The sequence below is a fragment of the Bos taurus genome, chromosome 14 (assembly GCF_002263795.3).
Source record: "Bos taurus isolate L1 Dominette 01449 registration number 42190680 breed Hereford chromosome 14, ARS-UCD2.0, whole genome shotgun sequence".
Lineage (NCBI taxonomy): Eukaryota > Metazoa > Chordata > Mammalia > Artiodactyla > Bovidae > Bos > Bos taurus.
Window position 1 is genome coordinate 74,154,663 of NC_037341.1, and position 144,179 is coordinate 74,298,841.

Below are 144,179 nucleotides of genomic sequence, written 5' to 3' on the forward strand. Positions count from 1 at the left end.
AATAACAGGTTCCTTCCTGGAAGCAAATATATGCAGACTTCCATCCTAGAGAGTCCTGTGATATATAATTGTACACTTTAAAAGGCAAATTTTATAGTATGTGGATGATATATCAATAAAAAAAATAAGCAAATAAGAAGTAAAAGAAAAATATGAAGTTATTTTTTAATAGACATGTTGTTATGGACTGAATTGTGTACCTTCAAAATTCATATGCTGAAGTCCTAACATCCAGAATGTGACTGTATTTGGAGCTAGGTAGTTAAGGTAAAATGAGATAATATTAATGGGCTCAAATCCAATATACCTGGCATCCTTATAAAGAGGTTGAGATGCAGATACAGAGAGGAGACCATCTGAAGATAATGAAAGAAGATTCTATCCACAAGATAAGAAGACCTCAGGAGAAACCAGTCCTATCCCAACTAGAGCTCAGACCTCTAGCCTCCAAAACTGTGAGAAAATAAATTCTTGTAGTTTAAGCATTCTATTCTGTGGTGCATTGTCGTGGCAGCCCTAGAAAACAAATATACATGTTATCCTCACTTTAATAGTTTTAGCTTGATTTCTTTTTGACCTGTTTGCATACAGCAACATATATTTTTATGCTAGCTAGCCAAATGTGTCAGAAATCATTTGCCTTATGTTTTTCAGGTGTTTTATTTTTTATATCTATTCAGGTAGTGCAAGTGGAGTGAGAGTCACTGTTTAACTTTTAATATCTTTATTGTACTGTTCTTAATATACTTGAAATGATTTCTTTAGTGATATCCTTTTCTTTGTAATTAAATGTACTGATTGGATTTTACTGTATGTTTGAATGATCTACCTAAAAGGTGCCTTCCTCCTTACTCATTTTCTGCTTTGTATTGAAATTTGAACAAGCACAGTAGCAATTTACCTTTTTCCTCCCATGTATACACACTCCATGCTTTGGAATGGTTGTTGGATTGCACTAAGCTTGAATGACTTTCAGCAACCTCAATTTGGGCTTGCTTATGAACAAGGGCCAAGGAACCGAGGCCTCCTGAAAGCGTCTAACCTTTATCTAAGATTTTCTAGAATGGCTCTTGTGGCTGTTTCCTTAGAGAAAGCTAGATGAAAGGGTTATACTTGGGTTCTCTTTTTTGAGAAGGAGATAACTAGGTCTGATCTTCATGACTTTACTTATTTCCTATGTAAGTTTTTTTCTTTAATCAAGAAATATGCTAACCAGCTGTTCTCAGAATTTTCTCAGATTTTTTCCTCAATGTGTGACTTTGAGACATATTGGCAAGAGAAGGTGTGAATATTCAAATGAATTTCCTAGAAAGGATATAAAATCTACTTAGATTTAAAAATTTTTCTTTAGTACAACTTTTTTCCTATTGCAAAGTGCAAATGCATTAGGTGGGAGCAAACCCTCATTGTAAAAGCTACTTTGGGGAGATTCACAAATACTCATTTTTTTTCCCCCTTTCTCTTCTATCTCATAGATACAAGCATCTCCTGGGCACTGGGAATGCTGTTGGGCAGAAATATATGTAAGCAATCCGGTTTATGAACAGCTTATAGCTTAGTAGGGAAGATGACATCAAATAAATAATGACATAAAAAATCACATACATTATGATATAAATGATTAATTATTGGTTTGATATGGTCCTAAAGAAGAGAAACAGAGTACTCTGAGGATGTGGACTATTGAAATTTATCTTTATCTTTGTGGCCAGTTGGCTAGTGAGGCTTCTCCAAGACTGATAAGGAAGGAAAAGTCTAAATCATTCAGTTCCAGGTTAAAGATTTTGGCTTTTATCTTGAGAAAAGTGAGAAAGCATAAAATAGATATAAAAATGAGGTCATAATCACACAAAACAGCCCTGCATAAAATGGATTTACAAGGCGATGGAAAGAGGCGAATGAACTGGGCTTCGTTCTAGTATTCTATGATGGAGAGAGTGATGGCTTCAATGTATGTGTTGACAGTGAGTAATGTAGCAAAGGGGACAGATTCTTGAGACATTCAAGTAGAGATAATAAGACTTGGGATGATACGTACGAATATGAGAGTTGGACCATAAAGAAGGCTGAACACCGAAGACTGATGATTTCAAATTGTGTTGCTGGAGAAGACCCTTGAGTGTCCCTTGGACTGCAAGGAGATCAAACCAGTCAATCCTAAAGGACATCAACCCTGAATATTCTTTGGAAGGACTGATGTTGAAGCTGAAGCTTCAATACTTTGGCCACCTGATGTGAAGATACGACTTTAGAAAAGAGTCCTTTTCCCTGATGCTGGGAAAGATTGAAGGCAACAGGAGAAGGGAGTGGCAGAGGATACGATGGTTCAGTAGTATCACTGACTCAATGGACATGAATTTGAGCAAACCCTGGGAGATGGTGAAGGTGAGAGAAGCCTGGCACATGGAAGTCCATAGGGTGACACATAGTCGGACATGACTTAGTGACTGAACAACAACAATGAAGGATGACATGGGTGGTGAAAAACAGAAATAAATCAGGGATGAGTCCACAATTTCTGGTTTTAATAACTGGATGGAGGGGAGCACCATTTACGGAAATACAGTGTATGTTAGTTGTACTTTATGATCATTAAATCAGTATGTATACATCTGGAAGGCTACAGGACTCATCAGTTCAGGGGTGCAACATTCAAATAGCTCCGGTTTAAAGTCTACTTGCTTACACAGAAATCCCACTTCTTTGTAGTAACTTCTAGAAATTCTGAAAGAACTGTATGTGTTTCTGTATGTATAACTATAGTCATTAAACTATCTAGGACTCTGATCGGAGAAGGCAATGGCACCCCACTCCAGTACTCTTGCCTGGAAAATCCCATGGATAGAGGAGCCTGGTGGGCTGCAGTCCATGGGGTCGCACAGAGTCGGACACGACTGAGCAACTTCACTTTCACTTTTCACTTTCATGCATTAGAGAAGGAAATGGCAACCCAGTCCAGTGTTCTTGCCTGGAGAATCCCAGGGACAGGGGAGCCTGATGGGCTGCTGTCTATGGGGTCACACAGAGTCGGACACGACTGAAGTGACTTAGCAGCAGCAGGACTCTGATCCTGTTGTCTTTTTGTGTTCTACAGTATGATTTGAGGGTTCTGCCTCCACTAGAAGAAGTCCCAGTTTTCTTGCTCCTGCTGCCCTCTGTTAGGTTAAGATAACCTACTGCTGCTGATACTGGAGGTCATCCTCATGACTGCCAGCAAATCCGAGACGTTAGCTTGCAGTATTAGCTACTCTGAACAGAACTCCAAAATCCTGGTACCAGTAGGGGATCTGCACTGTCTAAAATTGTTTCACAATTAAGAAGTGGAAACCTTTTTTTCTTCTTCTCTCATTTATGGTAGGATCAGCTGGAAGAATTACTCAGGCTCCAAAGCGCTCCAAAGCATTCCAAAGAATCTTCATTTCATTCAACCTTGGGAGTGCATCATCAGTAGGGTGCTGGGTTCAGAGGGTTCCCTGTTCCAGTTTTGGTAGCAGTCCTGTATCTGAAGTGGTTTTTTGTCTCCATCTCAAAGGACTCACATCTGTTGACTCCTTCCTTTTATGTTGCATTCTCTTTACAGGACTCTGTTGTACATTTTTGCACCATGGTTTATATTTGGGGCTCCCCAAGTCTATCAGAAATGTCTCTATATCATGTATTTTCTTCACCACAATGGCAAGTTCCAATCTCTCTTCTCTAGCATCCACACTCCTTCTCCTTGGACTCTATATAAATTAATATAGGTAATTAGATCCTCGAGAGAATGAATGACCTGATTCAATATGACTCTATAGTTGTGAGATAATAATGGGTTATATGAGAGTATTTTGCATTTTAGTTTCTCATGTCAAATGTTTGAAGACAACATAAGGCTTACAAAAGACAACTTCACTAAGACTATTTTTAAATTAAAAAAAAATTCATTTTATATTAGCACATAACTGACTAACAATGCTGTGTTAGTTAAGGGTGTATAGCAAAGTGATTCAGTTTTCCATATACTTGTGTCAATTCTTTTTCAAGTTCCTTTCCCATTTAGGTTATTACAGAATACTGAGAAACAGTCCCCGTGCTATACAGTAGGTCCTTGTTGGTTATCTATTTTAAAATAGCAATGTGAACATTTAAGATTTTAAAGTAAAAATTTTCAGTAAAGGGGTGCACATGTGGTGGGTAAGACGCCACTTCCTGGTATGGGAAAATCGGCTGAATGTATCCAGTAAACTCAGGGAAACTTCCAGGCTACATATGTACGCAATGCACTCCTACCTCTTCTTGCAGACTCTGCTAATAAGATTAATGTTTCAAGCTTATATATCAGCTCACCTCAAAAAACTGAGTTGTTTTTTTTTTTTTCTATGCTACATGAGTTTCTATGAGGTTGCCATGATTGATCTGGTTTTTTTTTTTTTTTTTTTTTACTATTTTGGTGACTTGAAATGGCAACCCACTCCAGTATTCTTGCCTGGAGAATCCCATGGACAGAGGAGCCTGACATGTTTACAGTCCATGGGATCTCAAGTGTTGGACACGACTTAGCAACTAAACCACCACCACAGTTTTCTTGGATACTTTGAACTGGTTTTGGGTATAAATTCTATTTTCATGTCTTAAAATATGGGAGGTGCCACAGAGCCTTTAGAAATAATAAATTATTAATTTTGTGAGATTATTACAAGATTGCCTTTCTTTTGGAGAAGGGAATGGCAACCCACTCCAGTATTGTTGCCCAGAGAATCCCATGGACAGAGGAGCATGGCGGGCTATAGTCCATGGGATCACAAAGGGTTAGACATGGCTGAGCAAGGAACACACACCTTTCTCTTAACATTTAAAGACACAGATACAGCAATCTATATCTACAATGGAAAGCGTCTCAGCATTAGGTAGCTCATTAACTTGAAATGTTTAGCGAACATGCAGAGGTGAGGCCAAAAAACCTGAGCACCAGGGACTGTGTGACCAAGGAAGAAGAAAGGATTCACTCTTGTAGTCGGGGGTGCAGCAGATTACCCTACCACAATTAGCCTGAGACTGCGGATCTTGGAAGTAAGTACAAGTTGAACTAAGGCCATATCTGAGTCTGAACTGAGCTCACTGTTTCCAGGTCCAGAGGCCTTCCTAGAAATATCGGAGGACCTTCATGGTAAGCAGACTGTCGGATGCTCCCTGCATGGCGAGGACAATGGAGGACTCAGGAAGACATTCTTCTTACTGCCCTCTCTCTCTCTCCCTGTGTATGTGCACACACACAGTGTCTTTTTTCTTTTTTATATCATCCTATTGTTATTCTTTATTATTCCTTTAATTTTTATTTTTCAGCTTACTTTTTGCTTTTTAAAAAACTTATTTTTAAATAAATTTATTTTATTCTATTTTTCTTATTTGTATATTGCTCTTTTAAAAAATATTATATTTTCCCCGCATATTTTTGATTTTTTAGTTTTGCTAGTCTAGTTTTTTGGATTTATTTTCACATATGGATGTTTTGTTTATTGGCTCATGTAATCTCTTCTGGTTCCTGTTTTTTATTTATTTTCACTTTTCTCTCTCTTCTTTTCTTTTTGTGAAAGTGAGTTTCTTTGGGTGTTCTTGTCTGTTGAGTGGTTTTATTTTGTTTTTCTACCATTTTTCTTGGAGGTTTGTCTATCCATTCTTTATTTTGTTTGTAAGTTTGGTTGACTTCATCTCTTTTTTTACCCTCTATCTCTTTCTTTCTCTATCTCTTCTATGCTGTGTGGTTTAGGGAGTCTTGGGGCTATAGTAAAGAATTAGAACTGAACCTCTGAGGTAGGAGACCTGATTCCAGGACATTGGACCACCAGAGAACTCCTGATCCCTTGAAACATTAATAGGTGAGAGCTCTCCCAAAGGTCTTCATCTCAACATAAAGACAAGACCCTACCAGAAAGTCACAAGCTCCAGCGGTGGACGCATCATGCCAAACAGTCAATAAAGCAAAAACACAATCCTGCCCATTAGCAGACAGGGTGCCCAAAGCCATACCAAGCCCAGGGACAGTGCAAAACACACCACTGGAATCAGCACTGCCTTTCAGAGAGAAAAGATCTGGCTATGCCCGCAAGAACACACAAGAATCCCAGCAACCAGATAACCTTCACAAGGCACTGGCCCTCCCACTGGGGGCAAACTCCACAAATAAGAATAACTATGACCTTACAACCCATAGAAAGGATATACCAATTATAGGAAATCAAACAAAATGAAAAGACAGAGAAACATGCAGCAGATAAAGGAAAACTATAAAAATCCCAAAGACCAAATATATGGAGCAGAAATAGGCAATCTACTTGAAAAAGAATTCAGAGTAATCATAGTAAAGATACAAATTGAAAGGTAAAAGTTGAATGATCATCACAATAGATGCAGAAAAAGCATTTGATAAAATTAAGCACACATTTATGATAAAAACTTCAAAAAATGGTCATAGAAGGAACCTATCTCAACATGGTAAAGACAATATATGATAAACCAAAACAAACATTCTCAATGGTGAAAAACTGAAAACATTCCCTTTAAGATCAGCAACAAGACAAGGGTGCCTACACTCACTTCTATTATTCAACATAGTTTTGGAAGTCCTAGCTACAGCAATCAAAGCAGAAAAAGAAACAACAGGAATATGGATTGGAAAAGAAGAATTAAAACTCTCACTGTTGCAGATGACATGACACTATACATAGAAAACCGTAAAGTTACTATCAGAAAATTACTAGAGCTAATCCATGAATTTAGCAGTCACAGGATACAAGATCAACACATAGAAATCACTTGCATTCCTACTTGCTAACAATAAAAAATCAGAAAGAGAAATTAAGGAATCAATTTCATTCATCATTGCAACAGAAAGAATAAAATTATCTAGGAATAAACCTACCTAAGGAGACAAGGGAACTGTATAAGAAAGTTATAAGACACTGCTGAAAGAAATCAAAGATGATATAGATGGAGAGATAGTCTATGTTCCTGGTTTGAAAGAATCAATATTGTGAAAAAGACTATACTACGAAATGCAGCCTACAGATTCAATGTGATCCCTATCAAATTACCAATGTAATTCTTCACAGGACTAGAACAAAAAGTTTCACAATTATTTGGAAACACAAAAGACCTAATTAGACATGAAAAGATGCTCAGCATCACTCATTAGAGAAATGCAAATCAAAGCTACAATATGATACTACCTCACACCAGTCAGAATGGCCACCATCAAAAATTCTACAAATAATAAATGCTGGAGATATTGTGGAGAAAATGGAAGCCTCTTGCATTGTTGGTGGGAATGTAAATTGATACAGCTACTATGGAAGAGAGTATGGAGATTCCGTAAAAAACTGGGAATAAAACCACCATATGACTCAGAAATCCTACTCCTAGGCATATACCCTGAGGAAACCAAAACTGTAAAAGATACATGTACCCCAATGTTCATTGCAGTACTATCTACAATAGCTAGAACATGGAAGCAACCTAAATGTCCATCCACAGATGAATGAGTAAAGAAACTGTGGTGCATATATACAATGGAATACCACTCAGCCATAGAAAGGAACACATTAAGAGGCAGTTCTAATGAGGTGGATGAACCTAGAGCCTATTATACGGAGTGAAGTAAGTCAGAAAGAGAAAGAGAATTATAATTATTGAATGCTGCTACTGCTGCTAAGTCGCTTCAGTTGTGTCCGACTCTGTGCGACCCCATAGACGGCAGCCCACCAGGCTCCCCCGTCCCTGGGATTCTCCAGGCAAGAACACTGGAGTGGGTTGCCATTTTCTTCTCCAATGCATGAAAGCAAAAAATGAAAGTGAAGTCGCTCAGTCGTGTCCGACTCTGTGCGACCCCATGGACTGCAGCCTACCAGGCTCCTCCGCCCATGGGATTTTCCAGGCAAGAGTACTGGAATGGGTTGCCATTGCCTTCTCCGAATTATTGTATACTAATGCAAATATATGGAATCTAGAAAGATGGTACTGATGAAATTATTTACAGGGAAGCAATGGAGACACAGATATAGGGAATAGGCTTATGGTCATGGCGGGGGTGGGGTGGAAGAAGAGGGTGAGATGTATGGAAAGAGTAACATAGAAATTTACATTACCATATGTAAAATGATAGCCAATGGGAATTTGCTGTATGACCCATGGAACTTAAACAGGGGCTCTGTAACAACCTAGAGGGGGGATGGGGAGGGAGATGGGAGCGAGTTTCAAGAGCAAGGGGACTCTTCCCTTTAAAAATGAACCAATTTATACATTATAAATAGTAAGCATGAGTATTTTTTTCCCCACACATTGTCAAGAATGGGCATTATCAACCTTCAATCTTTGTCAATATGTTATGTGAATAATTATTTCTAAGGTCTTATGTTTTAAGAATTATGAGGCTATTTAATTATCTATTGCTGGGTAACAAATCATCCCAAATCTTGGCAGCTTAGCACAACAAACCTTTATTATCTCACAGTTTCTGTGGAAACAGGGATATGGATGACAGGTGTAGCTTAGCTGGGAGCCTCAGGCTCAGGCTCTCAGGCAGGCTGCCATCAAATTATTGGCAGGGGCTACAGTCATCTCAAAGCTCAACTGAGGGCAAGTCCCCTTCCAATATTGCTTGCATGGTTGCTGGCAGGTCTTGTATCTTTTCCATATAGATCTCTCCACCCGCACCCTGAGTGTCCTCTTGACATGGCAGCAGGTGGTCCAAGGATGCTGAAGCCAAAGAAAGGAAGCTACAGCCCTTAATCACGGTAATGACATACATCACTTTTGCTTTTTCTATTTGTCAGGAACTGTTACCAGATCCAGCCCACACTTGAGAGGAGGATAATACACAAGGATAAGAATCAGTAGGAGCCACCTTGGGGACTGCATATCTACCAGGGATATAGAACAATTTTTTTCTGTGCATGTGACTTGGTGTGTGTCCTATAAAGATACTTTAAGATGTTTATATTTTCAGGCTTATCCATATGTGCTCTGAATTTATTACTATACTTAGGGCTTCCTAATTCTTAGAATACTTTCAAAAACTAAACACTTGAATGGTTTCTTGAATTATTTTTATATTTAAATATTTAACACATTTGACCAATTTGGATGTTACAAATAATAAGGTAAGAGTTTTGTTTTATTTTATCCAAATAGTGAGCTATTTATCTAAATAATATATAGTATATAATTCAGCTTTCCTTTCCCTAATTTGAAATGCATGATGATAGCATTTTACCCCATTCTGCTAAAAATAGATAGATTTCTCCTCAAATTCTTATGATTGCTTGTTATAATAAAATAAGTATAACCTGGGAGAATAAAGCTTATTTTGAAAACAATCCTCTAACTGTACATGTCACCAAACCATTATTCTAAAATTTAATGTATTCAATATTTATGTCATCCTGTGTCATACAACTTAAACTTTTAAGGACTTAATTATGCGATCCATGTAGGTATAAATTTAATATCTACTAAATGAAGCTGTATTTTGAAGTCATCAGCAATCAGTTGGTTTTGGCACTACTAAGATATACTCCATAGTGAAAATTAGAAATTAACATTTTCCTAGGACAAATAAAATTATTTGTATGTCTAGATTCTTACTCCTACTCACCCAAGACCTAGAACTGCTGAGAAGGTGATCTATCAGTGTTTCTGGGTAGTTATCAGTTGCCAATTACATATTTCATAATTGAGAAAGTGAGAAACTTCTTTCAGTTTCTCAAAATCCCCCTCTATATAATCTCCCTTTTAGCTGCAAATTTTCCATTCAGTTAAGTGGGTTCCCCTTTTTCCATAAGAACATGGTGGGCTAATGATGGGCTAAGTCTTGCATCTACAGTCACTCTGAAATGGGAGGATACTCAACATCTATTGTATTATTCCCAGCTTCTTATGAAGATCTAGGACTTCAGGAATTTTGCTTCTTATTCAGTGAAACTTGTTGTCTATATTATTTTTTACTGTTATTATAGCTACTTTGTTATATTTACCTACTTTCTGATTATCAGTACACATGTCATTTCATCTATTTGACTATTACCTCCTTGAAATTGGCGTAGATGGTAAAGCGTCTGCGTGCAATGCGGGAGACCTGGGATCAATCCCTGAGTTGGGAAGATCCCCTGGAGACAGAAATGGCAACCCACTCCAGTACTCTTGCCTGGAAAATTCCATGGACTGAGGAGCCTGGTAGGCTACAGTCCATAGGGTTGCAAAGAGTTGGACATGACTGAGCAACTTCACTTCTTCCTTGAAATTACACTACACTTCATAAGTTTCGTATGCTCTTCAGGGCTTAACACAGTGCATTGCATGTGTTAAGATAATGTCACAGATAACGAAAAAAATATTTTTTGAATGAAATAAATCATAATACACTGCTTGGTGCATTTTGTCCAGGACTAAGAAAATACATTTTCTATACTAAGTATGGGGTTTCTCTTGTGGCTCAGTGGTAAAGAATCTGCCTGTAGTGCAAGAGCCATAGGAGATGTAGGTTCAATCCCTGAGTTGGGAAGACCCCCTGGAGGAGGGTATGGTAACCCACTCCAGTATTCTTGCCAGGAGAATCCCATGGAGGGAGGAACCTGGTGGGCTACAGTGTATATGGTCACAATGAGCTGGACATGACTGAAGTGACTTAAGCCTTCATCCACACTAAGTATACATGCCCCTTCATGGGTCACAGCTTTATCATGGTGAAGGGGCTTGTGTAATCAATGAAGCTATGAGCCATGCCATGGAGGACCACTCAAGATGGACAGGTCATAGTGAAGAGTTCTGAAAAAAACGTGGTCCACTGAAGAAAGAAATGGTAACCCACTCCAGAATTCTTGCTGTGAGAACACTATGGATGGTATGAAAAGGCAAAAAGAAATGATGCCAGATCAGCCCCTCCTCAGATTGGAAGGTGTCTGATATGCTATTGGGGAAGAGCAGAGGGCAATTACTAATAGATCCAGTAAGTATGAAGTGGCTCGGCCAAAGCAGAAATGATGCTTTGCTGTGGATGTGTCTGATAGTGAAGGTAAACTCCGAAGCTGTAAAGGATGATATTGCATAGGAACCTGGAATGAGAGGCTCAGGAGTAAAGGCAAATTGGATGTGGTCAAGCAGGAGATGGCAAGATTGAACACTGACCTAATAGGAATCAGATCAGATCAGATCAGATCAGTCACTCAGTCGTGTCCGACTCTTTGCGACCCAATGAATCGCAGCACGCCAGGCCTCCCTGTCCGTCACCAACTCATGGAGTTCACTGAGACTCACGTCCATCGAGTCAGTGATACCATCCAGCCATCTCATCCTCTGTCGTCCCCTTCTCCTCTTGCCCTCAATCCCTTCCAGCATCAGAGTCTTTTCCAATGAGTCAACTCTTCGCATGAGGTGGCCAAAGTACTGGAGTTTCAGCTTTAGCATCATTCCTTCCAAAGAAATCCCAGGGCTGATCTTCAGAATGGACTGGTTGAATCTCCTTGCAGTCCAAGGGACTCTCAAGAGTCTTCTCCAACACCACAGTTCAAAAGCATCAATTTTTCGGCGCTCAGCCTTCTTCACAGTCCAACTCTCACATCCATACGTGACCACAGGAAAAACATAGCCTTGACTAGATGGACCTTTGTTGGCAAAGTAATGTCTCTGCTTTTGAATATGCTATCTAGGTTGGTCATAACTTTCCTCCCAAGGAGTAAGCGTCTTTTAATTTCATGGCTGCAGTCACCATCTGCAGTGATTTTGGAGCCCCCCAAAATAAAGTCTGACACTATTTCCACTGTTTCCCCATCTATTTGCCATGAAGTGGTGGGACCGGATGCCATGATCTTCGTTTTCTGAATGTTGAGCTTTAAGCCAACTTTTTCACTCTCCACTTTCACTTTCATCAAGAGGCTTTGTAGTTTCTCTTCACTTTCTGCGATAAGGTGGTGTCATCTGCATATCTGAGGTTATTGATATTGTGAACTAAAATGGATGGGAATACACTGTGTGTGCATGCTGTGCACTTAGTCGCTCAGTCATGCCGGACTCTTGTGACCCCACAGACTGAACCTGCAAGGCTCCTCTGTCCATGGGATTGATTATACAGGCAAGAATACCAGAGTAGGTTGCCATTTCTTTCTCCAGGGGATCTTCCCAATCCAGGGATCGAACCCAGGTCTCCTGCATTGCAGACTCTTTACCGGCTGAGCTATGAGGGAAGCCCATGGATGGGAATGGGAAAATTTAATTCAAATGACCATTATTTCAACTACTGTGGGAAAGAGTTCATTAGAAGAAATGTATCAGCCTTCATAGTCAACAGATTTCAAAATGCAGTACTTAAATGCAGTCTCAGAAATGATAGAATGATCTTGGTTCATTCCCAAGGCAAACCATTCAACATCACAGTAATCCAAGTCTATGCCCTAAGCACTGATGCCAAAGAAGCTAAAGTTGATGGTTCTATGAAGACCTATATCACTATCTGGAGCTAACAACAACAACATAAAGATGTCCCTTTTATCATAGAGGATTCGAATGCACAAGTAGGGAATCAAGAGGTGACCAGAATAATAGGCAACTTTGGCCTTGGAGTACAAAATGAAGCAGGGCAAAGGCCAACAGAATTTTGTCAAGAGAACATGCTGGTTATAGCAAACACCTTTTTCCAACAACGCAAAAGAGGACTCTACACATGGACATCACAAGATGGTCAACTCTGAAGTCAGATTGATTATGTTCTTTGCAGCCAAAGATGGAGAAACTCTATACAGTCAACAAAAACAAGACTGGGAGCTGACTGTGGCTCAGATCATGAGCTCGTTATTGCAAAATTCAGGCTGAAATGGAAAAAAGTAGGGAAAACCATTAGACAATTCAGGTATGACCTAAATCAAGTCCCTTATTATTATAGAGTAGAGGTGATAAATAGATCCAAGGGGTTAGATCTGGTAGACTGAGTGCCTAAAGAAATATAGACAGAAGTTCGTAATATTGTACAGGAGGTAGTGATCAAAATGATCCCAAAGGAAAAGAAATGCAAGAAGGCAAGGTGTTTGTCTGAGGAAGCTTTACAATAGCTGAGAAAAGAGAAGTGAATAGCAAGGGAGGAAGGGAAAGATATACCCATCTGAATGAAGGGTTTCAGAGAATAGCAAGGAAAGATAAGAAAGACTTCTTAAGTGAATAATACACATAAATAGAAGAAAACAATATAATAGGAAAGACTAGAGATCTCTTTAAGAAAATTGGAGATGTTAAGGGAATATTTCATGCAAAGATGGACATAATAAAGGCCAGAATTGATATTGACCTATAAAAGCAGAAGAGATTAAAAAGAGGTGGCAAGAATACAAAGAATGATACAAAAGAGGTCCTAATGATCCCGATAACCATGATGGTGTGGCCACTCACCTAGAGCCAGACATACTGGAGTGTGAAGTCCAGTGGGCCTAGGAAGAATAGCTACAAACAAAGCTAGTGGAGGTGGCTGAGTTCCAGGTGAGCTGTTTGCAATCCTAAAAGATGATTCTGTTGCACTCAATATGTTAGCAAATTTGGAAAACTCAGCAATGGGCTTAGGACTGGAAAATGTCACTTTCATTCCAATCTAAAAGAAGGGCAATGCCAAAGAATGTTCCAACTACCATACAATTGCACTCCTCTCACATACTAGCAAAGTAATGCTCAAAATCTTTCAAGGTAGGACTCTTGCCTGGAAAATCCCATGGACGGAGGAGCCTGGTAGGCTGCAGTCCATGGGGTCGCTAAGAGTTGGGCATGACTGAGCGACTTCACTTTCACTTTTCACTTTTGTGCATTGGAGAAGGAAATGGCAACCCACTCCAGTATTCTTGCCTGGAGAATCCCAGGGACAGAGGAGCCTAGTGGGCTGCTGTCTATGGGGTCTCACAGAGTTGGACACGACTGAAGCGACTTAGCAGGCTTCAGCAGTACATGAACCAAGAACTTCCAAATGTATAAGCTGGGTTTAGAAAATGTGGAGAAACCAGAGACCAAATTGGCAACATTTGTTGGATCATGGAGAATGCAAGGGAATTCCAGAAAAGCATCTATCTACTTCTACTTCATTGATTATGCTAAAACTTTTGATTATGTGGATCACACCAAACTATGGGAAGTTCTTAAAGAGATGAGTGAAGCAGACTACTTTACCTGTCTTCTGAGACACCTGTATGCAGCAACAGTTAGAACCAGAAATGGAGAAACAGACTGGTTCAAAGTTGGGAAAGGAGTATGACAAGGTTGTATAATGCACCCTGCTTATTTAACGTCTATGCAGGCTACATCACATGAAATGCTGGGCAGGATGAATCACACACTGAACAATATATGATGTTTGGCTGATGCCATACATTTTCACTTAATTCATCACTCATTTTAACAGGAAATATTTTCTTTTAGAATATAAAGGAGTTTAAACTTTTATTTGGAAAAAGATGTTAATTTTTTGTAGCTGAGAATTTCAATGGTTTTCAAGTGGTAGATTACTCTTGTCCAATATAATTATCCCTTGTCGTTAGAGATTACACTATAAGACACTGTCATACAAAAGTGTTTTGATTTTAAAGCAGTTAAGCAATTTTATTTCTTCACGTATTTCTTCTTCCATGAATTAAGGTTATGATATATACAAAGTTATTATTTGAGAGATGATTACCCTGTAGAGGTTCATTGGTGGTGACATTTGTCAAACCCTTGAAATGTAATAGAATTCTAGATAAACTCAGTGTCATCAAATTCCAGTTAAATTTAACATCAACCCCTAATATTGTGCCGTTCTCTCAAATTTAATGACCACATCCATAGTGCTGCATAATATATTTTCATGTGGATATTTGCAGCAATTTTTGCATACAGTGTTCACTGGCTATAAAAATTTAGAAAATAAATTTAAATAGAAGGATAAAATAAATCAACTATACCTTGAACATTTAGAGATAATATTTAATATTTACATCCAGATGTGTATGAATATGTTATATATATGCATATATATAATGCATATATATGCATATAATATGTTTCATATATATATATGAAAAATTATATATAATTTTTCACATAGTGTGTCATAAACATTATGTCAACCATGTACCATGAATAGTGTGTACTGAATACACTTCTTAGAAAACAAATTCGATGGTTCAATTATCATGGAGAGTAATATATTTATTTTACCAATCCCTGAGTTTTGACAATTAAGCTCTTTCCCAATATTTGCGTTTACAAAATGTCTCCAAGGAAGATTCAAGCGCCTATGTATGTACACAGCCACACACACACTCTTATTATATTACTGATGTACATTAATTGCTATATTTATTTATGCTAAACCCCACTTATCCTGACTCTACCATTCTAGTCTCCACGTTGCCATCAGAGTGATCATCACAGTGACATTTACATGCCATACCTCAGTTTAATGATCTTCGATGGTGCCCCATTGTTCTCTCATATATTTAAAGGGTCAAAGTATTCTCCTAGCTTTTGCAGTCTACCTCTTTCTAATTAGGATCTCTTGATTTTTACCTGTAGGCTTAGTTCTTTTCCAAATTCCCAGAGTAAATCATGGTGATTTTATGCTTAAAATCATGCATTCCACAAAAATTTATATTAAAATTCAGAAACTTCTTCCAAAGACAAAACGCGAGCGATGTAGATAACTCCATGATAAAGCAGAATTTTGGATTCACATAGCTGTAAATTCAACTGTTTATTTCTAATAGACATGATTTGACTGATATTAAATATTTTACAAAATAAGTGAATATTTTACAAAATAAGTGGTAGGAAACAGTTTTGATAAAGATGATAGTACCCAGAGGAAGCATTTAATATTATCTTTTAGGTATAAAAGCAGAATCTAAGGTTCAGAAGAATAAACTCACTTCTTATACTGCTTAGCTATGCAGTCTGTTACTATGGTAAGCAGTAAATATTGATTATAGGTTAAAGGCAATTAAAATAATGGGCCTGTATCTGCAGCCATGCCAGAGAGTTCTTGGCACTGACAGCACTTACCACATTTACCAATGACTGTCAAATTTAATGAGCAAATGCATTTTCCAGGAAAAAGTATTTAATGCCTATTTGCCAAGCACAGGCTGCATTCAATTTGTGGGTTAACACTTAAAAATATAGACAAGAGATAGAAAATGTCGCTATTAAAAGAAGAAAAGGGGGAGGTAATTTAAAAAGCCATTTAAAATGAAAACTTTCCAGTATAAGAAACAGGCTTATTTCTGCTGTTTCAGAGCATTTTACAGACCCCTCTTTTAAGTTATGGCAGCTTAGCCACTTTGGTAAAGACTGAAGCAGAAAGAAATCTTTGTTTATAGGTATCATACAGGATATGAAAGTGAAAGTGAAAGTTGCTCAGTCATGTCTGACTTTTTGTGACCCCATGGTCTATACAGTCCATGGAATTCGCCAGGCCAGAATATGGGAGTGGGTAGCCTTTCCTTTCTCCAGGGGAGCTTCCCAACCCATAGGTCAAACCCAGGTCTCCCACATCAAGGTGGATTCTTTACCATCTTAGCTACAAGGGAAGCCTAAGAATACTGGAGTGGGTAGCCTATCCCTTCTCCAGCAGATCTTCCCAACCCAGGAATCCAACCTGGGTGGACTGCTGTTATTTCTTCATAAATTTTTTTTTCTATAGAGTTTCTCTTACTGTATTTTTGTAGCTCACCAAGCAAGGGGGTCAAAATACAGCACCTCCCCCCACCTGCCCCGCCACATCCACCAAAGTCAGTAACAATTGGTAAGAAATGGTGCCCATAATTTGTGAAAGAAAGGATCTGGTTTCAGCTTCGATCCAGTTAGAATCAAATCCCTCTCATTGCCACCTGAGAAGTAAGAAAGTAATGAGAAAAGATGAAAAGAAAGTAATGATAAGTCATAAAAGTAATTATAGAAACTTTCAAACTACACAAAAAGAAGCAGCTCTTGCCAGTCTACTGATACCTGGATAAAGACAGCTAATAAACATTATTGTAGGAATTCATCAAACCATTCACATAATGAAGAATTTTTAAAAATATGTATTAGGAACAAATACAGATTAAGAGGAAATAAAGTTTATAAAATTACACAAAATTCGATCCCTATAATGGACAGAACACCAACAGTATTTAAATTATAACATATTTTTGAACACTAGCTGAAGAAAACATTACATATATTACACATTCTAGTCCTCAGAGGCTAAATTTCACTCCTCACATTCAAGTAAGCACAATATCCTGTTAATTTTACTCCCATAACATCACTAGTGAAAAGAGAGTGTTAGTCGATCAGTCGTGTCTGACTCTCTGCAACCGCATGTACTGTAGCCCGCCAGGTTCCTCTGTCCATGGAATTGTGCAGGCAAGAATATTGGAGTGGGCAGCCACTCCCTTCTCCAGGGGTATCGTCCTGACCCAGGAATCAAATAGGAAGTTCCCAGTTTGATCTGCATTGCAGGCAGATTCTTCATGATCTGAGCCACTAGGGAAGTGCTGACATCACTAGAATAATCTCTTTCCACTCTGTCCCTTCTGCCATGTTTCCAAGTCAGCCTTCTATCACCTTGAGTTCAAAATATTAAAATGGCTTCTTAGCAGAACTCCTTATCTCCAGTCTTGAGTGCTCTTAACACTCAACACATAGGTGGAAAATTCTGAGGCTTAAGGACAAGTTAGTGGAATAGAAGTCAAGACAAGAAGAAATAGTAAATAATATAAAACAAGGAGAATAAAGAAATCATACAATTAAAGAAGGAAGCATGAACTAGAAGAAAATGCCAACATACCCAGCTTTGGTGAAAACTGGTCTTTTGTTTTTGCAAGACTGCCTCATCTACTCAGTGGCCCTTATGCACCACTCTTGGGAAAACAGGCTTTTTCACATTAAACATTTTAATGAATGAAGTCCCTTGTTCTTCATACTTTTCCTATTCTGATATTCCAAAGGGAATAGAGTCTGCATCAAATATTTGTAACTATAAATATCTAACAAATTAGAAATGTTGCAGGATTAAAAAATATATTTACTAGACATCGTGCTTATACTAGCTAATGAAAGCAGCACCACGACCGAAGCAGTGCCAAACAACGAGCCACACACAAGTGTTAATGGAAAGGCCTTACAGCAAAATAATAAAAACGGCTTTTTATTTTATTTATTTTATTTTATTTATTTATTTTATATTATTTATTTTATTTATGTGGCTTACGGCTGCCAGTGGCATCACGCTAATTACAAGTCATATGTGCTCACTGTGCTCCACAATTTGGTACAAACCGTCACCCTAGTTTTGTTTCTGTCTTCCTCTACATCTTCGTTTTCAGTTACACCTACTTACTCTTTCCTGAGCAGAACCTGAGCTGTCCTTTGTTGCTGACTTGTTTACAGAGCTGTCTGCATGGAGCGCTGTCTTTACCTCTCTACACATCTCCAAATGGTACTTGTATTCAAGGTCTAGTTTAAATTTTACTTCTTTCTTAGATAATTTCCTGGCCAATCTGTATTGAAATGCTAGTCTTAGCTCTGAATTATATTAGGACTTATCTTTTCATTTGTATCCTGCATTACCTATGACCAAACAAAAATGAGATTGTCTTTCACATTACTTGTAAACTGAGTCTCAAGGAACACCAAGTGACGAATTTAAGAATATTTTAGCAATCGCGATGTTACTATATTGTTTACCTAGACAATCCTGTGAAGGAAGTTATTCATGAGTGCACATATTTTGTTATATACATGTTCATAATGAGCAAATTATTTAAAAAATATTCCCTTAAAGCAGTCAGCTGGTTGCCACGTTTGGAGCAGATGCTCTGTCATTCCTTCAGATCAGATCAGATCAGTGGCTCAGTCATGTCCGACTCTTTGTGACCCCATGAATCACAGCACACCAGGCCTCCCTGTCCGTCACCAACTCCCGGAGTTACTGAGACTCACGTCCATCGAGTCAGTGATGCCATCCAGCCATCTCATCCTCTGGCGTCCCCTTCTCCTCCTGACCCCAATCCCTCCCAGCATCAGAGTCTTTTCCAATGAGTCACCTCTTCACATGAGGTGGCCAAAGTACTGGAGTTTCAGCTTTAGCATCATTCCTTCCAAAGAAATCCCAGGGCTGATCTCCTTCCGAATGGACTGGTTGGATCTCCTTGCAGTCCAAGGGACTCTCAAGAGTCTTCTCCAACACCACAGCCTGGCTTGGGAAATTTTGAACATTACTTTACTAGCGTGTGAGATGAGTGCAATTGTGCGGTAGTTTGAGCATTCTTTGGCATTGCCTTTCTTTGGGATTGGAATGAAAATGGACCTTTTCCAGTCCTGTGGCCACTGCTGAGTTTTCCAAATTTGCTGGCATATTGAGTGCAGCACTTTCACAGCATCATCTTTCAGGATTTGGAATAGTTCAACTGGAATTCCATTACCTCCACTAGCTTTGTTCATAGTGATGCTTTCTAAGGCCCACTTGACTTCACATTCCAGGATGTCTGGCTCTAGGTCAGTGATCACACCATTGTGATTATCTGGATCATGAAGATCTTTTTTGTCATTCCTTAGTCAGTCTCTATTGAAATGATTTTTTCCTACTTTAAACTGCTTAAAATTCTCCAAGTCAGGCTTCAGCAATACGTGAACTGTGAACTTCCAGATGTTTAAGCTGGTTTTAGAAATGGCAGAGGAACCAGAGATCAAATTGCCAACATCCTCTGTATCATTGAAAAAGCAACGGAGTTCCAGAAAAACATCCATTTCTGCTTTATTGACTATGCTAAAGCCTTTGACTGTGTGTGTCACAACAAACTGTGGAAAATTCTGAAAGAGATGGGAATACCAGACCACCTGACCTGCCTCTTGAGAAACCTGTATGTGGGTCAAGAAGCAACAGTTAGAACTGGACATGGAACAACAGATTGGTTCCAAATAGGAAAAGGAGTACGTCAAGGCTGTATATTTTCACCCTGCTTATTGAACTTCTATGCAGAGTACATCATGAGAAACGCTGGGCTGGAAGAAGCACAATCTGGAATCAAGATTGCCGGGAGAAATATAAATAACCTCAGATATGCAGATAACACCACCCTTATGGCAGAGATTGAAGAAGAACTAAAAGCCTCTTGATGAAAATGAATGAGGAGAGTGAAAAAATTGGCTTAAAGCTCAATATTCAGAAAACTAAGATCATGCCATCCGGTCCCATCACTTCTTGGCAAATAATGGGGAAACAGTGGAAACAGTGCCTGACTTTATTTTTCTGGGCTCCAAAATCACTGCAGATGGTGATTGCAGTCATGCAATTAAAAGACACTTACTCTTTGGAAGGAAAGTTATGACCAACCTAGACAGCATATTCAAAAGCAGAGACATTACTTTGCCAACAAAGGTCTGTCTAGTCAAGGTTATGGTTTTTCCAGTGGTCATGTATGGATGTGAGAGTTGGACTGTGAAGAAAGCTGAACGCTGAAGAATTGATGCTTTTGAACTGTGGTGTTGGAGAAGACTCTTGAGAGTCCCTTGGACTGCAAGGAGATCCAACCAGTCCATTCGGAAGGAGATCAGTCCTGGGTATTCACTGGAAGGACTGATGTTGAAGCTGAAACTCCAGTACTTTGGCTACTTAATGAGAAGAGCTGACTCATTTGAAAAGACCTCAATGCTGGGAAAGATTGAGGGCAGGAGGAGAAGGGGACGACAGAGGATGAGATGGTTGGGTGGCATCACTGACTCGATGGACATGGGTTTGGGTGGACTCCGGGAGTTGGTGATGGACAGGGAGGCCTGGCGTGCTGCGATTCATGGGGTTGCAAAGACTCGGACATGACTGAGTGACTGAACTGAACTGAACTTATCAATCTTTTATTTACTGCTCTATATTAACTATAACTGTGCAAACATTATATTGTAAACTAATTCAAAGACATCTTCAAACAAATGGTTCAAAAATACCTTTAAGTAACAGTAGTATTATCAGAATAAGTATTACTTTTTGAAAAGATTCTATAAAAGGAATAACTTATGGGCATATGCATTCTGTGAACATTTAAGGAATTACCTGATTATTTTAAAGGAATTCACCTGAATCACTGCTATGCATACCTTACAGCAGAGTTGTATGTGATTTAGCGATTGAACAACCATAACCTACATTAACAGATTAAGTTGTATGGACCCCTGCTTAGGCCCTAGCCTGGCTAAGGCCTTGGTACTGAAGGTTCTTTTTCCATTTGAGTTCACTCAGCCAAAATGAAATGAAGGCTGAGATTGAAGCAGCACAAGCTTTATTCAGTGGCCAGAGAAGAGAGAAGGGGAAATAGTTTTTAAGTCAACTTCTCACTGTAATGGTGAGAGGAATTTGCTTTTAAGGAATAGGACAGTGGGGGTAAGAGCGAGACTAATGATGAGGAGGTACATGTATTACTTTTCTGGGAATAGAAGCGGGGCTTCCCTAAAAATGGGGTGACATCTATTTTCTATCCATTTTGGTCTCTGATATCCAGTCATGGTCACTTGTAGGTGTCTCACATCGTGTGTTAATGTAGTGAAATCAGTACAGAATGCTACTCAGGGCCTGTTGGAGGTTGTATTTGTGGACATTTTGGTTTCAGCTGGTTCTGTTCTGTTTCAGTCTTTCTCTTCCTATAACTTCCTTTGTGTCCAGACTCTGTGACTTAGAGATATATGTTGGTTCCTGTCTAATGGAGGAGTTGGTGAGTTTTGATCAAGAGTCTGGTGGCCATTCTGGTAACACGTAGAGCAAATGCTCTTCCTCTAAATATTAGACAATCGACTGGTAAATTTAATAAGAGTAAGTGCCAAACTGAAAATTAAAAGGCCACTATGACTCATTATGATAGAAGGGATTTGGGTGTTGGATAGTCCTTAGGATCCCAAACAATTCAGTGACTCCCAAACCTAAACATGGTGATTATTCTCCACTGTGTATGAAGTGTCCCAGTTGGTTTTACTGGAAGAAAGCTGAGACATTATAGAGCCTAGAAACTTGTCTTAGGAATGTCAAGAAATAGCCAAGGTTGATACCTAGAGAAATTTCCACTTTTTCTCACAGTCCAAAATTTAGAGAAGCCTGAGCTAGTTAAGAGCCATAAGAGTATAAGAAGGAGAAAAACACCAGATGACTCCATCATGAGGCTAACAGGTCTGAGGAGTGCCTAAACCTAGATAAAGTTTGTTTCTTATTTCTGAGAACAAAGGGCACAGGAATTTCACTCAGAAAACCTGATGGGAAATGGAAGCAATGGGCTCTGTCCAGGGAAAGATGAGTCAGTAGCAGCTAAGAAAAGGAGTGGAGAGATCACCACACATGGTTTATATTTGTTTGCTTTCTCTTGTTTCATTTTTAGCTGGTCTCTGAGTAGTAGTTTCCTTCTTCTCTCTTAATGCTAAAGGGATAACGCTTGGTGACTGGTATTCTTTTAAGTCTCACTCACCTGAGATCATTAACTATCTGTCATAAATACACTCATCATAAGTACACCCAAGTCTATTAATATATTATGGAATTATAAATAACTTTCTTTATATGAACATAGACATAAACCAGGATCCATATCTGTGATAATATCTTAGTAAACCAATGTGTAGTAAAGTAAAGTAAATGTTGCTCAGTCGTGTCCGTCTCTTTGCGACCCCATGAACTGTAGCCTACCAGGTTCCTCCATCCATGGGGTTTTCCATGCAAGAATACTGGAGTGGGTTGCCATTTCCTTCTCCAAGAGATCTTCCCAACCCAGGGATCAAATCCAGGTCTCCCACGTTGTAGGCAGACGCTTTACCGTCTGAGCCACCGGGGAAGTAAACCAATGTACGGTCATACCTTCAATCTGATTTATCTTGGATGTTGACAACTTTTTTTTTTCTTCAATCTGGTTTATCTTGGAAGTTGATGACTTCTCATTAAAACCATAAGCTCAGTAGAAACTAATGAAAAATTGAAATTATAATTACATGATTTTACCTCTCAACTACATCCCTCTATCCTTATTTGTTTTCAATGTTATTTTTAAAGTTGTAAAGTCTAAATGCTATTTAAAACTGTTGAACTTGAGAGCATATTTAGCACATAAATTCAAACCAAATATCCCTGTATATTTTTGCCCCTGCCAACCTTTCTAGACTCACCTCATACCACTCTCCCAATTTCTAAGTCTGCTATAGTTCTAATAGACTTTATTTTCCTAACACTTTGAGACATGGTCACTTTTAGTTTGAAATCTCTGAACATCCTATTACTTCTGCTTGGAACAGTCTTACTTTATTAAAAAAAAAAATTAACCCCTTAAGTGCCTATAATGTGCTCCTTTATATCACATTCTTCCAAACTATTCTCTGTCCTAGCAGCAAGATTTGAGAAAGTGGGAACTATGTCCAAAAAAGTTTGTTAATATTTGTTAATTGATAAATAGATTCTGATTTTCAGTCATTGTTTGAAAATTAGGTTCAATTTTTTTATGTGCTGATTTTTTTTAATTTTATTTTTTAATTTTACAATATTGTATTGGTTTTGCCATATATCAACATGAATCCACCACAGGTATACACGTGTTCCCCATCCTGAACCCTTCTCCCGTCTCCCTCCCCCCTGCCTCCCTCCCCGTGCCATCCCTCTGAGTCGTCCCAGTGCACCAGCCCCAAGCATCCAGTATCCTTCATCGAACCTGGACTGTGCTGATTTTTCAAAAGGGGATTTTCTTCTGCTTTTTTTAGTTGCTCCAGTGGTAGTAGCAACTCCGCACTGTTTTATAAGTCAGTTCCTTAATGGGGCAGTTTCCTAAGCCACACGTTGTTGCTGTTTTTGTTCAAAGTCCTGTCCTACTCTTTGCGACTTCATAAACTGCAGCATGCCAGTCTCCTCTGTCCTCCACCATGTCCCAGATTTTGCTCAAATTCATGTCTATTGTAGTGGTGATGCTATCTAAACATCTCATCCTCTACCACCCCCTTCTCTTCTTGTCCTCAATCTTTCCCAGCATCAGGGTCTTTTCCAGTGAGTCAGCTCTTCACGTCAGGTGGCCAAAGTATTGGAGTTTCAGCTTCAGCATCAGTCTTCCCAATGAATATTCATTACTGATTTCCCTTAGGATTGACTGGTTGGATCTCCTTGCGGTCCAAGGGAGGTTAGTTAGCTGATTTTAATTTGATTAAGCTTTGTCTTCCTCCTACCTGTACACTTCCATTAAAGAATCAGTCATATCCAGCTCTCCCTAGAGGCAGGTGTCAAGTGTGGATGGGAAACTTTCTCCCAGATAGAGCCAGAGGCCACAGCAAATGCTATTTCCCCACATTGCTAAAACAGACCTGAAGGAAGTTTTGGCTGTCTTCTGGACCACTGCACCTCTATCAGCGCTTTGATGACTTATTGTCCTCTGAACAATCTGTCCCCTTTTCCTTTCTTCTCCAGCACTGACCCATCTACCAGTAGGGACTAAACTTATAACTCTTTGCCTTGAGCTTCCTTTCATTTGTTCTCCTTTGTAGTTAGGTAAAAAGAAGGTAGTATAAAATATTTTAAAAATGCCTATTTTGGATTATACTCTGTAAGCCTAAGTCTCTCTGTAAATGTACATTGAAATAAATGAAAGAGAGTCTTTTTAAATACTAACTTTGGAAACAGGAAATTGGCATTTAACAAAACCAACACAGATGCCAAGCACAGAATACATTATTAAGCATCTGAAGAATTATAATTGTGCAATGTTTAAGAAGATATAAAACATTTTTCCTAAGGTTTTCATGTATTTGCTGAGGATACCATATCTCTTACTATAATTTCTTATAAGTTTTCTTTACTCTTTTTCTTGTAGTAGAATTTTAAAAACTTTTAGCTCTCTTGATTGAAGTGAGACATTTGTTCTCATTTCGTACTGGATCAGGCATAGTGTATAATGGTTATTCTGAGAGTCAAGACAGTTGTGTAATTAAAAGAACTTCAGTTAAAATTTTATACATTTTCATTTACATGGCATCACCAACTCGATGGACATGAGTTTGAGCAAGCTCCGGGACTTGGTGATGGACAAGGAAGCCTGGCGTGCTGCGGTCCATGGGGTTGCAGAGTCGGACACGACTGAGTGACTGAACTGACATTTACATTAGATTCTTAATGAACACCAAGCATTGTGCTATTGCTTAGAGAGAAAATAATAACTATGGTATACCCCTCTTTTAAAATGATTTAGAGTCCATGAGGGATACAGATGTAAAAAAATTACCAGTGACACTATGGACACATAGCTGGGGTATCTGATGGAGTAAGGGGGAAGCAGTTGTCAGGGAGCACTCTGGAAAGTAACCTGTGCACTGAACCTTCCTACCCAAGCAAAAGTAGCAAAAAATGAGGGACACGTGAAGGGTATTAAAGGCATAGAAACAACATGAGTTAGAAGCTATTTGTATATATTTAGTATCCCAAAAGGAGTTTGATATTGCTTCATCAAAAACATGAGCTCTTATTGCAAAATTCAGACTTAAACTGAAGAAAGTAGGGGAAACCACTAGACCATTCAGGTATGACCTTAATCAAATCCCTTATGATTATACAGTGAAAGTGACAAATTGATTCAAGGGATTATATTTGATGGAGTTCCTGAAGACCTATGGACAGAAGTTAGTAAAATGTACAGGAGGAGATGATTGAAACCACCCCCAAACAAAAGAAATGCAAAAGGAAAAATGGTTGTCTGAGGATGCCTTACAAATAGCAGAGAAATGAAAGGCAAAGGAGAAAAGGAAAGATATATCTATCTGACTGCAGAGTTCCAAAGAATAGCAAGGAGAAATAAGAAAAAAATAGAGGAAAACAATAGAATGGGAAAGACTAGAGAGCTCTTCAAGAGAAAGAGAGATACCAAGGAAAATTTCACGCAAAGATGGGCACAATAAAGCACAGAAACAGTATGGACCTAACAGAAGCAGACGATATTAAGAAGACGTGGCAAGAATACACAGAACCATACATAAAAGGTCTTAATGACCAGGATAAACATGATGGTGTGATCACTCACCTAAAACCAGACATCCTGGAGTGTGAAGTCAAGTGGGCCTTTAGGAAGCATTATTATTAACAAAGCTAGTGGAGGTGAGGGAATGCCAGCTGAACTATTTCAAAGCCTAAAAGACGATGCCGTTAAAGTGCTAAACTCAATATGCCACCATCGACTCAATGGACATGATTTGAACAAATTCAAGGAGATAGTAAGGACTGGGAAGCCTGGCGTGTTGCAGTCCATGGGGTCAAAGAGTTGGACAGGACTGATTGACTGAACACCACCATCAAAACCAAATGGGTAAAATCCCCTACAAAATTCTGAGAGATAAACCTGGGATCAGTTCATAGAAGACTTCACATTGGTTTTATTATTCATCTATTCCACTGAGAGAAATGAAGTAAAATTTTTATTCAGTCCAGTTTCAAAGACAGGTTTGTTTGTGGACAGGCTGACTGATATACTAAGGTTGAGGGAAGAAGTGACAGGTGCTAATAAAAACCTGTGACTTGTGTTTACCCACGCCCAGCAACAGGGATCTTTAACTAAAAGTAGATGTGAATATTACTAAAACTATATTTTCAGCACTAAAAGATTCATCTCATTTCTTAGAAAATGTATCAAGAGTGATTCCCATAAATGTCAACAAGAAGATTAACTGAAGCAATGTTTCTGAAACTATTTAAACAGCCCTCGAGGCACCATGTTAGAATGTAAAATATTGATTTGAGTGTCAATATATAATTTCAATGAAATGCCTTTTAAATGGAAGAAAGATAAGCCATTATTGTTTAAGTAGAATACCAATTGCTACCTTAAGATCGGCTTCCCTGGTAGCTCAGTTGATAAAGAATCTGCTTGCAATGCAGGAGACCAGGGTTTGATCCCTGGATTGGGAAGATCCCCAAGGAAATGGCCACTTACTCCAGGATTCTTGCCTGGAAAATCTCACGGACAGAGGAGCCTGGCAAGCTACAGTCCATGAGGTCACAAGGGTCGGACACGACTTAGGACATGACATTACACTACCATGTAATTTCAATGAAATGCCTTTTATATGAAAGAAAGTAAACCACTATTGTTTAACTAGAATACTAATTGCAACCTCAAGCTCAACGTATACAAAACTCTGCAAAATAACACAGTAGTTTACCATCTGAATGTAAGACACCAGCCTTTTGTTTAAACTGTTTCATGTATATCTCTGCCTAATTACAATAAAGTGGAGAAAAATAGCCATTTCTGTTTTCTTCTTTATTCAATTTTTTGACAGTCACTTAATTTTTTATACTGAAGACTTTGAATATGAACCTCAAAGAAGAACTAATGTGCTTGGAAGATATCCTTATAAATAACACTAAAACTTGCCTAGGCTTAATTCTACTTTATAATGCCACTATATATAGGGACTACCAGACCACCCTACCTGCCTCCTGAGAAATCTGTATGCAGGTCAAGAAGCAGTTAGAAGTGGACATGGAGCAACAGACTGGTTCCAAATTGGGAAAGGAGTATGTCAAGGCTGTATATCGTCACTCTGCTTATTTAACTTATATGTAGAGTACATCATGTGAAATTCTGAAACACAAGCTGGAATCAAGATTGTTGGGAGAAATGCCAATAACCTCAGATAAATAGATGACACCATCCTTATGGCAGAAGGCAAAGAGAAACTGAGGAGCCTCTTGATGAAGGTGAAAGAGGAGAGTGAAAAAGCTGGCTTAAAACTCCACATTCAGAAAACTAAGATCATGGCATCCGGTCCCATCACTTCATGGCAAACAGATGGGGAAACAGTGGAAGAGCGAGAGACTATTTTTTGGGCCCAGAATCACTGCAGATGGTGACTGCAGCCATGAAATTAAAAGACACCTGCTCCTTGGAAGAAAAGTTTTGACAAACCTAGACAGCATATTAAAAAGCAGAGACATTGCCGACAAAGATCCATCTAGTCAAAGCTATAGTTTTTCCAGTAGTCATGTATGGATGTGAGAGTTGGACTATAGGCTGAAGGCTGAAGAATTGATGCTTTTGAACTGTGGTGTTGGAGAAGACTCTTGAGAGTCCCTTGGACTTCAAGGAGATCCAACCAGTCCATCCTAAAGGAGATCAGTCTTGAATATTCATTGGAAGGACTGATGCTGAAGCTCCAATACTTTGGCCACCTGATGCAAACAACTGACTCACTGGAAAAGACTCTGATGCTGGAAAAACTGAAGGCAGGAGGAGAACAGAGACTGAGATGGTTGGATGGCATCACCAACTCAATGGCCATGAGTCTGAGCAAGCTTTGGGAGTTGGTGATGGACAGGGAAGCCTGGTGTGCTGCAGTCCATGGGGTCACAAAGAGTCGGACACCTCTGAGCGGCTAAACTGAACTCATATATAGGGTAAACATTTTAGTTTTAAGTTTTTGTAGAAAAAATATTTATATCAAAATATTTATACAAGGACTGCAGCTTTTCTTCACTCTTCTATTCACCCTTTCATTCTAAAGTGATTTTATGTGAAAATTAAGCACGTATCATTGAATTTTCAAATGCTTTTGGGACAATCTGATGGTAGGTTTCTGGCTTTGAATATCAGCTGAGTGTAAGAACATAATTATTGAGCAATGCTAATTTAAATACTACCAAAGAGTTTGTAACTACAATCAGAAACACAGTACTATTAATATTGTTGAGTCTAGCACAGTGGATTAGGAACTGTGTAGAATCAGAAGCCAGGGAGATAAGTGGGTCAGTACTATACAATATAACTTGACAGATGAAAAATAGAAAAAGTACCAAGTGTTTTTTTTTTTTTTTTAATAGGTATATACGTGAGTTGGAACCCTATCCAGGACACTCCAAAACTTTAATAAAATCATGGTTAGATCATGAGGAAGATAACTAGATATTTTCGATCTGAAGATAGACATATTTTAAACTAGAACAATTATGTTCAATCCATCTTTAGCCTAATGTTACATCTAATGTGTTGTTAGATGTAACCATTTTGATATACCAACGGGTAAATTAAAGGTGCTTTCTGATTTCTGACAATTATTTGCTAAAATGCAAATATTCCTCTTCCACATTTAAAGGTCCAGGTTTTGACATGATTTTTCCAAATGACTTGTTGTTGCTGTTGTTGTCGTCATCGTTGTTCAGTTGCTAAGTTGTGTCCGACTGTGTGACCCCATGGTCTACACTGATGCTGTCTAACCATTTCATCCCCTGTTGTGCCTCCTCCTTTTGCCTTCAATCTTTCCCAGCATCAGGGTCTTTTCCAATGAGTCAGCTCTCTGCGTTAGGTGGCCAAAGTATTGGAGTTTCAGCTTCAGCTTCAGTCCTACCAGTGAATATTTAGGGTTGATTTCCTGTGGATTGACTGGTTTGATCTCCTTGCAGTCCAAGAGACTCTCTAGAGTCTTCTCCGGCATGACAATTTGAAAGCATCAATTATTCAGTGCTCAGACTTTTTCAGGGACTTATTCTCAAATCCCTATATGATTACTAGAAAAACCATAGATTGGACTATCCAGACCTTTGTTGACAAAATGATGTCCCTACTTTTTAAATCACTGTCTAGGTTTGTTGTAGCTTTTCTTCCAAGGAGCTCAATCGTGTCTGACTCTTTGCGACCCCATGGACTATACAGTCCATGGAATTCTCCAGGCCAAAGTACTGGAGTGGGTAGCCTTTCCCTTCTCCAGGGGATCTTCCCAACCCAGGGATCCAACCCAGGTCTCCTGCATTGCAGGCAGATTCTTTAGTAGCTGAGCGACAAGGGAAGCCCAAGAATACTGGAGTGGGTAGCCTATCCCTTTTCCAGTGGATCTTCCTGACCTATGAATCTAACCGGGGTCTCCTGCATTGCAGGCAGATTCTTTACCAACTGAGCTATGAGGGAAGCCCTTCCAAGGAGCAAGAATCTTTTATTTTCATGGTTGCATTCACCATCACAGTGATTTTACAGCCCAAGAAAACAAAATCTTTAACAGCCTCTACTTTTTCCCCTTCTATTTGCCATGAAGTAATGGGACTGGATGCTGTGATCTTAGTTTTTTGAATGTTGAGTTTTAAGCCAGCAGTTCCACTCTCCTCTTTCACCCTTATCATGAAGCTGTTTAGTTCCTTTTCACTTTCTGACATTAGAGTGGTACCATCTGAGAATTCCATGGGTGGGCTACAGTCCATAGGGTCGCAAAGAGTTGGACATGACTGAGTGACTCACCGCCCCCGCCCCACACACACACCCCTGTGTATCTGAGGCTGTTGATATTTCTTCTGGCTATCTTGATTCCAGCTTGTGATTCATCCAGCCCTGCATTTCATGTGAAGTACTCTGCATAGAAATTAAATAAGCAGGGTGACAGTATACAGCCTTGCTGTACTCTGTTTCTGATTTTGAACCAGTCAGTTGCCCATTTCCAGTTCTAGCTGTTGCTTCTTGACCCACATACAGGTTTCTCAAGAGGCAGGTAAAGTAGTCTGGTATACCCATCTCTTTAAGAATTTTCCACAGTTTGTGGTGATCCACATAGTCAAAGGCTTTAGTGTAGTCAATGAAACAGAAGTAGATGTTTTTCTGGAATGCCCTTGCTTTCTCCATGTTTCAACTAATGTTGACAGTTTGATCTCTGGTTCCTCTGACTCTTTGAAACCCGGGTTGTATATCTGGAAGCTCTTGGTTCACATACTATTGGACTGTAGGTTGAAGGATTTGAGCATAATCTTTCTAGCATGTGAAAACAGGACAATTGTATAGTAGTTTGAGCTTTCTTTGGCATTACCCTTCTTGGGATTAAAATAAAAATGACCTTTTCCGGTCCTGTGGCCACTGCTGAGTTTTCCAAATTTGCTGGCATATTGAGTGCAGCACTTTAACAGCATCATCTTTTAGGATTTGAAATAGCTCAGCTGGAATTTCATCACCTCCAGTAGCTTTGTGTATAGCAATGCTTCCTAAGGCCCACTTGACCTCAAACTCCAGTATGTCTGGTTCTAGGTGAATGATCACACTATTGTGGTTATCTGACTCATTCAGACCTTTCCTGTATAGTTCTTCTGTGTGTTCTTTTTATCTCTTGTTTTTCTCCTTTGCTTCTGTTAGGTCCTTACCTTGCCTTCCTTATTTGAGTGTACTGTGTTAGCACAGTATCTAGAACAATTACTATTCACCAGGTACTATATCAACGGAGAAGGCAATGGCACCCCACTCCAGTACTCTTGCCTGGAAAATCCAATGGATGGAGGAGCCTGGTGGGCTGCCATCTATGGGGTCACACAGAGTCGGACATGACTGAAGCAACTTAGCAGCACTTAGCAGGCACTATACCAAAGGGTTTCTAGGCATTGCCTAATTTATTTTTCCCAATAACTCTTACAAATAGATACTCTAGGAGGAAAAGATGTTATTTCTACAAGGTCATAAACCTCATGGGTGATAGAATTTAGATTAAAGCCAGGTCTAGCAAAACTTTGAGCAGAATAATTTAACAACCAAGATTTTGATACTCTGCTAAACCTTATTCTTTAAGAAAAAATATGCTGAGCTGATTTCAAGTTTTCCTTTAGTTCAGTTCAGTTCAGTCACTCAGTTGTGTCCAACTCTTTGTGACCTCATGAACCACAGCACGCCAGGCCTCCCTGTGCATCACCAATGCCCTGAGTCCACCCAAACCCATTTCCATTGAGTCAGTGATGACATCCAACCATCTTATCCTCTGTTGTCCCCTTCTCCTCCTGCCCTCAATCTTTTCCAGCATCAGGGTATTTTCAAATGAGTCAGCTCTTCACATCAGGTAGCCAAAGTATTGGAGTTTCAGCTTCAACATCAGTCCTTCCAATGAACACCCAGGAATGATCTCCTTTAGGATGGACTGGTTTGATCTCCTTGCAGTCCAAGGGACTCTCAAGAGTCTTCTCCAACACCACAGTTTAAAAGCATCAATTCTTCAGTGCTCAACTTTCTTTATAGTCCAACTCTCTCATCCATACATGACCACTGGAAAAACCATAACCTTGACTAGATGGACCTTTGTTGGCAAAGTAATGTCTCTGCTTTTGAATATGCTATCTAGATTGGTCATAACTTTCCTTCCAAGGAGTAAGCGTCTTTTAATTTCATGACTACAATCACCATCTGCAGTGATTTTGGAGCCCAGAAAAATAAAGTCAGCCACTGTTTCCACCATTTCCCCCTCTATTTCTCATGAAGTGATGGGATCAGATGCCATGATCTTAGTGTTCTGAATGTTGAGCTTTAGACCAACTTTTTAACTCTCCTCTTTCACTTTCATCAAGAGGCTTTTTAGTTCCTCTTCACTTTCTGCCATAAGGGTGGTGCCATCTGCATATCTGAGGTTATTGGTATTTCTCCTGGAAATCTTGATTCCAGCTTCTGCTTCCTCCAGCCCAGCGTTTCTCATAATGTACTTTGCATATCAGTTAAATAAGCAGGGTGACAATATACAGCCTTGACGTACTCCTTTTCCTATTTGGAATTCCTATTTCCTTTAGTAGGGAAGTTGAAAGTACTAAAATGGGGATGGAATAAAATAGGCAGCCTCAAAGAGAAAACTAGGTACACAATTTTAAGAAATTATATATGACTTTTGTTAGCAATCACATTGTAAATACATATTATAAAGATAAATGAATATTAAACATTTGTAATTTTACCTAAAAGCAATGGATAAGGGTTTGAATCTGAGATGGTAATCCAGTGGTTGCATTTGCTTTCTTCGATTTCTCAGTCACTTTGAAAAGAAACAGATATGGGAGCAAAACTGTAGTAGTGCTAGAAAAGAGCAGAAAGATGTACATAGAGAATAATCTTTCAAGATTTGTGTGTTCGTTTTAAAGTAGTTATCATGAGAGTGACCTGAAAGCGAAGGCAAAGAAGCAGCATCATAGCACTGCTGTAAGTAAGAGCAGGCTGACACAGAACTGATATCAGAAGTCAGCTCCAATAGAATGGGAAAAACATCCAACATCACAGTCAGCAAGAGCTGAAAGTAAGAACAGGCCTTAGGGCAAGTAAGCAGATAATTAATTGAAAAACAGCTAGATCTGGGCCAGCACAAGCTCAGTGTACACAGAAAAACTGCTGAGGTATTTGCTTCGGGAAGAGCTTAGTAAACACTGCTGTATAATTAATGGTTGGATGCGTCTACTTTCAGGGCTTCTTAGGATGTGCATCAGGAGGGAAAGGGAGAAGAATTCAGTGTTAGGTACTTGAGGAATACTCTTTGGAAAAGAGAGTGAGCGGTGCAGTGAGGGAGAAGCAGTTTCGCCTGATTAAACTGAGAGGAAAGACCACACTAATGTCCTCTGACTCTGTGTGGCGACTTTGCTTAATACGACAATGATGAGAGAATTCAACTTTGCTTGGGTTATCTTAATCCGTTTATTCTGAAGGAAAGACTATCTCTTGGTACAACCTGTCTGTATATCCACAAGGATATATGGTCAGAATTTCCACTAAGAAAGGGCCTGAAAGAGAAACAGAAGACACGGTATGGGACTCACACTCCTGAGTCGGGGGGAGGGGGCAGTTGAAGGAGAGGAGACGTTGCCATACCCAGGGAGGCCCACCCACTGGCGGCAAGATCAGCCAAAATAGAGGGAGGGGCTTCAGGGGCCATCAGAGGAATGTTGTAGTGGCTACTCTTGGCACGCAGGACAGAGCAAGACTTCCATGGATGGTATGGGCCACAGCCTTGCATGCCCCAGCCTGAGACACGTGTCCTCCAGCACTACTGGGCTGGTTGCTGAGTGTGGGGTTTGGAGAGGGGGTATGCGGAAGAAGACTGATGCTGGCAGCTTGGAGACCACTTGAAGCAAGGGGAGTGAGGAACTCTGCTGCATAGAGACAGACCGAGGGTTGGGAGTGAGCATTCTCCATAGCCAAGAATGCTCCTAGAATAAGGGCATTCCACCTTGGGAGGGAGGCACCATACTGAGTGGTGTACAAGACACAGGACAACCACTGCGGCCTCTCTCCCCGTGAGGAAGTCCCTGCCTCCAACACTGGCAGGTACTCTCACCAGAGCTAGCTTGTGTGGCCCAGTCATTGCTGCCCTGTCCTTCTCACACTTGCATGACCGTGTGGACTCCGGTCTGTCACTGTGTCTTGTCAGCCCCTGTCACTACAGGCACGAGATGGGGATCCCAGCAGAATGAGTGCATGAGCCCCAGTCATTGCCGCCTTATCCCTCTCCGGCCTGAATGAGGAAGTATGCCCCTGTCAGTTACCACCTTCCCTGCCACCCCCACCCCCACCTAGATAGGGAGCAGATGCCAGATGGCGATCCACAGGCAGAGGTAGAAACTGAGCCCCAGGGACTGTGCAAATAAGGAAGAACTGAAAGCTCTCTGTGTAGCTGCACAAACCCTGAGTTAAATCCCCTCCATCAGCTTGGTAAACCTAGCATCTGTGGGATATCTGAATGGACAATGAGTGCTCCCACAACTGAGATAGGTCTAGCTTTAGAAGCCATGGAATTGGGGAGCACGTACATGGGGCAGTTGGGCAAAGTCAGGCCCTGAGCTGCCCCTATAGTGGCCACGACGGGTCCAGAGACCTATCTTGAGTTCTTGGAGGATCTCCTGGGGGAGCTGGGGGTGGGCTGTGGCTCTGCCTTGGAGCAAGCACACTGATAGTGGAGGTCCAAGGGATGCTTTGTTTAGTTGTTTTATTTTAGAATGTTATTAGTTTTATCATTTTTAAAATTTTAAGTAGCATTTTATTTGGCTAGTTTTACTTTATATTTTGCTTTGTTTAGCTGTTTTTTTGTTGTTGTTTTGTTCTGTAGATTTTTTTGTTTTCTTTGGATGTTTTTCTTTTTTTCTTCTTTGTGTTATTTTCCTTTGTTTTTTGTTGCTTTTATTTTTATAGTTTCTTTAAAAAAATTTTTTTCTGTTTAGTTTTTCTTGTTTTTTCATTTCTATTTTTCTATTGATTTTCCTTTCTATTTTCTTTTCTTGTTTTCATGTTTTCCTTTTTTGTTTTTATTGTTAGTCTTGCTTCTCATTTGTTTTCTATTCTTTCCTTCTTCTTCTTCTTTTTTGATTACACAGCATGGTATGTGGGGTATTGGTATCCCAGATTGTGCCCACTTTGTGGGAGTGTTGAATCCTGTCCACTGGGCCACCAAAGAAGTCCTGGCCCAGGGAATGTTAATTGGCAAGAGCTCTTCTGGAGGTCCCCTCCTTGGCACCAGAATCTGACTTGATACAACAGTCTGCAAGTTCCAGCATTGGAATGCTTCAGGCCGAACAACCGGCAAGACAGGAATGCAACTTGCCCATCAGCAGACAGAGTGCTTAAAGTCATACTAAGCTCACTGCTGCTGCTACTGCTAAGTCGCTTCAGTTGTGTCCAACTCTGTGCGATCCCATAGACGACAGCCCACCAGGCTCCGCCATCCCTGGGATTCTCCAGGCAAGAACACTGGAGTGGGTGGCCATTTCCTTCTCCAATGCAGGAAAGTGAAAAGTGAAAGTGAAGTTGCTCAGTCGTGTCCGACTCCTAGCGACAGATGCCCCCAAATGTAATGCCTGACACAGCCCTGCCCATCAGAGACAAGATCAAGTTCCATGCATCAGACTGCAAGAACCAATCCTTCCCCCACCGAAAGCCTCTACAAGTCCCTGGACCAAACTCACCCACCAGGCAGCAGACGCAAGAACCAAGAAGACCACAGCCCTGCAGCCCGTGGCAAGGAGACGAAAACACAGGAACTTAAACAAAATGAGATGGCAGAGAAATATGTTGCAGACAAAGGAACAAGGTAAAAACTGACAAGACCAACTAAATTGATAGGAAGTAGGCAATATACATGAGTAAGAATTCAGAGTAATGATGGCAAGGATGAGCCAAGATCTCAGAAAAAGAATGGATGCACAGATTGAGGAAATGCAGAAAAAAAAATTAACAAGAAATTGGGAAAAACTGAAGAACAAGCAAAGTGATGAACAATACAAAACCGGAAATGAAAAACACACTAGAAATAATTAACATCAGACTAACTGAGGCAGAAGAACTGAAAGAGAACTGGAAGACAAAATGACATGGATCAGAAAAAAAAAGAATAAAAATAAATTAACACAGTCTCAGAAATCTCACAGACAACATTAAGTGTACCAACATGCGAATTATAGCAGCCCCAAAAGAGGAAGACAATGGCACTCCACTCCAGTACTCTTGCCTGGAAAATCCCATGGACAGAGGAGCCTGGTAGGCTGCAGTCCATGGGGTCTCGAAGAGTCGGACACGACTGAGTGACTTCACATTTACTTTTCACTTTCATGCATTGGAGAAGGAAATGGCAACCCACTCCAGTGTTCTTGCCTGGAGAATCCCAGGGACGTGGGACCCTGGTGGGCTGTCGTCTATGGGGTCGCACAGAGTCGGACACGACTGAAGCGACTTAGCAGCAACAGCAGCAAAAGAGGAAGAGAAAGAAAAAGTGTCTGAAAAAATATTTGAAGAGATTATAGTGGAAAACTTCCATATCATGAGAAAGAAAATAGCCACCCAAGTCCAGGAAGAGCAGAGAGTACAATGTAGAAGTAACCTAAGGAGAAACTAGCCGAGACACATATTAATCAACCTAACAAACATGAAATACAAAGAAAAAATATTAAAAGCATGAAGAGAAAAGCTACAAATAACATACAAGGGAAACTCCATAAGGTTATCAGGTGACTGTTTTCAACACAAAATCTGCAGGCCAGAAGGGAGTGGTAAGATATATTTAAAGGAATAAAGTGGAAAAACCTACAACCAAGAATACTCTACCCAGTAAGGATCTCATTTAGATTTGATGGAGAAATAAAAAGCTTTACAGACAATCAAAGCTAAGAGAATTCAAGACCACCAAACCAGCTTGGCAACAATTGCTGAAAGAACTTCTCTAGGTGATGAACATAAGAGGAAAAAAAAAAAAACCCTACAGAAACAAATCCAAAACAATTAAGAAAATGGTAATAGGAATGTACATATCAATAATTATCTTAAATTTAAATGGATTCAGTTCTCCAAACAAAAGACACAGACTAGTGGAATGAATATAAACAAACACCCATATGTATGCTGTTCAGAAGACACCCACTTCAGACACCCACTTTTTCCCCTTGGGAAATAAAAGACTGAAAGTGAGGGGATGGAAAAGAAAGGATATGCAAATAAAAATCAGAAAAAGAGCTGGGGTAGCAGTACTCATGGCAGATTCATGTTGATGTATGGCAAAACCAATACAATATTGTAAAGTAATTAGCCTCTAATTAAAATAAATATATTTTAAAAAAATTTAAAAAATAGACTTTAAAATGAAGATTATTACAAGACACAAAGAAGGGACCTACAAAATGATCAAGGGAACAGTTCAAGAAGACAGTATAACTGTTAAGTATATATATTCACCCAAGATAGGAGCAAATCAATACATGAGTCACATACTGCTGCTGCTGCTGCTAAGTCGCTTCAGTCGTGTCCAACTCTTTGCGACCCCATGGACTGCAGCCTACCAGGCTCCTCCATCCATGGGATTTTCCAGGCAAGAGTACTGGAGCGGGTTGCCATTGTCTTCTCCGAGTCACATACTACCAGCCATAAAAGGAGGAATTGACAGTAACACAATAAGAGTGAGGCCTTGAAAACTACACTTACACTAATGGGAACATCATCCAGACAGAAAATTAATAAGGAAACACAAGCCTTAAGTGACAGATTTGTTCAGATAGACAATTGATAATTAAAGGGCATTCAATACAAAAACAGGAAAGTACACTTTCTTCTCAAGTACACTGGAACATTCTCCAGGAGAGATCACATCTCAGGTCACAAATCAAGTCTTGCTAAATTTAAGACAATCAAAATAATATCAGACAATTTTCCTGACCACAGCACTATGACATCTGATATAAATTACAGGCTTCCTGAAGAGCTCAGTTGGTAAAGAATCCACCTGCAATGCAGGAGATCCTGGTTTGATTCCTGGGGTTGGAAGATCCCCTGGAGAAGGGATAGGCTACCCACCCCAGTATTCTTGGGCTTCCCTGTAGCTCAGCTGGTAAAGAATCTGCCTGCAATGCAGGAGACCTGGGTTCGATCCCTGGGTTGGAAGCCTGGAGAAATCCATGGACGGCATAGTCCATGGGGTCACAAAGAGTTGGACACGACTGAGCCACTTTCACTTCCAGTATTCTTGCCCAGACAATTCCATAGACAGAGGAGTCTTGCGAGCTACAGGCCATGGAGTCGCAAAGAATCGTACATGACTGAGTGACTAACACACTCACATAGGGAAAAAAAAATTAAAAAAACACAAACACTTGGAGGATAAACAATATTATACTAAATAACCTGAAGAAATCAAAGAGGAAATTATAAAAATACCTAGAAACAGATGAGAGCAAAACATGATATCCAAAGCCTATGGAATACAGCAGGAGTCATTCTAAGAAGGAAGCTTATACCAATACAATTTCATCTCAAGAAACAAGAAACATCTCAAATAAACAACCTAACCCTACACTAGAAAAAAGAACAAGCAAAACCTCAAGATAGTAGATGGAAAGAATTTCTAAAATCAAAGCAGAACTGAATGAAATAGAAACAAAACAAGAGCAAAGATTAATGAAACTAAAAGCTGATTCTTGGAGGAGATAAACAAAATTCATAAACCTTTAGCAAGACTCATCAAGGGGAAAAGGGGACTCATATAAATAAAATTTTAAGTGAAAGAGAAGTTACAACTGCTACCACAGAAATAAAGAGAATCATAAGATAATACCACAAAGAAGTAAATGCCTATAATGTGGACAACTCGGAAGAAATGGACAAGCTCTTAGAAAGGTATAACCTTGTAAGCCTGAAGAAGACATAGAAAATAAGAACAGACCAAACAGAGGTAAGAAAGTTGAAACTATGATTAAAAATCTCCCAACAAAAAAAGATCAAAGATCAAATGGCTTCATGTGTGAATTCTGTCAAACATTTAGAGAAGAGCCAATACCTATCCTTCTCAATCTCTTTCAAAATATCATAGAGGAGGGAACACTTCCAAGCTCATTCTATGAGACCACCATTACCCTTATGCCAAAATCTGACAAATATTTTACAAAAAAAGAGAAAAGAACAGGAAAATAAAACTGATGATAAGATTAGTCGCTCAGTCGTGTCCAACTCTTTGCGACCCCATGAATCGCAGCACGCCAGGCCTCCCTGTCCGTCACCAACTCCGGAGTTCACTGAGACTCACATCCATCAAGTCAGTGATACCATCCAGCCATCTCATCCTCTGTTGTCCCCTTCTCCTCTTGCCCCCAGTCCCTCCCAGCATCAGAGTCTTTTCCAGTGAGTCAACTCTTCGCATGAGGTGGCCAAAGTACTGGAGTTTCAGCTTCAGCATCATTCCTTCCAAAGAAATCCCAGGGCTGATCTCCTTCAGAATGGACTGGTTGGATCTCCTTGCAGTCCAAGGGACTCTCGAGAGTCTTCTCCAACACCACAGTTCAAAAGCATCAATTCTTCAGCGCTCAGCCTTCTTCACAGTCCAACTCTCACATCCATACGTGACCACAGGAAAAAGCATAGCCTTGACTAGATGAACCTTTTTGGCAAAGTAATGTCTCTGCTTTTGAATATGCTATCTAGGTTGGTCATAACTTTCCTTCCGAGGAGTAAGCGTCTTTTAGTTTCATGGCTGCAGTCACCAACAGTGAAAACTGATGAACACAGATGCAAAAATCCTCAACAAAATAGTCACAAACAGAAGCCAACAACACAGAAACATCATTGAGTGGGATTTATTCCAGGGATGCAAAGATTCTTCACATATGCAAATCAATTAATGTGATACATCATATTAACAAATTAAAGAATAAAAACCATGTAGTTATCTCAACAGAAAAAACTTTTGACAAAATTTTACATTTATTTGTAATTAATAACTCCAGAAAGAGGGCCTAGATAGAACCCAACTCACCATAATAAAGACCATATCAGACAAATTCACAGCATACGTAATTATTTTTTTAATTAATTTATTTTTTATAGGAGGATAATTGCTTTGTGGCGCTGTGTTGCTTTCTTCCGTGTGTCAGCATGAATCAGGCATGGACATGTATGATATGTCCCCCTCCCTCTTGAAACTCCCTCCCACTTTTCACCCTACCCCTCCTCTAGGTTGTCACAGAGCAATGGATTGAGCTTCCTGAGTCATACAGCAAATTGCCACTTAATATCTATTTTACATATGGTAATGCATATGATTCCATGCTGCTTTCTCAATTCGTACCCCCCTCTCCTTCCCCTATTGTGTCGACAAGTCTGTTCTCTACCTGTTACAAGTCTGCATCTCCATGTGGCTCTGCAAACAGGTTCAATACCATTTTTCTAGATTCCTTATACATATGTTAATAGACAATATTTTCTTTTTCTCTTTCTGACTTACTTCACTCTGTTTAGCAGGCCCTAGGTTCATCAGCCACGTTAGAACTGACTCAAATGCATTCCTTTTTATAGTTGAGTAATATTCCATTGTGAACAGAGAACTTCCAGATGTTCAACCTGGATTTAGGAAAGGCAGAGGAACCAGGGATCAAATTGTCAAATTTCACTGGATCATAGAGAAAGCAGAGAATTCCAGAAAAACACCTACCTCTCTTTCACTGACTATGCTAAAGCCTTTTACTGTGTGGGTCATAATAAATTGGAAAACCCTTTAAAGAGTCAGGAATACCAGATCATCTTACCTGTCTCTTGAGAAGCCTGTATGTGGGTCAAGAAGCAACAGGTATAACACTGTATGGAACAACTGACTAGCTCAGGATCGAGAAAGGAGTAAGACAATGCTGTTTATCCTCACTCTGTTTATTTAACTTAAACGCAGAGCACATCATGTGAAATGCCAGGCTGGGTGAGTTACAAGCTCTTCCTGATTTTTCATTGTTAGTGTATAGGAATGCAAGGGATTTCTGTGTATTGATTTTGCATCCTATGACTTTACTAAAAGTGAATTACCTCTAGTAATTTTCTGATAGTACCTTTAGAGTTTTCTATGTGTAATATCCTGTCATCTGCAAACAGTGAGTGTTTTACTTCTTTTCTAATCTTGATTCTCTTTATTTCTTTCTTCTCTGAGTGCTGTGGCTAGGACTTAAAAAACTATGTTTTGAATAATAGTGGTGAGAGTGGGCACACTCACCTTGTCCTTGATTTTAGAGGAAATGCTCTCAGTTTTTCACCATTGAGAATAATGTTTCCTGTGGGTTTATCATATATGGCCTTTATTATGTTGATGTAAGTTCCTTCTATGCCCATTTTTTTTTGAAGAGCATTTCTCATAAATGGGTGCTAAATGCTGTTAAAAGCTTTTTATTCATATATTGATGGTATCTTATGATTTTTATATTTTAATTTGTTAATATGATGTATCACATATATTGAACAATGCATGCACCCCTGGGATAAACCCAACTTGAAGGTGGTGTATGATCTTTGCAATATATTGTTAAATTCTGCTTACTAGAATTTTCTGAGGGTTTTTACATCTATGTTCATCAGTGATATGGGCTAAACTTAGTACCATGATATGGAACCTTCGATCTTAAGGTTTTTGTCTCCAGAGTATTATGCTTATGCCTGTTTGTATCACCTGTTGTTTGTGGAATATGCTGACTTTCATGAATTTAGAGAATTGAATTGTCATCTGCAACACAATTTGATCTGTTACAGTCAAATATCCCTAAGTAGTCAGAAACTTTTCTGTTAAACTTTTCAAGGACATCATAATTGACTTTCTCTATAGATGCTCTCCCTTTGGTGTCATACAGCCTAAAAGTAGCCAAAAAGTGTTAAGTAAATGGCAGAAAGTGAAGAGGAATTAAAGAGTTTCTTGATGATGGTGAAAGAGGGGAGTGAAAAAGCTGGCTTAAAAGTCAGCATGCAAAACCTAAGATTATGGCATCTGGTCTCATCAATTCATGGCAAATAGAAGGGGAAAGAGTGGAAGCAGTGAAAGATTTTATTTTCTTGAGCTCCAAAATCACTGCAGATGTTGACTGCAGCCATGAAATTAAAAGATGTTTGCTCCTTGGAGAGAAAACTATGACAAACCTAGACATCATATTAAAAAGTAGAGACATTGCTGACAAAGGTCCATACAGTCAAAGCTATGGTTTTTCCAGTAGTCATCTGCAAATATAAGAGTTGGACCATAAAGAAAGCTGAGTGGCAAAGAATCGATGCTTTTGAAATGCAGTGCTGAAGAAAACTGTTTGATTCCCATGGACTGCAAGGAGATCAAACCAGTCCATCCTAAAGGAAATCAATCCTGAATATCCATCGGAAGGACTGTTGCTGAAGCTCCAATACTTTTGCCACCTAATGTGAAAAGCCAACTGATTGAAAAAGACCCTGATGCTGTGCACGATTGAAGGCATAAGGAAAAGAGGGCAGCAGAGGATGTGACAGTTAGCATCATTGATACAATGGATGTGAATTTTAGGAAATTCCAGGAGATAGTGAGGGACAGGGAAGTCTGGTGTACAGTATTCCATGGGTTTCAAAGAGTTGCACATGACTTAGCAACTGAACGACAAGAACAACAAATCTATCTACTTTTAGTCTACTGACCACTGTTGGCTATTCATGATTGGGCATTTGGTCCCTGGCCTAATCATTAGTTTATTATTATTACCATATTAATATATATAGGTAATATTTATTAGGTGTCTATATGAGTTGCTGTACATTATATGCATATGGTCATTTAATCATATTAAAATTCTGAAAGTAGTGATTATAATTTCTGTTTTTTACACTGAGTAAATTCAAAGTGAGGGCCCATGAAGCTTTCCCAGAGCCAAAAAGCTGTGAGATGGTAAAGTGAAGGTTCAAACCCAAATTATCTGACTCTGATGAATTAGTGGTTTAACTTCCTCCCTTTAAATATGTCTTTGAATATTAAATAAATTTGGAAAATGTTTCAAATTTAAGGATATGTCTTTCATGCATTAGATTTACTTTTTCCACCCACTCTCTGAAAGAGGAACATAACAAAAGAAAAATAAATTAGTTGTATTTTCTCTCACAAAATATTTCAATATACCATAATATTTTCAAGTTAATTTTTTTTTTTCATATTGCTCCCGGGTTCTAGATTCTCAGTGAACACTATTAGGAACATCTTAGCACTTAAAATTTTTAATTACATATGAATTTCAAATATGCAAGTTTAAATTATAAGTATTAATGTATGTTATACTCAAACACACAGATACACATATATAGTGTTAATTTTATGGCAATTTTCACGTTTAAGAAGCTATGATACCATTCAATCTGATAAGTACACTGTAATTCCAATTTACTAAGTGATTTCTTAGTGATGGATTAATATACACTCAGAAAATAGGCAGTTAACATGATGAGCAATGTACACAGTAAGAATAAGAATTGAGCTTGATGAGAAAAGTAAATAAAGCTTTTGTTGATGTTCATTCGTGTCCGACTCTTTGCAACCCCATTGACACTGGGCTTCCATCCTTCACCATCTCCCAGAATTTGCTCAAACTCATGTGTATTGAGTCGGTGATGCCATCCAACCATCTCATCCTTTGTCGTCCCCCTTTCCTCTTGCCTTCAATCTTTCCCAGCATCAGGGTCTTTTGCAATGAGTCAGCTGTTTGCATCAGGTGCCCAAGCTGTTGGAGCTTCAGTTTCAGCATCAATCCTTCCAGTGAATATTCAGGGTTGATTTCCTTTAGGATTGAGTGGTTTGATCTCCTTGTTGTCTACAAAGTTTTATTTTCTACAAAAAAAATTGTGTTTTTAGTCTCTCTATTTCTCTTATGTCCCTTTAACTACCACCCCCAAGGAAAAAACAAACAAAAACAGAAAGTTAAAAAAAAAAAAAAAGACCAAAACAAATAAAATCAGTATGATCAATATGATACCATGTTAGAAACTAATCACAGCATTCTGACTGGCTTAAAGAGTTTTTTTTTTTTTTTTTTAAGGAACAAATATACCATGAGTAATAACATAATAGAGATGCAGAAAGTTACTTATTTAATAAATATATGAGTGCTAGTCATTTTGTTTATTCATTCAACATATCATTTAAAGTTTTTTTTTTTTTGCAAAAACTACCTTAAGTTCAAAGATTTTTAAAAAGCAATACTAAGATGTGTCTGTCATTGTGTTTATGTTCTAGTTGGCAGTAAGATGAATAAAATAAAAAATAAAGATAATTTGAGAGGACTAAGTACCATAAAGAAAATATACCAGCATTTTTTAGCATTTTTCATGCAGATTAATTTATACTAATATGTTAAATCAAAATTTAAAAATATATCAGGGTGCAGAGAATCTCAAAATGCCTGGAAAAATTCTTAATTTACCATAAAGAAACGAGATCCTTTTTCTGTAGCAAAAATTTAAAAAAAAAGTTTTCTTGGAACATTTATATTTTAAACACTTGAGCAGCTTTTATACAACAAACAGCATGTATACCCAAGCTCTTCCTTCTCTGTTCCCATTTTTAATCAATACAATTAATATACCTATTATTTTTTAAAATGTATCAGATGAGCAGACTACATTATATTATTATTCATAATTCCCCCAGGGAGATACAATTTGTGAAAGAAAAATCTTCATATTTGTAAGATTTGAATCTAATACTATAAGTTAATATATAAATCTAAACTTATGCTATAAATAACTGGACTTCTTACACTGTTAATAAATGCACAAAATAATATAGTCTTGGTGTTAAGAGGCATTATTTTCATACTGCATGTAATCATTCTATGTTAACCCTGGAGGAGGAAATGGCAACCCATTCCAGTATTCTTGATCTATGGTTGATGAGAAAAGTAAATAAAGCTTTTGTTGATGTTCATTCAGGTCTGACTCTTTGCAACCTCATTGACACCAGGCTTCCATCCTTCACCATCTCCCAGAATTTGCTCAATTGATCAATCCCAGAATTGATCAATTCTTGATCACGTGGGGAATCCCACAGACAGAGGAGCCTGGAGGGCTGTGGTCTATAGGATCACAGAGTCTGACAAGACTGAAGTGACGTAGCAGCAGCATTCTATGTTAAAGAAAATATGTTGGTATCACTCAGAAAACTCAAGAATCAAAAACACGAAGAAAGAAAGGTAGGTAGTATTTTCTGGGTTGAATAATAGCACACTTACTTGGGGCTTCCCTGGTGGCTCAGCTGGTAAAGAATCTGCCTGCAATGCAGGAGATCCTGGTTAGATTCGTAGGTTGGGGAGATCCCTTGGAGGAGGGCATGGCAACCCACTCCAGTGGGTTCTTGCCAGTGTTCTTGCCTGAAGAATCCCCATGGACAGAGGAGCCTGGCGGGCTGCAGTCCATGGTTTTGCAGAGTCAGACATGACTGAGAGACTAAGCACAGAGCAGCACAGCACACTTACTCAAACTTGCAAAATACTGCCAGTCACTTTAACACATCTTGGGATGTTGAGTTGTGTGAGTGTGTGTTAGTCAGTCATGTCCGACTCTTTGGCCCATGACTGTAGCCCTCCAGGCTCTCTGTGACTCCAGCACCCATGGGCTTCTCCAGGCAAGAATACTGGAGCGGGTTGTCATTTCCTTCTCCAGTCGAGTTGTAGAACTTAGAACAAATGACAGGTGGTGGATTCTGAGGCTCGACCACGAATGACTGTATTTTCAGTAAGTTTTTTAATCCTGTGGCAAGCCTATCTGATATGAGATTGTAAACCACAGATCACTGTGGCAAACGTGATTCATTTGAGAAAAAAACCCTATTATTTACGGTATCTTCTTCCCTGGTTCTCTATTATATTTAGTTTAGAAAATGTAAATAGTTACCATTTTAATTTATGTATAACTGCAAAAGGAAATAAATCTGATGTATAATTTCTAGATTTATTATGCAATATACAATTTTTAACTTTTTAGCTGCTGCATTTTATTCTAAAATAGAGAATTTTCCATCAGAATTTTTAATCTCAAACTCTACCTGATATGAATACTCATTCAAGTTTTTATAGGATAATAATTTATTAAAATAAAGAAGAAGAAATCATCCATCCTCAGAGAGCTTACAGAATAATAGGATAAATTTTAAAAATATGTAAGAATCATTTTACAAGGCACTACATACTTACCACAAAAAAATATAGATACTAGTTAGGAGTAAGGGTGCTGAGATTAGATTGCCTGAATCACACTATTATGACTCCATGAGATAATATGAAAATGTCTACCACTATAGGTTGTTTAAGTGATGCACCATATATATGCTTATGTATGTACATATATATATATGAATAAATAAAGGATAGATATGTTCCAAATTTGATCAAAAGCAAGAAGCATGGATTGAGAAAGTTCAATTAAGTCCAAGTAAGACTGATAGAAAACCACATGTAGGCATATTTCATTCATGAAAACCAAAGAAAGAGAAAGCTTTTAGAGATTTGAAAGGAAAATACAATACAATAAAATGAACAATAATGAAAAGCAAAAGCAAGCCCAAACAATTAAGAAAATGTCAATAGAAACATATATATCAGTAATCATTTTAAATAGAAATGGATAAATGTTCCAACCAAAAGACATAGACTAGCTAAATGGATACAAAACCAAGACCTATGTATATGCTGTCTACCTGAGACCCACTTTTGACCGAGAGACATATACATATGGAAAGTGAGAGGATGGAAAAAGATGAAAATCAAAAGAAAGTAGGAGTAGCAATTCTCATATTTGACAAAACAAACCTTAAGAGTATTACAAACGGGTTATCATAGGCATATGCAGATAAATATTACTTTATATTTGAACAAGCATGATTATGTTTACATATAATTAATATAAATTGTCACAAAATTCTCATCCAAAAGGAGTCATTAAAAAATTACTAGGAAGTGAGTTCAGTTCAGTACAGTCACTCAGTTGTGTCCAACTCTTTGTGACCCCATGAACTTCAGCACTCCAGGCTTCCCTGTCCATCACCAACTCCTGGAGCTTGCTCAAACTCATATCCATCCAGTGGGTGATGCCACCCAATCATCTCCTCCTCTATCATCCCCTTCTCCTCCTACCTTCAATCTTTCGCAGCATCATAAGGTGGCCAAAGTATTGGAGCTTCAGCTTCAGCATCAGTCCTTACAATGAATATTCAGGACTGATTTCCTTTAGGATTTACTGGTTTGATCTCCTTGCAGTTCAAGGGACGATCAGAGTCTTCTCCAACACCACAGTTCAAAAGCATCAATTCTTAGACACTCAGCTTTCTCTGTGGTCCAACTCTCACATCCATACATGACTACTGGAAAAACCATAGCTTTGACTAGAAGGACCTTTGTTGGCAGAATAATGTCTCTGCTTTGTTGGTATTGTAAAAGGAAGTGAATGAATGTGTAAAGGGATGATGCATATCTACTACCACCTAAGTCAAACTTCTAATGACTGAGATAATGGAGTTTACACAGGATCAGTTCAGTTCAGTCTCTCAGTCATGTCCAACTCTTCGCGACCCCATGAATCTCAGCACGCCAGGCCTCCCTGCCCATCACCAACTCCCGGAGTTCACTCAGACTCATGTCCATCGAGTCAGTGATGCCATCCAGCCATCTCATCCTCTGTCGTCCCCTTCTCCTCCTGCCCCCAATCCCTCCCAGCATCAGAGTCTTTTCCAATGAGTCAACTCTTCGCATAAGGTGGCCAAAGTACTGGAGTTTCAGCTTTAGCATCATTCCTTCCAAAGAAATCCCAGGGCTGATCTCCTTCAGAATGGACTGGTTGGATCTCCTTGCAGTCCAAGGGACTCTCAAGAGTCTTCTCCAACACCACAGTTCAAAAGCATCAATTCTTCGGCACTCAGCTTTCTTCACAGTCCAACTCTCACATCTATACATGACCACTGGAAAAACCATAGCCTTGACTAAATGGACCTTTGTTGGCAAAGTAATGTCTCTGCTTTTCAATATGCGATCTAGGTTGGTCATAACTTTTTTTCCAAGGAGTAAGTGTCTTTTAATTTCATGGCTGTAGTCATCATCTGCAGTGATTTTGGAGCCCAAAAAATAAAGTCTGACACTGTTTCCACTGTTTCTCCATCTACTTCCCATGAAGTGATGGGACCAGATGCCACGATCTTCATTTTCTGAATGTTGAGCTTTAAGCCAACTTTTTCACTCTCCTCTTTCACTTTCATCAAGAGCCTTTTTAGTTCCTCTTCACTTTCTGTCATCTGCATATCTGGGGTTATTGATATTTCTCCTGGAAATCTTGATTCCAGCTTGTGCTTCTTCCAGCCCAGCATTTCTCATGATGTACTCAGCATATAAGTTAAATTAGCAGGGTGACAATATACAGCCTTGACATACTCCTTTCCCTATTTGGAACCAGTCTGTTGTTCCATGTCCACTTCTAACTGTTGCTTCCTGACCTGCATATAGGTTTCTCAAGAGGCAGGTCAGGTGGTCTGGTATTCCCATCTCTTTCAGAATTTTCCATAGTTTATTGTGATCCACACAGTCAAAGGCTTTGGCATAGTCAATAAAGCAGAAATAGATGTTCTTCTGGAACTCTCTTGCTTTTTCGATGAAATTATATATTTATATATGTATATATATGCTGTTACTGCTGCTAAGTCGCTTCAGTCGTGTCCGACTCTGTGCGACCCCATAGAGAGCAGCCCATCAGGCTCCACCGTCTCTGGGATTCTCCAGGCAAGAACACCGGAGTGGGTTGCCCTTTCCTTCTCCAGTGCATGAAAGTGAAAAGTGAAAGTGAAGTCGCTCAGTCATGTCCGACCCTCAGTGACCCCACAGACTGCAGCCCACCAGGCTCCTCCGTCCACGGGATTTTCCAGGCAAAAGTACTGGAGTGGGGTGCCATTGCCTTCTCCGTAACTGAAGGCATATTTATATTTATATGAAGGCAATAGTATATTTAATAACTAAAACAAAAATGCACATGTCAGTAACTATTACTTATTTAAATTTTCCAGTGAAAAAATAAATTTTTTGATTAAATGAAAAAAAGAAAAAAAAACTGGTTATAGGTCTTAAATCCTAGAAACCCATCATGAGACTCTCAGATAACTGGGGACTGTAAATCACAGTTTTTATGAGTCCATGTGTGAAGGAAGATTAATTGCAGGTAGAGAACATTCAAAGTCAATTACATATATGGCTAAATACAAAGTTCATTATGTGTTTTAAAGGATTCACATACTAACCCTAGTATAAGAACTGATCTAAAACTAAGCCACCAATTCCTGAGTTTTGTATTCAGTTCACAGAAAGAAACTCATATAACTAAAAGCATAAGACTATTAGATTAGACATATGCTTTTAGTGTATAAGAAACAGCATGAATAATCCTGCTCTTTCTCATGAAATAGTTTTTGACTCCTGGGATAATAAGAACCCATAACATTTGTCCTAACAAGAAAAGTTTTAAAAATAAAGAAAACAACTCCCTCTCTAGTCTTAGAGGATAACCATACAAATAAAATACTAAGACCAAATGAAAGTAACATACAAGTAGATAAGCCTAAAGCCCCAAAAGGGAGTTTACCAACAAAAAAAACCTTAAGTTTTCAGGGTTTAAAGGTGAAATTATTGTTGTGATCAGCCAATCAACTTATATAAATTAATTCTAATTTAAGCCATAAAAAAGGATTGAGTTGTACAATATTTACAAAATATATATTAATGACTAGGCAGTTGAGCATAATATTGGTAACAGAGAGTGAGTACAAAAATGATATCAACAAGTATGAAATACAAACAAAAAACCCACCTGTTTAGTGTAGTCATATCTATGCTTTTATTGGGTATAGGTATATCTTATTTATGTATAATCTATTTAAAAAACATTTTCACAATTATTGTTTTGCCAAAAATACATGAGAAATGGCTCCTCATAAAACCTAAGGAGAATAAAGATCACTATATTGATTAGGAGGAACAAAGCAGGCTCTTTTTATAATTTTAAGTTTTCAATAATTTAGTAATCTTTCCTTTATTGTATGCTTAGCATGGCATAAACATTGATTATAACTTCACTAGTGTCTCACAGTCTCTTCTTAGTCAAGGGCAAATGTAGCCAGAGCAATTACATATATTTAAATATAAACTTAAATTTATGCACTGTTCAGAGGAATATCAAAATATGAAAGGTCTTTTGTTTTGGCCATGTTATGGAGCTTGGATTACATTTAACATGAGAATTTAAGCAAGGGAGTACCATAAAGGGATTTATTATTTTAAAAGACTACACTGGCTGCTCAGTAGAGAATTCATGGGGAAAGACAGAAGCTAGAGATGATTAGGAAGCTACGCATATAGTCCTTGAGGAAAAAAAAATTCTAATGGCTACTAGAACATAGGTTTTAGCAATAGAAATGAGGAGAAGTGGATTGAATTTAGAGACACACTGAAAGCAAAAATAATAATATTTGCTTATGGATTTGATAGCTTGGGTAAGATAAAAGAGTCAACTCAACAACTCTTTTCAATATTTGAGCAGTTGGTTGATGGTGTTTCTTGCTGAGTTGGGTTGTATAAGGGTATCAACAATTTAGAGTGTCAAGAAGCTAGACTTTGTTTTATGTTAAGTTTGAGACTTCCAAATAGACTCTTTCAAATTTCTATTTAAATTCTCTATATAGCAGTTATTTAATAGCAATGATAAAATCAGCCCATGAGTAAACAAACAAAACAAAAGATCATTTGTAGATTATTTTTTTTTTTAATTTGATTTTATTTTTTAAAAATTTTTATTGGAGTATAGTTGCTTTAAAATATTGTTCTAGTTTCTGCCATATAGCAAAGTGAATCAGCTAAATGTACACATATATCTGGACGTGCCTGGTGATTCAGTGGTTGAGAATTTGCAAGAAAAGCTATGACAAACCTAAACAGCATATTAAAAAGCAGACATCAGTTTGCCAACAAAGGTTCATATTATCAAAGCTATGGTTTTTCCAGTAGTCATGTACAGATATAAGAATTGGACCATAAGGAAGGCTGAGTGCAAAAGAATTGATGCTTTTGAACTGTGATCCTGGATAAGACTCTTAGGAGTCTCTTAGAGAGCAAGGAGATCAAACCAGTCTATCCTAAAGGAAATCAACTCTGAACACTCATTACAAGGACTGATGCTGACGCTGAAGCTCCAATACTTTGGCCACCTGATGGGAAGAGTCAACTCATTGGAAAAGATCCTGATGCTGGGATAAATTGAGGGCAGGAGGACAAGGAGGTGACAGAGGATGAGATGGTTGGATGGCATTATCGACTCAATGGACATGAGTTTGAGCAAAATCTGGGAGATGGTGAAGAATGGGAAGCCTGGTGTGCTGCAGTCCATGGGGTTGCAAAGAGCTGGACATGATGGAGTGACTGAACAACAACAATAGATATATCCCCTTTTCTGCATTCCTTCCCATTTAGGTCACCACAGTGCACTGAGTAGAGTTCCTTGTGCCATACAGTAGGTTCTTATTAGTTATTGATTTCATAGAAAGTATAAACAAAGCTAGTGGAGGTGATGGAATTCCAGTTGAGCTATTTCAAATCCTGGAAGATGATGCTGTGAAAGTGCTGCACTCAATATGCCAGCAAATTTGGAAAACAGCAGTGGCCACAGGACTGGAAAAGGTCAGTTTTCATTGCAATCCCAAAGAAAGGCAATGCCAAAGAATGTTCAAACTACTGCACAATTGCACTCATTCACATGCTAGTTAAGTAATGCTCAAAATTCTCCAAGCCAGGCTTCAGCAATATGTGAACCTTGAACTTCCTGATGTTCAAGCTTGTTTTAGAAAAGGCAGAGGAACCAGAGATCAACTTGCCAACATCCGCTGGATCATCGAAAAAGCAAGAGAGTTCCAGAAAAACATCTATTTCTGCATTATTGACTATGCCAAAGCCTTTGACTGTGTGGATCACAATAAACTGGAAAATTCTGAAAGAGATGGGAATACCAGAACACCTGACCTGCCTCTTGAGAAATCTGTATGCAGGTCAGGAAGCAACAGTTAGAAGTGGACATGGAACAAGAGACTGGTTCCAAACAGGAAAAGGAGTACGTCAAGTCTGTATATTATCACCCTGCTTATTTAACTTATATGCAGAGTACATCATGAGAAACGCTGAACTGGAAGAAGCACAAACTGGAATCAAGATTGCCGGGAGAAATATCAATAACCACAGATAAGCAGATGACACCACCCTTATGGCAGAAAGTGAAGAGGAACTCAAAAGCCTCTTGATGAAAGTGAAAGAGGAGAGGGAAAAAGTTGGCTTAAAGCTCAACATTCAGAAAATGAAGATCATGGCATCTGGTCCCATCACTTCATGGGAAATAGATGGGAAACAGTGGAAACAGTGTCAGACTTTATTTTGGGGGGCTCCAAAATCACTGCAGATGGTGACTGCAGCCATGAAATTAAAAGACACTTACTCCTTGGAAGGAAGTTATGACCAACCTAAATAGTATATTGAAAAGCAGAGACAGTACTTTGCTAACAAAGGTCCGTCTAGTCAAGGCTATGGTTTTTCCTGTGGTCATGTATGGATGTGAGAGTTGGACTGTGAAGAAGGCTAAGCACTGAAGAATTGATGCTTTTGAACTGTGGTGTTGGAGAAGACTCTTGAGAGTCCCTTGGACTGCAAGGAGATCCAACCAGTCCATTCTGAAGGAGATCTGCCCTGGGATTTCTTTGGAGGGAAGGATACTGAAGCTGAAACTCCAGTACTTTGGCCACCTCATGCGAAAAGTTGACTCATTGGAAAAGACTCTGATGCTGGGAGGGATTGGGGTCAGGAGGAGAAGGGGACGACAGAGGATGAGATGGCTGGATGGCATCACTGACTCGATGGACGTGAGTCTGAGTGAACTCCAGGAGTTGGTGATGGACAGGGAGGCCTGGTGTGCTGCGATTCATGGGGTCATGAAGAGTCGGACACGACTGAGTGACTGAACTGAACTGAGACAGCATATTCAAAAGCAGAGACATTACTTTGCCAACAAAAGTCCATCTAGTCAAGGCTATGGATTTTCCAGTGGTCATGTATGGATGTGAGAGTTGGCCTGTGAAGAAATCTGAGCGCTGAAGAATTGATACTTTTGAACTGTGGTGCTGGAGAAGTCTCTTGAGAGTCCCTTGGACTGCAAGGAGATCCAACCAGTCCATTCTGAAGGAGATCAGTCCTGGGTGTTCTTTGGAAGGACTGATGCTGAAGCTGAAACTCTGATACTTTGGCCACCTCATGCAAAGAGTTGACTCATTGGAAAAGACTCTGATGCTGGGAGGGATTGGGGGCAGGAGGAGAAGGGGACGACAGAGGATGAGATGGCTGGACGGCATCACTGACTCGATGGACGTGAGTTTGAGTGAACTCCGGGAGTTAGTGATGGAGAGAGAGGCCTAGAGTACTGCAATTCGTACGGTCGCAAAGAGTTGGACACGACTGAGCATCTGAAGTGAACTGAACTGAGTGTATATATAGATCTTCCCTCCAGCTCAGATGGTAATCTGCCTTCAATGTAGGAGACCTCAGTTCGATCCCTGGTTCAGGAAGATCCTCTGGAGAAGGGCATGGCAAGCCACTCCAGTATTCTTGCCAGGAGAATCCAATGGAGAGAGGTGCCTGGTGGGCTACAGTTCATGGGGCCTCAGAGTTGGACAAGGCTGAGCGACTAACACTGCTACTGCTTCTGTGTATATATGTCAATCCCAATCTCCCAGTTTATGCCATTCCTCTTCCCTGTGTTGATGTCCATGCATTTGTTCTCTATGTCTGTGTCTCTATTTCTGCAAATAGGCTTTGCAAATAGGCTCATCTGCAACATTTTTCAAGGATCAATTTCTTTTACTGACACTTTTGCTCGATTCAGAGTTATGTGGGTTCACTACATCATGCATCTCTAAAATGACTTTTTAAAAACTCATCTGTGTTCTTAACATTAGTTAATTCAACATGGTGCTGACATCCATGATGGTTTCAGCCTATCACTGAGTGTTTGTAAGTATATTTTGTTTACTTTAACTTTTTCTTTTCTTATGAGAAGCTCGTCACAGAAATTTCCCCTTGCTTTCCTGTAGGTGTTCCCTTATCCTTCTCAACCAATCCTCTCCAGATCTACATGAAAATAACTGAATCCACAGAAAACAAAATTTGAGGAGGAGAGCATATTTGATAACTTTTACCCCATAAACCATTTCTGTGGCTGCAGATGTATTTAAAATAATCTAAAAATATCTTTTAAATTGCTGGAGAAGTGAATAATCTTTTATGTACAAAAATGTAATGTTCATAAAGAACTTCCTTCTCATTGACAGGCAACAACATTCTCATCAGTGAAGGGCGTATATATAAACCTTCTACCTAACAACCAGGGGCTGGGTGGATAGCCAAATTTCATAACTTTAATGAAAATAAGTGCTTTATCATCAAGGTTAGAACTTTATTGACCAGCATTAGGTCTTCAAATGTATTCTGGTGTTAGTAAACATCATTAATAGAAAAACAGGTTAAAAAACCACTGCAAATGAAACTTTAATAGTATGGAAGAGCTAGTCTATTAATTTCCATGAAACTTAATTTATGTATATGGATTGTCTGACTCCCGAGACTACTTCATATAAACTGCATCTACTTTGTACTGTGAAATTAATTGATTTCTTGTTTTCTTTTCAAAAGAACTCCAAATCATGTCCAAGTATACCGTTTCTCTCTCTTTACTTTGGCATACATTAATAGACCCAGGAGTAAGGAATTTCATTCTTCATGACTGAGTATATTGAATCTTTGGAAAACAGTGATCTGGGATTGATTATTTTCTTTATTTCTGGAATCTAGGGTTAGTCATTATTTTAAGCTCTTCTATAAAATTAAAATATTTTCTTTGGCTATTTTAACTTGCCTACTTGCATTTATATACCTGGTTCTTTGTGCCTGTTACTTATCTTCAACCATTGTTTGAGTCAATTCTTCAATTGCTGGCTTAACATGAGTACATTGAGAGAAGTAGCCTGGTCAAAAAAAAAAAAAAATAGTGTGGTAAAATCACTGTAAAATACACTCAATATACAAATAGATTATTCAAATACTAATTCATGCAATATAGTAAAGTCAGCCAAAACTAATTGCCTATTGGTTTTTTATTCTATGCTTTCATTCCTCTACCAATCCTTTTCAGAGTAGACATTCTTTAAATAAAGAAAGGATTCAGTTCAGTTCAATTCAGTTGCTCAGTCGTGTCCAACTCTTTGTGACCCCATGAATCGCAGCACGCCAGGCCTACCTGTCCATCACCATCTCCCGGAGTTCACGCAAACTCACGTCCATCGAGTCGGTGATGCCATCCAGCCATCTCATCCTCTGTCGTACCCTTCTCCTCCTGCCCCCAATCCCTCCCAGCATCAGAGTCTTTTCCAATGAGTCAACTTTTTGCATGAGGTGGCCAAAGTATTGGAGTTTCAATTTCAGCATCGGTCCTTCCAAAGAAATCCCAGGACTGATCTCCTTTAGAATGGACTGGTTGGATCTCCTTGCAGTCCAAGGGACTCTCAAGAGTCTTCTCCAACACCACAGTTCAAAAGCATCAATTCTTCTGCGCTCAGCTTTCTTCACAGTCCAACTCTCACATCCATACATGACCACTGGAAAACCCATAGCCTTGACTAGACGGACCTTTGTTGGCAAAGTAATGTTTCTGCTTTTTAATATGCTGTCTAGGTTGGTCATAACTTTCCTTCCAAGGAGTAAGCGTCTTTTAATTTCATGGCTGCAGTCACCATCTGCAGTGATTTTGGAGCCCCCCAAAATAAAGTCTGCCACTGTTTCCACTGTTTCCCCATCTATTTCTCATGAAGTGATGGGACCGGATGCCATGATCTTCGTTTTCTGAATGTTGAGCTTTAAGCCAACTTTTTCCCTCTCCTCTTTCACTTTCATCAAGAGGCTTTTTAGTTCTTCTTCACTTTCTGCCATAAGGGTGATGTCATCTGAATATCTGAGGTTATTGATATTTCTCCCTGCAATCTTGATTCCAGCTTGTGCTTCTTCCAGTTCAGCGTTTCTCATGATGTACTCTGCATATAAGTTAAATAAGCAGGGTGACAATATACAGCCTTGATGTACTCCTTTTCCTATTTGGAACTAGTCTGTTGTTCCATGTCCACTTCTAACTGTTCCTTCCTGACCTGCATATAGGTTTCTCAAGAGGCAGGTCAGGTGATCTGGTATTCCCATCTCTTTCAGAATTTTCCACAGTTTATTGTGATCCACACAGTCAAGGTATTATTAAATTTTAGCCCAATATTAGTCATGGTTTAATATACAATTTATCCTCAAAGAGAATTTGTGGCAATGGAAGATAAACAACATAAGAATTTAAAGGCAATTGACTCCTATATTTAAATAAGTCCAATATATTCCATAAGGCATGGTAGAAGAGGTTAGATCAATATACAACATACAATTTATAAAGAGAATTATATGTTATACTAGAGTGCCTTCACAAAAACATATTTATTATCTTGGGTAAAAATTTCCCTTTTCTAACCTGATCTGCTAAGCTTCTGTTTCTATAATCTAACCCAAACTAGAAGAAATAATTCAGTTCAGTTCAGTCGCTCAGTTGTGTCCAGCTATTTGCAACCCCATGAATCCCAGCACGCCAGGCCTCCCTGTCCATCACCAACTCCCGGAGTTCACTCAAACTCATGTCCATCAAGTCGGTGATGCCACCCAACCATCTCATCCTCTGTCATCCCCTTCTCCTCCTGCCCCCATAATTAGAAAATGATAAATGATTCAACATATATTTTGAAATTTCTGAGTAATATTTTGAAAAATAGAGCTGCCTATCTTAGGAGTAATTGCCGTCATGCTTGGAGATATATTCTATTACATTACGACATAAATTTCAACTGGCAAATCTATTCTAAACATAAGACATATAAGGGAGAATCACTTTACCAAGTTTCTCAAATGATGTAAGAAAATAATTCTTAAATGTAAGTATGTTGTATAAGAAAACTTCCTATTTTTCTGTAAACCAAATTTTCAGGAAAACTGAAGAGTTGGACCCTAAGGCTGTAATAAAGTCACCTCTATCCATCTATTGACCAATAAAGTACACAGGAGGAAATAAACTTCATCCTTTAAGCTAGTCTTTGAAAATCTAAACTTATAATTTGTTGGAAAATGTCACACTCTACTTCAGGTTATCAGGGTTCATCAGCTTGTAGATGTGGTTTTATTAAAAATTAGGAGGCCAAATGATATATTTTGTTATCTTATCTAAACATCTGGGCTGCCACTCTGTATCAGATTCCTATAAAAGTACAGTAAAGTAAATGATAAATAACTATATGGCTTATTTTATTTCTAATAGAAAAAATCAATTTCTGAGAAATAAATTTGGCAAAGTTGGTCTTGCAAATATACAAATTAAAGATAGAAAATAAGCAGTGTGATAATTTAGTCTATTACTTTGCAAAGTAGCTCTGATACATCTCAAGGAAAGGAAATTATCTTAATGTGTACAATGTAATGTCCGCTGACTCACATTTGATTTTGATAAAGCAGAGAGAAAGTAAGGGGAAAAAGCAGGCTAGAATTATATGGATTAAGAGAAAACCTACAAAAAGAGATAAGGGGTAGGTTGTATATCTGACATTTTAAAAAACTACTTATGAGTATTAACAAAAATACTTTATACAACCCTTCAGGATTGAATTTCCAACAGGCTAGCCTTTATAGTTTCTAGGTACTGAATAGTTAAATGATCATATTTTATTATCTTAACCTCTATTAACTTCTAGCTCACTGTATACACTTTTGGCTATATTTCAAGTTCAAATTTTTACATTTTATGGTTTATTGAGAAGTCATAATTTCAGTTTCTTTTGAAGTAACTATCTTCACTTTCTGTTAAATAACTAATGATTTATGTTTAAGTTTAAAAACTGTTTTTGATCATCAATTTCTACTCTTCTTGGGCATAGAAGTATTTCTTTATTGGTTTAGGAGACAGCCCTAATCTCTGAGCATGGAACTGTGATCTCACAAGATTTAAAGCATGTATAATATCATATAAGAAACGAATCGCCAGTCCAGGTTCGATACAGGATGCTTGGGGCTGGTGCACTGGGATGACCCAGAGGTATGGGGAGGGAGGTGAGAAGGGGGTTCAGGATTGGGAACACGTGTACACCTGTGGTGGATTCATGTTGATGTATGGCAAAACCAATATAATATTGTAATTAGCCTCCAATTAAAATAAATAAATTTAAATTAAAAAAAGATTTAAAGCCTATAAAGTTTTGTGTCTGAATGATATAATCATATTTCATCAAAGCAAGCAGGTATTATCCTTGTGTAATTTAGTTTATGGTTGACTAATGGACCAAGTTTGAGGGTGGGTCTATATACACAAAATGGGAAGAAAAAGAAGGACCCAGAGTGCAAGTTCTGCTGCTGCTACTGCTGCTAAGTCGCTTCAGTCGTGTCCGACTCTGTGCAACCCCATAGACGGCAGCCCCCCAAGCTTCGCCGTCTCTGGGATTCTCCAGGCAAGAACACTGGAGTGGGTTGCCATTTCCTTCTCCAGAGTGCAAGTTCAAAACTGTCCAAATGAATGTGTTCTTTTTAGAATGAAAGTTTCTTGGAGAAGAGAATTTACTTCACCCAACTTTGAGTTTTTAATTCTGAGAACAATCTATGGCACATAGAAAGGAAGTAGTAAATGTTTCAAGAGAGAATGACAATGTGGTTGTTTGAATGAATGGGTAATTGATTCATGAACCAATACACAAAAGAGTCAAATAATCCTCTTCCATGGTTTTCAATTAGTGAGTCTTCTGTTCACCTTGATCCTCTTACAACTTTATAGATTTATTTAGTTACTACTATTCACTTTTTGCAAATGATAAAACTGAGGCTAAGGGACAAAAATGAGGTACTCATGTTGAGTAAACAATGAAACTGTGATTAAAGTACAAATTTTGTCCTCAGAACATAATCTTTTCACTACTTTCTAATCCTCTGAATCTTTATGCTTGTAAATGAATATATATGTAGTATATTGAAGATGAACATGCATAAATGAACATATATTCATTTTATAGATATAATTACAATATAGAATGCATGAACATTATTTAAATGTATGTTTGTTTTATGGATATGTATAGCTACAGGCATACTTTTGACTGCTCACAGGTGAGAGCCAAATATATCAACAAATATTAATATACTTTGAGCATTAAAATCCCTATGGATAAAAGAGAGTTCCTATAACTACTTCCTATCTTTATAATCTGAAAAGTGATGGCACCCACCCAAACATATATATGTTGTGTACGTATGTATTTTCTCTTAGTCTATTACAATCATTGGTACCCTTTAAGAAAATCCAAAATATGAAATAATCTCTAGTTTTGATACAAATAAACTTCTCTGAACACACAAAGCCAACTATAGTTGGCTTATCTCATTTCCAAACTTACCTAATACTATTAGTTCCTTTTATCATATTCCACTTGTTTCTTTTCTAACACATCTATCTATAGGGTCTTGGAAGACAATAGAGCTCTGTGCCTCTCACCCACCTTTGACTACTCTAACATGTAATACATGTTAATAAAAAGGCATTTCAAATATATTTTAAAAAATTCAATAATTCAGATGTTCATATTTTCTATTAAAAAGAAAAATAGTGTATACTCTGTTGTATAGTTTCTTTCTTTCTTTTTTTTCTTTATTTCAAAGCAAAGAACAAAGCCACTGAAACAGCCATGGAGCTCAGTGCTCAGCAAAAATGAATCAGCCTCCCTGACTTCAGACTATAGCACAAAATAACAGTAATCAAGACAGTATTGTACTGGATTTTTCTATTTTGGGGGGCTCCAAAATCACTGCAGATGGTGACTGCAACCATGAATTTAAAAGACGCTTGCTCCTTGGAAGAAAAGCTATGACCAACCTAAGCAGCATATTAAAAGGCAGAGACATTACTTTGCCAACAAAGGTCCTCTAGTCAAAGCTATGCTTTTCCAGTAGTCGTGTATGGATGTGAGAGTTGGACTATAAAGAAAGCTGAATGCTGAAGAACTCATGTTTTTGAACTGTGGTGTTGGAGAAGACTCTTCAGAGTCCCTTGGACTGCAAGGAGATCCAACCAGTCAACCCTAAAGGTAATCAGTCCTGAATATTCATTGGAAGGACTGATGCTGAAGCTGAAACTCTAATACTTCAGCCACTTGATGTGAAGAGCTGACTCATTGGAAAAGACCCTGAAGCTGGGAAAGATTGAAGGCAGGAGAAGAAGGGTACGACAGAGGATGAGATAGTTGGATGACATCACCAACTCGATGGACATGAATTTGAGCAAGCTCCGGGAGTTGGTGATGGACAGGGAAGCTGGAGTGCTGCAGTCCATGGGGTCGCAAAGAGTAGGACACAAATGAGCTGAACTGACTGAACTGATGGTACCAGAACAAAAATAGAAATAGAGATCAACAGAAAAGGATACAAAGCCCAGAGATGAACTCACACACGTATGATTACCTAATCTCTGACAAGGAAGGCAAAAATACACAGTGTGGAAGAGACAGTCTCTTCAATTAGTGAGGCTGAGAAAACTGGACAGCTAGATGTAAATGAATGAAATCAGAACACACCCAAACTCCAAAAACAAAAATAAACTTAAAATGGATTAAAGACCAAAATATATGGCTGAATACCATAAAACTCTTATAGTAAAACTTAGGCAGAACATAAATTGCAGCAGGATATTTTTCAATCCAGCTTCTTGACATACACAGCTGTACACAACTCTTTGAGATCCCATGGACTGTGGCCCACCAGGCTCCTCTGCCCATGGAATTTTCCAGGAAAGATTGCCATTTCCTACTCCAGGCAGTCTTTCCAATCCAGGATCAGACCTACATCTATTTCATCTCCTGCACTGGCAGGCAAATTCCTTACCACTAGTGCCAGCTTCTATTGTAATGAAAACAAAAGCAAAAATAAATAAATGGAGCCTAATTAAACTTGAAAAGCTTTTGCATAGCAAAGGAAATCATAAACAAAATGAAAAAAATAAACCTCATAATGGGAGAAAATATTCACAAATGAAGAAACCAATAAGGGATTAATCTCCAAAATATACAAACAGCACGTGGAAGTCAATATAAAAAAAATCAATAAATGTGAGGAAGATCTAAATAGACATTTCTCCAAAGAAGACATTCAAATGGTTAAAAAAGCACATGAAATGATGATCAACACCACTAATTATTAGAGAGACGCAAGTGATAAACTCAGTGAGGTATAGCATTTCGTTAGTCAGAATGGTCATCATCAAAAACATCATCTAAGAACAATAAATGCTGGAGACATGGTGGAGAAAGGAAGCCTGCTGCACCATTAGGAAGACTGTAAATGAGCAGCCACTATGGAGAACAATATGGAGTTTCCTTAAAAAGCAAAGAATTCCCATATGATCCAGAAATCTCATTCCTGGGCATATATCCAAAAAAAAAAAAAATTGAAAAATATACACGTAGCCAATATTCATTGCAGCACTATTTAAAATAGCCAGGATATGGAAGCAAACTAAATGTCCTTAAACAGAGGAATGGGTAAAGACCATGTGGTATACACACAGAATGGAATATTACTTAGCCCTGAAAAGGACAAAACAATGCCATTTGTAGCAACATGGCTGGAACTAGAGATTGTCATACCCTGTGAAGTAAGTCAGGCAAGAGAAGACAGATATCATGTGATGTCACTTATATGTGGAATCTCAAAATAAGGATACACACAAATATATCTAAAAATCAGACATAGAGTTACAGTTTTAGAAAACAAATTTACAGTTACCAAAGGGAAGGAAGGGTGAGGGATAAACTGGGAAATTGGGATTGGCATAAACGCACTGTTTAGTTGCTAAGTCGTGTCTGACTCTCTGTGATCCCATGGACTGTGGCCCACCAGGCTCCTCTGTCCATGGAGTCCTCCAGGCAAGAATGCTGGAGTGGGTTGACATGCCCTCCTCCAAGGGATCTTCCTGATCCTGGGATCAAACCCAGGTCTCCTGCATTGCAGACAGATTATTTGCCATCTGAGCCACCAGGGAAGCACTATTATATATAAAATAGATAATTAATAAAGACCTACTTTTTAGCACAAGGAACTCTACTCAATACTCTGTAATGGTCTGTATGGCAAACTAATCTAAAAAAGAGTGGTATGTATATATATAAATATAACTGGTTCACTTGCTGTACACCTGAAACTAACCAACATTATAAATCAACTATGCCTGAATTAAAATTAAACAAACAAAAACCCAAAATGAAAACTCCTCCAAACCTCATATATGCAGAGAATAGGGTGCAGAGTGTGTGTTGAGGGGGAGAGAGGAGAGCGAAATTGGTGAAGGGGTCAAAGGTACAAGCTTCCACTTATAAAGCAAACAAATCATGGGGATGTAAGGTACAACTTAACACCAGATTGAATATTTGCAAGTTGCTGTGAGAGTAGGGAGAGTTCTTGTCACAAGGAATAAAAATGTAACTATTTATGATGACAAATATTAACTATATTTATTGAAATCATTTTGCAACACATGTAAATATTGAATTATGTTGTATGTTTGAAAGTAGTATAATGTTATTGTATACTGTTGTTCAGTCACCCACTGATGTCTGATTCGTTGTGACCCCATGGACTGCAGCACACCAGGCCTCCCTGTCCCTCACCATCTCCCGAAGTTTGCCCAGGTTCATGTCCATTGCATCAGTGATGCCATCCAGCCATCTCACCCTCTGACTCCCTCTTCTGCCCTCAATCTTTCCCGACATCAGAGACTTTTCCAGTGAATTGGCTCTTCACATCAGATGACCGAATTCCTGGAGTTTCAGCTTCAGCGTCAGTCCTCCCAATGAGTATTCAGGGTTGATTTCCTAACTTAAGATTGACTGGTTTGATTTCCTTGTTGTCCAAGGAACTCTCAGGAGTCTTCTCTAGCACCACAGTTTCAAGGTATCGATTCTTTGAAATTCTGCCTTCTTTATGGTCCAACTCTTACAACCATGTGTGACCACTGGGAAGACCAGAGCCTTGACTATACAGACCTTTGTTGGCAGAGTAATGTCTCTGTTTTTCAACATACTGTCTAGGTTTGTCACAGTTTTCCTGCCAAGAAGCAATCATCTCCTGATTCCTTGGCTGCAGTCACCATTTGCAGTGATTTTAGAGCCCAAGAAGAGGAAATCTGTCACTACTTCCACCTTTTCCCCTTCTATTTGCCATGAAGTAATGGGGCCGGATGCCATGATCTTAGTTTTTTTTTTTTTTTTTTAATATTTAATCTTAAGCCAGAACTTCCACTCTCCTCCTTCACGCTCATCAATTAGCTCTTTAGTTCCTCTGCTTTCTGCCATTAGAGTGGTATCATCTGCATATCTGAGGTTGTTGATGTTTCCCCCACCTATCTTGATTCCAGCTTGTGACTCATCCAGCCTGGCATTTCTCATGATGTGCTCAGTGTGTAGATTAAACAAACAGGGTGACAGCAGGCAGCACCGTCATACTCTTTTCTCAATCTTGAACCAATCAGCTGTTCCATACAGTATTCTAACTGTTGCATCTTAATCCGCATACAGGTTTCTCAGGAGACAAGTAAGATGCTCTGGTATTCCCATGTCTTTAAGAGCTTTCCACAGTTTGTTATGATTTACACAGTCAAAGGCTTTAGCAAAGTCAATGAAACAGAGGTAGATGATTTTTTGAAATTCCCTTGTTTTCCCTATGACCCAGCAAATGTTGGCAGTTTGATCTCTGGTTCCTCTGCCTTTTCTAAACCCAGCTTGGACATCTGGAAGTTCTTGGTTCACATAATGCTGAAGCTTAGCATGCAAGATTTTAAGCATGGGAGATGAGTGAAATTATCCCATTGTTAGAACATTCTTTAGTACTACCCTTCTTGGGAACTGGAATGAGGATTGACCTTTCCCAGTCCTGTGGCCTCTGCTGGGTCTTCCAGGTTTGCTGACACATTGAATGCAACACCTTGATGGCATCATTCTTTAGGGTTTTGAATAGCTCTCCTGGAATTCCAACTCTCACATCCATACATGACTATTGGAAAAACCATAGCTTTGACTAGATGGACCTTTGTTGGCAAAGGAATGTCTCTGCTTTTTAATATGCTGTCTAGGTTGGTCATAACTTTTCTTCCAAGGAGCAAGAGTCTTTTAATTTCATGGCTGCAGTCACCATCTGTGGTGATCTTGGAGAACTGGACTATAAAGAAAGCCGAGTGCCAAAAAATTGATGCTTTTGAATTGTGGTGTTGGAGAAGACTCTTGAGAGTTCCTTGGACTGCAAGGAGATCCAACCAGTCCATCCTAAAGGTCCTGAATATTCATTGGAAGGACTGATGCTGCAGCTGCAGTTCCAATACTTTGGCCACTTGATGCAAAGAACTGACTCACTGGAAAAGACCCTGAAGCTGGGAAAGATTGAAGGCAGGAGAAGGGGACGACAGAGAATGAGATGGTTGGATGGCATCACTGACTCGATGGACATAAGTTTGAGCAAGCTCCAGGAGTTGGTGATGGACAGGGAAGCCTGGCAGGCTGCAGTCCGTGGGGTCACAAAGAGTCAGACATGACTAGGCGATTGAACTGAACTGAACTGGAATCCCATCACATCCACTAGCTTTATTAACTGCAGTGCTTCCTAAGGCCCACTTGACTTCATAATCCAGAATGTCTGGCTCTGGGTGACTAACCACACCATTGTAGTAATCTGGTTCATTAAGACCTTTTTTGCATAGTTCTTCTCTGCGTTCTTTCCGTCTCTTCTTGATCTCTTCAGTGTCTAATAGATCTCTCCCCGTCACAGGTCCTTGCCTTGTCATGGTGAAGGGGCTTGCCTAACCTAATGAAGCTATGACCTATGCCGTGTAGGGCCACCCAAGATGGATGGATCATAGTGGAGACTTCTGAGAATACAAGAGCCACTGGAGGAGGGAATGGCAAACTATCCCAGTTTACTTGCTAGGAGAACCTCAGGAACTATATAAAAGCATAATGTCAATTATACCTCAATAGAAAATAAAGGATCTCAATTATACACTAAAAAGAAATAAAAGCAGTATATGTCTTTCACTGTATTAGTGAAGTAAAAAGAAAAGAGAAAACATTTTAAAATGTAATATAATTTCAATAGATGTAAACCAAATTCAATGCATATTTAAAAAAAAAAAACTTCAGCAAATTAAGAATATGAGGGCATCCTCATAAGCTGATCTCAGGCTTTCTCAATAGCATCCACAAATAAACCCTAAAGAACAAGAGCAAAACAGTAAGAAACTACAGTTAGCCTCACACTTAATGGTTTTAAAAAATGCAGTGCTTTCTCTTTAGAACTGACAAAATGCAAGAATATTTCTTTCACCTTTTTTTTCCACTATAAGTCCCAGAAAGTGCACTAAGTTAAATAAATAAAAAGCATATTGGAAAAGAAAACAAAAAATTTTCTTCATTCATATTCTTCTCCACAGAAAGTCCTAATGAATATACAAAAACACCTTCAAGGAAGATTAAATGAGTTTAACATTGTTGTGGGGTACAAGGTCAATATACAAATTTGACTGCATTTCCATTTAATATTTTTAATAATAATCAGAAGGAAATTGAAAATTAAAAAATATTAGCTATAATAGCCTAAAATATGAAATACTTAGGGGTGAATTCAAGAAAACAGAGATTTTTTATTTCTTCAGTTGTGTATTAATCTTTGTTCACTCATGCATTTGTATAAGGTATTAATAGATTTCTAGAAGCGGAATTCCTAAAGCAGAAGTTGAGCACATTTTAAAGTTTTGATAGTTTCAGCCCAAGTGCCATTTATAAACACAAATCGCTAATATCGATTTCTACCAGTATATGTGAGAGTCACTCCTTCACGCTGCTGCCAACATTGAATTAATAGTGCAATACTTTAATGGTATTTACAAATATGAGTGTTATTGGTTGAATTGTACCTCCTGAAAATCAACAGGCTGATGCTCTCTCAGTAACTCAGAATATGACTTGGTTAGGAATATTAATAGGGTCGTTACAGACATAATTGATTAAGATGAAATCAAACTGGAGTAGGATGGTGTCCTAAGCCAACATGACTGCTGTCCATATAAAAAGGAGAAATTTGGGTTCAGACACATACACAGGGACAGCAAGGAAAGATGAAGGCAGAGGTGAAGGTGATGAACAGGCCAGAGAATACCAAAGGTCACAACAAATTACCAGACGATAAGCGAGAAGCACGGGATAGACTCTGTCTCATGGCTCTCAGAAGGAACCAGACTGGTTGATAGCTTCATCTTTGACTTCCTGCATCTAGAACTGTGAGCCAGGACATTTCTGTTTCAACCGCTATATTGTGATCCTTTATTACTGCAGCCCAGGAAACTAATACAATGAATGAAATATTTTCCTACAAGTATTAGTTAAGCTTCTTTTGAAATGTTGTTTCCATGAGTACTTCTTGTCCTACTGATCATCCATGTATATCATTTCTATTGATATGCATATTAACTCTTTGGCTTTAATAGTTAATTAGAGTAGCTTAGATTTTGAGACAAGGTTGCTGGTCATTTGAGGACAAAAAAACTCTATTTGCATTTTTACCTCTTTCTTCCAAATATTTATATCCTGCACTCTTATTCAGATAGCATTTGCCACAGTTGTAGTTATTTGTGTATTTTTTTTCTCCTGTTCATCAGCTTCATGGTGATAGCAACTGGGTCTATTTTATTTAGCACGGCATTCACAGTGCATAACAAACTGCCTGACACACCACCGGTGCTCAAAGATATTTGCCAAATTTAATAAAACACTAAGAAAGAAACCATTTCATTTGTTGGTGTTCCTGAGAGGTCAGGAGCACCAACAAACTGCAGAGAGTTATATAACTGGAGATCAAGTTTTATTCCAATTATTCTATTATAGAATAAAAATAAACTCTAAAATATATAGGATGCCTAGCTGAGAATATAAATCTCAACCCATGTTGATAACATTCATAGTTTCTGAGTAAAGAAAAAGCAGGAAATGAATCCCAATTTTTCTTCATGTATTACCAAACTTCTACAGTAAAACAGAAAAATTTATCAAATAAAAATATACTGTTTTCATTTTTAATTAAATATTAGAGATTTATCTTCTGCATATGTTGCTATTTCCATTTTCTAGGGAATCATGAACTGTTTCTCTGTCCTGAAGGGTATTTCAAAGCAGTGACCTTACTGTATATTTCCCTTGGGGTAAATAGCACACATTCAAGATTAGTTTTGCTCATTCCACAGAGTTGAGTTCAGTGCCACACCTACCAGAATATTCAATAACACAAGCTAATGAAAAGAGTATTGAGAAATAATATGAAGATCAGATGAAATCACCTAAGAGTGTGACAAAGTATACCATATGCTGCAATTTCCGTTAGCTCATTGAAAATACCAGGAATGTGAAGCCAGGATGAGATTGCCAGACCTTTAGCTTTGCCAATTCTTGGAATATAAATTTAGGGTGGGGTGTAGATGAGAAGGAGTACCTGTCTATCAAAATAATTATTTCAAAATGATGGCAAAGTCATTATTAGGAAAACAGCAATACCAATGACTCTAACATCTAAAGGTTTTCTTCCCAAACCAAATAAACAAGGTTTTCAATATTTACAGTAGGATAGTATGCCATTTTCTTTTCAAAATCATCTAGCAAAAGATTCTTACTTTCAAAGCACAATACTATTTTTGCAGAGGAAACTGTACTCTGTCTAATGTCTGCTTTTCACATTTATAATTTGTTACAAAAGGAATACTTTTAGAATGGGTTGGTAACAAGTAACAGACATATTATTGGAGAATCTAGGTCCAAGTTTCAATGGATAATTGAAGGGCTGATTATTTTAGAGGATAGGTAGTGTTTATTATGTACAGATGGCTGGTTGCAGCTCATTTTACAATGTGTCCATTCTTAATTGTGGCAGAATTTGTCCTGCTGTTTATCTGTCAAATGATTTAAAATAATACCAAAAGACTTTTGTTTCATCCAAGGGATCAAAATATGACTCAAAAATGCTTTGAGCACACTATGATTTGAATCCAACTTAATATATCCTAATTATGGTATAATTTTTTTCAAAGCAGGAATATATAAATAATTATGTTCATCTATTCAAAGTAAGCTGGTATTTATATAATGTCACAATATATTTAGGGAAGAAACAGATGTAAGCAATATTTCTTCTTGGTAACTACATTCTAATTTGGCCAGATATAAAAGTAAATTCTCCTCTTGGAATCTGATTGCTTTTAACATTGTAGGGAACAATTATTGGTGCAATTATGACTTCTCAAAGAAACCACAATTGTCTGTTGCTCTACTATTTCCCCCCTGATTTTGTAGTATCTTGGGATAGGTGAATGAAATATTTCACCGTAACCTGGCTTTGTGCCACATACAATAATGACTAAATCTGAAGGCAGTGAAGAATTTATAAGCATTAATTTTAAGAAATGGAATCCAGAAAAGGGATGGAATTGTTAATTTCCCTGAAGGTCATGGGCCTGCTATCATTAAACAGAGCTTCCTAGAAGTATACTAGAATAACACATGAAGGAAATAACCATTAGAAGTAGTAATACAGAAGGAGCCAGTGTCAAAGAGAAAGATCAAGCAGAAGTATGATAAGAGTTTACCTCAGTTTATATCACAGTGGGCAAAATCAAAGTTATTTTCAAACTTCAAATGACTTTAACATACATTTTGTAAAATATTTAAGAAGATGGTAGGGATTAAAAAACCCAAATTTCTCTGCTGAAATGATGAACACTGCCTGTAAAGCTGACAAATAATCATGACTGTGACATTGTATTGATTGAATTGTCTTTAAAACTTTCTAGAGAAGAAAATGAACAGTTTTAGTGTTAAAATGTGGGACAGTACTTTTTTCATCTGCTTTGTCTGTTTTCACCTAACTTACAAATCAGAAAATGTAAGACATATTTTTCCAATATTATTAAGTACATATATGATAGAACTTTATTTATTAGCAGGGAAATATTTGAGTGAAAATTAAATTCAGAATAAAGAAGTCAATTAATTTGGTGTAAATCAATTTATTTTTTGTGGTTAGATCATCCATGCTTTCTCAGATCTCTACTTCCTTCCCCTAGTGGGTTATATTGTCGTATTGATATATGAGATCTATACCCTTGGATTTAGTCAGGTTTTTAATAAAACCTTGACTAAGGATGTTAGTGTTTTATGAGACTTTTACTAAGGTTTTGGGATACTCTCCTGAAAGAATAGATGTTGAAATTAAATGGCTTCCAGGATGACTATAAACATGGTGAATAAATTCTGATACAAGATAGAAACCAAATGGAAATTACTAGCTAAGGTTACTAAGATCCTTCTGAAGAATATGGGTCAAAATAACAGATGAGTATCAATCATTGCCATGTTCCTAGGAATTAATGGACAGTGCTTACTGACAGCTTTATAACTTTACCTTTGTTGTGGTTTCCATGTTGCTCTCAAGGTTGAAGGAATTCTTCAGTTCAGCTCAGTCGCTCAGTCGTGTCCGACTCTTTGCGACCCCATGAATCGCAGCACTCCAGGCCTCCCTGTCTATCACCAACTCCCGGAGTTTACTCAGACTCATGTCCATTGAGTCAGTGATGCCATCCAGCCATCTCATCCTCTGTTGTCCCCTTCTCCTCCTGCCCTTAATCCCTCCCAGCATCAGAGTCTTTTCCAATGAGTCAACTCTTCACATGAGGTGGCCAAAGTACTGGAGTTTCAGCTTTAGCATCATTCCTTCCAAAGAAATCCTAGGGCTGATCTCTTTCAGAATGGACTGGTTGGATCTCCTTGCAGTCCAAGGGACTCTCAAGAGTCTTCTCCAACACCACAGTTCAAAAGCATCAATTCTTCAGCTCTCAGCTTTCTTCACAGTCCAACTCTCACATCTATACATGACCACTGGAAAAACTATAGCCTTGATTAGATGGACCTTTGTTAGCAAAGTAATGTCTCTGCTTTTCAATATGCTATCTGCTAAGTCACTTCAGTCGTGTCCGACTCTGTGCAACCCCATAGACGGCAGCCCACCAGGCTCCTCCGTCCCTGGGATTCTCCAGGCAAGAATACTGGAGTGGGTTGCCATTTCCTTCTCAGAAAGATAAGGCAGATGTCCTTTAGTTGAAGTGAAGTGAAGTCGCTCAGTCGTTGAGATCCCATGGACTGTAGCCTACCAGGCTCCTCTGTCCCTGGGATTCTCTAGGCAGGAATACTGGAGTGGGTTGTCATTTCCTTCTCCAGGAGATCTTCCCAACCCAGGGATCAAACCTGGGTCTCCCGTATTGCAGGCAGATGCTTTACCATCTGAGCCACCAGGGAAATCCTATGCTATCTAGGTTGGTCATAACTTTTCTTCTAAGGAGTAAGCGTCTTTTCATTTCATGGCTGCAATCACCATCTGCAATGATTTTGGAGCCCCCCAAAATAAAATCTAACACTGTTTCCACTGTTTCCCCATCTATTTCCCATGAAGTGATGGGACCAGATGCCATGATCTTCGTTTTCTGAATGTTGAGTTTTAAGCCAACTTTTTCATTCTCCTCTTTCACCTTCATCAAGTCTTACTACTTATCAAATACTCTAGAGGAGAAAATGTTTGCCTGATTGTGTACAGAAAGATTGTATCAATGAATATATTTTTTCTTTCAGAACACATAGAACTTAAAAAAAATTGAATTTATGCATTTTTCATAATATATGAACATATGCTATATTTTAAAAGTAATTTTTGTAGTTACTTAGGTATGATGAATATTGCTGTTATTTTTATTTTTAGTTTGTCTGAGAACATAGCAAGTTGGAAATAAAGACCAATCATGAGTTTCATTTCAAGTAAACTCTAATTTTCTTCAGTTACTATTCCCTTATTTTTTATATTTTAGTACATGGTAAAGAAACAAATTTTTAAATTTATAGTGACAAGCTTAGAATCTTAGTAAAACCCTGATTAATGTTTTCTAAGTTGTATTCTACTTAACTCCATTTTTAATTACAAAATTCCAAAAATACAGGGAACTTTTCTTTGATGTGAATTTAAAACCTCCATCTGAAATATGGCCTTTGGAAAAAATAATTTTTAATCAATTAGTGGAACTGTGTATAAGACTTTTACCAAGTGCAATTATTGTGTTATGCTAAGAAGGCATACGTGAATGGTGAAATTCCAGAAGTTCAAGCTGGTATTAGAAAAGGCAGAGGAACCAGAGATCAAATTGCCAACATCCTCTGGATCTTCAAAAAAGCAAGAGAGTTCCAGAAAAACACCTACTTCTGCTTTATTGATTATGCCACAGCCTTTGGCTGTGTGGATCACAATAAACTGTGGAAAACTATGAAAGAGATGGAAATACCAGACCAACTGACCTGCCTCTTGAGAAATCTGTATGCAGGTCAGGAAGCAACAGTTAGAACTGGACATGGAACAACAGACTGGTTCCAAATAGGAAAGGAGTACATCAAGGCTGTATATTGTTACCCTGCTAATTTAACTTATATACAGAGTACATCATGAGAAACACTGGGCTGGAAGAAGCACAAGCTGGAATCAAGATTGCCGGGAGAAATACCAATAACCTCAGATATGCAGATGACACCACCTTTATGGCAGAAAGTGAAGAACTAAAGAGCCTCATGATAAAAGTGAAAGAGGAGAGTGAAAAAGTTGGCTTAAAGCTCAACATTCAGAAAACGAAGATCATGGCATCTGGTCCCATCACTTCATGGGAAATAGATGGGGAAACAGTGGAAATAGTGTCAGACTTTATTTTTGGGAGGCTCCAAAATCACTGCAGATGGTGACTACAGTCATGAAATTAAAAGACGCTTATTTTTGGAAGGAAAGTTATGACCAACCTAGACAGCATATTAAAAAGCAGAGACATCACTTTGCCAACAAAGGTCCATCCAGTCAAGGCTATGGTTTTTCCAGTAATCATGTATGGATGTGAAAGCTGGACTGTGAAGAAAGCTGAGCACCGAAGAATTGATGCTTTTGAACTGTGGTGTTGGAGAAGACTCTTTAGAGTCCCTTGGACTTCAAGGAGATTCAACCAGTCCATCCTAAAGGAGATCAGTCTTGAGTGTTCATTGGAAGGGCTGTTGTTGAAGCTGAAACTCCAATACTTTACCCACCTGATTCGAAGAACTGACTCATTTGAAAAGACTCCGATGCTGGGAAAGATTGAAAGCAGGAGAAGAAGGGGACGATAGAGGATGAGATGGTTGGATGGCATCACTGACTCAGTGGACACGAGTTTGGGTAAACTCCAGGAGTTGGTGATGGACAGGAGGCCTGGCATGCTGCAGTCCATGGGGTTGCAGAGTCGGACATGACTGAGCGACTGAACTGGAGAAAGCAATCAAAACTTTAAATGCAATGGAGAAGCATATAAAACCATGACAATAAACATTCTAAAGAATTACAAGTAATTTTGTGAATACTTAGGTAGGTTGGAAATTTATTCTAACCTTCTCTCTTCAACATATTGCATGTACAATTAATTATGAAGGTAAATATTTTTAAAGGATGGATACTTGTTAAGATTTAAAAGCATAAATATTAAAATTTAGACAACTTAGTAATCAAACACATTAAGTAGAAAAAAGAAAGAGAAAGAAAACAAACAAAAATTCCCTCTTTAAACAAAGAGCTTTCTTTCTAAATGGAACTACCAACTGTGTTCCTCAGAAGCATAGTCCAGAATCTCTGAAATTATGTTTGCAACATTTTAATAGTACTGATATGAGTACTGTCTTCATTCCTTTATGTAATAATGGCTATTATTTATGGGGCACCTACTACATGCTGTGTTCTTATGAGCTAATTATTATTATCTTTATCTCATGGTTAAAACAAAAAAAAAAGAGAGACTAGACCATATTGTGTTCTTAATTTCCCCCCAGAAATTAAGTCTAGTAAATTTGAGTTAAACTTAATTTGTTACAAACTTAAGCATTTTAATCTTCTCCTTAGTTATATGCTTAGTTTTTCAATGTTTTAAGAATTGATTTAAAAGTACAAGATATTGAGTCATTCATAAGGGAAAAAATTTTCTTAAAATTTGATACTATATCAATGCTTCAAATATTCTATTTCTCACTTAGGGTTTTTCAGACCTAAGCATTACTCTCTTCCAATAATGTTTATATTGTAAGAATCTGTTCCTTTACTATCTTAATTTTTTTTCTTTTTTGATTAATAGTTAATGATAATCATGATAATGGCATATACTTACTGTGTTCTTAAATTATGATAGATCCTGTGCTTTCTGTTTGAATATATTAGCTTACACAACCATCATGCTATAACTACAAATAATAGTTCAATTTTACAGATAAAGAATATAAGGTATAAATAAGTTAGGTAATAGCTGTGTTCACCAGCCACTAGCATGTGCTGGTGGAGATGGCAATGGCCCCCCACTCCAGTACTCTTGCCTGGCAAATCCCATGGACCGAGGAGCCTGGTAGGCTGCAGTCCATGGGGTCGCTAGGAGTCGGACACGACTGAGCGACTTCACTTTCACTTTTCACTTTCATGCATTGGAGAAGGAAATGGCAACCCAGTCCAGTGTTCTTGCCTGGAGAATCCCAGGGACGGAGGAGAATGGTGGGCTGGCGTCTCTGGGGTCGCACAGAGTCGGACAGGACTGAAGCGACTTAGCAGCAGCAGCACGTGCTGGAGCTTTGGGCGTAACTGGGCCGTTCCCTTCTCCTGGGGATCTTCCCAACTCAGGGAGCGAACCCAAGTCTCCTGCACTAAAGGCAGTTCCTTTACCATTTGAGCCACCAGGGAAGCCCTTAACACACAACAGCTCTCTTTGTATCTGCTGGAGCCTTGAAGGTAACTTTACTTGCAGGAGTATGACTGTGTCAAGTTTAAGCCCTATTCTCATTCCCTATCAAGTGTGCATTCCGTTATCAAGAAAAGATAAAGGGAAACATACACTGGCCCTGCAAACTAAGAAGGATTACTTGATGGTTCTTATTTATACACTGTTGTATTTAACTAGTACTAGGCAGAATAGGATGAAGGAAGCCACAGAGAAATGACATACAGGTCACTCCCGAGAAGAGTATGCTGAAGTATTCCAAATGAGCATGATGCTGTGAAAGAAGCTACAAAACACCAGTAGATACACAGCTTTCTAAGAACTGGAAAACAAAGTGGATTTCCCCAGCGTCCGTGTGTATGGTTCCCTCACTAATCTTCTAAGCCTACTTGCAGAAATGAATCATTGGCATGTTTTACCTTTATTCTTTTAGTTTAAATTTGGAGTCCCTCTAAAAACTTGTGGAGTTGCAAAATATAAATCTGTACTAAACAGTAAACAATGATAAAACTTTAATCCTGATCAACATAGTACCATGATATAGAAATAAAAGTTACTAGACATGTAAGAGTAAATTGCTAGAAATAAAAAGTAAAAAATTTAATAAATGTTAATAGATCAATTACAAATCAACTCTATCTATAATGACATTAAGAAATGGAAAAATTCTTAGAAAATCATAACCTTCTAAAACTGAATCAGGAAGAAATAGAAATCTGAATAAATCAATCACAAACATGGAAATTGAAACTGTTATCAAAAATCTTCCAACAATCAGAAGCCCAGGATCAGATGGGCTTCACATATGAATTCTATCAAAAATTTGGAGAAGAAAAAACATCTATCCTACTCAAACTCTTCCAGAAAAATGCAAACTCCCAAACTCATTCTATGAGGTCACCAATACCCTGATACCAAAACCAGACAAAGATGTTACAAAAAAGAACTACAGGCCAATATCACTGATAAACATAGATGCAAAAATCCTCAACAAAATTCTAGCAAACAGAATCCAACAACATACTAAAAAGATTGTACATCATGACCAAGTGGGCTCTATCCCAGGGATGCAAGGATTCTTCAGTATTCTCAAATCAATCAATGTGGTACACCATATTAACAAACTGAAAGATAAGAACCATATGATTATCTCAATAGATGTGGAGAAAGCCTTAGACAAAATTCAACAGCCATTTATGCTAAAATCTCTCCAGAAAGTAGGCATAGAGGGAACATACCTTAACATAATAAAAGCCATATGCAACAAACCCACAGCAAATTTATCCTCAATGGTGAAAAATTGAAAGCATTTCCCCTGAAGTCAGGAACAAGACAAGGGCGCCCACTCTCACCACTACTATTCAACGTAGCTTTGGAAGTCCTAGCCACAGCAACCAGAGAAGAAAAAGAAATAAAAAGAATCCAGATGGGAAAGGAAAAAGACTCTCACTGCTTGCAGATGACATGATCCTCTACATAGAAAACCCTAAAGATTTTACCAGAAAATTAGTAGAGCTAATCATTGAAGATAGTAAAGTTGCAGGGTATAAAATTAATACACAGAAATCCCTTGCATTCCTATACACTAACAACAAGAAAAAAGAAAGAGAAATTAATGAAGCAATTCCATTTACCATTGCAACAAAAAGAATAAAATACTGATGAATAAATTTACCTAAAGAAACAAAAGACCTATATAAAACCTAAAATAAACTAAAGACCTATAGAAAACTATAAAACAGTGATGAAAGAAATCAAAGATGACACAAACAGATGGAGAAATATACCATGTTGGTGGATTGGAAAATGAGTATACTACCCAAAGTATACTACAGTGAAAATGAATATACTGCCCAAAGCAATCTATAGATTTAACACAATCCCTATCAAGCTACCAATGATATTTTTCACTAGAACAAATAATTTCCCAATTTGTATGGAAACAAAAAAAAAACCTCGAATAGCCAAAGCAATCTTGAGAAAGAAGAATGGAAATGGAAGAATTAACCTTCCTGACTTCAGAAAATATACAACTATACTACAGTCTATACTACAAAACTACAGTCGTCAAGACAGTATGGTCCTGGCACAAAGACAGAAATATAGATCAATAGAACAAAACAGAAAGCTCAGAGATAAACACATGCACCTATCTGTAATGACAGTAATGATAAAAACATATGAAAAATATAGTTTAGATTTGAATGAGGTACATCATGAAAATAGAAAGTAAGTATACTTTTTATATTCTAAGAACAAGTAAAACTAATTTATAAAACATAAACTAATAAACACATATCTGAATAATCAATTATACCCATAATAACAATCTAAAAATTACATAAAGCTGTTAACTGGGCTGCTTTTTTCTGAAAATAATGATAAAGATGATATCCAAAATCTGAACAACAACAAATAGAACATGAGCTATTTTGAGATGAAAATTACCTCTACTATGTATAGAAAAGAATGAACATTCAAAACCATAGACCAAGGTGTATAAAAGGACTGGATTTTTACCTCCACTTGAAACAGCCAAGAAATCAGACAAAAAAATATTAGGCAGTGGCTTTCAGAATACTGCGTATGAGGCAAAGAAGGACAGTACTCCCTGAAAAGAAAGAAACACATCCCAGATCACTTCACTGAGGGAATTTCCAGACCAGCATAAGAAGTCTGGAACTCAAGGGAAGCCAGGTGAATTTGCCAAGTTGAGGGGGTGACGCTGACAGCTCAAGACACCAAGGTGATCAGGTTCACAATGCAATACCAGAGCGCAGAAAGCGACATGCAGAGAGAACTGAAGCTCTGCAGAGGGTCTCTCTTGAGTATTAAATGAAATATGGAAACACGTTCACCCTTGAGGAAACTGTATGAAACCCAGGGAAAAGTTTTCTGGGAGAACTAGTATCTGAATTAGAAGAATAGTTTTGAAGGCAAAGAATATCAACTATTCCCATCGGCCAGACTAAAAAACCTGAAAATTCATGATCACTGAGTAGAAAATGGAGAATGGTATTATCTCAGTAACTGAGAATAATTAGTCATTCACTAAATTCTTCTCAGGTACCGCTAAAAAGTTGCAAAAACAAGACCCCAGAAAGTCAAGTAATGTTCCAACCCCAGAATGTTCCAAGTAACCTGAGTCCCAGAACAAAGTTTAGGAACATTTGTAGGAACACAAAATTATCTATTACCCAAAAAGGTAAAATTTACATTCAGTCAGAGACTGTCTGGTATGCAAAGAAACAGACAAACAAGACTTGTGATGAGAAAAATAATTAAAATAAAACAGAACAGTATCAGGTGTCAGAATTATCAGACAAAGACACATAGGTACTCATTATAACTATATTTCATATGTTGAAGAAGTTATGTTAAGACATGGATGATATATAGTTACCCAGATCAAATTCTAGAATATGAAAACAAATATATTTTAGAATAAAGATATACTGGCTGAGGATGCCATGAGAGTAAACACTTTGGAAAAAAACATTAATAAAATAGAAGACATAACAATGAAAACTATTTAAAATGAAACATAGAGGGAAGAAAAAAGGTACGAGTGAAATCTGGGACAATGCTAAACAAACAAATACAGCAGTAATTGGAGATCTGAACAAGAGAAAAGAAAGAGAGATGTAATAGTTTTGTGCCAAAAGCATAGAAAAATATTTTCAAGTTTGATAAAAATTAGAATCAAATAAGCTTAATGAATCCCATGTAAAAAATGAAAACAATTATAGCACATAATAATTAAATTGTACAGTTAAATTGCATGATTAATTGAATAATTGTAATGAAAAATGAAAGTGTAAAAAAGATAGCCAGAGATAAAAATATGCTTTACATACAGAGGAACAAATGTAAAAGTGACAAGAGATATAGAAAATATCCACACAAATAGGCAGTGAAGAAACATCTTTAAAGTATCATAGAGAAATTTGTCAACCTAGAAATATTAAGCAACAAAAATATTTTTTAAATATGTAGATTGAATATATTTTCAAGCATAATAAAGCTGAAAAAAATTATGATCACAAGACCTACAGTCTAAAAAAGTGCTTAGTATCATGTCATCTGCAAACAGTGAGAGCTTTACTTCTTCCAATTTGGATCTCCTCCTCTCCTGTTATTTGCTCAGTCATGTTTGACTCTGCAGCCCCATAGATTGTAGCCCACCAGGCTCCTCTCTCCATGGAATTCTCCAGACAAGAATACCGGAGTGGGTAGCCATTCTCTTCTCAAGGGGATCTTTATGACCCTGGTCACCTGCACTTCAGGCAGATTCTTTGCCATCTGAGTCACCAGGGAAGCCCAATCTGGATAGCTTTAATTTATTTTTCTTCTCTAATTGCCATGACTAGGACTTCCAAAACTACATTGAATAATAATAGTGAGAATGGCCGCCCTTGTCTTGTTCCTGATCTTAGAGGAAATGCTTTGTCTTTCACCAGTGAGCAGAATATTTGCTGTGGGTTTGTCCTATATGGCTTTTATTATGTTGAGGTAGGTTCCTTTTATGCCCATTTTCTGGAGAGTTTTTATCATAAATCAGTGTTGAATTTTGTCAAAAGCTTTTTCTGCATCTATCGAGATTATCATATTTTTTAACCTCAAAACAACACACATTTATTCTTTTACAATTCTAGAGTTCTGAAGTCTGAAATCAGTTTCACTAGGCCAAAACTAAGATGCCAGCCTGGTTGTGTTCCTTTGGGAAGCTCTCAGGGGAGAATCCATCTCCTTGGTTATTCTAACAATTAGAGCAGCAGTTCTTACATTTCATGGTTAATGACGGCTTCCTCTAGCTTCAAAGCTAGCAGCATAGCATCTTTAAATCTATTTCATCATAACATTGCTTTTTCCTTTTCTGTCTCTGAAGTCAAATCTCCTCTGCCTCCTTCTTACAGAACTACCGTGATTAACTTTACAGCTCACCTGGCTAATATGGGATAAGCTGTTCATCTCAAGGTCCTGAATCACATCTCTAAAATCCCTGTTATCACATGAAGTAAAAATCACAGGTTTTGGTGATTAGGACACGGATATCTTGGGGAACTGTTATTTAGCCCACAATATACATCTAAAAATAGTACTTATTGTGTGAACCAGTGATTTTCAAAACAGCCATAAAAGTGAGCATAGAAGAGTCTTTTAGAAACAATTAGATTCTAAGGAGCTGTGCTGCTGCTGCTGCTGCTAAGTCGCTTCAGTCCTGTCCGACTCTGTGTGACCCCATCAGGCTCCCCCGTCCCTGGGATTCTCCAGGCAAGAACACTGGAGTGGGTTGCCATTTCCTTCTCCAATGCATGAAAGTGAAAAGTCAAAGTGAAGTCACTCAGTCCTGTCCGACTCTTCATGACCCCATGGACTGCAGCCTACTAGGCTCCTCCGTCCATGGGATTTTCCAGACAAGAGTACTGGAGTGGGTTGCCATTGCCTTCTCCGAAGGAGCTGTGCAGAAATCCTTTATTCACATGCCTAAAATATTATGAAACATCTATGCAAAGTGAAGTTTCACAGGAAAACAAAAGATGTTGACAGATTTACTTTTTTTTAGGTCGTTGATAAATTTTGTCTTTCAGAAGCCCTCTAAACAATATTGTTTTATTTTTTAATTTACTTTTTTCATTTGAGGAAAATTGATCTATAATGTTACTGGTTTCTGCTGTACAGTGTACTACAGAACAGTTCAGCTGTAGCTACACACATCTTCCCTCCCTTTGGAGCCTCCCTCCCCTCCCCTGTCCCACCCGTCTAGGTCATCACAGAGCACCAGACGCCCTGTGTTATATAGCAACTTCCTGCTAGCTGTCCATTTTACAAGTGCATATATGTCAAGGCTACTTTCTCAGTTCCCACCCTCATCTTCTCCCACTGTGTCCACATGTCCTTTCTCTACATCTCCACTTCTTCTCTGTAATTAACTCCATCAATATCATTTTCCTAGACTTTCTATCTCTGTCTCTGTCTCTGTCTCTGTCTCTCTCTCTCTCTATATATATATATACACATATATATGATATTTGTTTTTCTATTTTTGACTTGCTTCAGTCTGTATTACAGGTTCTAGGTTCATCCACCTCACTACCACTGATTCATGTTTGTTTGCCTTTATGGGGACTGGAATGCAAAAGGATGAAGCCAAGAGGTACCTAGAGTAACAGGCAAGTTTGGCATTGGAGTACAAATGAAGCAGGGCAGAGGCTAACAGAATTCTGCCAAGAGAACACACAAGTCATAGCAAACATACTTTTTCAGCAACACAAGACATGACTTTACACTGGACATCACCAAATGATGTCATGCTGTAGTCCATAGGGTCTCAAAGAGTTGGACCCAACTTATTGACTGAACAACAGCAACAACAACCCTAAAGTATGCGATATAGCTGGGCAACACACATGAATTTATGCTGGTCAGATTATTAGATGGCACCACCCTTATGGCAGAAAGTGAAGAAGAACTAAAGAGCCTCTTGATGAAAGTGAAAGAGGAGGGTGAAAAAGTTGGCTTAAAGCTCAACATTCAGAAAACGAAGATCATGGCATCTGGTCCCATCACTTCATGGGAATTAGATGGGGAAACAGTGGAAAAAGTGGCTGACTTTATTTTTCTGGGCTCCAAATCACTGCAGATGGTGACTGCAGCCATGAAATTAAAAGACGCTTACTCCTTGGAAGGAAAGTTATGACCAACCTAGATAGCATATTCAAAAGCAGAGACATTACTTTGCCAACAAAGGTCTGTCTAGTCAAGACTATGGTTTTTCCAGTGGTCATGTATGAATGTGAGAGTCAGACTATAAAGAAAGCTGAGTGGTGAAGAATTGATGCTTTTGAACTGTGGTGTTGGAGAAGACTCTTGAGAGTCTTGGACTGCAAGGAGATCCAACCAGTCCATCCTAAAGGAGACCAGTCCTGGGTGTTCATTGGAAGGACTGATGCTGAAGCTGAAACTCTAATACTTTGGGCACCCGATGAGAAGAAATGACTCATTTGAAAAGACCCTGATGCTGGGAAAGATTGAGAGCAGGAGGAGAAGGGGATGACAGAGGATGAGATAGTTGGATGGCATCACCAACTCAATGGACAAGAGTTTGGGTGGACTCCGGGACTTGGTGATGGACAGAGAGGTGTGGCGTGCTGCAGTCCATGGAGTTGCAGAGTTGAACACGACTGAGTGACTGGAGTGACTCAACTGTCTGACTATTAGAATATTCTTTAAAATTACTTAACACAAAAAGCATCATGGACATCCTTGAATTCTTTGAAGATTCATAAAACAATAGAACATGCCCAATTACTTCTTCCATTCACAAGTAGATGCTATATGTTCCATCACTCTCTTTTATTTATTGCTGTTGTTTAGTTGGGAAGTCTTGTCTGACTCTTGCGAGCCCATGGACTAGATGTAGCAAAACTGAGTATTGTGTAGAGGCTAAAAATCTATGTGGGTTAAAATCCTAGTTCTGTCAGTTACCGGTTGAGTGAACTTAAGCAACTCTGGATCTTTTTATATTTGTGAAACTGAAGCTGTGTCTCCCAGATATTTATTTCTTATGAGGTTTGAATGAGACTCTGTAGTTCTCAGGTTTTTGTTGTTATTTCTCATATGGTTTGAATGAGTGCATACATTGCTGACATAAATTATATAGAAATGCCAGCCTATATGAATTCCTTATATCTTTACTATCGTCATTTCAAAATCTTATTCTTAAATTTTTCCCCTTTGATTTACAATTATGATTTTTTTCAGTCATATGTATTTCTATATTTGTTTTAAGACTACCAGTGCAGTTAGCTGTTTAGGGCCCTTTTTATCACAGCCGGTAATGATTCTCACTAGTAACTGTGGTATATTTTCTGATCTTACTCTTAATGACATCTGTTACTATTAATCATACCATATTTCTTGAAGGTCTATCGTCATCCATGACATCATCTTATGTTCTTCTTCTCCTCTAAATTTCCAGTCATTTTAGTACAATCTTCTACTGATAAGTATCTTTCAGAATTCTACACATAGATTTTTTACCTTTTTTATACTCTAATGGTGGATGTATTTTTATCCATATCTTCAGATAATGATTCTCAAGACCTGCATCATTAAGCAGACTTTTTTATTCCATTAGTCAGATGGTGTTTCAGCTTTCTTGTAGATCAGTAACCAGCTGCATGATTCTCAGATGCTTTAAACATATCTTTACTCAAAACAAAATTTTCCTCCTCCAGAATTACATGTATGCTGCTAAGTCACTTCAGTCGTGTCCGACTCTGTGCAACCCCATAGATGGCAGCCCACCAGGCTTCCCCATCCCTGGGATTCTCCAGGCAAGAACACTGGAGTGGGTTGCCATTTCCTTCTCCAGTGCATGAAAGTGAAAAGTGAAAGTGAAGTCGCTCAGTCGTGTCCAACTCCTAGCGACCCCATAGACTGCAGCCCACCAGGCTCCTCCGTCCATGGATTTTCCAGGCAAGAGTACTGGAGTGGGGTGCCATTGCCTTCTCCGAGAATTACATGTATATATCATACTAATTATTCAGTTATCCAAAATAAAGTTTGTTAAATTACCCTCTTTTCTTCAAATTCCAAATAATTTATAAGCAAGTCCTAATTCCTTCATACCCTTCTGGTCTCATTTTCTGTCTACTGAAACAATGTTGCTCAATCCTTAACCATCTCATATAGAACCAACCATCTCATCCTCTGTCACACCCTTCTCCTGCCCTCAATCTTTCCAAGAATCAGGGTCTTTTCCAGTGAGTCTGCTCTTTGTATCAAGTGGCCAAATATTGGAGTTTCAGCATCAGTCCTTCCAAAGAATATTCAGATTGATTCTAATCCATTTTGTAGATTATAAAAGGAAGCAGTAGCCTATTATACAGAGTGAAGTAAGCCAGAAAGAAAAACACCAATACAGTATGCTAATGCATATATATGGAATTTAGAAAGATGGTAACAATAACCCTGTGTACGAGACAGCAAAAGAGACACTGATGTATAGAACAGTCTTATGGACTCTGTGGGAGAAGGAGAGGGTGGGAAGATTTGGGAGAATGGCATTGAAACATGTATAATGTCATGTATGAAACGAGTCGCCAGTCCAGGTTCAATGCACGATACTGGATGCTTGGGCCTGGTGCACTGGGATGACCCAGAGGGATGGTATGGGGAGGGAGGAGGGAGGAGGGTTCAGGATGGGGAACACAGGTATACCTGTGGCAGATTCATTTCGATATTTGGCAAAACTAATACAATATTGTAAAGTTTAAAAATAAAATAAAATTATAAAAAAGAAAAAAAAAAAGGAAGCAGTAAACATTATCCTAGGGTTGTTTTATCCTCTTGCTATTAAATGACAACTAGGCTTCAAAATATAGATGATTTATTTTGCAAAGTAGTCCCTAGACATGATTCCCACGTGACTATATACAGTTCTCTTCCTCAGTTTCAAGGCATTTCTCTTTGGTTGCTTCTTCCTTTGTGTAGGTCTGCTAAGGTGATTCTAGCTGATCAAGAAAGCATGTGACAGCTTTTCTGCTTGACTCTCTGTCTCTTTGTGTCTACTTGGGACCAAAGCTTTTATTTCTGTACCCATATTTTAAAAAAATCCTTTGTGTATATATACCATTAAGCTACTGCCTACAGTTTCAATCCCTATAAAGCTCTGGTGTAGTTAACTTGGCTAAAAGTAGAAGTAGACGTTCCTTTTTCCAGGCATTTGTATTTAATACATAAATTACTATTTCAAAGAACTAAACATTTGTGCTAGTGCTAGACAGCACATGAACTTGGGGATGAATTGAACCCAGCAGCTTTTCAGATGCACATAATCTATTGGTTTCACTTTAGGTTTAGTTGTATATTCAGTTCTAAAAATACGATACTTAAAACAGAGCTCCTTACTTTGTAAGTGAAAGTACTTAAGCATGGATATGAACATAACCTATGTAAAGATAAAATAGTATGAACATAATTTTGACTATTTTGCAGCTTCTGTTCTTGATGGTGTGCAAGGAGCAATGTGTGCACGGGAGACAAACGTAAGCTCAATACTAGTGCATAGAAGAGTGGTTAAAACAGTGCCTGAGACGCAATAAACATTGTCAAACCAATAAGCAGATGATAAAGTGGCAGATGGAACACTATGCTGGACAAATCCGCCTGAAATAGTATTAAAGTGCGAGGGGAATTGCTATTGGCTCTGTATCATGTCTTTTGGATGTTGAAAAGAGCCAGGGCTATTTCCTGAGGTAACAGAATATAACCTTAACTATTACGTTTTAGAGTATTTTCATGAAACTGCTGTCCTCTCTTTTTCCATATGCACCTTTATATTTATGCATGTATTCACTTCATGAATAATTAAAACTATTACTGCTTGCAAACTCTTTCCAGGTCAATTAAATCCAAAAATTATTGAATTACATATTAAAATCAGTTTTATTTTACTTCTTATTTTATCAATAAAGGTGATATCTTCTGTTTCCTTTAATTTTTAATGCCATTAAATTACTCAATTTCAAATAATTTTTAATGCAACTGAATCATATGTTAATCCAGAATTTATAACATTAGTCTTTTATATAGATTTTATGTTCTCATGTTCACGTCTACTCATTATTATAATTTATATAAAATGTCTGAACTAATACTTGATACAGGTATTCAGAAGAATGTAGTTTGTCTCTTGCATTAAAAGATTCTGCTCTGGTCTTATTAATTTTTTTTCCTTCTTCCTGTTTTGAAATACTTTTACCATTTCTATTTTAAAACCCCTTTTACATTGCTTTATTATACATAATTCATGGGGTATATTGTAAGTTTTAATTTAATTTAACTGATTAAATTGGAAGAGGGGGCAGAAAAGTAGGTGCTGACAGTCTTTATTTTTGCCTCATTGGTAGACAGATTTTTAGATAGCTCTAATGATTCTAGATTTCTGTTATTACAACTCTTATGCAATCCCATTCCCTTGAGAGTGGACAGGATCTAGTGACTTGCTTTTAACTAAAAAAATATAGAAAACAAAACTAAAAGAGCATAGCAATACTAAACCTAACAAGGTAGCAAGAATGTATAAGAAAGGGAAAATTACAATAAGAAAGGCAAATATATAAGAGAACTGAAGATCATTAAAAATTAGTTGGCAACTAGATCAGAAATACTCCAAAAACTTCTAAAAGCAATTATGACTACAATTAATATCAAAAGAATAATAATTAAAATTAAAATTAGGAATAATCACAAAATGTGAGAGGAGTAAAAAAAGTAGATCTTTTAAAATGTGTTTGAATTTATATGACTATTAGTGTAAAGCAGGTAAATATAGCTATTGGTTGATGTACCTATAAACCAGAGTAACCACAAATCAAAAACACACAATATATTTAGAGAAATCAAAAAGAAAATAACTCTAGCGTAATACAAAATAAACCACTAAACCACAAAAGGAAAAACAAAATGAAGACATGAACAAGAAAAACTACCAAATCAACTGGAAAACAAGATTTAAAGTAACAGTAAGTACAAACATCAAAAATTACTGTAAATCCCAATGAAGTAAATGCTCAAATCAAAAAACATAGACTGGCAAAATGAATAAAAAATAAGAACCTACAATCTGCTTCCTACAAGAGACTCACTTTAGGGTGAAAGACACACAAAGATTCTAAGTAAGTGGATGGAAAAAGACATTGCGTGTAAATGGAAACAAGGAGAAAGCAAGGATAGCATACTCGTATCAGACAAAATAAGCTTTAAAACAAAGTTGATAAAGACAAAGAACAGTATATAATGATAGAGAGATCAATAACAGAAGGGAATATTTCACTCATTAACTTCTATGTATCCAATATATGGGGCTTCTCCGGTGGCTCAGACGGTAAAGCCCCTCTGCCTGCAATGCTGGAGACCTGGGTTCAATACCTGGGTCAGGAAGACCCCCTGCAGAAAGATATGGCAACCCACTCCAGTACTCTTGCCTGGAAAATTCCATGGACAGAGGAGCCTGGTGGGCTACAGTCCATGGGGTCGCAGAGTCAGACAGGACTGAGCGACTGAACTGAAACTGTACCTAAGTGAAACACGGAACGGCCATCCAGGTACAGAACGCTTGTCCTTTGGTTGTTCACCCTCATGATTGTAGCTGTCTGGGGGCTGGGGTGCTGCTGCCCAGCCTCATGAGGGTATTGCCAACCTGGGAAAAGGTCAAAATTCAAAATTTAAGAGTATAGCTGGGGGTTGTGGAGAATGTCAAAGCCATTTTTGAGAAAAATGCTGAGCCATCTACCCAAAGCTACATGGATATCTGGTTGATCTACATCGACATGATCATCACGCATGTCAGACAGGAGGAAGTCTGGGATAACTTTGAGAGGACCATTCATCTGAGCCTGGCCCCCAGGCGAATGGAATTCTTCTTCAAGAGCTGCCTGGGCTGACCCAAAAAGGGTGTATGCGCACGCTGTAAAGGCAAGGGCCCTGGAATAGGCGAGGCTAAGAGCTCCTCTTTGGAGGACTAGAAGACAGCTGGCTCCGAGCGCACTGGCAGCAGAGGGCAACCCGGCCGACCCTCAGGGCCTGGGCGGTTGAAAACCCGTATGGCCTGAGGATTCTATTGAACTGCTGTTTTTTCAGCAGCATCCGTGGGGGTAATTCTGTCAAGATAAACAAGAATTTGAGATTTCTTATTTTAAAAAATAAAAAAAGAATAAAGTTTCTACTGAATGCTATCCCTTTCGAACTATTATAAAGCCAAAACATGGGTACTGTGGAGAGTAAGCGCTTTGCCAAGGGTTACTAGCTCCTTTCACAACTTAAAAACAAATTGATCCCTCATTTATTAGGTTACACAACGTAATTTATGGGCACAGAATTGGAAATCATGTTTATTTGTTTTTTCAATGAAGACTTGACAAGTAAGTGGCTGTGGTTCTGGCAAGTCACTTAAATGCTGTTGCTTATGTTACTGTAAATGTTGAGAAGAGGCGTCTATTGTAAAAGTGTGCATGGTGACAGATGGATAAATGGTAAAGGAGCAACACAATTAGGTTCCAGGGAAGAAAAATGGCATGTAAGAACAAAACACTCTAATGCTATCATTTGAAATTGCAAAGGAAGAGTAATAATAAATTTCAGTGTTTTTACCTTTCAGAGGATCCTTCTTTTTATTAAGCTGTCAGAGACAAATGGAGAGAGTTGTTCCAGGCTACAATGAGGGAAGGTGGAAGTAAATTTCCTCCAGACTGGATTTCAATTTTCATTTGGTAAAATAAAAGGATTGAACTCTTTTAGAGAAGGTCAGGGAAAAATGTGACTAACATTCTTCCTGCTTAAAAGTAGTCACTTTGCATTTGAACTACAGGGAAGCTCATTAGTTCAACTCATTACAGCTCGACTCTGCATCAAATTGGTTTAAAAAAAAAATGCACCATCGAGAGCGAACTCCAGTTTCCCTGCACTTTCTTGTAAAAGAATACTTTATAATTGCAAATTACCGCATATGCTGTGCTGTTTCAGAATTATGAATGAATGTGTATACAACCGGAATGTTCAACACACACACAAATGCACAGACGATTTATACTTAGATGGTGAAGTGTGAAAAGGTAGGTTAAAAAGAAATACTTTAAGATTGCATCAGAGGTCCTTGAAAAAAGAGAACAGCAAAATACTTCTATTCATACATAGAAGAATGTAGTATTTAACCCTCATCCAGTTTCCTGTGTATGCCACAGAAGCAGTTTTGGTCATTCACAAAAATGGTTCAGTGAAATTCCAAATTTAATATGAATGTCAATCTAAGTAAGCAAATGACCATTAGTATGTGATATGCCATTCAATTTGTGAAAATCAAAACCAGCAGTGAGTTCAACAATTAGAAGTCACCTTTATCTATGTCCCCTTAAGTGCAGATTTTGATGCTGATGTTCATTTTGTGAATTCATAAAAAATGTATGCGATGAGTGAGAGACAGAGAGAGAATGAGAGGGAATTGATATAGACAAAAAATAAAGTGATTTAAACATTCTTTCCTCACTTTTTTTCTGCTCGTTTCACAGCTCTGGAACACATATATCGCATTTTTAGACTTCCATTCAGCCCAGGTGCGCTCAATCACTTTATCAAATCTGTCCTCCCAAAAGCTCTCGGAGAATACATTTACAAGTTAGAAAGAGTATAAATCCACATGTCACCTTTCCTAGGGAATAAGTACTTCATCACAGAAGACTTTGAACCTCATAAGATAAATTATTGGCACCAGCTAAGGGAGACTAAGGGGAAAAAAATCAGAGTAGTTATAAAATGCCATGTAATTCACTGCATTTAAAATAGAGAACTGCATCCTCTGTGTATGACTGGTAAATGGAGTGCAGGTCAACTTTAATATCTATAAACATCTGTAAATCTCATTTAACAATTATGTATATAACAGTGCTTGAGGTGGTTTGGACAAAGTAATAAGGCAGAAGACATAATCCATTTCCTTTAAATGTGGCTTGGACAATCAAGTGGATAGACATAAACTATTTTAAACTCTAAGGAATGTATAACAACGAACAGTTGATTTATTACTGAATTTCTCTCTTTAGCTCGCATATGAGATTTTCCATGTGTTTGAATATCTAATTTTTTAAGTGTCTAGGCATGTAAGACCTTTAAGAACTATTTTTACATACTGTGTTTAAAATGGAAAACTTCTTGATGATTACAATAAAAATAATGACTATCTAGAAGCATTTGATAGCCTCTAGTAATGTGATAAATCATAATGTGAATAAATAAAAACAGAAACAAATTATTTTCCTTTGATGGAAAAGGACAGTTCAAGCACTTTGTATTAGGAAATCACAAGTGGAAACAGCCCAGCTGCTTTCTGTTCTGCAGCATTATGGGAAGGATTCTAAAGTATTGCAAGTGAAAAAACACACTTAACAAAATTCCAATATAAACTCTAGAACTTATTAAATATAAGCTCTTTGAGCTTTAGCTTCTCAACTATAAAATTGGTAAGCGTTATTACAGTTAGAAGCAATTAAGATAATCTATGCTAAACTGCTTCACTTTTTGAATTTAATTCTAAATATGTGCTTGGTTATTAGAAATGTATTTGTAACACAAAAATGACTGTGAAAATGATTTTGTTTTGGCTATCAGATAATTTTAATATTAACTTTTGACATATGGCAGATGAAATCAAACCTCCTGTATATTTGAATTTTAATGGAAAAGTGAAGAAACATAAAGCTTTGTTTTAAACAGGAATTAAAAATTACATTCAAAAGCTAGATCTTACCTCTTACCTCTTGAATTCTTCCTCTGAATCTCTCAGTGTGCCATCCAGATTGAAGAAGATGAAGAATGAACATGTCTTAGGAACTCTCTGTGTATTTTCTAGCCAATAAATACACAAACTTTGCTGCTGTTGGTGGTGGTAATAGAATGTGGATGTACGTAAGCATATGTGATGGAAAAATCTGTGAAGAATGAAGCCCCTGGATTTATGGTCCTCATTTTTCCCTTCTGGATCCTATGATGTCAGTAACTTGTGTGAACGGGTCAAGATTAAAAAGTCCTCTTGCAAATAACTGCACATTTCCTTAGCCACTCTGTCCGGGAGCTCAACTGTGGCTTTATTCCCACCTCTGCCTGTGGGTCATCCACAGGAATTTGCTCCTGAGGCTTCCCTGGAGGCTGGGGGTCTGTCCCCCAAGGACCAGACATGGAGGTCGTGCAGTAACGTGGACTGTATGGACCCCGGCAGTGCCAGGTATGTAGGGAAGCAGCCCCAGGTACAAGAGACATGGTCCTATTAGGGCTTTTTCTGGCATTCTCCATCTCTGCCCCAGTGAGGACCAGTTGTGGAGGTGGTGTGGTTGCTTGGATTGCAGGGATCCTGGAGGTACCCGTTATGCAGGGATCATGGTGCCAGGTACACAGGGAAGCTGGCAGTCACAGGCACAAGAGAAATGGTGCCTTTAGGGTTTTTCCTAGCCTCTGGCAGCTCTGCCCCAGTGAGGACCAGTTGTGGAGACGATGCTGTTGCTTGGATTGTGGGGACCCTGACGGTGCTGGTTATGCAGGGAATCCTGCAGCCACAGGCACAGGAGGCATGATGCTTTTAGGATTTTTTCTAGCCTCTGGCAGCTCTGCCCCAGCGAGGACCAATTGTGGAGGTGGTGTGGTTGCTTGGATTGTGACAACACCCACTGCACAGGGAAGCTGGTGGCCAAGGGCGTAGAAGATCTGGCACTGTCAGAACCTTTTTTTAGTGTCTGACGGCTGGCATCCCTGGCTGGTCCTTTGGTCCTTCTCTGTTGATCAGTGGTGCATCAGGTGCTCAAACCTCACCCCCTTGGGCTGCATTTCTTCTCTATTGTTTAGCACAGCGGGCACTCAAAAGGCCATCATCTCTGGGGTCTTCTCTATTAAGTGCCAGCACTGGTGTGTGGGGAGAGAGAGGCAGTGAGTGTCCCCCCCACTGCGTGTGACTCAGCACTAGCACGCTGCCTCCATGGCTGCCTTGTTTTCCTCCAGAGGCATTCTTCACCACAAACTCAAAAGAGAGAGATAATAACTAGAAATATGAAAATCACAAGAGAAAAAAAATCTCATGAAAGCAAGCATATAGTAAAGGTAATATAGTTCAACCACTTATGAAGTTAGTAAAACGATTAAAAAACAAAAGTAGTAAAATCATCCACATCCAGAGTAAGTAGCTGAGGGATGTAAATAGGGATATAAAGGGATGTAGCAAAAAGATGAAAAATATGATTTCAAGACCATTAAACATTGTGGGGAATGGGCAGTAAAAATACAGAGCTGTTAGCATAAATTCAAACTTAAAAGATCATCAACCTAAAATAAATAAATTTATGTGTTTATAACCGTTGTTAAATATGAACCTCAAAGTAGCCACAAAAGACAAATCTATAGTAGATAATCTATATTTTTCAAAAATGGGAAAGGAATACAAAATAATACTAAAATAGTCATCAAACGACAAGGGAAGAGAGCCAAAAAAGAAAGGAGCAAAAAACAACTACATAAACAAGCCCAAAGCAATGAAAAAAAATGGCAATAAGTACTTACCTATCAAGAACTATTTTACATGTAAATAGAGTTTCAATCAAAAATGCAGACTGGCTGAATGGATACACACACATATATATATACTGCCTATGATACTCAGTTCAGTGTTAAAGATACATACAGACTGAAAATGAAGGGATGGGAAAAGGTTTTCCATGAAAATGAATATGAAACGAAATCTGGGATGGCAACATTTATATTGGAAAAAATTGACTTAAAGACTGTAACAAGAGGCAAGAAAGAACTTTATATAATGATAAAGAAATTGCTCCAAGAAGATGTAAAACTTGTAAACATATATGCACCTAAATATATAAAGCAAATATTAACAAATGTAAAGGAAGAAACTGACCGGAGCACAGTACCAAGAGATGATTCTAAACCAGTGACATCGACGGAGAGATCATCCAGACCGGAAACTCCGCTAAGGAGAGATCATCCAGACCGGAAACTCCGCTAAGGAGAGATCATCCAGACCGGAAACTCCGCTAAGGAGAGATCATCCAGACCGGAGACTCCGCTAAACCACCACCGTCACATACATTCACGTGCTCTCCTAAGGCATATTGCTGTTAATCAGTAAGGCTTTCATCCACAGTTACCATATTAAGGAAATCAATCATGCATTCAGCTCCAAGAGCCACCTTCCAAGAAGGCAGCTTGCACCGGCTCTAATATGCTAAATGTCCTCAGATGACATGAAGTAACATAGATATAATAGGCAAATACACTTTATAAAACCATATGCATGTATTTTGAAACATAATTAAACTTAAGATCTTAACACAGTTGTAAACGTTATATTCCATATAATCAAAAGTCCTTTATATCCCAACATTTACAGAACACTATGAGTGGACCAAGTTTAGATTCCTTTACTACATTTAACAGATACATTTCAATGAAGATAATAATAAATATTATCCATCTTATTTATAATCTTATTATCTATTATTTGCATTGATCATTTTTTCCTACTACGTAGTGAAGATAAGGAAAAAAATTGCAGAAAAGGAAAACATTGTGTCCTTTATTCTGTCATGAAGAATCACACCCATACCTTCCTTAAGTACCGTACCACCTGCACCGTCAAAAACAAAAAGTATTTGCTTTGTAAAGAAACATATTTACAAGAGTATTTATTTCCTAAATATTACTTTATTTGGAGACACATGTTTTGGTCTCAAACTCTACCTAAATTAAAATGTTTATTTCAATCATTATGACAAAACAAATGTTTTTCTGGCCCAGTCTAAATGTACAAATGTTCTTGCAAATGTTCCCTAGGCCAGCTGCTACTAACACTTCTTTGTAAACTTTCTTTACGAGAAATTTTGCCCGTACTGGTTGTCTATTTGAAGACATTTGTAAAATGTTTATCTTAGAATATTGTACACATTTTCAAATGCATAATATTCTTTATAGTTTATATATGTACAAAAACATTATCATATTCATGGCTCCTATTGAGTAGTAGATGAAATTATTTAAAAACAAAATGTAAGGAAGCTATTATGCTGATCAGTTCCATAAAAAGAAATAAAAATAAAAATTGAATAAGATCATTTGCTTGATTAAGAGCAGTAAGAAGACTAGTGTTTAAAATCATGATACACTATATCCTGTAGGAGTTCATAATCTATGTAGCTATGTCAGAACTTGTTCACATATATTTTGAACCATTAAACTTAATATAAAAGAAAGAGATTGAATAAGGCAATTAGATACTTACAAATACTTTGGAATGGCTCAAAATGAAGGCTCCAGGCTGGCCTTCCTGGATTGATTACCAGAATAGCAGCACAGAACTAGCTTTCCAAGGAAACTCATATCTTTTCTTTAATCCAAAAGCCAGAAATATAGAAGCTGCAACCTCAAATACTCATTTCAACTCTATCAGGATCCAGGAATCAGGAAATCTAACTACAGTCTGCAGGATAAAAATTTCTCAGTCTTGGCATTGCAAAAAAGATTTACCTCTAATGACCACTAAGCTGGGGATTGAACATTGGATTCCCTGTTACCACTGCTTCTGAAATACCTCTTGCATCCATGATAATGCTTGCAAATAAAAACAATGATATCTCTTAATCATTTCTACCTTTTTCATCTCAAGTTGTTACACATGGTGGAAATAGGACAGAATATAAACTGTAAAGACACCAAGGAATTATAGACCTATGTGCAGGTCAGGAAGCAAGAGCTAGAACTGGACATGGAACAACAGACTGGTTCCAAATAGGAAAAGGAGTACATCAAGGCTATATATTGTCACCCTGCTTATTTAACTTCTACGCAGAGTACATCATGAGAAATGCTGGGCTGGAAGAAGCACAAGCTGGAATCAAGATTGCCGGGAGAAATATTAATAACCTCAGATATGCAGATGACACCACCCTTATGGCAGAAAGTGAAGAGGAACTCAAAAGCCTCTTGATGAAAGTGAAAGAGGAGAGTGAAAAAGTTGGCTTAAAGCTCAACATTCAGAAAACGAAGATCATGGCATCCGGTCCCATCACTTCATGGGAAATAGGTGGGGAAACAGTGGAAACAGTGTCAGACTTTATTTTTCTGGGCTCCAAAATCACTGCAAATGGTGATTGCAGCCATGAAATTAAAAGACGCTTACTCCTTGGAAGAAAAGTTATGACCAACCTAGATAGCATATTGAAAAGCAGAGACATTACTTTGCCAGCAAAGGTCCATCTAGTCAAGGCTATGGTTTTTCCTGTGGTCATGTATGGATGTGAGAGTTGGACTGTGAAGAAAGCTGAGCGCCAAAGAATTGATGCTTTTGAACTGTGGTGTTGGAGAAGACTCTTGAGAGTCCCTTGGACTGCAAGGAGAGCCAACCAGTCCATTCTGAAGGAGATCAGCCCTGGGATTTCCTTGGAAGGAATGATGCTAAAGCTGAAACTCCAGTACTCTGGCCACCTCATGTGAAGAGTTGACTCATTGGAAAAGACTCTGATGCTGGGAGGGATTGGGGGCAGGAGGAGAAGGGGACGACAGAGGCTGAGATGGCTGGATGGCATCACTGACTTGATGGATGTGAGTCTGGGTGAACTCCAGGAGTTGGTGATGGACAGGGAGGCCTGGCGTGCTGTGATTCACGGGGTCGCAAAGAGTTGGACACGCCTGAGCGAATGAACTGAACTGAACTGATGAAACATCTCAAACATAAGCTCATCCAGCTTGCACAATTTGTAACTACTATTCTTTACATAGACTTTTTACTGGAATAAAGCTGTACTGATTATGGTACTGCAACTATGCTGTTTGTTAATTTACTTGTTTTTTATGAATGAAATAAAAGTTGACTGATTATGTTATTCACCTAACCACCTTGAATCAGGATCATGTAAACTCTTCAATTCTGCCTTAAAATAGTCATACTGCCATTCCACACAGTACTGATGACAACATGCAGCTAGGTCTTATACAGCAGGAAACAGCAGATATCCTACATAGTTCAAAACATTCACACCAGATGGTTGGACAGCAGCCTCTCAAAACCAAGAGTGCGACCTCACTGAAGTATTCAGGGATTCCAATCGTCTGTATCACTTTGTGATGTTCTTTTCAAGTACAAAGACAAGTTTTTGTTGCTCATGATGGTTTAGTCAATAAGTCGTGTCTGACTGTTGTGACTCCATGGACTGTAGCCTGCCAGGATCCTCTGCCCCTGGTATCTCCAGGCAAGAATACTGGAGTGGGCTGCCTTTTCCTTCCCCAGGGGATCTTTCCAAACCAAGAATCGAACCTGGGTATCTTCCCTGGCAGGCAGATTCTTTACCAACTTGAGTTATGAGGGAAGCCCTACTTGGTGCTCATATCCTCTTCAATTAAAACACAATCCGTACTTCCCAGGCTTTGATGTATACTTGGTGTGTTATTGAAGAATACCTATTTATCAAAGAACTCATAAACCTATCATCTTTGAGTGTGACCCAGAGCATAAGAAGATTTCCTACCTGATTCAGTCTTCTTTGTGGGAAAGTCTAGCTCTCTGTTTTTATGACCCAGATGATTCAGTGATACTTGTTGAGTCTGTGAAAATCAAGATACTCCATGGAGACTGCTTAAAAGCCTGAAAAAGAATCCCATTCTTACTTAAAAAAAAAATTGTCCTTTTGGCAAATCCTTGTCTCATGTTAATCAACTGCTCTCGGTTTTCTGCTGGGTAGCAATAGATTTGAAAAATTGACTCAGTACTCCATGTGACCAAAATACTTGAGCTCCTATTAAAAAATAAATACCAACAGACCCATGTTAATATTTGCATATACTCAGCAGCATTTCAGCATATAATGGAAGAATATATGTATATAAGTTTGATTAGAGTAGGCACTAAGGGTTCAATTAGGTTGCTAATGCTGCTGTTTAGCAATTCTAATATACCTGATTCTGCTACCTACCACTTCTTTTTGTACAGGAAACCATTAGAGACCAGTTAATTCAGATTTGTAAGTATTACTACCTGACTTGTGGGGAAATTAACAATATGGTGCCAGTCAGGCTCTCTCACCCCACGCTCTCACGCCCTCTCACCCCATGTTCTGTAAACAATGACTTTGCATGGTTGTGTAATGACTGAGATCACCTACTGCACTGCACATGGGCGTCATGAAGACTCACTTGGTCACTGACTGCTTTGTGCAGTTCGCCTATATGAGCTTTGCCATGAAAGCCCTGGCTGCTGCTGCACTGGGGCTACATTGAAGCGACATCATAGTTATGTTATGTGAGGTTACGTTATGGCTACATTATGGCTGTGTTATAGTTATGTTATGGCTGCTGCTCTGGCTGCTGCATCAGCTAGGGGAGAGACTGTGTGCCAGGAGAGACTGTCCTGTGCCAGCCAGGAGAGACTAAATGTGTCTACATTTCCTACAGCTCCTCAAGTCTTCTTCCAGCCTACCAGCTTGCACCTTGCCTACCCTGGTTTCAGCAAACAGTGTGAACAGCAAGACAACTGGTATCATGAACAGGATCAGCTATACAACTGGCACAGTTGGCAGGATACCCAGCAGGTAGGGGAGTGGGGATCCTCATTGAGAGAGAGAAAAAAAAAAACAAAACAACCCATCAGATGTCCTGCAGTGTACGTGGAAGTTCTGGAGTGGGCTGCTTTGAAATCTGAATTGGACATGGGACCCTGCATCCTTTGTGGTGACCTCATGGCGTGACTCTCATCCCTCCTTTGAAAGGGACACATTGTCATCATCTGTCCAATCTTCTCTAAAGAGAGCAGGGAAGATGGCAGAGTAGAAGGATGTGCACTCATCTTCTGTGAGAACTCCAAAATTACAATTCACTGCTGAACAGCCATCAACAAAAGAATGTTGGATCCCGCCAAAAAGAGATACTTCATGTCCAAGGGCAAAGGAGAAGGCCCAGCAAGACAGTAGGAGGGGCAAAATCATGTTTAGAATCAAACCCCATAGCCACCAGAAACACTCGGAGGGCTCAAACAAATTTTGTGTGCACCAGGACCCAGAGACCTCACAGAGACTGAGCCAGACCTGCCTTTGAGTGTTTGAGTGTCTCCTGCAGAGGCACAGATCACCAGTGGCCTGCCACAGGGGCAGGGGCTCTGTGTAGCAGACCTGTGTCACACAGCATGGGGCATGAGTCCTACTGGGAAATCACCATTAACCCCACCATAGAGTCACCGAGCAGACAATCCACAAACTGGAGAAGAATTATACCAAATAAATTCTCGTGCTGTTAAGAAGGTTAGGAAAGGATTTTTGTGTCCCTGATTTCTTGTTTGTAGAATATAGGTTTCATTGAGCCTCCTTGAACTTCCCTGAGTTCCAAAGGGTAGATTCAAACAGTTCTTGATCAGGGGAGGGAGGGGACGCAGAAACAGGCACAATCAAGAGGTGGTACAGAATTGAGGCAAGGCCCTCATTCTTACTCAAGGAGTATGCACAACGATATCTTTGAGCTCTTCTGCAGAGCTGGGCTCTCATCCACTTGGAGGAGGGTAGCTTCAGGCTGAGCACAAGATTTCTGGAGCAACACCCTACTACCATACCGCCAATTAATCAGAAGAAAGTCATACACTCCAAAGCCCTTACCCCAATTTTGCCGTCCTCTTCTGGGTACCAGTGATGACCACCCTGTTAGGCCTCCTGTTTGCTCCCTGTCTGCTTCATCTCTGATGTGTCCAACAGTTTCAGGCTAAATTGATGTTACTGGGGCGGGGGGCTGAATGCTGGTTTCAGGCACAGAATACCTTGACTTAGATCAGGTAGAGAGAGACTTCTGCTCTGTCAGTCAGGACAATACCCATGCCCAGATGGAAGAAGTTACAGAAGAAAGACACTTCCACCCCAATTCACAAGGTGTATCTTGAGTATGAAGTCTCTCGGGGAGGGGTAAGTTGTTAAGGGAAACATGCTGAATGAAACCACCCACCCTGGCCAGGCACCATAGTAATCATTCACTTGAGTTATTTTACAACAGAAGGTCCTGGGAAGGAACACGGAAATAACAAGCCACCGCCAACTGGAAGAATTTGGAAAAGGTCAAAAGGAGACACCAGGTGTCCTACCACATCTAAGAATCTTTCTTGCTGGTATCATCTTGGCTGAGTAATGCCTGAGCCACCAAGAAGGGCCCTGAGTCCGTGACTGGCCAGAGAAAATCTGGAAACTAATCCCATCACCATAAAACCCGAGACTGCAAGCCACAAGGCAGAGAAGTTCTCCTACGTTCCCTTAGCCTCCTTCCCAGTAATGTCTCTTGCTTTGTCAGCGGGTGTGTCTCCTCAGACAATTCATTTCTGAGTATTGGAGCTCACTCTGGGGTCCTGGAAGGGGTCCCCTTCCTCCAACAGATATTCCATTTCCACTCACCTACTGAAAGACATCTTGGTTACTGCCAAGGTTTTGACCATTAGGAAAAAACTGCTGTAAATGTCTTGTGGAGACTTTTGTGTGAAAAACTTTTCAACTTCTTTGAGTAAATGCCAATGAATATGGTTATTGGATTGTATGGCAAGAATATACTTAGTTTTATAAGAAATCACCAAAGTATCTTCCATGCTCCCCAAAAAGTATCTGTAACATTTTGCACTCTCATTATAAATGAATGAGAGTTCCTCTTGTTCCTATCTCTGCCATCATTTAGTATGGTCAGTGTTCTAGATTTTGGCCATTCTAATAGTAGTATTTCACTATTGTTTTATTTCCCTGATGGCACATGACACAGAACACTGTTCACATGCTTATTTGCAATCTCTATACATAATGGATGGAGAAGGCAACGCACCCCACTCCAGTACTCTTGCCTGGAAAATCCCATGGATGGAGGAACCTGGTAGGCTGCAGTCCATGGGGTCGCTAAGAGTTAGACACAACTGAGCGACTTCACTTTCACTTTTCACTTTCATGCATCGGAGAAGGAAATGGCAACCCACTCCAGTTCTTGCCTGGAGAATCCCAGGGATGGCGGAGCCTGGTCGGCTGCCGTCTCTGGGGTTGCACAGAGTCGGACATGACTGAAGTGAGTTAGCAGCAGCATACATAATGGATAGAAATAAAGACTAAAGTGGTTATTGACAGAGGTTGGGGTGTAGGGAAAATGAGGAGATGCCAGTCAACGAGTAAAGTCTTCTAGTCATAAGATGAATAGATTCTGGAGATCCAATATGCATATGGTGACTAACATGTAATTCACAATGTGACATAACTGAAAGCTATTAAGAGAGTGGATCTTAAATGTTATGATCATACACACCAAAAAATGTTGGTTATGTGAAGGGATGGAGGTGTTAGCTAACCATACTGTGATAATCATTTCACAATATATGCTTATATCAGATCATTATGTTGTACAGTGTAAAATTGCATATATGTCAATAATACATCAATAAATCTGGGAATAAAAGGTGCTGCCTGTCATTACCAGATAAATGTAAGTGAAAACCAAAATGAAGCATCAATGCATCCTTACTAGAATGACTAAAATAAAAGCTTATGATAACTTCAAAAGCTGACAAAGTAGAGAAAGTTGATCACTTATACATTGCTTGAGGATGTAAATGCTACAACCCCTCTGGCAAATAGCTCATGAGTTTCATTTAAAACAAACAAACAGGAAAAGATCTTAATATAAGACCCAGTAACTGCACTCTTGAACATTTATCCCAGAAAAATGAAACTTGCTTACTCAGAACTTGAACACAAATGTTTCTGTTTTTAATAGCCAAAAACTGGAAACAATCCAAATATCTTCCTATGGGTGAGTGATTATATGAAGTGAAATTCATCTAAACCATGAAATTCTACTTAGCAATTAAAAAAGAAAAAAAAAAAACTAGCATAAGCCCTGAAAAGTTGTTTTTCTTTTTGTAAAGCAAGTGTTTGACTTCAGCTTTGATTGTTTGAGGCATCCACTTCAAAGAGGCATCTATTTCAAAGAGAACTATCTTGAAAACGCACATTTCCAGCCCTATGACTAGATAAAGAGACAGGCTGTCCCTCCCCCGCACCCCAGCCCAGGCTCATTTGTTTTAAATAGCTGGTCATTTAGGTTGTTTGCCTTTTTTACCCCACACTTTAAAAAGTGAACTCATGAAACACTAGGCCACCAGTTTCAATCCCGATAAAACAAAACCCCAGGAGAGGTGCTTCAAGATGGAGTTGTGGGAAGATCCTGAACTCATTTCCTCCCATGGACACAGCAGATCTGTAGCAACAGAAGGAGCAACTCTATTTTAAAAAGCTCTGAGAACGAGCTGAACCGTCCCATCACAAAAAGGATAAAGAGGGCATGTTAAAATGAGAGGAGAGGTAGAGACCTAGTCTCTCCCCAAACTCCACTCTTGGTGCAGGGACCCACAATTGGGATGGGGGATCATCAAAACAGAATATCTCCCTCAGGAGTAAAGGGTTGAAATCCCACACCAGACGCTTCAGCATTTGAGACACAGACCAAAGAGACAAGCCCTAAAAGCTGGCTTTAAAAGCAATGGGACATATGCTGAGGATATTCAAAGGGCTGTAGAAAACAGAGATACTGATTATAAAAGGGTCCATGCATAACCTTAACCTCATTCACCCTGGGACCCAGCACAAAAACAACACTTTGAACAGTGCCTCGGCCTTCTGTGAAGGAGATTCACTTGCTAATCTTAAAGCACCTGCCAGAGGTTCGGGGGTCTGTTGAAACTCCCTCGGGGTACGGAAGCACTGGTGGGTGCCGTTTGGGCCTTCACTCTCTACATTGCCAGCACTGCACCTGTGAATGCTACCTTTGCAGTCTCCCTTCATCTCGCTAGACCTGCTTGCCCTGCCCCGCAGCTGGACCCCACCAAGCCTGCCCTGCCTGGTGTTCCCCAAAAAGCTATAACCCAAAAAACTAGTTACGGGATACAAACACACAGTGATGCGATATATCACATCAAAAGCATAAGATGTAGGAGGAAGGAGTAAAAACACAAAGTTTTAGAATGTGTTTAAGTGTAACTTGATAACAAAATATAGCATACGTATACATATATACAAATCTGTGTGGCATATATACATATGTGTGTGTGTGTGTGTGTGTAGACACTGCTTAGTTGTTACAGTTCTATCTGACCCTGTGTAACCCCATAGTCTGTATCCCACCAGGCTCCTCTGTCCATGGGGATTCTCCAGGCAAGAATACTAGACTGGGTTGCCATGACCTCCTCCAGGGGATCTTCCCAACCCAGGGATTGAACCCAGGTCTCTCACATTGCAGGTAGATTCTTTACTGTCTGAGCCACCAGGGAAGCCCAAGAATACTGAAATGCATAGCCTATTCCTTCTCCAGGGAATCTTCCCAACTCAGAAATCAAACCGGGGTCTCCTGCATTGCAGGGGGACTTTTTACCAGCTGGACTACCAGGGAAGCTTATGTGTGTGTGTGTGTGTGTGTGTGTGTGTGTGTATATATTTGTAAGCTAATACATGTGAGTCTTATAGTAACCACAAAGCAATAACCTAAGTAGATGCACAAAAATAAGAATAGAATCTAAATATAACAATAAATTTCTCAAACCACAAGGGAAGAGGACAAGAGAAGAAAAGAGAAACAGAAACTACAAAGCAGCCAGAAAACAAAGAACAAAGTGGCAGTAACTACATAAAGTTTCCAGAATTATTTTAAATGTAAATGGACTAAAATCTCTAATCAAAAGACACAGAGTGACTGAGTGGATAAAAACCAAAAACAACACCACCTATCTAGAGAGATTCACTTCAGATGTAAGGACAAGTGCAAATTAAAAATGAAGGGCTTGAAAAAGAGGTTTCCTCCAAATAGAAACCAAAATAATACTGGGGTAGCAATACTTATATCAGAAAAATATAGACTTTAAAACAAATACTGTAGTAAAGACAAAGATATGCACTGAATAATGATAAAGAGATCAATTCAAGAAGAATATATAACATTTGTAAATATTTATGCAACCAACATAGGAGTGTCTAAATATACAAAGCAAATATTAATAGACCTAATGGAAGATGTTGATACAAAGATAGTAAGAGACTTTGATACTTCCTTATATCAATGAGTAGGTTATCCAGACAGAAATCAGTAAGGAAACATCAGCCTTAAATGACAGGTTAAACTAATAGATTTAACACCCCCCTCCCATATAGGCAAAATATTCTATCTAAAGCAGCAGCATACACATGCCTCTCAAGGTGAGTATGAAACATTCTCTGGGATAAATCATCTTAAGTCACAAAGAAGTCCCACTTTTAAGAAGATTGAACTAATATCAAGCATCTTTCCAACCACAATGGTATGAAGATGGAAATTATTCACCAAAAGAAAACTAAATTAGCACAAATATTTGGAGATTAAACAATGTGCTACTAAACAACAAATGAGTCAACCAAGAAATTTTAAAAATAAATTAAAAATACATTGAGGCAAATGAAAATGGAAATGCAACTTACCAAAATCTATGGGATACAAGAAGAGTAGTTCTAAGGGGGAGGTTCATATTGATACAAGCCTGTCTCAGTAAACAGAGAGTTTCAAAGAAACTATTTAACTGTACACCCAAAGAAACTGAACAAATAAAACACTAAGTTAGCAGATGGAAAATAATTATGAAGATAAGCATAGAAATAAAAGAAATAAAACTAAAAACAAAATAGATAAGACCAATGAGACTACATCAAACAAGAGCTTTTGCACAGTGGAGGAAACAAACTATCAACCTATCAATTAAATAAAAAGACCATCTACTGAATGGGTAAAAAAAATGTTTGCAAAGGATGTATCACATAGGGAGTTAATATAAAAAAATACAAAAACTCATACAACTTAACATTAAAAAAAGTGATTTAAAAATGAGCAGAGGATCTGACTAGACATTTTTCCAAAGAAGGCATATAGGTGGTGAACAGACTCATGAAAATATGTTCAGTATCACTTATCATCACGGAAATGCAAATCAAAACTACAATGAGATACTGCATAGCACTTGTCAGAGTGGAAAAAGACAACAAATAGCAATCGTTACCAAGGATGTGGAGAAAAGGCAAGCCTCATGACCTATTGGTAGGAAGTAAATTGGTGCAGCCACTGTGGAAAACAATATAGGCAATTCTCAAAAAAATTAACAATAGAACTACCATGTGATTAATCACTCAGTCATGTCTGACTTTGCAACCCCATGGATTGCAGCTCGCCAGGTTTCTCTGTCATTGGGGATTCTCCAGGCAAGAATACTGGAGTGGGTCGCTATGCCCTCCTCCAGAGGATCTTCCCAACCCAAGGATCAAACCCAGGTCTCCCTTGTTGCAGACAGATTCTTTACTAACTGAGGCACCAGAGAAGCCAACAACTACCATATAATCCAGTAATTCACTCCTGGGTATTTATCTAAAGAAAACAAAAACACTAATAAGAAAGAATATATGCACCCTTATTTTCATTGCAATATTATTTGCAATAGCCAAGATACAGAAGCAATCTAGATGCTCATCAAGAGATGAATGGATATATATATATATACACACACATATATGATATTTTTATATCTGATGTGATATATCTTATATATATGTATAAGATGTGGCATATATATGTATATAACGGAATCAGATCAGATCAGATCAGATCAGTCACTCACTCGTGTCCGACTCTTTGCGACCCCGTGAATCGCAGCACACCAGGCCTCCCTGTCCATCACCAACTCCTGGAGTTCACTCAGACCCATGTCCATCGAGTCAGTGATGCCATCCAGCCATCTCATCCTCTGTCGTCTCCTTCTCCTCCTGCCCCCAATCCCTCCCAGCATCAGAGTATTTTCCAATGAGTCAACTCTTCGCATGAGGTGGCCAAAGTACTGGAGTTTCAGCTTTAGCATCATTCCTTCCAAAGAAATCCCAGGGCTGATCTCCTTTAGAATGGACTGGTTGTATCTCCTTGCAGTCCAAGGGACTCTCAAGAGTCTTCTCCAACACCAGAGTTCAAAAGATTCCTTAAAAAACTGGAAATAGAACTGCCTTATGATCCAGCAATCCCACTGCTGGCATACACACTGAGGAAACCAGAAGGGAAAGAGACACGTGTACCCCAATGTTCATCGCAGCACTGTTTATAATAGCCAGGACATGGAAGCAACCTAGATGCCCATCAGCAGATGAATGGATAAGAAAGTTGTGGTACATATACACAATGGAGTATTACTCAGCCATTAAAAAGAATACATTTGAATCAGTTCTAATGAGGTGGATGAAACTGGAGCCTATTATACAGAGTGAAGTAATCCAGAAAGAAAAACACCAATACAGTATACTAACGCATATATATGGAATTTAGAAAGATGGTAACAATAACCCTGTGTACGAGACAGCAAAAGAGACACTAATGTATAGATCAGTCTTATGGACTCTGTGGGAGAGGGAGAGGGTGGGAAGATTTGGGAGAATGGCATTGAAACATGTATAATATCATGTATGAAACGAGTCGCCAGTCCAGGTTTGATGCATGATACTGGATGCTTGGGGCTGGTGCACTGGGATGACCCAGAGGGAGGGTATGGGGAGGGAGGAGCGAGGAGGGTTCAGGATGGGGAACACATGTATACCTGTAGCGGATTCATTTCGATATTTGGCAAAACTAATACAATATTGTAAAGTTTAAAAATAAAATAAAATTAAAAAAAAAGATGTAGTACGTATAAAAAAAAAAAAGCATCAATTAGTCATTAAAAGAATTAAATCTTGCCATTTATAACAACATGGATGGACCCAGAAGGTGTTAAGTGAAATAAGTTTGACAGAGAAAAACAAATACTGTATTATTTCACTTATATGTGAAATCTAAATAACAAAAATTAACAGCCGTTAACTAAATAGAAACAGAGTCACAGATACAGAGAACAAAGAGATAATTGCCATAGAGAAGGGAGATAGGGAGACAAAGAACTAAGTGACAGTGATTAAGCAGTAACACTTTCAGGGGCAAAATAATAGAGTCAGAAGTTTGACATGCAATCAAAAGCTATGAAATATGTTTGTATGGTGACATGCAATAATTAGATTTATCATGGTGATTATTTTGAAAGATACAGAAGTGTCAAACAACTCTCTTGTGACACAGGAACTAACATAGTATTGTAGGTCAATTAGTTCAAAAACCAAACAAACATGTTAAAAAGAAGACAATAGATTTGCAGTTACCACAGGTAAGGGGTGGGGTAATTGGAAGGCAGTCGAAAAATAGAAGTACTATGGATGTAGAGCACAACATGATAACTGTAATTAAAACAGGTATGTTATATATATATATATATATATATATATATATGTTGTTAATGGTGTAAATCCTGAGATCTCTAATCACAAGGAAAATACTTTTTTCTATTTCTTTAATTTTGTATCTATATGGTGGCTTAGCCACTAAATTTATTGCTGAAATCATTTCAGTTCAGTTCAGTCGCTCAGTCATGTCCGACTCTTTACAACCCCATGAATTGCAGCACGCCAGGCCTCCCTGTCCATCACCAACTCCCGGAGTTCACCCAAACTCACGTCCATCCAGTCGGTGATGCCATCCAGCCATCTCATCCTCTGTCGTCTCCTTCTCCTCCTGCCCCCAATCCCTCCCAGCATCAGAGTATTTTCCAATGAGTCAACTCTTCGTATGAGGTGGCCAAAGTACTGGAGTTTCAGCTTTAGCATCATTCCTTCCAAAGAATACCCAGGACTGATCTCCTTTAGAATGGACTGGTTGTATCTCCTTGCAGTCCAAGGGACTCTCAAGAGTCTTCTCCAACACCACAGTTCAAAAGCATTAATTCTTTGGCGCTCAGCTTTCTTCACAGTCCAAATCATTTCGTGATATGTATATAAGTCAAATCATTATTCTGTGTATCTTCAACTTATATAGCGTTATAAGTCAATTATATCTCAACAAAACTGGAAGAAAAAAAGGAAATAATCAATGAAACTTAAGGATAGCTCTTTAAAGAATCAAATAAAATGGACAACACTTAGTTATACTCATTAAGAAAAATAAATAAAAAACAAAAAATAATAGTTATAAATAATAGAGAAGCACAAAGAATCATGAGACTACTATATGCAATTATACACCAACAAATTAGACAATCTAGAAAAAATGTATAAAGCTAAGAAACATACAATACTCCAAGACTGTACAATGAATAAATAGAAATCTGCATAAAGCGATTGCTACAAGGAGATTAAATCAATAATCCAAAAAGTCCCCAGCAAATCAAAGTACAGGTCCAGAAAGCTTTACTTGTGAGTGTTACTAAACATTCAAATAAGATTTAATACTATCATTCTCCAAGTCTCTGAAAATATAAAACGAAGGGAACACACCCAAGCACATTTTAAAGGCCATCATTGCCTTAATACCAAAACCTGACACAGATATCACACACATACACACACACACCACACACACACAAAGAAAATTAAAGGCCAATATTCTTTATAAAATGGCTTCCCCAGTGGCTCAGTGGTAAAGAATCTGTCTGCAATGCAGGAGACACAGGTTCAAATCCCTGAGCTGGGAAGATCCCATTGGGAAGGAAATGGCAACCCACTCCAGTATTTCGCCTGGGAAATCCCATGGACAGAGGAGCCTGGCAGGCTACAGTCCATGGGGTCCCCAAAGAGTTGGACACAAAATAATAATGACATCCCCAAGAAACATAAATGCAAAAGTCCTCAACAAAATGTGAGCAGAACGATTTTAACAGTATATTAAAATAATCATAGATTATGAACAAGTGGTCTTTATTTCAGGGATTCAAGAATGGTTCAATATATACAAATTAATCAATGTGATATACCACATTAACAAAATGTAGGAAAAAATCATATAATCATTTAAATATGTTCAGAAAAAGTATTCAGTATCCATTTATGATTTAAAAAAAAACCTTTCAACAAAGTGCATACAGGTGGAATTCACCTTGACATACTAAAGACCATGTATGACAAGCCTACAGTTAATCTCATACTTAAAGATGAAAAGCTGAGAGCTTTTCTTTTGAGATCAGGACCAAGACAAGAATGTCAAACTCACCATTTTTATTCAACATAGCGTTGGAAGTTCTCACTAGAACAATTAGGCAGGGGAAAAGTCATCCAAATTAGAAAGAAGTAAATTTGTCATGATTTGCAGATGACATAATACTATACATAGAAAACCTTAAAGAGTACACACACACACACACACACACACACACACAAACTGTTAGAACTAAAACAAATTCAGTAAAGTTGCAGAGTACAAAATTAAGATGCAAAAATCTGTTATATTTTTACACAATAAGAATTAATATCAAAAAAGGAATTAAAAGAATCCCATTTACAATTGCATCAAAAAATAAAAATAATAAAATACCCAGGAACAGATTTAACCAAAGAGGTAAAAGACCTGTATACTAAAAATTATTGCTGAAGAAAATTGAAGAAGACACAAACAAATAAGACATTTATTGTTCAAGGATTGAAAAATGATACTGTTATAATGTCCATGTTACCCAGAGCAGACTAGAGATTCAATGCAACCCCTATCAAATTTCCAATGGCATTTTTTCACAGAAATAGAATAAACTAACCCCATAATTGCATGGAATCATCAAAGACTCCAAATAATCAAAGCAATCTTGAGAAAGAAGAGCTAAGCTGAAAATATCATGCTTTATGATCTTACACAATTCTACAAAGCTACAGTAATCAAAAGCATGATATTGGCATAAAAACTGACAGATAGATCAACAGAATAGAACAGAAAGCCCAGAAATAAACACACACATATTTGGCTAATTAATTTATGAGAAAGGAGTCAAGACTATATAACAGGAAAAGGGTAGTCTCTTCCATAAATGGTGTTGAGAAAATCAGAAAGCCACATGCAAAAGAATGCAACCTTATAGTTAATTACAGAAGAATTAACTCAAAATGAGTGAAAGGCTTGAAAGTAAGACCACAAACCATAAAATTCCAGATGAAAATTTTGGTGGTAAAGTTTTATATGTTGATCTTAGCAATATTTGTTTGCATCTGACTCTAAAAGTAATCACATTAAAAATAAAAATAAACAAATGAGATTATCAAACTAAAAAGCTCTGTACAGAGAAGAAAACTATCTACAAAATATAAGGTCAGTCTATTAAATGGGAAAAGGTTATTTGCAAGTCAGATATTTGATAAGAGGTTAATATCCAAAATATGTAAAAAACTCAAACTCAGTAACAAAAAAAAATCCAATTTTTAAAAAAGATAAAATTCTGTAAAGCAATCATCCTTCAATAAAAATATAAATTAAAAAGGAAAAAAAAAAAAGACAGAGAATTTGAATAGGGATTTGCCCAAAGAAAACATATAGATGGACAACAGGCACATAGAAAGATGCTCAACATTAATCCTCAGGGAAATGAAAACTCAAAATCACAGTGAGATATTACCTTACACCTTTTAAAATGGCTGTTATCAAAAAAATTTACAATGACATGTGGAAAAGGGTGTGGAGAAATGGAGTCCTGCAAACTGTAAATTGATACAGCTGCGATGGAAAACAATATGGAGGTTTCTCAAAAAATTAAAAATAATGCATCCATATTATCTAGTAATTCCACTTCTGGATATTTGTCAGAAGAAAACAATAATTCAAATAGATGTATGCACACCAATGCTCACTGCAGAAATATTTACAAAATCAAGATACGGAAGCAACTTAAGTGCCAGCTGATGGATGAAAGGATGAAGAAAATGTGGTATATTTTCACAATGGAATATTATTAGCCATAAATAGGAATTAAATCTTGCCATTTGCATCAACATAGATGGACTTTAAGGATATTATGCTAAGTGAAATGGGTCAAACAAAGAATGACAAATACATCATTTCACATATATGTGGAAGCAGATAAAAAACCAAACCAAACAAAACTCTAGATTGGTGGTTGCCAAGGGGAATATGACTGTAGAGTGGGGAAAATAGGTGAAGGGCAGCAAGAGGTACAACCTTCCAATCATAAAACACACGTCTTGCAGTTGGAATAATAACTACAGATAATAAACTGCATTGCATAATTTGTAACTTTGTATGGTGTTAGGCAGAAACTAGACTTATAGCGATCACATCACAGTCTATGTAAATACCTAACCATTTTGTTGTAGACCTGAAACTAATACATATAAATTATACTTCAGTTAAAAGAAAACATGACGTATAACTGCAGGTATTTCTACCTTGAAGAAAATGGCTTCACTTGAAAAGAAAAAAGGGCAAAACCCCAGGCCCACACTTTTATTTTCTTTCTACAACCTTATTTTATATTCTGTGTACTTCCCAAGACTGGTAAGTAAAAAAATCATATCTCTTTCAATGTTTTCTGATATTTATTTCTGAGGTTGTCTTGCAATCATAAGACGACTCTTAAGGCCAAGTCCATTCACATCACTGATTATTTACAGGCTGAGACTGGCTTACCACAGAGTAGAGTACTGAGATATAAAACAACTTGCATGAACTTTAAGGGAATTATGCTGATTTGAAAAAAGCCAGTTTCAAACTGCGACTTACTGTATGATTCTATCTATGCAGCATCTATGAAAGGACAAAATTATAGCAGTGGAAAACAGGTTAGTGGCTGCCAGCATTTAGGATGGGGGTCAGTGGGATTGGTTATAACTGGGTAGAGCAAGGGAGCCTTGTGGTGACGGCACGTTCTCCATCTTATTTGTGGTAGTGGTTACTCTAAACTACACGTGTGATAACATTTCAAAGAAATACACATGACTTGATTGTGCTTGGGCTGCTATAACAAAAATACCGTAGACTGAGCAGCCTAAACAACAGCAATTTATGTGTCACTGTTTTTGACTCTGGGAAGTCGAAAATCAAGGCATCTGTAGATTTCCTGTCTAGTGAAAGCCTGCTTCCTGGTTCATCAACAACTGTCTTTTTGCTGTGTCCTCACACAGCGGAAGCCTCCCAGGTGGCTCAGTGGTAAACTACTCACCTGCCCCCGCAGGAGACGCCGGAGATGTGGGTTCAACTCCTGGGTCAGAAGATCCCCTGGAGAAAGAAATGGCAACCCACTCCAGTATTCTTGCCTGGGAAATCCCATGAGCAGAGGAGCCTGGCAGGCTACAGTCCATGGGACAGTTCATCGGACACAGCTGAGCAGTTGAGCACACATACATGTATGCAGTGGAAAGGGTGTGAAGCTCTCTGGGGTTTCTACCAGTTCCATTCATGAAAACAGAGCCTTCGTGACCTAATCACCTCCCAAAGCTTTCACTCCAAACACTACAGTACTGGAGATTAGGTTTTAGCATATGAGGTTTTAAGGAAGTCAAACATCCCTTCATGTGCATATGACATACACATCCTGGTCTACACATAACAGCATACACACACTCACTCTAATCTGTGTATGTGGGACTGGGAAAATATGACAAATTTCTGTGAATTTTACTAACATTAATTTCCTGGTTCTGATATTGTATTATACTTATGCAAGATGGTAACACTGGGGAAGACTGTGAAGGATGCTGGGGACCTCCTTGTACATTTCCTTGCAACTTTCTGTGAAATACACACACACACACACACACTGGACATTCTTCTAGGTTTCAAGACAACAGAGAATATTGGTATCCTATAGACTAAAAAGCTTCTTGATGAAAGTGAAAGAAGAGAGTGAAAAAGTTGGCTTAAATCTCAACATTCAGAAAACGAAGATCATGGCATCTGGTCCCATCACTTCATGGCAAATAGATGGGGAAACAGTGGAAACAGTGTCAGACTTTATTTTGGGGGGCTCCAAAATCACTGCAGATGGTGATTGCAGCCATGAAATTAAGACGTTTACTCCTTGGAAGGAAAGTTATGACCAACCTAGATTACATATTAAAAAACAGAGATATTACTTTGCCAACAAAGGTCCATCTAGTCAAGGCTATGGTTTTTCCAGTGGTCATGTATGGATGTGAGAGTTGGACTGCAAAGAAAGCTGAGCACCGAAGAATTGATGCTTTTGGACTGTGGTATTGGAGAAGACTCTTGAGAGTCCCTTGGACTGCAAGGAGATCCAACCAGTCCATCCTACATGAGACCAGTCCTGGGTGTTCATTAGAAGGACTGATGCTGAGGCTAAAACTCCCATCCTTTGGCCACCTCATGCGAAGAGTTGACTCATTGGAAAAGACCCTGATGCAGGGAGGGATTAGGGGCAGGAGGAGAAGGGAACGACAGAGGATGAGATGGCTGGATGGCATCACCAACTCAAGGCACACGAGTTTGGGTGAACTCCGGGAGTTGGTGATGGACAGGAAGGCCTGGTGTGCTGTAGTTCATGGGGTCGCAAAGAGTCGGACACGACTGAGCGAATGAACTGAACTGAACTGATAGATGATTCATGGCTTATTTTCTCTTGAGTAACTTTAACTTTTTATTTGAAAATAATTACAGATTCACAGAAAGTTGCAAGAAAATATATATGGGAGCCTCATGCATACTTGCATAAGGGTAGTAATACTTAGAAATATAGAAACTATTCTTGAATTCCTTACCAAAAAGTCTATCAATATTAAAAGCAGACAATATACCTTTAAATTCATTCCATCAATTTACACATACCTAACATGTTCAGGATGGTTTTAATTTTTATTGTCCATTTCTAATTTGTAATGGATATGCAGTTAGAGCTTTGCAAATGGGTTTCAAGCTATTAATGACTGACACATTAAATTCTTAATTGTTAGAGTAACCAAAGTACAATGTATGATAAGGATGCAAAAGGGAATTTCATTTGTATAAAACAAGTGCAATAGCAGAAGAAAATCTCGATTGCATTAACAGTGAGGAGAAGACTCAAACCCCTCATGTGGCCCAATTTTCAAACTTAGATGTGATACTGATTTTTGCACTTTGTTGAACTAAAACTTACTGTCACAGACTTTTTTTTTTCCATTTTGGGAGACATTTTAAGATAAAAAAAGTTGGGCTTCATTTTATCTTAATTCACCAGATGAAATCTTTGTCATTCTGTCTTTCATTCTGCTCCCTCCCCTCTATCTCTTTCCTCTCTTTAATAGACTAGGTTTCACTTCAGGCACAGAAGAATCGATACAAGACTAAATAACAGTATACTGCTACCCATCAAGGACTAGATGAAGTCTATAAACAGTCTTCCGCTTTGAGTAAAGTCAGTGAAACCTGCCCTTTTGTTTCATAACCTTTTAGCTAGTCAAAAGTTCATTTTGTTGGAAATAAAAGAGTATTGGACACACAGGTTCTGACTCAGTTATAAAAGTAATAAAGATCCCTCAAAGCAGTGGCTTAAATATGACTGGCATTTCTTTCTCAGGTAGAAGAAGTATATAAGCACGCTGTGCAGACTAGTTTGGTATTTCCAGGAACACATCAGGGACCAGCCTTTCTCCCTGGTTCACACCTCCGCAAACTCTAGGGTGTAGCTTTGATTCCTACAACAAAAGAGAGCTGATGGCTCCAGCTCTCAGTTACATTGCTGGCAACAGCCTGGAAAAAGCTGTACCAACTCATTTCAAGAGCCCCTCAGAAGTCCTACATAGGACTTTCATTCTTATCTTAAAGATAATAACTTAGTCAGCTAGTTATTTCACGGGAAGCTGGAAATGTTTCCTTTTGAAAAGGAGGCAGTGTGCCAATTGAAAGTTGGAGTTTTCTGAATTTCACAGAGGAAACGTAGAATGGACAAATAAATATCCCTGCTTTAGGTGCCGTGAAGTTGACTCCAACTTGCAAATTTGTCACTGAACAGGAACGTATTGAATAGCAATTCAAAGCAACAGTTAATTACTGATCTGCCATGTTTGTATTGTCAAATGCTTAGGGACATCTGCAAATGTGGAGAAAATAATTTGCAAATCAAATATTGGATAAGGGGCTTTATCCAAAATATATAAATAAATCTTACAACTCAACAACAAAAAGACAAATGACACAGTTTTAAAATGGACAAAGGATAAAAATAGACATTTATCCAAAGAAGCTATACAAATGGCCAATAAGTATTTTAAAAATTATTAATAGTTTTCATCATGTAAATGAAAATCAAAACTACAATCTGGCCCAACTTTATACACACTGGGATGGCTATAATCAAGACAGACAACAGTAAAGGTTGGTGAGAATGTAGAGAAATGGAAACTCATAAATTGCTGTTGAGATTGTAAAATGGTTGCACACTTTGGAAACCAGTCTACAGTTCATAAAAATGTAAATGTTATAATTATTACATGAATCAGCAATTCCACTTCTAGTTAAATACCCAAAATAAATAAAAACAAATCTCCACACAGATATTTGCATATTAATATGTATACTGACTTTATTCAAAATAGCCAAAAAGTTGAAACACCCCAAATATCCACTAACAGTGGAATGGATAAATCAAATATGGTATATCCATGCAATAGAATAGCATTTGACCAAATGAAAGAAATACTAACACAGTTGACCCTGTGTACCTGTGGGTAATTAGTTCCAGGATCCCCCACAGACACCAAAATCTCTGGATGGTCAAATCTGTTATGTAAAATAACATAGTACAATCATTCCTCTATATCCACAGGTTTTGAATTCTCAGTCTCAAATAACTGCAGACAAAAACTTTGACCCAAGATTGGTCAAATCCAAGGATATGAAGCCTGTGGCTATGGAGGGCCAACAGCATATTCATTTAAAAATAGCCACGTGTAAGTCACTAAGTCATGTATGACTCTTGTGATCCCATGGACTGTAGCCTGCCAGGCTCCTCTGTCCGTGGGATTTTCCAGGCAAGAATACTGGAGTAGGTTGCTATTTGGACCTGGGCACTTCAAATTTGTGTTGTTCAAAGGTGAAGTATATATGCTAAAATATATGCAAATCTTTAAAACATTATGCTAAGTGAAAAAGCAAGTCACAAAATAGATATTCACTGATGTGAAACAGTCAGAATAGGCAAATCTATAGATACAGAATGTAGATCTGTGATTGCCAGAAGATGAGGAAAAAGTTAAACAGGAAGTGATTGCTAAGGGGTTCTAGGGAGAACGTAAAAATATTCTGTAGTTAGGGAATAACTAACTGAGAATGCACATCATTGAAAATACACTAAATTTAAAAATGTTAATGGAAAAAAAAGAAAAAAATGTTAATGGTTGAATTTTATGATATGTAAATTATATCATACCTATGTGTGTATCTATATACATATTTATATATATCTATATATCATATACACATGTATATATATACACATATATGTCTTATGAAATTATATATATAAATTATCTTACTAAAATTGATGGTAAAAATAATAAAATGCAGGGCTTCCCTGGTGGTCCAGTGCAGGGGGCCCAGGTTCCATCCCTGGTCTTAGATTCCACATACCACAGTGGAGTTCTCATGCTTCAGCTAAGGAGTCCACAGCTGCAATTAAGACCTGGCAGAGCCGAATTCAAAAAATAAATAAAATAGTAATAATAATAATAATGCTTAGAAGCAAGTGAGAGCAGTAAGGCAAACCACCATTCTCTGTTCTCAAGAATATTATAATTTTATGTGGACTAGGTAGGTGAGTAAATAAATAATATTTTGTCTCATACTCTAAAACTATCATTACAAATATTAGGCAACCATAAATCCACATGCAAATATTTTGAAGAAATGTGAAAATGTCAGTGATACATTTAATTCATATTTATTAGAAAGATTAACAGAAAAACCTCCTGTTAATTACATAGTCAAATAGAATGTGTAGGATTAAGCCCTTTCCTGTCACTCAAATCTCAGGAAGATTATTTCCGGATTTATTTTAATACATAGCAAATGTCTTTATCTCAAACATTTTCTTTCACTCTCCATTAAATTTTTTATCCAGTGTTTAATTCAATTTATATTTCTACAGCTTTCTGAGACTATGGAGAATGTTTGTTTACCACATTTCACAATAAAATTTCATATGCAAAAGTATGATAGACTTCACCTTATAGTTCTATCTTTACATAGAAAATAGACCCTCCCTTGTTGCTAAGTTTAAATTCATGAAGAAAATAAAAAGAAGAAAAAAATTAAAGGCTGAAGATTTCAAATCTTAGGTTCAAAGCTAATCTGTCAAAACACTTGCCAACTAAAGAATGTCACTTACCATCTGGTTCTGAGGACTGAATCAGTAGCCACTGCAGTTGCTAACCTTCAACAGAACCTGAAAGGAATTCAGGGCAAAGAACAGAAATAAGGCATTCTGTCCCCTAGGAGAACTGGCAGAAAAAACCTTCAGAGAGGTATTTTCAGAAAATTTTATAAACATAAATTCTTGAATCCTCTCATACCTAGAAAAATGCTAGAAACTAGGATATCTTTCATTTGTCAATAACAGCAACCTTTTGCTGAGATGTATCCATGACTGCATGTACCCACTTCACCAAAATCACATGTAAACTGATCTCTTCCTCACCTCTTCAGAGAAGTTTCTCAGAGCTATCTGAGAGGCTATCTCTGGGCTATAGTGGTCAGTAAGACACCTAATAAACTTAACTCAAAGCTTTTTGTATGTGTGTGTGTTTTTCAGTTGATACATTTATAAACACTTTACATTCATTAAAATGGAACAGCTTCAGAATAAATTTATTTTTTTATTGTTAATGCTTAAAATTAGATACTTTGCTAGATTCTTGGTTAAGAAACCTTGGAATAAATTAATGCTCTTGCTTTTCAAATAGTTTGATTGTTGCTGTTTGGTTGCTAAGTTATCTCTCTAGGTGACCCCATGGAGTGCAGCATACCAGGCTTCCCTGTCCTTCATATCTCCTAGAGTTTGCTCAAAATCATGTCCATTAAGTCTGTGATGCTACCGTCTTATTTTCTGTCACCTCTTCCTCTTTTTGCCTTCAGTCTTTCCCAGCATCAGGGTCTATTCCAAAGACTTGGCTCTTCGCATCAACTGGCCAAAGTATCAGAGCATCAGCTTCAGCATCATTCCTTCCAATGAATATTCAGGGTTGATTTCCTTTAGCTTTGACTGGTTTGATCTCCTCACAGTCCAGGGAACTTTCAAGAGTCTTCCCCAGTACCTCAATTCAAAAGCATCATTTCTTTGGTACTCAGTCTCCCTTATGCTCCAACTCTTACATCCATACATGACTCCTGGGATGGCATAGCTATGACTAAACAGACCTTTGTCAGAAAACTTCATTCTTTAATATGCTCTCTAGGTTTGTCAGAACTTTCCTTCCAAGGAGCAAGAATCTCATTTCATGGCTGCAGTTACTGTCCACAGTGATTTTGGACCCCAAGACAATAAAATCTGACAATGCTTCCACATTTTCTCCTTGTATTTGCTGTAAAGTGATGGGACTGTATGCCAAGATCTTACTTTTTTGAATGTTGAGTTTTAAGCCAGTTCATTTTACTCTCCTCTTTCTCCTTCCTCAAGAGACTCTAGTTCCTCTTCACTTTCTGCTGTTAGAGTGGTATTGTCTGCATGTCTAAGGTTGTTGGTATTTCTTCCATCAGTCTTGATTCTAGTTTTGATTCATCCAGCCTGGCATTTCACATGATCTACTCTGCATGTAAGTTAAATAAGCAGGGTGACAACATACAGCTTTGTACTCCTTTCTCAATTTGGAACGAGTCTGCTGTTCCATGTAGGGTTCTAACTGTTGCTTCCTGACCCACATATATGTTTCTCAGGACATAGGTAAGGTGGTCTGGTATTCCCATAAGACTTTTCCAGAGTTCGTTGTGATCTACACAGCCAAAGGCTTTAGCTTAGTCAACGAAGCAGATGCCTTTCTGGAATTCCTTGCTTTCTCTATGATCCACAAATATTGGTAATTTGATCTCTGGTTCCTCTGCTTTTTCTAAACCCAGCTGGTACATCTGGAAGTTCCCAGCTTATGTACTGCAGAAGCCTAGCTTAAAGGATTTCCAGCATAAATTTACTAGTTTGGGAAACGAGCACTATTGTGCACTAGTTTGAAAGTCCTTTGGCATTGCCCTTCTTTGGGATTGCACTTTCTCATCACTGGTTGAGAGAGTGAGGAAATGCATGCCATTGCAAATCTAGGTAGTACCATTTTAGTTAAAAATGCATTCAGGTGCACAAGCTTCTTTTTTCTACTGCTAAGATAGTCTGCAGTGGCAGCATGTCTTGATTACTCTTCTTTCCTGACGCACATCACGTTGTACAGCATTATGCACTTCATCAATTGATTAAGCTATTTTTGAACTTGCTGTTTTAAAAATTAGGTATCATATTAAAAATAAGCTATTTAATTTATTGTCTTCCTATCTGTTTTATGTAGTTTTAAATTTCTTAACAAGAAGTAACGCACTTTGAAAGCCAAAGACTTGTATATAACAATTTACTTAATGCGTGGTTCTAAGTGTTTCCTAATTTGTTTACCTAGTCAATGATTTTAATTTCAAATGGAATATAACTTAAAAGATTTGAGAAGCCTTATTTAAAGGAATTATTAAACTTCGGTGCAAGCTTTAGTAACACAGCAATAACAAAAGAAGAAATTATTTAGCACTAAAAAATAGCTATTTATGAAACTCTGTTCTCAGGCACACAAATTTGTTTACTTCTGCTCTCTTTAACAGTTGAAAAGCCGCTTTTTAATCTCGTTCTATTCAGTCTCATCAGTACCCTGCTGGCACGAACTCTAGGCCAACATTCAGTGTGCAATCTCCTCTCGGTCTATCATTTTCTTAATTTGCTCCATTTATAAGTTAAATTTGTGAACCGACCTTTTAAATGAATAACTGCTCTAAAAGGACTTCAAATTATATAACTATTAAATTATCCCCTTCTTTCTTTCCCTTTTAAACTGATAATTTTTATCCTGACATCCCCTCAATGTTCCCTATTATTAAAATGTCCATGCTGTTAACCCAATATTCTTTAGATTTGAATAAATGTACTTTACTCATGTAGCTTGAAGTTTAAGAACATAATATTTACTTTTGTGAAAGGCATATACCATGAAAATATCAAGTTGAAATCTGTTCCATTTGTTTCCAGCCTAGCCCTCCATCCTTCTCTCCTACCAGATATCCTACCAGATAGCACCACGTGAATTATGTCCTCTCAGGCATGACTTCTTGTCATTCTCCAGTCGACCATACTCTTTCAAGCTTTATGCAGAGGCCAGCATTTCCTCAGGTAAACCTTCCTTGAATTTGGGTGGGAACCCTTTTCTAAGGCTCCTTGGTGGTGGTGGTTTAGTCGCTAAGTCGTGTCTGACTCTTGCAATTCCATGGACTGTAGCCCTCCAGGCTCCTCTGTCCATGAGATTCTCCAGGTGAGAATACTAGAGTGGGTTGCCATTTCCTCTTCCAGAGGATCTTCCTGACCCAGGAATCGAACCCAGGTCTCCCGCATTGCAGGCAGATTCTTTACTGACTAAGCTATGAGGGAAGCCCTTCTAAGGCTTCTTACTCTAGAAAATGGAGTAATTTTTACTCGTGCATATATCAATGCTTTTCACACAATTTTATGTCATTGTACACTAAGAGAGAGAGGTAGGACAGTTGAATATAGCAATGCAGGATCTGAGAAGGTTTGGAATAAATACTTTGGAGATTGAGAGAAAAACCTAGCAAAAATCTCAGAAAATGTTTGATTCACCAGGGATAGGTATAATAATAGCTAAGCTAGGTTAGAGATGATGAATTTGTATCATAAGTCTATAAAATATTATGATTTCCTCAAGCAGTATAGAGCTACAGTAATGATTTGAAAAGTCAGCTACAGAGTACATCTGTTTTTTTCCCCCCTTGGAGTATAATTGCTTTACAACGTTGTGTTAGTTTCTGCTGTACAACAAAGTGAATCAGCCGTATGTATAAATATATCCCCTTCCTCTAGGACCTCCCTGCGACCTACCCCACATCCCATCCATCTAGGTAATCACAGAGCACTGAGCTGAACTCCATGTCCTATTTGATTTTAGAGATTAAGGGAAAAAAACTGGAAGAGCCTGCAATGTCTTTAAGACCCCAGACATGTCTATAAACTAGGCTGTTGAAATGGAGTCTGGGCTATAGGCTTGAGATTGTGGAGGTCTTTACAGCTATGTTCGTAGCTGTGTTTTCCACATTGATATTGAACTATTTCTCTGATCATAGTAGGAATTTCATCAAGAAGTTTACAAATGGTTCCTTATTTGACTCTTAAATACAAGAGAAAAATAATCTAAAAACTGGACATAATAATTAAACAAAGCTTAAGAATTCACTGAAGTTGTTTCATGAATCTCAAAAAAGCAGTGCTCTTAAAATGAAGAAGAGTTGGTGTTGACTTAATACCAGAAATAACAGCATTTATCCCCTGCCCTGTGGTATTTAAGAGTGTGAGATGGAGCTGTTTACATTCTAAAAAGTAACAGAGCTCATAGTACTTATGAGAGAGAACAGGGCTTTGGTGGAAGCAAGAGATGAAGCAAATTATTTTGATCCTAAAGACAGAGATGAATTTTTTCAAAATGCAAGGTTTTCCAAAGAATAGCAAGGAGAGATAAGAAAGCCTTCCTCAGTGACCAATGCAAAGAATTGAGGAAAACAATAGAATGGTGAAGACTAGAGATCTCTTCAATAAAATCAGAGATAACAAGGGAACATTTCACAATAAAAGACAGAAATGGTATGGACCTAAATAGAAGGAGAAGATATTAAGAAGAGGTGGCAAGAATACACAGAAGAACAGTACAAAAAAGATCTTCACGACCTAGATAATCATGACGGTGTGATCACTCACCTAGAGCCAGACATTCTGGAATGTGAAGTCAAGTGGTCTTAGGAAGCATCACTACGAACAAAGCTAGTGGAGGTGATGGAATTCCAGTTGAGCTCTTTCAAATCCTGAAAGATGATGCTATGAAAGTGCTGCACTCACTATGCCAGCAAATTTGGAAAACTCAGCAGTGACCACAGGACTGGAAAAGGTCAGTTTTCATTCCAATCCTAAAGAAAGGCAATGCTAAAGAATGCTCAAACTACTGCACAATTGCACTCATCTCACACGCTAGTAAAGTAATGCTCAAAATTCTCCAAGCCAGGCTTCAGCAATACGTGAACCGTGAACATCCTGATGTTCAAGCTGGTTTTAGAAAAGGCAGAGGAACCAGAGATCAAATTGCCAACATCCACTGGATCATTGAAAAAGCAAGAGAGTTTCAGAAAAATATCTACTTCTGCTTTATTGACTATGCCAAAGCCTTTAATTGTGTGGACCACAATAAACTGGAAAATTCTGAAAGAGATGGGAATACCAGACCACCTGACCTGCCTCTGTAGAAATCTGTATTTAGGTTGGGAAGCAATAGTTAGAAATGGACATGGAACAACAGACTGGCTACAAATCAGGAAAGGAGTACGTCAAGGCTGTATGTTGTCACCCTGTTTATTTAACTTATATGCAGAGTACATCATGTGAAGCACTGGGCTGGAAGAAACACAAGCTGGAATCAAGATTGCTGGGAGAAATATCAATAACCTCAGATAAGCAGATGACACCATTATAGCATAAAGTGAGAAGAACTAAAGAGCCTCTTGATGAAAGTGAAAGAGGAGAGTGAAAAAGTTGGCTTAAATCTCAACATTCAGAAAATTAAGATCAAGGAGCTCCAGTGGTGCAATCGGTTAGCACGCGGTACTTATACAGAAAATTAAGATCATGACATCTGATCCCATCACTTCATGGGAAATAGATGGGGAAACAGTGACAGACTTTATTTTCTGGGCTCCAAAGTCACTGCAGATGGTGATTGCAGCCATGAAATTAAAAGACGCTTGCTCCTTGGAAGAAGTTATTACCAACTTAGACAGCATATCAAAAAGCAGGGACATTACTTTGCCAACAAAAGTCCATCTAGTAAAAGCTATGGTTTTTCCAGTAGTCACATATGGATGTGAAAATTGAACTATAAAGAAAGCTGAGTGCCTAAGAATTGATGCCTTTGAACTGTGGTGTTGGAGAAGACTCCTGAGAGTCCCTTGGATTGCAAGGAGATCAAACCAGTCAATCCTAAAGGAAATCAGTCCTGAATATTCATTGGAAGGTCTGATGCTGAAGCTGAAACTCCAATACTTTGGCCACCTGATGCGAAGAACTGACTCATCTGAAAAGACCCGGAAGCTGGGAAACATTGAAGGCGGGAGGAGAAGGGGATGACAGAGGGTGAGATGGTGGGATGGCATCACTGACTCAATGGGCATGAGTTTGAGTAAACTCTGGGAGCTGGCGATGGACAAGGAGGTCTGGCGTGCTGTGGTTCATGAGGTCGCAAAGAGTTGGACACGACTGAGCAACTGAACTTAACTTCACAAGGGTTTCAGAATATAATGGGGGGAAATTCAATGAGAGAGATGAAGCAGTGACAGTAAAATGGTGAGCATGCAAGGAAAGATACTTGATTAGACTAGTTTGCATTTTCACCATGGTCCAAAGATTGCAGAGGTGGAAAATATTTATGGTAGGATAAAAGTAAAGTTTTTGCTCAATTTCTTCCCTGATGGCTCAGATAGTAATGAATCCACATGCAATGTGGGAGACCTGAGTTCAGTCTGTAGGTTGGGAAGATTCCCTGGAGGAGGCATGGCAACCCACTCTGGTATTCTTGACTGGAGAATCCCCATGGACAGAAGAGCCTGACAGGCTACAGTCCATGGCATTGCAAAGAGTCAGATATTATTGTAAGCACAGCACAGCAAAATATACATTGCTAATAATTATTTTTCCTATATCTCTTCCAAAATTTTAGTTGGGAAGAATATTTAAATTCCAATACACCTACCTTCTGATGAAAAGAGTTAGTTGAAATTCATAGGAGAACCCAAGCTCTGTAAGGTGGTGAAATTGAAGACAGCTATAGTAGATTGATAGATAATACTTTGCTCAGACTTCCCCAGGTGATTTCTATAGTCATACCTTTACTTCAAAAATGGAAATATACTACCTTTCTATGACTGTGAAGATTTAGGATTACTGGAAAAATTATGTGGTCACTGGACAAAATGCCTTCTGGAATTCTTAACATGCAAGTGGAAAATATTGGATGGTTATCCAAAAGGTCTACTGTGAAGAGAAAAACAGAGGTGGCATTTAACCCCTCAGTTCAGTTCAGCAACTCAGTCATGTCCGATTCTTTGCTACCCCATGAACTGCAGCACGCCAAGCCTCCCTGTCCATCACCAACTCCCAGAGTTTACTCAGACTCATGTCCATTGAGTCAGTGATGCCATCCAGCCATCTCATCCTCTGTCATCCCCTTTTCCTCCCTCCCTCAATCTTTCCCAGCATCAGGGTCTTTTCAAATGAGTCAGCTCTTCGAGTGAGGTGGCCAAAGTGTTGGAGTTTCAGCTTCAACATCAGTCCTTCCAGTGAACACTTAGGACTGATCTCCTTTAGGATGGACTGGTTGGACCTCCTTGCAATCCGAGGGTCTCTCAAGAGTCTTCTTCAACACCACAGTTCAAAAGTATCAATGCTTCGGTGCTCAGCTTTCTTTATAACCCTCACAGGGCAGTTTAATTGGAGGAAAATTGCTTTACAATGTGGTGTTGGTTCCTGCCATACTCAAGGCAGCCACAGTCCTACATAGATTCGCTTCCTCCTGAACCTCCCTTCCCTCCCCCATCCCAGTGCTCTAGGTCCTCCCCGAGTGCCAGGATGGGCTCCCTGTGTTACTATTCCTTCTTAACCAGCTATCTATTTTACACACGCTAGTGTGCATTTGTCAATGCTACTTTCTCCATCAGTAATTCACTCATTTCCTATTACTTAATAATTTTGGATTTTATTTTTAAATATCTAGTACAGCACACTTGCTTTTATAAACAGGATTTCCAAACTCAACATTTTTTTTTTAATTTTCCTAGAAATAAGATGAATAAGAAAGTACATTTGAGTAAGAATATGATGGTTTGGATAAATATCTAATATCATAGAATGCTGGTGGTTTAGTTCCTAAGTCATGTCTGACTTTTGTAACCCCATGAACTGTAGCCTGCCAGTCTCTTCTGTTGATGGGATTTCCCAACCAAGAATATTGGAGTAGGTTGCCATTTCTTTCTCCAGGAGATTTTCCCAACCCAGGGATTGAAGCTGAGTCTCTTGCATTTTAGGCAGTCTCATTGCAGGCAGATTCTTTACCAACTGAGCCACCAGGGAAACCCAATATCATAGTACAGTCCTTTTAATGTTGTGATTCTGTGTGTTCTGCCTTCTCTTTAAGATGAATTCTATTGGTGTACTGTGAACAACTTCACTGGTGGCTCAGAGGTAAAAGAATCCATCTGCCAGTGCAGGAGACACAGGTTCAATCCCTGGATAGGGAGGATCCCCTGGAGAAGAAAATGCAACCCACTCCAGTACCCTTGCCTAGGAAATCCCATGGACAGAGGAGCCTGGTGAGCTACAGTTCATGGGGTTGCAAAAGAGTCAAACACGACTTAGCAACTAAAACAACAGCAGCTGTCGACAGCATCTGGCATTTTCCATTTTTGGTAACCGTGCGTTGACTGCCTTTCAGATGTATTATTCAACTTTATATATGAGATGAATAAAAGCACCTGTAATGGGAAAACAGACTGGATGATAAGAGAGGCACACATTCTAGACCCACCGTGCTAATGACTATGTCAACTTAAAAAAAAATGCAAAATGTGAGAGTTGTGAATTAAGTTTTATTTCAGGCAAAATAAGGACTGCAGCCTGGGAGACAGCACCTGAGACAGCTCTGAGAAACTGTTCCAAGGAGATAGGGGGAAGGTCAGTATATATTTGATTTTGGTGGAGGAGATACACATGCAATCAAGCACACGTTTTCCCAGAAGGTTTCTGCTAGCCTCATGAAGCCTTTGTCAGTCATGAGGAACAGTTGTCCTCATGAAGGATTTTAGTGCTTTTCTAGATATGGGAAGATACAAGAATTGGGCTCATAAAATTGGATTCTGAAAATAGCTAACTGCTAGAAGACCTGCCCTGCCAGTTTTCCCTGGGCATGGAGTGATTCATTTCTGCTCTCTACCTTGAACTTCTTTCAGTGGGTGTTGAAAACCAGCAGCTGCAGTAGCACATAATTTAATCCTTGTAGAGGTAGATGGCAAGTGCCAATTGCAAGTGCCAATTTGTAATTGACAGCTGCATTCCTGTTCCACATATGACCTGAATGAGGCTCACATGAATTATAACTTGGAGGATCTGACTTCTGTAAGGCTCTTGAAAGATCATCCTGGCTGGTCTCCTTTCCAATAAATAGTTGTTTTCTACTTGATTCTTACTACATTGCCATCTGTTTAACCATTTCTAGTGAAGAGATTACTATTATTTTTTTTAAGTTATATACTAACTTAAGGTTATGGAGTCCCATAAAAACCATTAGTGATATTCATCATTATAGAACACTAAGATTTTAAAAAAGTTTCAGTTCAGTTCAGTTCAGTCGCTCAGTCGTGTCCGACTCTTTGCGACCCCATGAACTGCAGCACGCCAGGCCTCCCTGTCCATCACCAACTCCCGGAGTTCACTCAGACTCACGTCCATCGAGTCAGCGATGCCATCTGACATCTCATCCTCTGTCGTCCCCTTCTCCTCCTGCCCCCAATCCCTCCCAGCATCAGAGACTTTTCCAATGAGTCAACTCTTCACATGAGGTGGCCAAAGTACTGGAGTTTCAGCTTTAGCATCATTCCTTCCAAAGAACACCCAGGGCTGATCTCCTTCAGAATGGACTGGTTGGATCTCCTTGCAGTCCAAGGGACTCTCAAGAGTCTTCTCCAACACCACAGTTCAAAAGCATCAATTCTTCAGCGCTCAGCCTTCTTCACAGTCCAACTCTCACATCCATACATGACCACTGGAAAAACCATAGCCTTGACTAGACAGACCTTTGTTGGCAAAGTAATGTCTCTGCTTTTTAATATGCTGTCTAGGTTGGTCATAACTTTCCTTCCAAGGAGCAAGCGTCTTTTAATTTCATGGCTGCAGTCACCATCTGCAATGATTTTGGAGCCCAGAAAAATAAAGTCTGACACTGTTTCCACTGTTTCCCCATCTATTTCCCATGAAGTGATGGGACTGGATGCCATGATCTTCGTTTTCTGAATGTTGAGCTTTCAGCCAACTTTTTCAGTCTCCTCTTTCACTTTCATCAAGAGGCTTTTGAGTTCCTCTTCACTTTCTGCCATAAGGGTGGTGTCATCTAAGGTCATCATTTAACACAACTACTATTTCTTTTAACTTTGAGTTAAGTATGTATTTGATAAACAAGCCTTCTATGTTCCCAGGCTGTTCTTGTCTCCATGACATCTCTGTAGCAAATCACTTTGATCCAGTTAGAAAACCACTTACATGTACTTCTAAATTTGTTTTTATTAAGCCTACCTTTGTCAGATAATCAGTTCTCATAAATTATCAAGTGAAGTATATAAAAAGAGAAAACATCAATGTTTAAAAAATGCACAATATTGGATAATCATGGAGGAAGATAATTTAATAGTTCAGGATAGATTGTTAACACCTAGGAAGGTCAATAACCAATGATAAGGGCAGGCAAACCATCACACTGGTAGATTCAGATAGCAATGGAATAATATTTGGTAACACGAAAAATTTCAGCAAAACTAACAATATATCTAAATAAACATTATAGCTTAAAAGGAACAATTTGCAATATATATCAAATCATGGAGGCAAATATTAGGCTCCAGAATTCAGGAGAAGGATTCCTATGCCCATGGAGATCTTTTGAAATTTAGGAAAAAAGAAAGTTTTGAAATTTAGGGACAAGTATTAGAATCTAGCATAAAATTTGTCAGAGAGTAGATTCATTATAAATATTTTTTGAAATAAATTAGTAAAAAAAAAAGAACACAATAATTTAACTGGAGTATAAGGTCAGAGAAAAACTCAGAATAAAAATATGCAATGTGTTAAATTATTTTACTGCTGTATTTGCTGTTCTTTTTTACTCTCTTGTATAAGAAATTGTGCTGAATCCATAGGCTGAGCCACGTCTGTCTGTGATGGACTTAATTTGATGGATTTAGGAACAAGGAACCAGACAGATTATTACCGAATTGAATTTGCTGAATTTGAAGAGTTAGGTTAAAAAGTAGCAATTCCTTCAATTGCTGAGGAGTTTATTTATAGAAAAGTCTTACTTTTGATTACCTCCCTATATCATCTAGTTCACCAAATGACTGGTCAAAATAGGCCCATTATATAATACTTAACAGTATAGAATTGTGGTTCTCCAACAGCAGTGTTCCAATGGTGGGGCTTTATTTTCTGAATAGAAACTGCCCAGTAATTCCAAAAAAGCTGACTAATTATACTTCACACTTAGATTTATTATATTCTGCGTTTGTGTCTTCCGATAAAGCACACTGTACTGAGAGCTCCAAACACTGATTTTGAGGTTTCTTTGCCAAGAAGTAACTGTTAGACATAATTCAAGTCAGTCTCTCAATCTCAGCTCTTTATTAAAAATAACTGGTGATAACTGGCCTATCCGCATCACATAACCTTGTAAGAATTACAATAAATGATATATGTCAAAATGAACCATGCAAGACATGAAAAGACTTTATCCAATCTCTAGTCTATGTTGAATACTAGTAAATGTGTAGCTGGCACCAAGAAGTCAAGGATTGTGACTGTAAATATTGCTTGGATCCATCTGATTTAGAAAATTCTCTACCTAGTAGGAATATCTAGTAATTTACTTTTTATTTTCCATTATTTCACAAGGAGAATATAAATTATTTCTTGAGTAAAATATGATTTCCACTAGAAATTAACTATATATAGAACCTTAAATATTTACCCTGAGCATAAAAATAGTCACAAAAATGAGGCTGATAATGATGTTAAGAAACATTAAGTGATAATCTGTATCACCAATTAAATGCTGTGATAGAATTCTACTACAGACTCTACCAATTTATTTTTTATAACACTCTACTCAAGGTATTCTAATAACCATTTTCTGATTAAAAACAAAAAAACAAAAAACAGGGGCTCAGAGTTGAGGAGAACACTCAAAATGAAAGAATCAGAATTAACTTCAGGCTGACCTGTCTTTAAGCCATTTGTGGTTGCTGTTATTTGTTATGGAGAAGGCAATGGCAACCCACTCCAGTACTTTTGCCTGGAAAATCCCATGGACAGAGGAGCCTAGTAGGCTGCTAAGAGTCGGACATGACTGAGCGATTTCACTTTCACTTTTCACTTTCATGTATTGGAGAAGGAAATGGCAACCCACTCCAGTGTTCTTGCCTAGAGAATCCCAGGGACAGGGGAGCCTGGTGGGCTGCCGTCTATGGGGTCGCACGGAGTCGGACACGACTGAAGTGACTTAGCAGTAGCCGTAGCAGTTATTTGTTAAGTCACATCCGACTCTTTGTGACCCCATGGATTGTAGCCTGCCAGGCTCCCCTGTCCATGGGACTTCCCAGGCAAGAATACTGGAGTGGGTTGCCATTTTCTTCTCCAGGGGATCTTCCTGATCCAGTGCTTGAACCTATGTCTCCTGCATTGGCAGGCAGATTCTTTACTGCTAAGCCACCAGGGAAGCCCCTTTAAACCATCAATAGCCATTATATGTGGGACTTAGTGTTATGGGAACAGGATGAGTAGATAGGTATTTTCTTGTGTAAGCTACCATGTAGACCTTTAAAGCTAATGATAAGAATTATAAGATGTTTTTACCTTAATCCCTAGTACTGAGCTCAGTATTTAGTATATTATTGGGCTCAAGATGGTGGAGGAATAAGATCAGACCATCTCCCTCCCCAAAAACACATCAAAAATTTATCAGCATAGGGAACAACTCCTACAGAACAATGGCAGAAGACCCAGACTTCCAAAAAGGCAAGGAAATCACCTTAGAACAAAGTAGGGAAAAAGATTAAAAAAAAAGAGAGAGAGAGACAAAGGATTTCAGGATGGGGATCTGTGCTCAGAGGCGGGAGTTGTGAAGGAATAAAAGTTTCTACCTCATCAGAAACCCCCTCACAGGCAGGGCAGAGGGGCAGCCTCAAATCCTCAGACGGGAATGCAGCATTAGGTGTTTGGAAAGTGAAGTGAAGAGTATTCACCATAGAGATCATTGCCGAACAGCACTTGCCAGTCAAGAAGTGACTCATGGGCCCCCACCTGCTACAGAGAGTGGGGCTGGGTGTGGAGATCCAGGCTCGGGGGAGGGGGTATGGGCCCCAGGGAGAAGACAGGGGTGACTGACATGAAGATATTCGGATGGGTCTTGTACCACACTGCTGAGGAAGTCCAGGCAAAAGCCTAGGCTTAACATCACTCATTATTAGAGAAATTAAATCAAAACTATAGTCAGAATGGCCATCCTCAAAAAGTTTACAAACAATAAATGCTGGCCAGGAAGTGAAGAAAAGGAACCCTCTTTCACTGTTGCTGGGGATACAAACTGATACAGCTATTATGGAAGATGGTATGGTGATACCTTAAAACACCAGAAATAAAACTACTGTATGACCCAACAATCCCATCACTGGGTATATATTTCAAGGAAGCCGTAATTGAAAAAGACACATAGCTCACTGTTCACTGCAGGACTATTTCCAATAGCGAGGACTTGGAGACAACCTAGATGTCTATCGACAGATGGAGGGATAAAGAAGCTGTGGCACATACACACAATGGAGTATTACTCAGCAGTAAAAAGGAACACGAGTCAGTTCCAATGAGATGGAAAAACCTGGAACCTATTATGTAGAGTGAAGTAAATAAGAGAAACATCGTATATAAATGTATATACATGGAATCTAGAAAAATGGTACTGATTATCCTGTTTGCCTCTTGAGAAATCTGTATGCAAGTCAGGAAGCAACAGTTAGAACTGGACGTGGAACAACAGACTGGTTCCAAATAGGAAAAGGAGTATGTCAAGGCTGTATATTGTCACCCTGCTTATTTAACTTATATGCAGAGTACATCATGAGAAATGTTGGGCTGGAGGAAGCACAAGCTGGAATCAAGATTGCTGGGAGAAATATCAATAACCTCAGATATGCAGATGACACCACCCTTATGGCAGAAAGTGAAGAGGAACTAAAGAACCTCTTGATGAAAGTGAAAGAGGAGACTGAAACAGTTGGCTTAAAGCTCAACATTCAGAAAACTAAGATCATGGCATCTGGTCCCATCACTTCATGGCAAATAGATGGAGAAACAGTGGAAACAGTGGCTGATTTTATTTTTCTTGGCTCCAAAATCACTGCAGATGGTGACTGCAGCCATGAAATTAAAAGACGCTTACTCCTTGGAAGGAAAGTTATGACCAACACAGACAGCATATTAAAAAGCAGAGACATTACTTTGCCAACAAAGGTCTGTCTAGTCAAGGCTATGGTTTTTCCAGTAGTCATGTATGGATGTGAAAGTTGGACTATAAAGAAAGCTGAATGCAGAAGAATTGATGCTTTTAAACTGTGATGTTGGAGAAGACTCTTGAGAGTCTCTTGGCCTGCAAGGAGATCCAACCAGTCCATCCTAAAGGAGATCAGTCCTGAGTGTTCATTGGAAGGACTGATGTTTAAGCTGAAACTCCAATACTTTGGCCACATGATGCGAAGAGCTGACTCATTGGAAAAGACCCTGATGCTGGGAAAGATTGAAGGCAGGAGGAGAAGGGGATGACAGAGGATGAGATGGTCAGATGGCATGGGTTTGGTTGGACTCCAGGAGTTGGTGATGGACAGGGAGGCCTTGCGTGCTGGGGTTCATGGGGTTGCAGTCGGACACGACTGAGACTGAACTGAACTGAACTGATCCTGTTTGCAGAGCAGCAGTGGAGATGCAGACATAGAGAAAAGACTTGTGGACACAGTGAAGGAAGCAGAAAGTGGGATGAACTGAGAGCGTAGCATAGAAACATATGCATTTATACATAGAAACAAGCATATACATAGAAGCATAAACATATACACAGCAAGTGGGAATTTGCTGGATGAGGCAAGGAGGTCAAACCTGGTTCTGTGAAAACCTAGAGGGTGGGTTGGGTCGGGAAGTGGGATGGAGTTTCAAGAGGGAGGGGACATATGTATGCCTATGGCTGATTCATGTTGATGTTTGGCAGAAACCAGCTCTATATTGTAAAGCAATTATACACCATAGACTGTAGCCTGCCAGGCTCCTCTGTCCACGGGATTTTCCAGGCAAGAACGCTGGAGTGGGCTGCCATTTCCTTCTCCAGGGGATCTGTCTGACCCAGGAATCGAACCCAGAACTCCTGCTTTGCAGTCAGATTCTATACTAACTGAGCTATGAGGGAAGCCCTCTATAAATTATAAAGGGACTTCTAAACGATAAAGGGGTCAACAAATATAAAATATATAAATTATAAGATCTCCATTTGTTTATGAAACTGAACTATCTGCATACAGCTATAAAAACAGTTTTATTGGAACTTGCATTTTGTGAATATCTAAAATTCAACCCAATTAGCATTTATAGGGGCTTCCCAGGTGGCGCTAGTGGTAAAGAACACTCCTTCCAGTGCTGCTGCTGCTGCTGCGAAGGCGCTTCAGTCGTGTCCGACTCTGTGCGACCCCATAGACGGCAGCCCACCAGGCTCCCCCGTCCCTGGGATTCTCCAGGCAAGAACACTGGAGTGGGTGCCATTGCCTTCTCCATCCTAAAAGATGTGGGTTCAATCCTTGGGTCAGGAAGATCCCCTGGAGGAGGAAATAGCAACCCACTCTGTTATCTTTGCCTGGAGAATTCCATGGACAGAGAAGCCTGGCAGGCTGCGGTTCATGGGGTCGAAGAGCTGGAAACTACTGAAGTGACTTAGCACAGCATTTATAGAGAGCATACTTTATGTAAGGTCCTTTACTAAGTCAGGGTCACACACACAGAAATAAGATATGAGTTTACTAGAAAATACAAACAAGTGTACAGCAAGACACGATTCAGGTTGTGATGCCTGACAGGACAGATGAAACAGAGCTATGGGAATATAGAGGGAGTAGGTGATTAATATTGACTGAGGGGATGGAGGAAGTCTTCATGAAATAAATGACCTTTGAGCTGAAATAAATAGCCTAAGAAGATAAAAGATACAGGGAAAGAAACACAGCAAAGATGTGGAGATGTGCTATGCTTGAATGACAACCCGTGTTCTGAGAACTGAGGGGCTAGTTTTCACTTGTAAAGCAATTACCGCCAGTAGGCAAAATACTTTAGGAGGCAGAGACACTAGCATAAAAATCATGGTGGAGTATTGCTCCACTGTTGTAGATTTTGTAAATGCTAGACACAGGCTCAGTATGTTTTGCACTTGTAAACGTTGTACAATATCCAACATAGCTTATAAGGTATCTTGATTAAGATCTAGAGAAGTGTGAATGAAGTCCAGTGTCTGATTTATGTCTGAGACATTTCAATTTTCCAACTGAAAAATATCATTCCAAACGCGTAAATAATTCTAGGATCCAAAAATATCACACGAAAGCAGCTAGAGTATCATAGGAATTGTAGATGAGTGTCTATCACAGCTATGGAAATGAAGTGGTTCCTAATTAATTTGTAACTTTATGACATTTTAGATCCTTGTGATGTTGTTGTTTAGTCATGAAGTCGAATCCGACTCTTTTGCAACCCCAAGACTGTAGCCCACGAGGCTTCTCTGCCCATGGAATTCTCCAGGCAAGAGTACTGGAGTGGGTTGCCCTTTCCTTCTCCAGGGGATCTTCTCAATTCAGGGATGGAACCCCCATTTCCTGTATTGGCAGACAGACACTTCACCGCTGTGTCATGGGGGAAGCCCTTTGGGATCACAGAGTCCAGGTTAAGACAATAGACTCTTCCCAAAATTTCCACCTCCCGCCACTGCTGAAGAGGACATTGAGAGTGAAGGCAGCTGCTCAGCCCTTCTAGAGCCATCCCTGCTTGCTGATCACCCTTGTTTCCTCACCACACTCCCAGTCTTCTTCAAGCAGCATCAGGTCGGTTCAGAATCTAGGTCTGTTTAGGCGCAGAATCTCTCTGTTTCTGTGCTATTCTGAAAGTCAAAGGAGAGATTTCCTAATTAAATCAGAACATGTGCAGCTATGCTTACAAATGTGTCACATTAGCTTGGATTCAAGTATAAGTCAAAAAACCTGTAGTCAACCTCCTACTCACATCTGTGAATAACCATAGAAGCGACTGCAGGGCTGTTCAGGCTAAGCAGATGGATGGTCCTGTCAGGGACAGATTGCCGGAGAGCTGGGAGGTAGGATGTAATGCCACCCCCTCTGAACTGAGAAGCGTAGTCAATAGCAGGAGAGACGCACACTTTAATGCAGATATTCTTTTTAATTCTCCACAATTAACTGTTTCTAAGGAAAGGGTAAATCCTTTATCTTTCCATACATTTTTTTGTTAGTTTTATTTCATTTATTTCATTCTGCTGGTTTTGTGGTGGTGGTGGTTTAGTTGCTAAGTTGTGTCCAACTCTTGCGATCCAGTGGACTGTAGCATGTCAGGCTCCTCTTTAGATCATATTAAATCGAATTAAACTAATAATAACCATTATTCATGTCTTAATGCTGTACAATCATCAAAAATCACTAATTTAGTTGTTTAAAAGAGATTTTATATTTATCTTTTATATTGGCAAACCAAGTGAATAATTATATTCTGATTGTTTCATAAATAACCTGAAAACTATTTTTTATTTAAAGTATATTTTATATGTCTAAGATATAGAACTATGGCTAATTGAAAATGCCATTCTTTCACTGAACATGTATAAAAAAATTTTAAATAAATATCATCATAATAATAAGCATAAAATTAAAATCCTGGATTTGCACAAAATTCACGTCAGTGTGCTCCAGATATTGTTACTGTATATGAGACCTGTAGGAGAGTTCATTTTAACAATTTTCTCAGTTCTAATTTGCAGTAAAAGAAATGCATTTTAAATAAAGATTATATTCCATAATTCTTTCTCTAAAAGCTGTATATAACAAAAAAGTTAACATGAAGAAAAAAACTTTAAATATGAAAAAATCTGATTGCCTAATTTGCTCTTAAGTGGGTTATGTGCTAAACCATTTTACATATCTTGCAAGCTATTCATTGTGTAGGGTAGCTTGGCTCCTTTATCTAGATATTCAACATTTCAGTTGCTTAAATAACTTTAAGTTTAGTTCGGTTCAGTTGCTCAGTCATGTCTGACTCTTTGTGACCCCATGGACTTCAGCACGCCAGGCCTCCCTTTCCATCACCAACTCCCAGAGCCTACCCAAATTCATGTCCATCAACTCGGTGATACCATCCAACCATCTTATCCTCTGTTGTCCCCTTTTCCTCCCACCTTCAATCTTTCCCAGCTTCAGGGTCTTTTCAAATGAATCAGTTCTTTGCATCAGGTGGCCAAAGTATTGGAGTTTCAGCTTAAACATCAGTCCTTCCAATGAACATTTGGGACTGATCTCCTTTAGGACAGACTGGTTGGATCTCCTTGTAGCCCAAGAGACTCTCAAGAGTCTTGTCCAACACCACAGTTCAAAGGCACCAGTTCTGCAGCACTCAGCTTTCTTCACAGTCCAACTCTCACATCCATACATGACCACTGGGAAAACCATAGCCTTGACTAGACGGACCTTTGTTGGCAAAGTAATGTCTCTGCTTTTTAATATGTTGTCTAAGTTGGTCATAACTTTCTTTCCCAGGAGCAAGTGTCTTTCAAATTCATGGCTGCAGTCACCATCTGCAGTGATTTTGGAGCCCAAGAAAACAAAGTCTGCCACCGTTTCCACTGTTTCCCCATCTATTTGCCATTGAGTGATGGGACCAGATGCCATGATCTTAGTTTTTTTTAATATTGAGCTTTAAGCCAACTTTTTCACTCTCCTCTTTCACTTTCATAAAGAGGCTCTTGAGTTCTTCTTCACTTTCTGCCATAAGGGTGGTGTAATCTGCATATCTGAGGTTATTGATATTGCTCCCAGCAATATTGATTCCAGCTTGTGCTTCATCTAGCCCAGTGTTTCTCATGATGTACTCTGCATAGAAGTTAAATAAGCAGGGTGACAATATACAGCCTTGATGTACTCCTTTTCCTATTTGGAACCAGTCTGTTGTTCCATGTCCACTTCTAACTGTTGCTTCCTGATCTTTATTCAGATTTCTCAAGAGGCAGGTCAGGTGTTCTGATATTCCCATCTCTTTCAGAATTTTCCACAGTTTGTTATGACCCACACAGTCAAAGGCTTTGGCATAGTCAATAAAGCAGAAATAGATGTTTCTATGAAGCTCTCTTGCTTTTTTGATGATCCAGTGATGTTGGCAACTTGATATCTGGTTCTTTTGGCTTCTCTAAAATGAGCTTGAACATCAGGAAGTTCATGCTTCACATGTTGTTGAATCCTGGCTGGGAGAATTGTGAACATTACTTTACTAGTGTGTGAGATGAGTGCAATTGTGCGGTAGTTTGAGCATTCTTTAGCATTGCCTTTCTTTGGGATTGGAATGAAAACTGACCTTTTCCAGTCCTGTCGCCACTGTTGAGTTTTCCAAACTTGCTGGCATAGTGAGTGCAGCACTTTCACAGCATCATCTTTTAGGACTTGAAATAGTTCCACTGGAATTCATCACCTCCACTAGCTTTGTTTGTAGTGATGACTCCTAAGGCCCACTCGAAGTCGCATTCTTGGATGTCTGGCTCTAGGTGTGTGATCACACCACCACGATCTCTGGGTCATGAAGCTCTTTTATGTGCTGTCTTTCTGTGTACTTTTGCCCCCTCTTCTTAACATCTTCTGCTCCTGTTAGGTCCATACCATTTCTGTCCTTTATTGAGCTTATCTTTGCATGAAATGTCCCCTTGGTATCTCTAATTTTCTTGAAGAGATCTCTAGTCTTTCTCATTCTATTGTTTTCCTCTATTTCTTTGCACTGATCATGAGGAAGGCTTTCTTATCTCCTCTTGCTATTCTTTGGAACTCTGCATTCAAATGGGTATATCTTTCCTTTCCTTTTTTTGCCTTTTGCTTCTCTTCTTTTCTCAGTTATTTGTAAGGCCTCCTCAGACAACCATTTTGCCTTTTGTATTTCTTTATCTTGGGGATGGTTTCGATCACTGCCTCCTGTGCAATGTCACAAACGTTGTCCATAGTTCTTCAGGCACTCTATCATATCTAACCCCTTGAATCTATTTCTCACTTCCACTCTATAATCGTAAGAGATTTGATTTAGATCTTACCTTAATGGTGTAGTGATTTTCCCTACTTCCTTCAATTTAAGCTGAATTTGGCCATATGGTGTTCATGATCTAAGCCACAGTCAGATCCTGGTCTTGTGTTTGCTGACTGTATAGATCTTCTCCATCTTCGGCTACAAAGAATATAATCAATCTGATTTTGGTATTGACCATCTGGTGACGTCCATATGTAGAATCTTCTCTTGTGTTGTTGGAAGAGGGTGCTTGCCATGACCAATGTGTTCTCTTGGCAAAACTTTGTTAGCTTTTGCCCTACTTCATTTTGTACTCTAAGGCCAAATTTGCCTGTTATTCCAGATATCTCTTGACTTCCTACTTTTGCATTCCACTCCCCTATAATGAAAAGGACATCTTTTTGGGGTGTTAGTACTAGAAGGTTTTCTAGGTCTTCATAGAACCATTCAACTTCAGCTTGTTCAGCATTACTGCTTGTGGCATAGACTTGGATTACTGTGATATTGAATGGTTTGCCTTGGAAATGAATAGAGATCATTCTATCATTTATGAGATTGCATCCTAGTACTGCATTTCAGATTCTTTTGTTGACTATGAGGGCTACTCCATTTCTTCTAAGGGATTCTTGCCCACAGTAGTAAATATAATGGTCATCTGAGTTAAATTCTTTACCAACAGAGCTACCTTTGACTGTGTGGATCACAACAAACTGTGGAAAATTCTTAAAGATACGGGAATACCAGACCGCTTGACCTGCCTCCTGAGAAAACTGTATGCAGGTCAGGAAGCAACAGTTAGAACTGGACATAGAACAACAGACTAGTTCCAAATAGGAAAAGGAGTACGTCAAGGCTGTATATTGTCACCCTGTTTATTTAACTTATATGCAGAGTAAATCATGAGAAACGCTGGGCTGGAAGAAGCACAAGCTGGAATCAAGATTGCTGGAAGCAATATCAATAACCTCACATATGCAGATGACACCACCCTTATGGCAGAAAGTGAAGAGGAGCTAAACAGCCTCTTGATGAAAATGAAAGAGGAGAGTGAAAAAGTTGGCTTAAAGCTCAACATTAAAAAAACTAAGATCATGGCATCTGGTCCCATCACTTGATGGCAAATAGATGAGGAAACAGTGGAAACAGTGAGAGATTTTAGGGGGGCTCCAAAATCACTGCAGATGGTGGCTGCAGCCATGAAATTAAAAGATTTTTGCTCCTTGGAAGAAAAGTTATGACCAACCTAGACAGCATATTAAAAAGCAGAAACATTACTTTGCCAACAAAGGTCCGTCTAGTCAAAGCTATGTTTTTTCCAATGGTCATGTATGGATGTGAGAGTTGGACTATAAAGAAAGCTGAGCCCCAAAGAACTGATGCTTTTGAACTGTGGTGTTGGAGAAGACTCTTGAGAGTCCCTTGGACTGCAAGGAGATCCAACCAGTCCATCCTAAAGGAGATCAGTTCTGAGTGTTCATTGGAAGGACTGATGCTGAGGCTGAAACTCCAATACTTTGGCCACCTGATGTGAAGAGCTGACTCATTTGAAAAGACCCTGATGCTGGGAAAGATTGAGGGCAGGAGGAGAAGAGGACAACAGAGGATGAGATGTTTGGATGGCATCACTGAGTCTAGGGATGTGAGTTTCAGCAAGCTCTGGGAGTTGGTGATGGACAGGGAGGCCTGGTGTGATGCAGTCCATGGGGTCTCAAAGAGTCAGACACGACTGAGTGACTGAACTGAACTGAACATCCCCTTTAAAGTAACTCTTAACCTTAGCATTAGAAGAAAACAACTCTACATGTTAACTCCCCAGTCATGTGCTTTATAGAGCAAAAAAGGGGAAGCAACCACCCTTTGAGTCACAATCTGTTTTCCTGAAGTCTTCTCAAGCACAGAGTTTCTGTGACGTCCTAATTTTGTTCCTAAAGACAGTTGAGGAAGAGTTTGAGTTGCTTTCATTGTCTCAAGGCAGAGGGTAGAGGAAAGGCATAAGTTCAAAATTGGTTTCCTACATTACCCTCATGTATCTATGCTGTGTTGTCTCCTCCCTCAAGCCAATGCCTCTATTCTTGAACAGGTTCAAAGATCTGTCATCCAAGAGTGTCTGAATTTTCTATCTTGATTTGCAACCATTTTAAGATGGGTCTTTGACCAGGAAGCCAGTTAAGGCATAAATGTTACATGGTTGAGCCTACTAATTTGAACTTGGATATTAAAAACATTAGGGAAATTCTTAGCTTGGGTTCATATGTATTTGATCTTACAGACTGGAAATATTCAAACACTATTGGTATCTGTAAAACACAATTTAAATGAATATAATAACACTAAAAGGATTAAGTTTTAGCAGCTAAAATTTCCAGAATAATGAAGAAAGTAAAATTATTTTGTGTTTTATATTTTATTTGCTTCGAACTATTCTATTTTTCATGGGAACATTTTCAGAGACTTCTTAGAACTCTAGCTTGGGAGACACAGATTCAAGAAGGCATTTGAAAATGAGAGAGGCTTATAAAGGCAAAGAAAAACCAAAAATGCAAGGTTATTGTTAATTACATGTTCATTAAAAATTATAACTGGAACCTGTAAGAAGTAAGGGTCCTTGTTAAATAAAGATTGGTTGGGATCTAAAATGTTTGCACAGTTACAAAGGGAGAATTTGAGACCATAAGGTTGCAGCTGGCAGGTGTTGTTCTGAATATGGCTGTTGGTGTCCTTGGGTCTGGTATGCTTCAAAGGAAGTCCAAGTTCTCAGTGATCCTGAGATATGTCTGAGGTCAGATCCTTGATGACCAGCTGACCCCTTTTTTGTATGCCTGAACTGTGATTACGCCATTATAATTCCAATTTGTTATCAATATGTTGTGCTTTTTTTTTTGCAGGTTTAATTATACATTTAACATTGTGTTCAGCATTTTTAGGTGGTGTTATGGCTGTGCTTTCAAGCCCTTCTTACCTACACTGCCAAGTTGCTGGAATTAGAATTCTTCTAAATTTGGAAATCGTACTTTCTAATTCAGAAAGGTTTTTTCCCCCTAATTCCTTGAGATTATTATTATTTAAATTATCTTTTGATTCTTTTATTCTTTTATTTATTTTTTATCTTTATTCTTTTATTTTAATCTAGGCATTAATAATTCTAATTACTTATCTTGATCTTTCTTTTCCCCTCAGTTTACCGAGTCTCCTGAAGTATGTTATAATTCACTAATGGTCATCCATGATTTGGTATTTCTATAGCATCATTAAAAGTAAGGGTTTCTTGACAGAACCAAATCATAACTTTGCGGATGACCTGGAAGATTTTAATGATATTTGCTTGTAGAAAATGAGCTAGGAAACTATTATTTTATTGCTGATGTGTGAGGAGGAGACTCTGCTCAGTAATCACCTGTGGGTACTTCTTTTCAGCTGTATGAATCAGAAGCAATTGTCTTTAAGAGTACGGTCCCCATAGACTCAGCAGAAATAGAGTGGGAAGAAACCCTAGAAACACAGAGAATCATATTTCCCCCCAAATCCTAGAGGTCTCAGATGAACATTTGAGTCTTAAATATAAACTTGGGCAGGTACCCTTTGCCAGAGGGAAAGCTGGAAATGAGGTTCAACAGCTCCTGAATATATTGCTTGCAGAACAGCTCTCCTAAGCCATAGATTTTGATTTCCAAAGAGCTAATTCAGAATGATTTTGTTTCCCACTATGGCATCTCCAACTATCAGAAACCTAGCTGAGAGAATTTTAAAAATTCATTAATTTAATCTGAATCCTCTAGGGAGTAAAAATAAACAAAGATCAAACCTAAAAATATTTTTGGTAAAAATCCAAAGAAAATCGAGTATATACAATAAGGCTCCGATCTTTGATCATTTTCATTTTTCACTACTAAAAGCTTAAATACAGGCATTAGCATAGTTCTAAAATACAGGTGATAACTTTTCCCTATAATATAGTTCTGAGACTGATTAAAATTTAAAGAGTTATTCTAGCCAATCTATTCTTGCTCATTAATATATCAACAAACTTTACTTCATTATGTCTCCTATAATGAATGCTATGGATTCTCAGGTCAGGACTGAAAAGAACTTTGCCTTAATGAATTCACCAGAGTCTCAGAATATTATCATGTGATATCAGATTGTCATAAATTATTGATAAGAAAGGCAAAGTGGTATAGAACAAAGAACTTAGAATTTTTAAAGACTATAATTCTATCCCTATGTCTGCAAGTATGATTATGAGTAGGCTTAAACAAGATATCCTCTCTCTTGGCCCTGCACCCATAATGCATAAAAGGATACAGTAGAACTAGATTAATCATCAGGTCAGTTTTACTTTCAGAGTTTCACAATCAAGTCCAAGATATATGTTATTTTATGTCTATACCTATATATAGATTCCCACATAATGTGTACTTTGGGGAATTAGAAACTTTCCTAACATCCTTGAAACCATAGCATATGTTTAATCCCTTTAACCCCTAGAGAATAATTCATAGACAAGATTCTTCAGAACTAAACAATATTATGTAGAACATGATAAAAAATGGAAAGAAATATGCTTCAGGATCAATATGTGCATGTTATGCACATGTGAATCCTTCTTCACAAATGCTCCAACTCAGCGTGCATGCTCAGTCACACAGCTGTGTCCAACTTTTTTGCGACCCCGTGGACTGTAACCTGCCAGGCTCCTCTGTCCATGGGAATTCCCGGGCAAGAATACTGGAGTGGGTTTCCATTTCCTCCTCCAGGGATGTCTTCCTGACTTGGGAATTGAACCCACATCTCCTGAATTGCAGGTGGATTCTTTACTGCTGAGCCACTGGGGAAGCCCATTTAAACTCAGATAAAATCAATCTAGTTGAGCCTCAATTTTCTCATCTGTAAAATGGAGATAATTCTGTATATGTCACAATACGAAACCTAAAGCATTAAAGTGATGGATGTACTCTACATTTCATAAGTGTGCCTATGCCAACTCTTTACATATCCAGTTATCAAAGTAAAAATACCTAGCTACTTTCACATTTTCATTTTTTTCCAGCTTGGTTTCAGGAATGTTTTATTTCTCCAGGATGCTCATTTCTCAATTGAAAGTGCAGGATATAATTTAATATATCATCTCATCTCAAATAGCCTGTTTGCAGTTGCTGTGTACTTTTGGCACAACTGCTTAGAGCTCTCCACTATAAATGTCACCTATGATAGATACTATTGGCTATCAGGCCACTGGCATCTCTGGCCCATGCAGTAGGTCAGCAGGCAATTTTGCAGAGTGTCTGAGCAATCTACTGGAAGAACTTACTCAGCAGCAATATCAATTGCTTTTACTTGAAATTTAATTTGTATGATGAGTGCTTAAAGCAAGTTTTTACTTTTACCATCACATCAATAGCTTCCAAGAAGAAACTTTAGAGGCATAAACAAAAGGAAGATGAAGAGGCAGAAACTTAATGGGAAACACACAGTTTGGCTGTGAAGGGCCCATTTCTTCTTTAACTCCTGCGACTGTACAAGTTTGACTTGTACACCCATTGTACAAATATGACTATGGCAGTGAATATGTCATAGGTTCTTTTTCCTTTATCTTTTTCCTTTTAAAACTACATTCTTTGCTTAAAAGTGACAAGAGATACTATCTATGATACTGAAAACAGGAAGAATACCAAACAAACACAGCCCAGTTTAGAGCTACTAAGTCTATGAATCAGAAGATTCTTTTTAAGTAATCTTCACAAATAATGATATGTGCTATTTATTAAAGCTTGAAAAGGTGTAACTGAGCAGTGTAAACTCTTTAGAGGGACAACTCAGGAGTACTGGAAAGGATAAAAGCAGCAATAATTGATCAAGGAATGAAGCAAGTTATTGAAGATGAGGCCGCCAGTGAAAGTGTCTACTCTGAGGTCTACATTTTAAAAGCGTAGTTCATAAGCACCATGGTGGAACTTTCACGGTCAAGCCTGTCTGAATTTTTTGGGTTATTTCTTTGTTTTTAGTTTACTTTCCTATTCCAGGATTTTAATGTGTTTTAAAAGGCTAGATAGCATCTTTATTATAAGAAATTACAATACCATTTACCCCCACCCATTTTCTCACAACTATGCCTGGCAAGTGGGGAGCTCTGTTGATAATTCAGGTGTTAACATTGAGAACAGGTATACTGGCATACATTAAAATACACAATTTCAATTCCCTAGATTAATTTTTAAATCCAAGATTTTACACTGCTTTGTTCAATCCAAGATTTATATTCTAAAACAGAAAACTGGTTTCATAAACCCACTGGACATATTATATCTATCCCAATGTTTAAAAGAGACAATGGTATTTAATGTGTTTGATAAACTCATTATTGATCTCATACTATATTTCTGTTAAAAAACAGTGGAAAAAACTCGCCTTTAATTTAGTGTATAGGCCAAAAGTTATTTAATTATATTAAATAAGGACTATTATGTGTGGTGACCACTTAGTTTTAATGTTGAGGGAAAAGTAATTTATTGCAAATTAAATTTTCTCATTTTTATTTAAGATCTTGGTTTAAAAAGACAAGCACTGTCAATTACAAATTGGCACTTGCCATGGGCACTTGCCATGTACCTACCTACCTCTATAAAGATTTAGTCATGTGCTGCTACAGTGGCTGACCTTCAGTACCCCTTGAAAGGAGTACAGGGTGGAGAGCAGAGATGAGGCATTCTGTACTGGGAAGAGAAGGGTGCTGACAGAACAGTTAGATAGTTAGGTATTTTCAGGAGCCAATTTTATGAGCCCAATTCTTGTATCTTCCGATATCTAGAAAAGCACTAAAATCCTTCATGGTGATGAATGTTCTTAGTAACTAGCAAAGGCTTCACAAGACTAGTAGAAAACTTCTGGAAAAAGATGTGTTTGATTGCAAGTATTCCCCTTTCACCAGAAACCACTTATATACTGACATTCCCCCCTAACTCTTTGGAGCAGTTTATCAGAGCTATCTGAGGTGCTTTCTCCCAGGCTGCAGTCCTCACTCTGCCCCCAATAAAACTTAACTCACAACTCTCAAATTGTGCTTTATTTTTTTATAAGCTGACAACACTATGTTTTGGGCTTCTTAAACTTTTTTCCTTTATTTTTTTAACAAATCCAGTCTTCATACTTTGAATATTCATTATAGTCAATAAGGTACCATTTAGAGTGCATACATTTAGTTATTTTTAAAAAATGTATTAATACTTATTACCCATCCTTAACATAAGCTCCACAGTGCATATCTGAATTAACACTGTTTGCTTATAGTGCAAGATTTTACATGGATTTTCTATCCTTTTTTAAAAATTAGTCTAATAAAGCTGATTAAATTATTATACTATGGTCTGTTGAAACCAACTTATGACTTGAAACATAATATCTACATTAATTTTATATTATTATATCAATTCTGATTAGCCAAATAGTAGAGAGAACAGAGAATATAATAGATAAGCCAGAAACACATTTTGATTTTAATTTGTTATTAAAAAACATTCTTAAGTATGGTCTAGTTCCTGGCTTTTGGCAATACTTTAAATGAACTGGAAGTAATGTATTTCTTCATTTCTTTGTGTCTTGGATGCCTTTTTTTTTTCTCCCGGATATCACTGATGAGACTGTAAAATAATACTAATGCCATAGAAGATAGGCTAACTAAACTGAATGCACATTGACTCCAAGAATCTGTTTCAAAAATATTTCATTGCTGATTGAGACAAATTGCTCTACTTGAAGCTGAGTCCTTAGCCGCAGTCTCATTAATCACACAGAGACCTGGGTGGTTGAGTGACAGCAAGCTAGAGGCAGGTGATGATCATGGTGAGATTCAGGCTTATCCATTCAGAAAACTGATGAGAGGTGAGTTGCTGATTGCCCTAGGGTGCTACAAGAAAAGGGGCTTCCCAGGTGGTGCTGGTGGTAAAGAACCTGTCTACAAATGCAGGAGACATAAGAGAGGCAAGTTTGATCCCAGGGTCGGGAAGATCCCCTGCAGGAAGACATGGCAACCCACTCCAGTATTCTTGTCTGGAGAATCTCATGGACAGAGGAGCCTGGTGGGTTACCGTCCATGGCGTCGTAAAGAGTAGGACACAAATGAAGCAACTTAGCACACACGCATGCTACAGCAAAAGAAGAAGGAGGCCAGAGGAAATGAGAAATTGTTCAGCAAAAGCCTGAAACAAAACTTCTCTTACTTCTGTCTTTCCGAGTAGTAGAAAAGATGGTTAGTTTTGCTCTGTTTGCTCCCAAAAAGTGAAGTTTCTAATTTGAACTCTTGCATGCTTTTGAACTGTGGTGTTGGAGAAGACTTTTGAGAGTCCCTTGGACTGCAAGGAGATCCAACCAGTCCATTCTGAAGGAGATCGGCCCTGGGATTTCTTTGGAGGGAATGATGCTGAAGCTGAAACTCCAGTACTTTGGCCACCTCATGCGAAGAGTTGATTCATTGGAAAAGACTCTGATGCTGGGAGGGATTGGGGGCAGGAGGAGAAGGGGACGACAGAGGATGAGATGGCTGGATGGCATCACTGACTCGATGGACGTGGGTCTGGGTGAACTCCGAGAGTTGGTGATAGACAGGGAGGCCTGGCGTGCTGTGATTCACGGGGTCGCAAAGAGTCGGACATGACTGAGTGACTGAACTGAACTGAACTGATGCTTCCATTTGATCCCTTCCAAAAAAGGGATGAAAATTCTTCCTCATTATCAGATATTCTATCACAATTGGAATAGGAATTCCTTGTTCAATGTTTTAGGAGGATAATTGTGGATTTTGACATTAAGTCATTGCTACGTTTTTGGGATGCAGTGACATGTAGCAATGTGCTGAGTGACTTAAGTCATCCACACCTTTTACTCTTGAAGAATTTTTGCTCAGCAGAAAGAAAGCTGAGGGCCAAAAAAATTGATGCATTTGAAGTGTGGTGTTGGGGAAGACTCTTGAAAGTCCCTTGGACTGCAAGAAGATCCAACCAGTCTATCCAAAGGAAATGAGTCCTGAATATTCATTGGAAGGACTGATGCTGAAGCTGAAACTCCAATACTTTGGACACCTGATGTGCAGAACTGACTTATTGGAAGAGACCCTGATGCTGGACAAGATTGAAGGCAGGAGGAGAAGGGGGTGACAGAGGATGAGATGGTTGGATGGCATCACTAACTTGATGGACATAAGTTTGAGCAAGCTCCCGGAGTTGGTGATGGACAGGGAAGCCTGGCGTGCTGCGGTCCATGGGGTTGCAAAGAGTTGGACATGACTGAATAACTGAATTGAA